Raw genomic sequence first — 144,179 nt, forward strand, 5'->3', positions numbered from 1 at the left:
TACCATTGGCCCCTTACAGCATGGTAAGTGTCCAGAAGTTCCCATGTATGCTGTGGAAGGATGTGGGTAGAGATATTTGGAAAGGTGACTGACTTTGGAGAAGCTGAGGATGCAGGGCTGACCCCCAAGTTCAGGGATGATTGGGAGTCAAGGGTAGGCTGCAGGTCTGCAGCACCAGCAAGGTCAAGACTGGGGCCAGTCAACTGGGCTAGGATGTTGGCGATTGGAGAACACAACTGGGGGAAATCCAGGCACGCTCAACAGTTATGGCCTTCTGCAGCAGGGACATAATATGAGGAGAGCAAGCACTCCTGATACTGGGGTAGAAAGGACTCTGAGATCCTCACAAGGACCCACAACAGGTCAAAGGCCCGCCCCTGGCTGCCTCGAGGACCCGTGTGTGTGTGTGTGTGTAAACTCCCCATATGCCACTGCCTGTCCTGAGGAGGAAAAGAACACAGGTGTTTTGGCATTTTCTGAGAGTGAAATACGAATATTGAAAAGTCATCTTTCTCTTGGAGTTAGGAGGAGCTTAAAGCTGAATCTGTGGGAGGAAGTAAAGAGACTACATTTTCTTTGCACATCTGAGTGAGGTTTCCAACTGCAAGTAAATCACTCCTAGGCCCCTTCCCATGGCTACAGGGCTCATCATGGTCTGGGCCAAGTCACACTCACCCAGCTCCTCTCTGGCCTTGTGTAAGCTCTTGGAGCATGCCAGCATCCTTCCTGCGGACTTGCATCACTGCCTGCCCTCTCTGAGATCCCCTTGGCCCTGTGTTCTCACCACTGGGCTCAGCTTATGAGTCACCTGCTCAGAGGAGCCTTCTTGACTACCTAACCCAAAATGGGAGTGTAGAAGGGGAAGAAGGAAGAGAGGAAGGGCAAGTGGAGAGGGAGGAGGGAGGGGAGGCAGGAGGGAGGGGAGAGGGAGCTCAGGGATCTCCAGCATGAACAGACCGCTTGGTCATCCTCACCTCCTCAGAAACTAGTTCTTGAGCCCTGTAGCAGCTGCTGGTGGTACCCAGCGTGGGGACTTTTACCAGGCCACACACACCACCCCCAGCTGCTGCACCTGTTGGCAACTACTGTCCCACATACCCGTCCTTGTCTCCAAAGGGCTCTTTTGGTTGCTGAGGGTGGGGGTGGGGGTGGTGGGGGGTGGGAGGGGGTGAGGGGGGTGAGTCGTGCCTTGGAGTTCATACCATGTCCCCAGGGCAGGTGCAACATTTGGGTGACTGATGTGGGGGGAGCACCACAGCCTCGCCCCTTTCTGGGGAGAGCAACCTCTGAGATGCAGTTTATCCCGCAGGGCTCCTGGGGTGGGGTGTGCGGGGCGGGATGGGGATCAGGTCCTAGGAAACTTCCCCTAGGTCCCATCTTTGGCCAGCTCAGCCCGCCCCTGCCCTGTTCCTGCCGCCCCCCCGCCCCAGGCTTCCATTGCAGATTTCTTCTGAAGGCGGTCCCTCCGTGGGTCACTTGCACCGCATCCCCACCGCCACCTCCGCTGGGCACGAGGGGTGCGGGGAGGGGGGCGCGGCTCCAGCGGGCCCAGAGCCCCAGCAGCCCCACGGTCCTCCTCCAGGCCTCCCCGGCCTCCCCGGCCTGACTCAGCCACGCAGATGCCACGGCTGTGCCACTCAGCGCGCCATCAATTATTGAAGAAGCTCTGAAAGGAGGGAATGTAAACGAAGATGAAAGATTCCGACGGAAGACAGACAGGTCCCCTGGCTTGGGGAGAGCCTCAGCTATCTGTCTGGGAAGAAAAGGCATTTTAGTTTCCTGCCGTGGGAAAGCTCCAAATGCTTGGGAGGCTGGAGAAGCAGTTCTGACAGGGACAGGAGAGCGTGGGGACAGGTCTTTTCATCTTCCCCTCTTTGCTGATCAAGAGGCAGGTGCTGCAAATCTGACGGCCTTGCCTGAGACGTTGGCAGCCCCCTCTTCCTCTCCCTTCTTGGCTTTTGAGACCCCACAGGGTGGGAAGCTAACCAGGCCTCTGGAAGGTGGCAGCCCCAGAAAGGGAGGGATCGGGCCAGAGAGGGCAGCCCTGGGCCTCAGAAAGGATGGAGACGCTTCTGTGTGGCCCTGAGATGTCAGTGCCTTCCCAGCCATCCTCAGAGTGGCATCAGGCCCCTGCAAGCGAAGGCAGAAGGAGAGAAAACTCAGGTCAGCACTAAAATCAAAGAGGGAACACTTTTAAAGGGGTATTTAAATGAAGTGTTTTCCTCTGAAGCCATTCTCCTTCTCCCTCTTTTGGAGGCCCAGATGCCAAATATCAATTACAAATATTAAAAAAAAAAACAATTACAAATATTTACTAAGAATGGGGAATGATGCAGACACTGAGCTAGCATGGGAAATAAATCCTGGCTCCCAAATGAGAAATGCTCAGCAGTGAGTTCAAACTGGCCAGGGACTGTGGTCATGCCAGGCACGTAGCCCTCCTACCACACCTGTGGGTGGAGGTCTTGATTTCTGATTTGGCCTTGATGGGATGCCGGTAGCCTGCAAGCTGTTCTCCGGGAGCTTTGCGTGCCCTCCTCCCCACTGTATCTGTAGCATTGAGAACCATGGGGGGGATCCCTGGGTGGCGCAGCGGTTTGGCGCCTGCCTTTGGCCCAGGGCGCGATCCTGGAGACCCGGGATCGAATCCCACATCAGGCTCCCGGTGCATGGAGCCTGCTTCTCCCTCTGCCTGTTGTGTCTCTGCCCCTCTCTCTCTCTCTCTCTCTCTGTATGACTATCATAAATAAATTTAAAAAAAAAATGTTTAAAAAAAAAAAAAAGAGAACCATGGGGCTGGGACCTGGAAGGGGCTCAGGTGTGTGTGGAATGAAAGAACCAGTGGGCAGGATAAGTGTGCCGGCTTTGGATGAGCTGATAATCCAGCTCCTTTTCTCACGAGCCGGGTTTCTTAGGCAAGATATCTTGAACTTTTTGAGATGCAGGTTCCTCAACTCTACAGTAAGAAAAAAATGGAATCCTGCTCCCGGGTTTGTGACTGGGCGTGAGCAAGCTGTGAGGTATACAGCCTAGTGAATGGCACAGGGTCAGCACTAGCAGATGGCAGACACTGTCGTTATTTTTTTTTAAAGATTTATTTATTTATTCATGGGAGGCACAGACACAGGCAGAGGGAGAAGCAGGCTCCATGCAGGGAGCCCGACATGGGACTGGACCCCGGGACTCCAGGATGACGCCCCGAACTGAAGGCAGGTGTTAAACCACTGAGCCACCCAGGGATCCCCAGACACTGTCGTTATTAAAACTTGTATATTTCTTGCGACAGATGAACAATAAAATCGGGATTTCATGGGAGCAAAAACTGAATTGCAAGGAGATCTGTGAATATGTAAAAATGAAACAGGCCAGTGAAATCCCAGTCATCCTGACCAATCATTGGGAACTCTGTCAGAAAGAAAGAAGGCCATTCTTTGTTGTCAAGAAACCTAAAATTGCAATTTTGAAATAAAGGAGGCAGTAATGTGTTACAAAATCCAGTGTGTCTATTCACATCTATTTCAAAAGACTGCAAATTAAGTGATCAGAAAAAGATCCTTGAGAAATGGCATGAGGAGAAGAAAGCAGGTTGTCTAATTATGCACTGTGTGAATTATTCCTAATTCGAACATTTGAACATTTAATATAAATGCATCCATTTATAATAAAAACCTAATGATGATTTAAAAGCATCCTATTCAGGTCTGATTTTAAAGTGGAATACTTTTTCCCCTACATGGATTTGATGTGATATGTCTAGGAGAGCCTATGAATATTTATAGCCGGCATAGGAATTCCAGGTCCACATCCCTATCATATACACTTCTTACCCAAGCTGAAGGATCCACCCTGCTTCCCCTGGAAAGAAAATCATTACAGTGTAGTTGAAAGTGGGAAAGCCAACAGTCCCTTAAATAAAAGTTGCAGCATCCAGAGGGGCTGCCAGTCTAATAAATTGTTTGTTTAACTGGTTTGGGATGATGAGGCTGACAAGCCAACATGAAGCTTAAAAAGGAAACCTGCCAAGGTGGCCGATATGCCTGGGGCTCAGGCTGCCTCTGGTGCCTCCGTCAGGCACGATGAAATTCTCAGAAGCCCCATATGCTCTGCTGGAAGCAAAGACACCAATTGCTGACCGGTGTCAGTCGGAAATCTCAGAAATCTCGCCTCGTCCTCCCCACCGCAGGCAGTCCGGATCTTGGGGCCCAGGGGCTTCTGTTGCACTCAGTGCTGCATCTGGCTGTTCCACCTCTCAGAGGACCACGGGGCGGGGAGGCGTCTCAGATGAGAGCTTGGGGTCTGGGGCAAGGATATGCCCACATACAAGTGCACTTGGTTTTACCTACTAGCTGCGGTTCTCAAAATAACTTGTGTGTTAAAAAAAAAAAGAAAAAAAGAAAAAAAAGATTTTCTACATTGACTACCTTTTGCTGTGCACTGTAATGTAAAATAATCCTATGGCAAATTGTGCTTTAAAGTAGGGAATGCTTGTGGAAAGCCCTTCTGTAATTATGGGGTGGAGTCTGGCAGGCTCATACTGAGGAGCGGCTTGACAATGAGGTGCATGACCTTTGGGGTCAGATACTCTACATTTTGAGATCGGGTTCTACCGTGGAGTTGACGAGGGTTGTTCACCGTAGTTAAGCCTCTGAATAGAGGAAACCTCATCTCTCTCTCTTTTTTTTTAAGATCTTATTTATTTATTTGAGAGCAAGAGAGTGAGAGAGCACAAGGAGGGTGGAGAGGCAGAGGGAGAAGCAGACTCTGCTGAGCTCAGAGCCTGACACGGGGCTCGATCCCAGGACCCTGAGATCATGACCTGAGCTGAAGGCAGACACTTAACCGACTGAGTCACCCAGGTGCCCCAGAATCTTCACCTCTAAAATGGAGATCATATCTGCCCTGACTGAGAGGTGACAGGAGCACAGGCATAGCGGTGCAGGAAGCCCTCACTAAATGTCAGCACTCGATAGGGCTGATGCTCCTTGAGTGGGAGAGATACCCTGTCAGACTGGGCTGTGTCGAGGCTGTGACTAATACAGGACAGAAGAGAGAGAAAATCCAGCCAGATTTCATTGTTCCTTCCCTGCTCTACAGCCTCTGCATGAGCCTCTGTGAAAGTTCTTATCCACCTTTTCCTGGTTACTTGCATGTCTGTCTGCCTCTGTAAACTGAAGCTCTGAGCATTTTAGTAGATGTTGTGTCACTGCGGCCCAGCACAGTGCCTGGCACACACTGACTATGGAACTGAATTAATTAAAACTGCAATCATAAATGTCTCCAAATGGGGCTTTGAGTACCAAAAAAGAGGGGGAAAGAAGGCCTTGTAAGTTAGGATTCTTTTATTTGTAAGGACAGAAAACCCAATCTAAACTGGCTTAAAAATAGGGAACTGGAAAGTCCAGGAGCAGGGATGGTTCAAACAATGCCGCGAGGAACGGATTTCTCTTCCTCTCTTGGCACTACTTTCCTAGCTTGGCTTCATTTCAAACAGGCTCTTTGCCTCCAGCTAGCAAAATGGCTGCATAGCTCCAGACCTAAACCTTTCCCAGTTCCTAATCCAGCAGGAAAAAAAATCAACAGTTTTTGTCCCCGCCAAACACTCATTACAACTTTAATGTGCTCGTGTGTTCATCTCTACGACTATCCTGATGCCATGAATTGGTTGGTTCAGACCTGAGCCTCATCCTCTTCCCTCAGTGGGAGGGAAGGATAGGATAACTTGCCTTTAACGATGAATTGGTGTTGGCATGTGCTGAATTGGTGTTGGCGTGTGCTCAAGGTTGATCCTTTTTTAAAAAGGTACCTGGAGTTGGTTATTCCAATTAGGCCAGGCCAAGACATCAAGAGAGGATTGCCATTGAAAAGATAGTTTGTTACCTACAGTTCCCAAGAGGAGGGAGCCAGCCACACCAAGCAGAACCACATGGAGGAACCACCAGGGAGCAGAGGCAAGAGTAAGGAAAAGAAAGGAGAGGGTAAGAGCCTTTGTTGTGATTTAGGGCAGGGGCATAGTGTCCACTGCAGGAGCCTGATAAAACGAGGTGGATAGGGTATGTATGGATTGGTTTGCATAATAAAGGGGTGTTCACAGGCAAGTTTTTTTTTTTTTTTTTAATGTTTAAAGATTTGTTTGAGAGAGAGAACGAAAGAGAAAGCATGAGTGGTGAGAAGGAGGGAGAAGCAGATTGTCTGCCAAGCAGAGAGCCCGATGTAGTACTTGATTCCAGGACTCTGAGATCATGACCTGAGCTGAAGGCAGGCGAATGAGCCACCCAGGTGCCCCTAGTTGTTTGTTAATCGTAGGAATTAGCTCGCCCTGGAAAGGGCCGTCCCTTGCTGAGTCTGCAAGGTCCCAAGATGGCAAAGCATCATGAAATATAGAAAAATTAAAATATGATTAATGCCCTGCTGGGTGGCAAAAAACCAGAGATATCTACTACTAACACTAAAGTGTAACATGGGGGTGTTATCGCATTCATGCACTTACCATTTACTGAGTCTTTCTGACATGCCATACACTGAATTAGGTGCAAGGGACAATAGAAGTGAAAAGAAGCAGGCACAGTCCTGGTATCTTGATTAGAGCCATTGAGCGAGTAATCAAAATTCCTAAGAAGCTTTGTTCAGTCCTACTAGGTACTATTCCACATCATGTGGGATCCAGTATTTCATTTTTAAAGACTTTAATCCACTTATTTATTTTAGGCTATCATGATATGGTTAGCCTGGAGATGTATTCTGGACCTCTGGAGAAAAGATTTGATACCCAGAAATAAAAATGCTCTCTCACAAGTGAGGCTAATCCTGCATGACATGTATAGCATTTTAGAAATCACAAAATGCTTTATTCTCGAGATACCCCAATGGAGACTCTTATCATCTCATTTTATAGCTGGGGAAGCTGAGGTTTAAGAAGAGGTGAAGAGATTTGCCTGAGGATTTATTGCCAGCAATGTGCCAGTCTGGGGCTCAAAACCAAGTCTGGTTCTCATTCTACTTCACCAGTACTTTCCAAACTGTGGGACCTCTACTAGTGGCGCACAGATAGAGCATCCAAATACATGACCTTGCATGGTGAGAAGTTTATTTCCATTCCAATTCTCCTTCAATTCTTGTAGTTGTGCCAAGGACAGGATCTCATATCTGTGCTAATATATCTTCGACATCTTTTACTTGCTAATCAATCTCTTTCCCTTTCTCTTTTTCATCGCTCTCTCTTTTGAAACCAAGAAAGTGCAGGACTCGATCCTGGAATCTTTGGAAGGTAAATTAGATAGAGAATCTAGAATAACATCATTTTACTTTATTTATGACAAATGATATTGGTTTTTAACATTTGTAAAGTTTATCAAAAAATTGATTTTTGAAGTTAAGAAAGAATTGATTTAAAACAAATGCTAAATAAGTAAAAACATAGGTGGTTTGTGGAGATGTACAAGCTATGAAAATGATACCCAGATTACTACCTTCTGGAAATGCCACATAGACCAAGCTAGTTGGAAGGGACTTCTGGAAGGAAGAGAGGGTTTCTCTTACTTCTCTCTTGTCGAGGGAGGAAGAGGACTGGGTCAGATCCCACTCCGTGTGGCCGACATGGTTTCCTGTCAGACAGTGATTCTCAAGCCAGGCTCACAGACTGATGCCAGTCCAAAAGGTTGTCTCCTGATCCTTTGTGAGAAGAAAAATAAGGACGATGTGAGTATCAGTGTAAGAACACCAGTTATTCTGTCCTAGGTGAGGATGCACTTTATTCTGGAATTACTTCCTCCTCCTCCTCCTTTTTCTGGTTTAAGTGTCCATGTGTTAAATGCCATTGTTTAATGTTAATATCTTTATTTGGCCAAACAAAAAGCTGGCAATTTTATTTTAACGACCCCCCTCTACTTTTTTTTCTACATATCACTGAACCTCTGCTCTAGGATACTTCAATTGCAGGAAACAGCCTGCCTTCTATTGTTAGAGGAAAAAGATATTGATAGACTCAGCGTAATAACTGTGGTTGATAGTTAATGCAAAGCAGCAAGCCATAACTCCTTATTGGGCCCAGCTGCTGCTGTTTATCATTGAAGAGATCCTTCTTTCTCTCCAGTGTCACTAAATAAAGATGGGAGATTAGCGAAATAAGATAGCTGTTAAATTAAAGAGGAAAAAAAGTTCAAGTTTCAAGGAGGCTATTACAAAAACAAACAAATGTAAAGACTAAGCGACCCCCAAACTCTCTCATTGACCAGTTTGCAGCTCTCATTGACCTCACAGGCCATCCTGCTTGAGAGCTTGAGACTGGTAAGCGGACAGGACCCTGAAAGTGCCAGCCCCACCCCCTCTGAGACTCTGATCTTGGAAACATACACTGGTACAACAGACTAACTCTTTGACCTAACAATTCCTTTTCCACTCATTTGCCTCAGAAAACATCATCACTGGGCACAAATAATGATAAGGATGTTCAACAAAACTATCACTTATGTAGTGGAAAGCTGGATACAACTTAAATATTCAACCTCAACAGACTGGTTGGGTAAATCATGGCACATTCATACATTAGATTATTGTATAAAAACATAAAAATATGCTGTAGGAAAATGCCATGCAAAGATGTTAAGAGTCTATTGCTAAATGAGAGAAGGAAAACAGCAAAACGTGTTCAAACATTGGATATAGTATCTTTTTTTTTTTAATTTTTTTTTTTTTTTTTTTTTTATTTATGATAGTCACACAGAGAGAGAGAGAGAGAGAGGCAGAGACACAGGCAGAGGGAGAAGCAGGCTCCATGCACCGGGAGCCCGACGCGGGACTCGATCCCGGGTCTCCAGGATCGCGCCCTGGGCCAAAGGCAGGCGCCAAACCGCTGCGCCACCCAGGGATCCCTTTTTTTTTTTTTTTTTTTTTTTAAAGATCGGCACAATACGGTCTGGATGGTGAAGTGATGGGTGAGTTCTCTTTTCCTCTTCTAATGTAAAGGTATTTTGTAAAAATGAGGACAGTGAAGACATTGTACTTTTAAAAAAAATTTTTTTTAAATTTTTATTTATTTATGATAGTCACACACACACACAGAGAGAGAGAGAGAGAGAGAGAGAGGCAGAGACATAAGCAGGCTCCATGCACTGGGAGCCCGACGTGGGATTCGATCCCAGGTCTCCAGGATCGCGCCCTGGGCCAAAGGCAGGCGCCAAACCGCTGTGCCACCCAGGGATCCCGACATTGTACTTTTAAAGAAAAAAACAGTAATTTCTTTAAGTGGGGCCTCATTTAACCTGGTTAAAATGGGTCAGCCACCATCAGCATCAGCTTAAAGGTGTGTGTTTGTGGGCTTGCATTTTGCGGTGGTGACGTGCTTCCCCGAGAACCAAAGGGAGACACTAAACCTCTCTGCAAACTCTTTGTAGATTCCCATCTGTGACTTGATAAATATTTGATGCAGTGGCCAGTCAACATCCCTACATTAGTGAAACTTCTGCCCAGGAGCAACTGCACAGCTCTCAGCAATGAGATGGGAGTAAGTTAAAAAGAGTGTATTCATTAGCCACTTCAAAGGATTTGGTTTTTTGAGCTGGCAATTTTGCAGGCTGGATTATTGGCTTGGCTGTCTACTGTGTGATGACCAAAAACCATACTACTAGAAGGAGGAGCTTGCTTCTTCCCTGAATGATATTTTCTTTCCTTTGTGTTCACAGCTCAGGAGGCAAATGCAGCATCAATCACCCCCCTCTCTTGCCCTGGGTTAAACAGCTGTGAACATCGAAAGTGAGTTTAGGATCTGTCCAATAGCCTTGGTGCCAAAAGCCTGGAGTCTAGTCATCCTTTCTGATAATTGTTTTGTGTAATGGGATGGGCTCCTTATTCTCTTTTCACCTCCCTGGTTAAAATTGATAATTAAAAAGTTAGCACTTTCGGGGCACCTGGGTGGTTCAGTTGGTTAAGCATCGGCCTTCAGCTCAGGTCATAATCTCAGGGTCCTGGGATCAAGTCCCCCATTGGGCTACCTGCTCCTCATGGAGTCTGCTTCTCCCTCTCCCTCTGTGCTCTCCCTCAACAACCCCCCCCCCACTCTCAAATGAATGAATAAATAAAATCTTAAAAAAAAAGTTAGCACTTTTGTTCCTAAATATCTTAGTTGACAAGGAGAATGGGTAAACAAAATGCAGCAGGGCAGAGAAAGGACCTGAAACTAGCAGAAATTAATCCCAACTCCAGAGGTATTCAGAAGGACCTGGGCAAACTTCTACTCATTCTTCAAACCTCTTGGCACCTCTTCCTAAAAGTCTGCTAGCATCCCTCTCCACTGTTCCAGGCTTGGTGACCCTCGTTTGAACTTCTAGAGCTTCTGGGCTTCTCCTGCTAGAGCCTGTAGGCTATAATTACAGTTACCTGCTTGTCTATATCCCTCCTAGGAAACCGAGTTTCAAGAAGACTGTTCATCACTGCGTTGTATAGGTATCTAGCCCTTTAAAAAGAGCTGAGTAAATATTTACTGAGTCAAGTACATTTTTCTTGAAACTGTTGCTGCATAGGGCTTAAAGAATTGCAGGATCATAGAGTATCAAGTTTGAAAGTTTCTTTCATTCATTGCTCAATGCCCTGCCCCCCAGAGCTCTCCAGGCAGGCACACTGGACAACTGTAATGACAGTCAGAGGCAGACTAAGGAGGTGATTAAAATAAAAGACAAACAGGACAGGTCCTGAACTAAGGTGGGATGGAGTTAATCCAGCTTCCCCTTTTCCTGCAGGGTCCTGAGCTCACCTAACGGTCAAGTAAACCCTACCAAGGTAGCCACTGATGGCAGTTTAGGGCTCTGCTTTTCAAACCAGAGGAACAGAAAGAATGCCAAACAGAGTCCTTGAGCTCTAAAAACATAGACTCTCTTCTGGAGCATCATTTTTACTCGATGACCTGGAGGAAAACTTTTTATATATATATATAAATATAAAGATGCCATATTTATTTTTAAGTATATTTTAAATAAAATAAAGTATTTGAATAAAATAAAAATATTATGTTTATATAAATACATAGTATGGAGACAAATATATGTATGATTTTAAAGAGACAGCACAAGACTTGAAAGAAATAGGTCAGAATATTTTGGGCTGAGCTCTCGGACTCCTGGGAGTTAAGAATTCACTTTTGGCCTGATGGGTTACTTTGGTGGGAAAAAATATAAGAAATACTACTGGTTTCACATGCTATCATCTTAGGCACCCTAGAGGCATTTCCAGTTTCACTGGTTTCTTTTGGAGACTGGAAAGTCTTTAAAAACAAAAAGCAATCAGTGCATGATTGTGGCATTTCAGGGGCAGACAGATCTTTCCTAGAGGAGGCCCTGCATTTATAAAGCCCGTTCCCTGGAGTGCCATCAGCCCTCAGCAGCCAGTCCCCATCAGGATGGGCACAGTGAATGTAAACCGGATTCAGCTTCGATATTATTTAGGCAAGCAGCTTTGCCTCTCCAAGCCTTAGTTTTCCTGGCTGTAAAGTGAAATGGTTTTGTAAGCCATTGTATAAACAGTAACAAGCTCAGTGCCTAGCTTATAATAAGCAGTTAATAAATAGTTGTTATTATTAGCGTTAATTATAAAATTAACATACACCCACTCACATCCCCCCTGAATTTGTGCTAAAATAAAAATGGGAGACCATATGTCTAAATCTTTTTTTTTTTTTTGTTTTTGTTTTGTTTTTTTTTCATATGTCTAAATCTTTAAAAGCTACAAACAAGCTAACAAACTGTTCAATATAATAAAATATGTTCTATCCTTCTTGAATACAGATCTTTTTTGTCCCCCTTTTTTTTAACAAAAATGATTTCATTGTGGTAAGAACACTTAACCTGAGATCGAGAAAACAAATTTTTGTATGACTGAATATCAGCAAACCTGAAAGTTGACCAATCTTTAATTTTTTCTCTGTTTAGCTGATTTTGGATGCGTGGTAACAATCGCATGCATGATCCATACATTACTATGACTTATTATATACATTCATTTTTTTCCCATCTTTTATTTCAGCTAAATCACTAATTACATTGTTATAAAGGATTTTTACATAACTTGTGATCTAATGGTAGTAATGCCAAATTAGTCACCTGTTCTTAAGTCATTTGCATTCTCATGTTTTAATTAATTTTAATCTTGAGGAAAGTTGCTGGTAAGCCAAAAGTAACTGAGGTTGTCGATAAAGTTATTGCAGGACGATTTATATTCAGGAATCAACAATGGATTTTACATAAACATTTCAAATAGTGTGATGGGGTCTCACAATAAATTATTACCAATGAAAGTGGCACAAAATATTCTGATTTAATCATAGAAATCACTATCACTTTGTAAAGTAAGATGAAATCAGAGAGAGAGACAAACCATTAGAGACTCTTAATCACAGGAAACAAACTGAGGCTCGCTGGAGGGGAGGGAGTAGGAGGATGGGGTAACTGGGGGATGGACATTAAGGAGGGTTCATGATGTAATGAGCACTGGGTGTTATAGAAGATTGATGAATCACGGAACTTTACCTCTGAAATTAATAATACACTATGTATTAATTAATTGAACTTAAATTAAAAAAAATAAATCACTACCACTTTTACTGCAGTTTCCAATCTCTCTAAAAGCAGTATCTAGATAGAGAAAATATTTCTTAAGTTCTTTTTTTCAAAAAATTTGAGGCTGGAATTATAAGGAGAACCAAAAAAAAATGACAGTATGTTCTGTGATTATTCAAAATCTCTTGAATTGGCATTATATGTTGATTTATAATAACCCTAAAATAGTTTCAGTGGAAATTAGTTGGGGATTGTTTGTATCTGAACATTCTTTTTTATAGTACTGCAAACCTTTTTTGTTTACTTGTTCTGATTTTCTAATATTTTATAGGAATGTCACATTTATTACATGCTTTGCATACAGTTTATTTCAGTTTAGAGAAATGATTTTCTCTAAATCAAAAAACAAATGAGTCTTAGAAAGGCAAAATAGTCTAAGTCCTATCAGAGCAAGTGTCGGGAGTTTCTGGAAGCTTTGGCTAACATTACTAACAGTAGGCAACAGTTTGCACTAGGTAATTGTGGATTGTGCAAAATAAAAAATCACAGTTCTTTTAACTTAAGGATCATCTTTTATTTCTTGTACAATTCTAATCCATCTTTTTATTGTGTGTAAAGTAAACCTGATTGCTTTAATGGTGTTTCATTAACATTCTCTTTGTGTGTCGAATAGTGGTTGTAGTGACAGATCTGACATGGTTTTCATCATGATGCCTCCTATTTGGGCAGATGGAGAAAATATCTATGCCATCATTGAATTTTTCAAGGATGCCATCACTTATTGGTACAGATGAGAACTTGTTTCTTAATAAGAAATTCAAATGGTGCATTGTCTATCATTCACAAAAAATGATTGTTCCTTACTCACCACTATTATCAGTAGCTAGCCCTCATCATTTTTTTAAATCAGTGCCTAAAAGTCAGTTATTTTTTGCGATTCTATTTTTTATATTGGGCATCACTAATAAACTACTCATTAATTTTAATATCTTCTATTTTTTTTAAAGATTTTATTTATTTATTAATGAGAGACACAGAGAGAAGAGGCAGAGACACAGGCAGAGAGAGAAGCAGGCTCCATGCAGGGAGCCCGATGTGGGACTCGATCCCAGAACTCCAGGATCACGCCCTGAGCCAAAGGCAGACGCTCAACCACTGAGCCACCCAGGAAGCCCGATATCTTTTATTTTCATCTTCTGATAGTTTGACAGTATGTAAGATGAATATTAATATAATCTACCCTACTATAAACTAAAGTACTGATTAATGTTTAGAATTATATGTGTAATTTATTCACTCACTTTCAATACTGTTTAGCATTCTCTTCCCTTTATGTGATTTTCAAGAGGTTAGCTTTTATCCATCTATATATTGGTTATTCTGGCATCAAATTTTGAAGTTATTTTTTCCACTAAGTTAGAAACTTTCCATTGTTTTCTATGAATATTGTGCTGTTCTTGTCAGATGCTGGTTACATATACAACATCTACTACTATTCTCTTAAAAATAATCACAGCAATATTTTATAACCCTATTTACTCATTTATGAATTTCCTTGTTGATTACTCTTGTTTAGTTACTGTTACTTTAGACATTTTTGTAGTTCTGGTATTTGCATAGGCAGGTTTTTTTGTGTTGTTTTGTTTATTTATGTATTTTTCGTTGTAAGTAACGTTGTGTGTTCTTTTAATTGAGAACCTAAGTATTTCCACTCCCATATACTTTCCTTGGCCAGAGCAGCTTGTGAAGACTGGCTGGGAAATGTCTAGTAACACTAACAAAATACAGTCTTTCAATTTAAAATTAACAAAGTTTCTGCAGTTTCTCCTTTTGAATAAACATTTTATTATACTATGAAATATTACATTTCCTCCCATCTTTATCCAATGGAAAAGTCTTCTTTTTGGTAAAGATTTTATTTATTCATTTGGCAGAGAGATAGAGCCAGTGAGCACAGGCAGGGGGAATGGTAGAGGGAGAGGGAGAAGCAGGCTCCCCACTGAGCAGGGAGCCGGTGCAGGGCTTGATCTCAGGACCCCAGGATCATGACCTGAGCTGAAGGCAAGTGCTTAACTGACTGAACCACCCAGGTGCCCCCAAAGGAAAATTCTTTTCCAATAATTTGAATCAACTTATGTTGACCTGGAAGCATTATCATGATTTAAAAAGATCATGACAGGCTTTTTGTAGGGTCACTTTCTGATAAACAGTAAAGATTCAAAATTTTAATTTTTCTCATCCAATCTGCCAATTTTTGGGTGTAATTTCTTTATTGTCTAATAGGCAGGCTGGAATTGTGTTTGTTTCTTCTAGTTGTGAATTTTATATAAAAAACTGTCCTTTTCATTGTCATCTTTTGATCAGGAAAAAAAAACACCTTTTAGTAATGAATATGGTCACAATTGTTATCTGACTTGCGCTGGTCGTAGATTTGTAAGAATACTTTCCTTGCTCATTTTGTTGTTTTGCTCAGTCACTAAGTCTTCGTTCAGTAAATGATTTGTAATGTTTGTAAATTGTATGTGGGTCATGTTTAGCAGAAATCTGTTTACTTTCATTTTTTAAATCTCATCTGCAATTAAAAAAAATTAAGCAGCCCACTTTTTTGTTTTTTCAGCCCGTCCTCTTCTGAGTTCCACGTTCATTATGTGTGGTTATATTCCAATGCCAGCTTGTTCTCATTCTCTGCAATCTATAGGATTAAAAGATTAAATGTAATCATGTTCAAAAGATTCCAAGTTTGCCTCTTCTTCATAAAAAAAGTAATTAAAGTAAATGTTAAAATACTGAAAAATTAAAATTATTTTTCCTGTGTGGTCTCAAAAAGTTATTGAAGAGTAAAGAAAATAATAATAATTAATTAACAGTAAAATCTGAACAAAAATTATTCAAATAAAGCTTAGTTACTTGTTTAAAAATTTAATTTTATCTTGGGGTGCCTGGGTGGCAAAGTCGGTTAAGCCTTCAACTCTTGATTTTAACTCAGGTCATGATCTTAGGGTTATGAGATTGACCCCCTATTGAGAGTGGGTATGGGTGGGTGTGGGTCTCTGCTTAGCAGGGAGTCTGCTTGAGATCCTCCCCTTTTCCCCCACCTCTCTCTCTAAAATCAATCAATCAATCTTTACAAAGATTTACTTATATTTTATAAAATATTTTTATAAATATAAAATTGTTTGCAATTCCTGTGTGCATGACCATCAGTTGCTAATGCAAAAAACTGGGATTATGCTTCATGCTTCAAGCATGCCATGTCTGGACTATGCATAAAAAGGAATTAGGAATGATATTCTTTAATATTGCAAACTGTTCTTTGGCTGCTATATGTAACAACTGCAAATACTGCAGTAATACTTATAGGTCTGTAAACCAGGACTTAAAGCAAGAAAATACATGCTAAGCACTCCTGGGAAAAGATGCTTTATTATGCAGGAATCTATAACATCAATGATATGCGAGAAGAAGGATTTGACAAGCTAATTAATTTGTCTCTTCTCTTACCTAAGTGCTTCCACAGCTCAAATTTTCCTCACACTCCTAAGCAATGTCCTTCCAGGATGTTGGCAGAACAACCCACAAATCCTCATGACATTTGGCAAAAGTCACCTATTGTTTCTAGAACAGAAGGCGAGATGCAGAGAGAGATATCCTGTGGCCTAAATGGTGTAAGTCACCAGTGTGGACTCTACATTTGTGGCTGTTCTGTGTCAGCAGTGAGTACTCAATCCCTTAGGTTCTTTAATAAATTTACCTTTTCATTGTGTGCTGCTGATTTTTAGACTTTAATACATGAGGTCTGAGGTAGGAGCCTCTCTTCACCAGGCCTAAGGGCTGTCCTGAGCTCAATAAAATATTCAACACGACTTATACATATAATTCATATTTGTAAAATAGACATAGCTTTACCTAACCAGTACCTGAATAAATTATAATGAAAACAGTTTGGTGTTAATTTTCTAGGCATCTTTTATACTAACCTACACATATATCTATTTTTTACATAAAATTTAAAATATATATAGATTTACACAAATGAGATCATAATATAAAAGCTTTAGTAACCTTTTCCTCCTTAACAATATATTATGCACTGCTTTCCACATTGTTACATAATACTCACCATCAACTTTATCTTATTAATAACTACATGATACAAACTAATTTTTTTTTAGCCAGTTACTACTTAAATGGTTTTTACCCAAACTTTTGCCATGATAAAAATCATACAGCAAATACCCTCATGTAGATGACTTGGTTTTAATTACTTAAAAATAATAACCTTTTGGGCAGCCCGGATGGCTCAGCAGTTTAGCACCACCTTCGGCCCAGGGCCTGATCCTGGAGACCTGGGATCGAGTCCCATGTCAGGCTCCCTGCATGGAACTTGCTTCTCTTTCTGCCTGTGTCTCTGCCTCTCTCTCTCTCTCTCTCTCTCTCTCTGTGTGTGTCTCATGAGTAAATAAATAAAAATCTTAAAAAAAAATAACCTTTTGGGATCCCTGGGTGGCGCAGCAGTTTAGCGCCTGCCTTTGGCCCAGGGCGTGATCCTGGAGACCCGGGATCGAATTCCACGTCGGGCTCCCGGTGCATGGAGCCTGCTTCTCCCTCTGCCTGTGTCTCTGCCTCTCTCTCTCTCTCTCACTGTGTGCCTATCATAAATAAAAAATAAAAAAATTAAAAAAAGAATAACCTTTTTACTTTGGAATAATACAGAAACATTACAAAGACAGTACAGAGAGTCACTGTAGATCCTTCAGCTATGTTGACATCTTACATAATCAGGATCCATTTGTCAAAACTAAGAAATTAACATTAATTCAACATTATTGGCTAAGTTATAGATTTCAATGGGATTTCACCAATTTTCCACTAACATTCCTCCCTTTTTTATTATTGTGATAAGAACACATAATGTGAGATTTACTCTCTTAACTTCTCAAGTACGCAGTTAAGCATTCTTAACTATAAGCACAATGTTATACAGCAGATCTAGAACTTTTTCATCTTGCATGACTGGGACTTTATACCTGTTGAACAGCAACCCCCCTATTGTCCACTCCCTCCATCCAGTTCCTGGCACACTCACCATTCTAGGTTCTTAATGCTTTTAAACTCAAGACTGCATTTGGTCAATCACAGTGAATTTATAAATGTTAGAAATAGGCTGTCTATAGTCCCTGCTCCTGTTTTTCATCTTAAGGCTTTCTTGCAGACTTTTTTGCACAACAAAGTTCCAGATGAATATTTCACACTAATGTACCTTGTCTAGGACCCAGGGCAGTCTGATGTATTAATGTGTTAACCTTTACTGTCCAGAAATGGCAGAAAAATTAGAAATCTATATTCATTAGGAATGGCAAATGGAAACTCAAATATGTACATAATGTATATTTAAATATTTTATTTTCATATATTAATTATGAGGAGAGATACATTTATCTACCTTAATTATAAGCAGTATATACATGCTGCTATTTCCACTTTGTTTGGAACTGGAAAGAGGCAGATATAGGATCAGAATCCTGGTTTGGCTGATACCAATGCCAGCAGTCTTGCCACCATGCCATGCCTTCTAGTAGGTATTAGGATTTGGTGGTAGTTGTGGTTCCTCAAAGAGTTTTTAATTCTTTACAAAATAAGGATTTTTATGCACACCAAACTGATCACAGCGGCCACATGTAAGGAGTGGAGAGAGATTGATAAGAGAAATAGGAATTTTACATCTCTGTGTTGATTGACTTATTTAAATAATGTGTTGATTGACTTATTTAAATAATGAGTATGGGTTCATGTAGTTCTTGTCAATTTTTAAAAATTAATTAAAAAAGCCCCTTGTGCATCAGTACTGGGAATACCAAGCAGTACAACCACTTTTGAAAACAGTTTGAAAGTTGTTAATCAAGTTAAATATACATATACCATATGACCTTGCAATTAATTGCATTCTTAGTTATTCACCCACTAAAAATGAAAGCATATGCCCACAAAAAATCTGTACCCAAAGTTTATAAAGCTTTATTCATAATCACTAGAAACTGAAAACAATCCATGTGTCCATCTATAGGTGAGCAGATAAACAAGCTGTGGCACATCTTACAAGGGAATATAACACAGTAGTAAGAAGCAACATACTACTGATATATGTAACAAGGAGGCTGAATTACAAAAGCATTTTGCTAAGCTAAAGAAGTCTGACATAACAGGTTACATATGATTCTGTTTATATAACGTGCACTAAAAGTGAAAACCATAGGGACAGAAATCAGATCACTGGTTGCTGGGAAGAAGAGGGGGGAACTAATTATATAGTGGCATGAAGGATCTTTTTGGAGTGATGCAAATATTTTTACTTGATTGTATTGGTGGTCACACAATTATGTGTGGATTCATCAGAACCCATTTAAGTTTATATCAAAAAAGGGCTAACTACAGATAAATTATGGTTTATATTACAATTGTATAAAATATAGTATATAATGTAATAATATTACGTATAATATATAGTATATAGTCTAGTGTACACTAATAATTTAAATCCTAGTATATAATTGTTATAGTATATAGTATTACAGTATATAATTATATATTATATAATTACTAGCATTAAATTATAGAATGTAACTTAATATATACTATAATTTAAATTATGTTATATGTACTTTATATATATACTATAACTTATAGTCATATATAGTTATATATGTCTATATCAAGTTAATGTTATTTTAGTAGAAATTATAATTTATAGTTTATATTTTTATTTGTAGTTTATATAATTATATATGGTTTATATACAATTATAGTTTTATTTTATTTTGTTTTTAAAATATTTATTTGAGAAAGAGAGAGAGAGGGAGAATGAGCTGGGAGAGGGACAGAAGGAGACTCCTCCTTGAGCAGGGCAGCCCTACATGGGACTTGATCCCAGAACCCCAGGATCATGACTTGAGCCGAAAGCAGCCGCTTAACTGACTGAGCCACCCAGATGCCCTATAGTTTTATTTTAATGTAACATAATTTATATTATAAATCATAGATCAATAAATATAATTTAAAATTTAATAAACAGAGAAAAGGGAGATGTTTCAAACAATTAAGGCTAAAAATGACATAGTGAATACCTCATAGGGATAAGTTCAGCAGAGTGTGGACCATCTGGCAAAGACACAGCAGCAGGAACTGGGTGGTGGGTGATTATGTGATGATTTCCAAGGTTCCTATTCCTTGTTCTAGATGCTCATCATTGTTCATGCATCTCTCCACTCCAGGAGGCAGCTATTCGCCTATACCTGACTCTCCAGTGAATTAGAATAGGCCCCTCCTCTATGTGGAGGAGGTGCAGAACCACGGAGCACTCCTTTGCTGGCAGATGGTGCCCTAGTGAACCTCAAGGATGTCTCGGGACAGGCAGAACAAAAAATAATGTGCCTTGTAATAGTCTCAGGTAGGAAGAAAGTAGGAAGAAGGAATCTATCTGCTAAGCTCCATCCTTTTTTCTGTTTCCCACTGGTCATGCTTTACCCTAGGGAGAGTTAACTCTTTTATGCCTCAAGTTACCTCATGCAATCCTTTTAGCAGCCCTTTGGAAAGCTAGATTAAATGCACTATGCTTTTTTTAAAAAAAATTTAAGAGTCTATTTATTTATTTGAGAGAGAGTCGGGGGGGAGATGTGGAAGGGCAGAGGGAGAGAGACAAGCAGATTCATACTGAGCTCGGAGTCCAACAAGTGGCTCTATCTCACAACCCTGAGATCGTGACCTGAGCTGAAATCAAGAGTTTGATACTTAGGGATGCCCGGGTGGCTCAGGGTTGAGCATCTGCCTTTGGCTCAGGGCATGATCCTAGAGTCCTGGGATTGAGTCCTGCATCAGGCTCCCTACAGGGAGCCAGCTTCTTCCTCTGCCTATGTTTCTGCCTCTCTGTGTGTCTCTGATGAATAAATAAATAAAATCTTAAAAAAAAAAAAAAAGAGTTGGATACTTACCCGACTGAGCCACCCGGGTGCCCTAACGTACTATGCTTTTATAGCATAAGTCCAGATGTGGCAAGAGAAGCAAGAAACCCAGGGCATGTAGCTCTTAGATTTGGCTGCACAGAGGCAGTGGGGAGGAGGGTTCTTGGCTTCTCCCAGCAATGAATGATCAGCCCTAGGTGGAAGATACCTATGGGCTTAAGGGGAATCAGGTCATTACAATGGCAGTCAGGCCAGAACAAGCAGTGGGGTCCTGAAGTTAATGGCACCAAGAGAAGATGAAAAGGCCTAAGATTACAATTCAGGACTCAAAATTATTTGTTGAGTAAATGAGTGAACAAATGAATCAATGGAAATGATAGGAAGATGGTAGCAGAGGCAGCAAAGTTTTTAAATCTTCCGAAATTCCCTTAAAAAAAAAAAAAAAAGACAGAAAACTCTAATGGCAAAATCCAAGGCTCAATGTCAACATCTTTAAAAAATCTAGATGAACATGATATCTTCATGAACCCAAAATATAAGCAGATGGAAGAAAATCACCGGTAACTAAAGACACACTGTATATCCATGCCGCATGAGGGAGCAGTGAGGTATCTGACGATCCTGAGAACTCCAAAACCGACAATGGGACTTAGTGAAATGCAGAGTGAAGCAATTTGAGAACAACTGGAATGAGGAGGACTTGCGAACACTCCAATAAAGCTGTGGCTGTGTGGGGTCCACAATAAGATGCAAAGATGCTGGTATAGTCTTGGCTCTATGAACTTTCACAATTACAAAGCCCCCTTTCAGGAGAAAGTTTCACTCCAAGGGTAGAGCTCTAAGAGTAGAACCCCTATGGGGAAGGACAGGGTAGAAGAAAGGAAAAAGAAAGTCTAAATAAAAGAGCAAAGAAACCATTATCTCAGGACGCAGAAGGCCATTAGAAAAGAACTCTGTGAGGACCTCGTAAGAGGAAGATCTAGAGCACTGAAGCCAGAAAAGCTGTTCAGACTCACCCTTTTTTCACAAAAGACAAACTGAATTCATATAAAAAGAAACAAATGAATTTGATCATGGTCAAATCCAGTATTAATCTGGATGTGTTAACTTACTTCATTGTGGTAATCATTTTACAATATATATGTATATAAAATCATTGAATTGTATACCTTAAACTTTATACCATATTATACATTAATTGTATCTCAAACTGGGGAAAAAATCCAACACTGTTATCATAGAAAAAAATAGCCAATTAAGAACATAATAACATGCCAACAATGAAAACATATTAGAAAGACATGCTTAAAAACAGATGAAAAATATAACATTATTGCAGGATGAGCTTACAAACTAATAAAACATTAAGAAAAGACTACAATAAAAATTAGAAAATCTCAGAAATGGGGCAGGAGAACTCAGAATTAATATTAATTGTTTGAGAAATGGAGACTAAAATGGGACCTAAGGGTGAATAAATATAAGAGATAATAACTGATCTAGGAGGTGAAAACGAGTGAATTTCAATAAATCAAAGAGATTGAAGAGAAAGTGGTGGATATAGAAGGTGAGCCAAGAATATCAACACACATACACCTAGGATGAGTATTCTCCTGTTAGAAGACCTACAAATAAGAAAATAAGAAGTAATGGAAATTGAAAACTAATTTACATTTTAAAAGCTAACATTTAAGGAAAACTTCCTGAGAAATAGAGATTTGACACTAGTACCTAGGAAATGAATCCTGAATGATCACTATCAAGATATATTCTAGAAGATGTCTGGAGTTTACCAAAAAAGAGAAAAATCATTTGGGCATTTAGTTAAAATATCAAGTGACTTAAGTGACTATCTTTGGACTTTATTCCATAATGAATAGAGCAACATATTGAAAATATTCAAAGAAAGGTAACACTAAGGCAAAGACTTTATATCTAGCCAACATGTTAAAAGTAATGAACATTAGAGAACCAGAGAATATAGCTCCCATGTGGCATTCCTGAGGAATTTACTAAGGAAAGGTTTTTTAGACAACCAAAAGGGAAAGGCATTGATTAAAGGACTAATGATGAGCATAAATATGTAGTTACCAATAAAACTATGATGGCTATAAGGAAAGTACTTGCTCAGTCCACTTGAAAAACAGAATATGGGATGCCTGGGTGGCTCAGCAGTTAAGCGTCTGCCTTTGGCTCAGGGCATGATCCTGGAGTCCTGGGATCGAGTCCCACACTGGGCTCCCTGCATAGAGCCTGCTTCTCCCTCTACCTATGTCTCTGCCTCTCTCTCTCTGTGTCTCTCATGAATAAATAAATAAGATCTTTAAAAGAAAAAGAAAAGCAGAATATATTTGTTGATTGTTTTATAGTTACTGATGGGGGTAAAAGGATATTTATTCAAATGAGAAGCTGGTAAATTGGGATGAGAGGAAAGAAATTATTAACTAATTTAAATATTTTGGGGGAACTGATAGAAAATAACAAAAATAAGACGGTGTGTGGGGAAACTAAGATTTCAGCTTCCTTTTTAAAAAAATATTTTATATATTTATTCATGAGAGACACAGGCAGAGACATAGGTAAAGGGAGAAGCAGGCTCCCTGCAGGGAGCCTGATGCAGGACTTGATCCTAGGACCCTGGGATCATGACCTGAGCCAAAGGCAGACATTCAACCACTGAGCCACCCAGATGCCCCTTATTTTAGCTTTAATACAAAACTAACTATTAAAGGGGTACCTAGGTGGCTCAGTTGGTTAAAGCATCCAACTCTTGATCTCAGCTCAGGTCTTGATCTAGGGCTTGTGAGTTCAGGCCCCACCTTGAGCACCAGGCTGGATGTGGAGTCTACTTAAAAATGACAACAACAACAAACTAATAATTAAAGTAAGTAAAAATATATTTGAGAAAATGAGTACAATAGACCACATAGAGAAAAATTATTGCTATGAAAGGCTTGTATATATAATATATAGGACAATAGGAATTGAAAAGAATACGATTCAAAGAAGTATATACTACATACTACCATCTGAATAAAAAAGAAGGCAAAATGAGGACATATGTATGTATTTGCTTATTTTTGCAATTAAGAAAGGATAAACCAGAATCTAATACAATTTGTTATATATGGGGATTGAAGAAAATTTCTCTGAGTTACCATTTCATGTGATTTTGACTTTTGAATTATGGCACTGTTTTTACTTATTAAAAAAAATCATATCAGTGCTCCCCTTCAGCAGCACATATACTAAAAATGTAATGATACAGAGAAAATTAGCACAGGCCTTGTACAAACACAATCTGTAAATTCATGAGGTTCCATATTTTCATGATGGGTGTTAACTAAACTTACTGTGGTAGTCATTTTGCAATACATACATATTCTTTTTTTTAATCTTATTTATTTATTCATGAGAGAGAGAGAGAGAAAGAGGCAGAGACACAGGCAGAGGGAGAAGCAGGCTCCATGCAGGGAGCCTGATGTGGGACTCGATCCTGGGACTCCAGGATCACGCCCTGGGCTGAAGGCAGGTGCTAAACCGCTGAACCACACAGGGATCCCAATACATACATATTCAAATCATGAAACTGAAACTAACACAATGAAACTAACACAATGTCAATTATATCTCAATAAAATTGGAAAAAATAAAAATAATAACATTTTTAAAAATACAAATAATAATGGGGCATCTGGGTGACTCAGTCCGTTATGCATCTGACTTGGCTCAGGTCATGATCTCCTGGGATTGAAGCCCTCATCAGGCTCCCTGCTCTGAGGAGAGTCTGATTCTCCCTCTCCCTCTGCCCTTCCCCTCCACTTGTGCGTGCTCTCTCTCTCTCTCCCAAATAAATAAATAAAATCTTTAAAAAATACATAAAATAAAAAGCCCACTACCACAAAGAAAAAAAAAAAAAAAGAAATCAACATGGAGAGGAAAACCCTAATTTGAAGAGAAACAAATGAATTTATTTCAAGGTTAAAAGCCTTTTAAACACACCATTACCTTTAGTCAGCTATATTCTAAGGATAAAATAAAAGCTGCAAACAATCTTGTACTTTATTAGTAAGTTTATTGTGGTAGAGACATAGTGATTCTGAACTATTCAGTGTATTGTAGGGAGCTGTAAGTAAGCAAATATACTGATGTCGGTGAAAGCCAGGGTTTTCAATGTGGGAAAAAGGAGATAAAAATAGGGACTAGGGGAAAAGAGGAAGGACCCTATAGTGTTGGATTGGAGTTGGAGGACTGAGATAAATTAGTTATTTAAAATAAAATACACTTCCTGACTCTGTCCCCTGAGAAAGGCCTAGAAGCAGTGACACCCCACCTGCAATGAGCACTCTTCTCACTCAGTTCTTGGTTTCTAACAACTTTTTCTTCCTGAAAAGAACCAGGTCTGATTCCAGATCTGGGCCAAGGAAGGTACAAGATGAGCTTGGGATTTCCTCTGTTAGAAGAACAAAGAAATGCTCAAAAACAGGCAAGTGTCAGAAAGACATAGAAACCAGTTTGAAAGGGCTCCCATTTTGAAGGAGAACACATTTTGGACAAACTGAAGATCAAGAAGCAAGAGAATGGTAATGAACATTCTGAGTTCATCATGATACTCAAGAAAATTGCAGAAGTGTGTGTGAGGGAAACGAAAACCCTTTTTCTTCAACAGTGGAATGTCAGCTAATAAATGTAGAAAAAATGATAGATTTTCTTTAAATTGTGGTTTTTGCAATCACAATTGCAAATTGTTGATTCAGGCAAGCCTTTTTAATAATTGTTAAAGCAGTGGCTGAAAGTTTTGGGGGCACAAGATACTCTCATATTCTCACAGTACAATCCCTCGGGTTACTTCTTAATCACAAAGGAGAAAGATATGTCTTTATGACTGAGAGTGCTACCAGACAGCACCCCAATCAACTGATTCAACTTAGTGTGACCTATGAAAGAACACAGTGACATCATGTGCCTTTTGTTGTGATGCACTGAGAAGAACCCAGCCTCACTCCTGTAGAGCTGTTGCTAAAAATCTTTAACTGGATATAATCTGGAAGAAAAACCAGGCAACTCAAATTGTGGACATTCTATAAAAGCACTGGCCTGGGGATGCCTGGGTGGCTCAGTGGTTGAGCGTCTGCCTTCGGCTCAGGTCGTAATCCCTCTGGGGTCCCAGGATTGAGTTCTGCATCGGGATCTCTGTGGGGAGCCTGCTTCTCCCTCTGCCTATGTCTCTGCCTCTCTCTACGTGTCTCTCATGAATAAATAAATAAAATCTTAAAAAAAAAAAGCACTGGCCTGGGGCACCTGGATGGCTCAGTTGATTAAGCATCCAACTCTGGTTTCGGCTCAGGTCATGATCTTGGGGTTGTGAGACTGAGCCCCAAACCCCATGTTGGGTTCTGTGCCAAGTGTGGAGTCTGCTTAAGACTCTCTCTCCTCTCTCCCTCTTCTGTCCCTCCCTGCTGCACTCTGTCTCTCTTTCTCTCAAGTAAATAAATCTTTTATAAAAAAATAATAATAAAAGAACTGGCCTGAAAGTCAATGACAGGAAAGACCCATCCCTGCCCCCAACAAAAAAAGCAGGAGAATTGTTTTAAAATAAAAGAGAGACTGTAGGATGACTTTATTTTCCTTTTTTTAAAAATTTTTACTTATTTATGATAGTCACAGAGAGAAAGAGAGAGAGGCAGAGATACAGGCAGAGGGAGAAGCAGGGCTCCATGCACCAGGAGCCCAACGTGGGATTCGATCCCGGGTCTCCAGGATCGCGCCCTGGGCCAAAGGCAGGCGCTAAACCGCTGCACCACCCAGGGATCCCTGTAGGATGACTTTAAAACAGCATGTAATTCTTGATGAATCCTGGATAAGAACAAAAAGAGAAAGACAAACTCAAAAAAGCACCAAAGGATGTTACTGGTTACTCAAAAGAATGCCCTTGTGTCTTAGGAGGTAGATCCTGATGTATTTTGGAGTGAAGCTTCATAAAGTCTCTAACTACTTTTGAAATGATTCAGAAAGAAAGCCCTTATATAGGGGAAAATGTCCAGTGAATGTATGTAGCTGAATGTTAACAACTGATGAATATAAGTGAAGCATATTTAAGCATTCATTGTATTATTTTCTCAACTTTTCTGTATGTTTTCAAATGTTCATAATAAAAGGTTGGGGTGGGGAACAAACATATGGACTGCAGGTAGGTGCAGGACTCCACAGCAATAAATCTGCAGGGTAGCCAGCTAGTGACCCAGGACCTGAGTGACCTGGCCTGAAAAGATGAGCTGTACTGTATCTGCTGGGATCCTTCTGGCTTCAAGTAACAGGATACCTAAGTCAAAGTAGCTAAAACTGTAAGGACATCTAATTATCTCATGTAACAAGAAGTCTAAAGGTGAATGGCTCCAGGGTTGGTTAAATCGTCAACTCAAGGATGTTATAGCCCTCTGTCAGTTCCTCTCTAGTTCTCTTGGCTTTATTTCATTTTGTGACTATAAAGTAAACCATACAACCACAGCTTCAAGCATCATATCCTCATATGATATGTCAAAGCCAGCAGGAAGGGCATGGCCTAGCTCTTCTATAGGCTTTGCTCTCTTGTATCAAGGATAAAATTCTTTCCCATAAGCCTCCCCACCCTTCCTGAAGATTCCTCTTCCATCTCTTTGCCCTTCCAAACCAATTTAGTTTCTCACTTGGGGTTGTTCACCTGAACAAAACTAATTGGGAGGGATGGTTGTTGGATAGGCAGCCAATCATGTTTGCCACATGAGCCAGTCACACTCACTTGGTCAGGAATCTGAGCCAAGAAACCTCGCCTGGGCTTGCTGTTAGCACTCAAGCTGGTGGTGAATAGACAACCAGAAGCTGAGTCATGCCCATGGCACACTAGGCTTTGTAGAAACCAAAATTAAGAGAAAACTCAGGACATCTGGGTGGCTCAGTGGTTGAGCGTCTGCCTTTGGCTCTGGTCATGATCCCAGGGTCCTGGGATTGAGTCCTGTATTGGGCTCCCAATGAGGAGCCAAAATCCCTCTGCCTATGTCTCTGTTTCTCTATCTGTGTCTCTCATGAATAAATAAATAAAATCGTAAAAAAAAATACCACACAAGAGAAAACTCTATAGAGAGAGTAAGGAAGCTATTTGGTAGGGAAAGGAGAACATAGCACCTGTGCTGAGAAAGGTGGAGTTGCCTTGAGGGCTAGAAACTGCCCCTCAACCGCCTAGATCCCTTGTTTCTTAGTTATGATTTCAGTTCCAGGCCACAGAGAATATACCAGTAAGGACTTATTTGCCAATAACAGAAAAACAAAAAACAAAAAACACCAAGAAACTGCCCTGGCATGAAAGCGCAATTAGTTATAATTGCACAGAAATATCTTAAACTACCCAAGGCAGGAAGTTTGGCTTGCCTGGAAAATGTTAGAACCTTCTCTCTGCCTCTTCCTTTGTGTTTCTCTGGAGTTATTTCATCCTTATCTCTGCAGTAGGATATCTTCGCTTGCTGGCCCCATGTTATCCTACATTCATCCACACCTCCTAAATTTGTGTTAATGTTTTGAACCCACAAAGAACCCAGGTGATAGTCCCTAGGTCCTGGTTTCAAATTCCCACAGGAAAGAAGCCGAGAGGCCCAAGTGGGGTCAGATGACCAATATAGCAAGTCCACAGGCTTCAGGTCACAGCAGACAAGCATGGGACAGGGAGGAGGGTCAGTGCTTGGAGAAAGGGGTCACTGGCCTAGGCTGGAAAGATATCCCCAAAGTTATCCATCATGATCTTTAAGATAGTGGTTTTCAAGTTTTGGGTGGAAATTGGCCCCCCAGGGGGACTGTTAGCAATGTCTGGAAACATTTTTGCTTATCACAACTTAGGGGGTCGGTGTGACCTGCATCTAACACGCAGAGGCCAGGGATGTTGCTAAACATCCTATGATGCTCTCACAACAAAGAACTATCTAGTGCAAAATGTCAATATTGCTGAGATTGAGAACCCCAGCTTCCCTTTTGATTCTAGTTCTTTCAATCAAGTCAAGTATCTGTACCCACAGAGAACAGACCCAGGCCTGGGAAGTCGTGGGGCTCAGTTAGTATTTGTGGGGCGGAGAGTGAATGAAAACACCATCATGAGAGTGTGTGGATGCTGATTCCGCTGCCGATTATGTGGGTTCAGGGGGCACCCTCAGTGCAGGAGCACACAAAGGCAAGAGACCATAGAGTTCTTGCCCTGGGGTGGGGCGGGGCGGGGGGGCTGTTAGACAGAAAAAGGAGATGGCATAGGCAGAAACATACAAGCAGAAGACAGAAGCATAAACACACACACTTTGGTCTTACAAGTGTTCAAAACACAAACAGCAGCTGCCTAGCCGGTCCCTACTCCTCCCCACACACCATAAGGTAGAGCTGTAATCCTCGCATTCCAAACAGCTGCCAGCTATGATCAGAGTGTCTTTTTTTTTTTTCCACACTAACTTGTCAGGCAGAAAGGGACAGGCTCCAGGCCACTGGGTTTTCTTTTGGCGTAGTCAGTTCAACATCTGCTTTCCTTTCCTGAGGAGGGTTGTCAGCCTAAAATCTTAAAAAAAAAAAAATTCTATAAATGGTACAGAGCAGAGAAGGGTTCAGAAACAAGGAGAAGAAAGAGTTTGTAAGGCTCGACATTTTCCTGAAATTCCTGATAAATCCACGTCTACTATTTGGCAAAAGGAAATAAGTTTTATGGACTTTGCCCAGCATAATCAGTCAGAAGGTAGATAATTTAGGGTCTTTGCTGCCCTCTACTGATAGTAACAAAGACTAGCAGGGGGTTCAGAGGGAGAGAGGCTTTTCAGCAGAGTGCTTCACCCCTTCATTTAATTTTTCAGCACGTATTTACTGAGCTTATACTCTGTGCAGACGCGGGGTGAGGCATTAAATACAGTCGTGAGAAATGCGTACCAAGTCCTTGCTCTTATAGGATGTACATTCTAGCAAAGGCGATAGACAGTGTGTAGGTCAACAAATAAAAAGCATTTGAAGGTTGCTTAAAATGCTCTGAAAGTAATGAACAGGGTAATGGGGAGAGGGGACAATTGAAGGTTGCATGGGTCGGGAGGTGACACATGAACTGAGAATGGAAGTGGGAGACAAAGCCAGTAGTGGTGAGAACAGGACCCAACCCAAGACTTTCCAGGCAGTTCCAGAGCTGGGTGTAAATATGGGAGGCAGGAAAGATCTTGGTAATTTCTGGAACCCAGTGCGGAGCAGGGGACAGAGTGGAGAGAAGGCTCCAGATCATGAAGAAAACCTGCAGTCTGCAAAGGAACTTGGATTTTATTCTGAATACATCTTACTCAGTAGAAAAAGGTATTGAAGGTTGCTATTTTTGTTTTTAAAAGATTATTCTTTTGTTTTGTTTAAAGTAGGCTCCATGCCAAGCGTGCAGCCCAACACAGGGCTTGAGCTCACGACCCTGAGATCAAGACCTGAGCTGAAATCAAGAGTTGGATGCTTAACCAGCTGGGCTACCCAGGCACCCCTAAAAGATCATTCGTTTTGATGCAACATATTTGCTATAGAACATCAATAAAGATATTTCCAGAAGTACCAGAAAGTTTACAAAGGTACATGTCAAGTAAATAAGTGAACATCTAATAGGTAAACATACTTTGTCTCCTCTGTGGATAATAATGTCCCTGTGTAGGACCACGAACAAGACTAGGAGGTAGAGCCAGAGGGGGCTGTGCGGGGGTCAGGCTGGGCCAGAATGATGCTGTTGAGATGGACACAAATGAATAGGCCCGAGGTGCCTTTGGGAGTTGCATCTGCAAGACAAGGAGATGGGCTGCAGGTGGAAGATGATGAGAGTTGCCGAGGCTATGAGGGCAAAAGAAATTGGCCCTGACATGCGATTGAAGAGAAGTGGCATTTGCAGCCTGCGACCCTCGCTCCTTATGGGCCGGCAGGTGAGGGCCATGCACTGGTGCTTCTTGGCTCTCTTTCCTTCTGCTCAGTCTGGGTGATTATACCTGACAGGTCTCAGGGAGGCATTCCTCATAAAAATGGCTGTAAAGCCTTTTGCTAATATGAAGCCTCCCATAAATGTCAGGGGATGAGAATTACAGCCCCGCAGCCTCATAAAAGAGAGAGCGTGTCGTGGCTTGAGGAAGCCACAGCGACTGGGAGGGCACCGAGCTGCCTTTGGAAGCTGTATTTTAGTTTCGGGGAAGAGAGGACGGGAGGAAGTGGAGTGCTGGCTGAGGCCACAGTGGCTCCCAGCCTTTCTTGAAAGGCCCAGTTATCAAACCTGTCAGCAAAGTCTCCCTGCATCTGGCCTGGGGCTTCTTCAAGGTGAAGTAGAAGAACTCTTAACTTGTTCTTACTTTTAACTAATGAATCTGAACTAAGAGTTGGTCTTTCCAACGGTTCTCTGCAACTGCTCTTACTAACTCAGTCAGGAGGAGTAGGGGTATTAGGGAATCTGGCCTCGGGCAGTCTCTGATTCCAGGGAATAAACAACATACTGCTTCCCACCTCCTCCAGGCCTTGACCCACCTGTCAGCTAATTAGTACATGTTCCCCAGGTGTTTTTCCTGCCCTGAGCTGCTCCCCTGCTCACCATCTGCCTGACATCCCTTTGATGTACCCCATATGTCTAACAGCCCCGACCCCAATGCCCTTTATTTCTCCCCTTTTATTTCTCTCTTTACTGTGCATTCAAGATACGGCTCAACATCCCCAGGATCATATGATAAGCATGGCATTGTGCTGAGGTCTTGGAAATGGGGCTGAGGGGCCTGGAAATATGATCTGAAGGCCCTGCTCAGAAGTTACTCATCAAGCTGACTGCCAGCTGGATGAGCAACTTTGAGGAGCACATACACACTCGAAAAGTCGAATAAAAAAAAATAACAATGGCTAACATCTATATTGAGGCCTGACTGCATGCCAGGCACCTGCCCGAGGGCCTTATCTCCAGGGCAGGGGGAGGGGGTCTTCAGAATAACCTGAGGAGGTGAATATGACTGCTATTTTCATTTTCTGTTGCAGGAGCTGAGGTTTGTGGAGGTGGTGAGTGGGGGAACCCTTCTTCAGAGGGCCTGATCCTGAAGCCTGGGCCCTGCTTTGTCTTTGGCCCATCAGTTACGATGACATGAGATTCCTTAGTGGCATGGGGGATATTCTGCATGCTGTTCCCTCTCTGAAGCCATGCTGTCTTTTTTTTTTAAAGATAGATTTATTTATTTATTTATTTATTTATTTATTTATTTATTTATTCATTCATTCATTCATTCATTCATTCATTCATTCGAGGTGGGGAGGGGCAGAGGGAGTGGGAGAGAGAATCTCAAGCAGCCTACCTCCTGAATGCAGAGCCAGAGGTGGGGCTCGATCTCAGGACCCTGAGATCAGGACCTGAGCCAAAATCAAGTCAGACACTCAACGGAGTGAGCCACCTAGTGCCCTGTGCTGCCTTTGTTTTTTTCCTTTCTCCTACACAACTGCATGTGCACATACACGCACATACACATACACCCCTTGATCTATATGCCCATCCCAACTCTTGGATCTTAGCGCACTTTGACATCGAATCAAAATTATACCAACATTATTGCATGTTCATTGAGAAAGCTTTTTCAAGGGCAAACACCAATAGCCGCAATAACTTCCAATAAACTCCAACAAATAATAACCTCCCCTCCAAACATCAACAAATTTATGGAGCAATTTTCTACATTATAAAACATTTTTATAAGTTTTGCTGTAGATTTTTTATTTACTAAGGTAATAACAATAAATAATAATAGTAAAGTAATAACCCTGTCTTTCTGGCAGAATTAAGTGTTCATTTAAATTTCAGAGCGCAGATCTGAATCATCCTGCAGTTTTGCCTGTATCAAATTTTACCAGTTTTTAGATTGTTTTTGTGAGGGTTCTTCAGTGACTGTTGTTTCTACCAGATCCAACTTTTCTGAAACAGATTTTGCAAATATGCATCTGATGATTCGATCAGTCAATTTTTAAAAGAGATTGATTGATGGGCACTGAGGGGGGCTCTTGACGGGATGAGTTCGATATTGGCAAATCGAACTCCAATAAAAAATATATAAAAGAGATCGATTATTTATTTATTTATTTAATTTTAGCAGGGTAGGGGCAGAGGGAGAGAAGCAAACTCTCTGCTGAGCATGGAGCTCAACATGGGGCTCAATCCTATGACCCTCTGAGATTATGACCCTTAGATCAGGACTGTGGGGTCATGAACTGAGCCAAAACCAAGAGTCAGATGCTTCACTGACTGAGCCGCCCAGGCGATTTGATCTTCAGTCAACTTTTAGTCAACAACCACATCTTAGCACATGCAGTCATGGCCATTTTTAGTTTTAATTTGTATTGGTTATTTTTCCCAGAAATACCCATTATAAATCGGACATCAGACTAGTAGGTTGTATTTATTTCTTAGTTACCTCTGAGAAAGTTGAGAGCCTTTTATGCAACAGAGAGAGCTAGGTAAAACAGAGAGAAAGATCCAGACATGAGGAGATAAATATAATGAGTGGAGATCAAGTAAAAAGAATAAAATCGTATTTATAGTAATGGTAATAGCTACTGTTTATTGAGCACTTACTGTGAACTCTGTTCTAAACATTTCAAATAGGGTTACATTTATTTAACCCTTACAATAATTCTTTGCAGAGATATAATTATTACTTCCATTTTCAGGTGGGAAACTTTTTGCACAAAGACTGAAATCAATTGTCCCAAAATACACAGCCAATAGAGGGCAGATGCAGGATTCAAAACCAGGCAGGCTTGTGATGGAGAGTCTGTAGCAGTCCTTGTACATTTATTGTTTACTTCTCAATATTGCAGCATTGAAACACCCTCTGGACAAAATGGTGACTTAAGTCAAAATGTCCTTCTTTCACCCCATGCTTTTCTGCAATCTGAAATGCCCTCCCACACCATCTGTGCCTAAGGAAATCATACATTTCCTATGGAGGAGCTGGCCTGACCTCAAGAAGGAAGGGCCAACTGCCCACAGGGCTGGGACTCCTGCTTTTCTGCTGGGCTTCCCAGGATCTGAGCTAATCCTTGCTGGAGATCTTATCATATGTTTTGCAATTTTTGCTTCTTAGTCTTCCTCCTTAGACCACAAGATCCTTAACAGCAGGAGTTGGGTCTCATTATATCTATTACCGCGTCCCAGTGTCAGACTGGTACAGATTAGAGAGGCTATGAAATTTCTTGAATGAATGAATGTGTCATTTCACTAACAGTGAATTCCACTAATAGTTATTTGCTTTATTATTTACTTTTTAGTGCTATTACTTTGGCCTGACAAATTCTTCTATAAAGCGACCTGTAACCTGTCATGGCAGTTCTGGAAACTTCTTAACTAAAAGGGCATGAAGTTTTGATGTTGTGGTGTAAGTGACTGGGCTGTGACTCAATTACTTAATTTCCACTGTTTTCTATTTTGTTCTAGAAATCCTACAGTATCTGGTAATAACAGATTTCATTAGCAATTTGAATATAATAAATAAAAGTCTAAAACCAGGTCTATTTAGAATATACATCTGTCCTGCACTGTGTGTGTGTGTGTGTGTGTATATATATATATATATACTTACTGTACTCTATACTTGATCTGTAAGGTTGGAGAATTTATCCCTATGTATTACCCAAGCTGCCCAAGTCAGAAATCCTAATGTTGCCTAAAACTTCACCTGTCCCACACTGCAATCCAATCCATCACCTAAGTTTTGTTGATTTTATCTTTTGTGGTGGGGGTGGGGGGTGCAGAGGAGGAGGGAGAGAGAGAATCCCAAACAGGCCCACACCTAGTGTGGAGTCTGATGTGGGACTCAATCTCATGACCCAGGGAGCCAAAATCAAAAATCAGATGCTTAACCAACTGAGCCACCCAGGTACCATAGTTTAAATAGTTCCTGAACCTATGATCTCTTCTCAATCTTGCTGTCATTATCTCAGCTCAAAGTCTCATCATGGTAAATACTGTCTCCCTAACTTCAGTCCTGCTCTATTTTAACTCCTTATTCTCCCTATAGTCCAAGTGATCATTTTAAGAAGCACATATGATCCTGTCACTCCCCCACCTGAAACTTTTAAATCATTTATCACCTCCAGAGTAGAATATAACCTCACCCACCTTTCCAGCCTGCCCCCTGCCACCCCCTGGCACATTGGTCCTAAATGTAGTTCCTAAAATAGCTTCCAAATCACTGTCCCTAATGCATCCTTTCCTAGTCCTTTTTGCTGCCTCAGTTTCCACCTCCACAGAGGAGTTTTCCTCCAAATATAGTCCCCCATTCTGTGTTTCTGAGTTCTAAGCAGTATGGCATAAATGTTTGGAGCAGACAGAGTCATGTAGAATTGACTGAGTGGCCCACTTATACGTAGGAGTTTGGGCAATTCAGTTAACCTTTCTAATTCTCATCTGTGAAGTGGGGATAATAAGTAGCTGCCATGTATTATTGTCATGAGGAGTTCCATGAGAAGTTCCATGTAAAATACCTGCATATAGTAATCCCTTTGTAAATACTAGTCATTTGTCTTGACTAAGATTTGGTTAATCTACCCCCTCTTCTAGACTGTGTACTCCATGGATAATGCCTCTTGCACCTTTAGTAACTAAGATAATTTCTCACACAAAATGAGCATCCATTAAATATTTGCTCAATGGACACATGAATGGACTTGCCAGATGGACAAGTTAATCATCTTCTGAATCCAAAATTAGAACACTTGGTCTGATACATTTTGTGTAATGGAGAAGAGTTCAAGTAACTTCTAAAACAATGAGTTATTATGTTAGCAATAAAAAGTTATTAACTCACTCTGTCCCAGGACCGGTGGGATGCATAATGACGTACTGCAGACATTGAGTTTCATAGATTTTAAGAAAGAGAGCGTTCAGTCAGATTTCACGAAGGAATACAAGATCACGGAGACCTGGGTTCTAGTCCTGTCTCTGCCACTAACTGGATATGTGACCAAGAGAAAGTTTCCTTATCTGGAGACAAAGAATGTTCGGCCAGATGATGTCAGAGATTGCTTTCAGCTCTCCAATAAAGTTCTTTTGTAACTTCTCAAAATTACAATTGGAGAAATTGTAAATGACAGGTAGTATACAAAGCAATTGTAATAGAAGAGTCTTAAATATTATCTTTCAATGAGGATTCCTGAGATAATGTCATTTTAATTTTGAGAAACAAAAAAATTTTAATAGTATGATTTTGGAGCTGGAATGAGCCATAAGACATGATTATTGTTAATAATAATAAGGAAGAGGAAGGCTCCCTCCCACTAATCCAGTAAAAGAAATGCTATTTACTTTACACAATGGATTTGATTAACTGTTTGTGTTAATAACCAAGTTATTGCAAATGTGTCATTGAATATTTTGGGACAAGTCCAAAATACTGAGTTAAACTAATAAAATGCATATACAGTGGACTTAGATCTAGTCATCTGTGTTAAAGAATCAAAAACTTGCACATAAGTGGGTGACTATTCCAAGACAAATCCAAATTAGGGTAATCTTAGGGAATGTGATTATCATTTAGTAAGTGAAGGCCTAAGTAATCACATGGAATCCTACTAGGGAAAAATTGTGGAAATAAAACAGACATGGTTGTCTTGAAGCAGTATACTCCACTCTGTGGCTCACAGATCCCAGGTGGTCCATGGAATTATCTTAAGAGTCTACAAATTCACGAGCTCATCAACCATTTGTTGTCTATTGACTGAATCAACCAATGACGCTGATGGTAAAAATGGCTTCCTCTCTATTTGTTTTCTATAGAGCAGAATAGAAAAGAACACAACTCTTTAAAATTTCCTTCTAGTTAGGGAAGTAGGGTTAGATATACATGGGAAGAAGAGGTTCTTGTGTAGGGCAAAGAGTTCCCCAATGCAAGGGCAGACACAGATGGTCTAAATGGAGGGTATATATCTCTATTTGGAACAGTGAATTATCAAGCTTTCATGACCCAATGTTATTAAAAATTCAAATAAAATAACTTACTGCCCTTGTTCTGCTTCCAGTCTCATTGAGCTGTTTTCTGGTAATTTTGCTAGCTTTGTTAAGTCTGCCCATGGAGAGGACAGGGTCATCTTGCTCACCTGACTATTGTAATTCTCCATAAATAAACTGGCATTCTGGTTTATGGAGATGGATCTTTCTGTGCTCAGTTTAAAGTGAGTGTTACTGACTTCGGTTTTGGTCTTATTTTGCCAACGAAATCTACCTGGGAGACTGTAAAGCTAGGAGTACAATCCTTAACCACAAGTATTTCCCAAGGTCAAGGGTACCTTTGGAGGTCACTTGGCACTCATGTAGCTGAAGCTTTTTCTAGGGACATTTTGCACTGCTTGCCCTTATCATTGGATAAGCATCTTGTCCCATCCTCTCATTTCATGGACGAACTAAGGTATACATCACAAAATGACTGTGGTTTTTATCCTCTGCACTTAGTTGGCATCATTGAAAGCTAGCTTTCTGCAAGCTGATGATATATTTTGAAAAATTTTTTATTTTGAAATAATTCCAGATTTATGCAGGAGACGCAAAGTTAGCACAGAGATACTCTGCATCTAGTTTCCCCTAATGTTAACAGATTACATAACCATAGTACATTTATCAAAACTAAGAGGTACAATACTAAGTGAACTACAAGCTTTATTGAGAGTTCATCAGTTTTTTCCACTAGTGTCCTTTTCCTGTTCTGGGATGCAATCCAAGATACCATGTTTCATTTAGTTGTCACATTTCCTTTGTTGCCTTAAATTGGTGACAGTTTCTCAGTCCTTACCTTTCTTTCATGACTTACACATCTTTGAAGAGTATTGATCAGGTATTTTGTAGAATGTCCCTCAATTTGTATGTTTGATGTTTCCTTGGGTTTAGACTGCTGTTATGGATCTCAGGGAAGAATGACACAGAAGTGAAGAGCCCTTCTTATCACATGGTATCAGAAGTGCATGCTGTCACTGAAGATATTATCCTGCAGCACTTGGTTGAGATGGTGTGTGCCAGATTTCTCCACCGTTAAGTGTAAACAATATTAGGTAGAGTAAGTCACTATGTCAACCTACACTCAAGGAAGGGGACATTGAGCTCCATCTTTTGGAGGGAGGAGTATCAAAGAATTCATTGATGTATCTTAAAACCATCACAGTATTTTATAACTTTTGGGTGGAGATATTTTGAGCCTCTGCCAAATATCCTGTTTCTCTCTATAGTTTCATCCACTAATTTTAGCACACATCAGAAGAACCTGCCTAGAGCATAATTACTGTAGTATTCTTTTGTTTTTCTTCATTCTTTCTACATTTGTTAGAAACAATATTTTTTAATGGATATGTTTGTAACCCAGGGTGTTTTGTGACCTGGTATCTTTTTATCTGGCTCCTGACCTTGGTCACCAGGGATAAGTCCTTGTCTTGAGAATCTCTTTTCTTCTAGAAGAGAGATTCACAGGTCTCTTTCCCCCTTTCCTTTGTAGTGATCAGATTTTCTCTAAATTTTGGCATTTAAACAATAGTACACATACCATTGTTGTCAGCTTTCCAACAAAAAAGTCAAACATGAGATTTCTCTTAATCCATTTTATAGGATGCTCTCTTTAAAAATTTTTTAATTTACAATTTAAGTATAGCTGACATATAACGTTACACTAGTTTCAGGTGCACAATATAGTGATTTGACAGCTTTATATGTTATGCAATGCTCACTATGTTGAATGTAGTTACCATCTATGACTATAAGGTATGACTACCTTACTCTTTATCTAATTTAGCTGGTGTTGGGATAGTTGGTATCATCAGTTCACTTTACTTTCTTTCTGTTTTTAAAGACTTATTGGGATCCCTGGGTGGCGCAGCGGTTTGGCGCCTGCCTTTGGCCCAGGGCGCGATCCTGGAGACCCGGGATCGAATCCCACGTCGGGCTCCCGGTGCATGGAGCCTGCTTCTCCCTCTGCCTGTGTCTCTGCCTCTCTCTCTCTCTCTGTGACTATCATAAATAAATAAAAAATTGAAAAAAAATATTAAAAAAAAAAAAGACTTATTTATTTGAGAGAGTGAGGAAGGGTGTGAGCAGAGGGAGAGATAGCGGGAGAGGGAGAGAGAGAATCTGAAGCAGATTCCCTGCTGAGGGCAGATTCCGCATATGGGGCTCCATCTCAGGATCCTGAGACCAAGACCTGAACCGAAATCAAGAGTCCGATGCTTAGCCCACTGACACACCCAGGTGCCCTGTTTACTTTCCTTTCTTATTTTTTGTCAGACTACAGACTGGAAATGTAGGCAGATACATTTTGCTGTGTATCAGTTTAAACAGTTTTATGTAGTTCCCTACATTGCAACGTCTCAAAGGCTTAGAATATTTTCTTTGTTAATGGAAAATTCCAAATATTAAAGAATAGAGAGGATAGTATCATAAACTCTCATCTACCTATGACCCACCTTCAGCAATTCTCAACATGCAGTGAGCCTTGTTTCATCTGTAATCCTCTCCCCTGACTTGCAGCTCCCTACTCTTGTTTATTTTGAACCTAATCCCAGGTATTACATTATTTAATCTGAAAGTCTTCAGTAGGTATTAGAATGCTTTTTGTTGTCAACTAGAGATGATAAACAATTCGTGAATTTGCTTGTTAACTTATTTATTGACTGGCAGTGAGCTACATTCAAGAGAAACAAGTTGAGTTGAAAAAAACATGGATTCAGTCCCTACTCTCTTGGAGACTACATTCAATTGGACATTGAAGTGACAATCTGAGCCACTTTAGCTACTTCACTTGTTAGTTACTTAACTTCTCTTTGTCCCAGTTTCTTGATATGTAAAAAGGGATAGTAATGATAACTTACTTAGAAGATCCTTGTGAAGAACAAATGGATAATTCATGGAAATTTGAGCATCAAGAATGATGATTGATTTTAGTTAATTGAAATGGATTGAATCTATTGAAAACCCATGAGTCCATGCTAAAGCTTAAAGAAAGGAGTCAGAAAAAACCAAATTTGTCTCTAGTTGGGATGGCTATCAAATCACCTTTTTATTTTGAGAGTTCATAAATGAAGGGAAAGAATTAAGCATTTATCCACTTTTTAAAATAGAAACCGTATTTTATAGTTACTAAATAGCTGCTGTTGTTCAAGGAAATCTCCAATTTACAGAATTGTTAGCCGGTAAATGTAGAAGGTAACATAATTAGAAACTTATTATTTTGCCACCCCCTGAGGAGAACATTGATTTAGGAAAAGACAAAACCACTAAACACCACTAAACCATTTAAGTTAACAGTTGATAGATAGGGTGACCTCATCCAATTTTATCAGAAATAGCCCTGGTTTCTAACTACAGTCCATATGTAACTATTAATAGTGCAGATAGTATTCTAATTACAGTGGAAGGATGTAACTGTCATTACTGTAATCCAGTGTCAATCTCAGCATTATCAAGGGTGGGATAATCAGATATGCGTGGACTTCTTGGTGTGTTATAACTGAAATAAACAATACTACTTATGAAATTTTCTTCATAAAAACGTTCAGTTTATATCTAACCAAGTCTTCACATCTAATTTCCAGCTTACAGAAATACCAGGGTTAAAAGGAGGAATCAGAGAAATCCAGCAGGTGGAACTGGCCTGGTATCTTCAGCAAGTCAGCATCCTGATAAAAGGAACTCTTCTAGATCAAAAGCGACTTAAGCAACATAGCAACCAGATGCATCAAATGGTTCTGAATTGGATCTTAATTTGGACAAATCAGCTGAAAATGACATCTCAGAGACAGTTGGGGAAATGTGACTATGTACTTGGTATCACTGTTAATTTTGTTAGGTGCGAAAATGTTACTTTTGATATGCAGAAAACTGTGGGTCTTTTTTTTTTTTTAAGAGATATATACTGATGTACTTAGTGGTGGAATGTTACAATATTCATAATTTACTTTAAAATACTACAGAATTAAAATAGAAAAAGTTGACAGGAAAAGAAATAAGACAATATATGCAAAATGTCATCTACATAATGCTCCATGTTACAATATGTAGTAACAAGTGGTTGGAATGTTAAAAGACATGAAGGGTGCTATAGGAAAAGAATATAATAGAGGATATTACCTAGATGGGCATAGCAGGTCAGATGGCCCCCAGCGATCTCTGCCTACTGGTTTTCAACTCTTGGGTAATCTCCCCTTGAGTGTGAGCTGGACTGACTTACTGACCCGGTTCTGATGAACAGGATATGTGTAGAAGTGATGAAATTTCACTGCCAACATTGGGCTACTAAAGTCTGTGGCTTCTGTTTTAGGCATTCTCTTTTTCTCTCTCTCCCCCTCCTTTCCTCTTTCTATTTCTCTTTCTCTCTCCCTTTCCTTCTCTCTTTCTTAAGATTGCTTATGCTAGGAGAGGCAAACTGCCACATTGTCATCAGCCCCATGGAGAGACCCATGGGTGTATCCTCAGTTGTTAAGAACCTGCAAGGAAGTAACACATGCCAACAACCAGATGAGAGCGTTTAGAAGCAGATCCTTAAACTTCAGGTGAGTCTTCCATCTTGGCTGCCAGCCTGACTGCCATCTGACAAGAGACTTACAGCCAGGGGCTGCGCCTGGACTCCTGACCCAAGGAAACTGTGAAATAGTAAATTTTGTTGCCTTAAGCTGTTAAATTGTGGGGCAATTTGTTATACCCAGAAATAGATAACTAATACAGATAAGGAGTTACCTGAGTGAAAAAAGGCACAGGTAAGCTGCTATGATGATTTTCTGCTCTGATCCTTATGTTGATTTAGTGTGATGTTTACTATTCAGAGACTAATATTGTTCTAGTATCTTGGCTGAGAGCTCACTGTTTTCACATGTATGGGTGACAAAGCTAAAGACTATCTTGATCTTAAACATTTAGGTGAAGCATTAGCTAGCAAAATGCCCTAGAGCAACTCGGTTAACAAATTTTATTGAGGCTTGTCAATTGTTGCCTAGGCCATGGCAAATGGTTATTTATAAAACCTCACAGCAACTCTTTCTTTTCCACATAAAGAAGCTGAAGCTGTGGGAAGTCAAGTAATTTGCCCAGGATTACACAGCCAGTAGTTAGTTAGAGCCAGTATGAGAACCCTGTTCTCATTTACTCGAAAACCTGTTAGCAACTGCTGTCTATCTGGCCTCTTAGGTAGTCAGCAAGTGTATCTCCATTTCTGACTTCTCTTTCAGTGTTTCAAAGACAAGTATTTCCAGGAAGGAACAATATAGCTGCACAGCACAGTGGATAGTATTGCTTTATAGGTAAATGAACACTCTACCAGGACTTGGGGATTCAGTGAAGAAAATAGAGTCCTTTCAAAGTATTTCAGTCTAGATGAAAGAGGAAGAAATGATATATTAGCTATGCTATCTTTGTGGTTTGGGTGAGATGTGGGATTTAGCAGTACCCAATTGGTTTTGGTGTGACATAAATCTGTGCTTGAATCCTAGCTTCACTTCTTTTTTTTTTTTTAATTTTTATTTATTTATGATAGTCACAGAGAGAGAGAGAGAGGCAGAGACACAGGCAGAGGGAGAAGCAGGCTCCATGCACCGGGAGCCCGACGTGGGATTCGATCCCGGGTCTCCAGGATCGCGCCCTGGGCCAAAGGCAGGTGCTAAACCGCTGCGCCACCCAGGGATCCCATAGCTTCACTTCTTATTAGCTGTGTGCATGTCACTTCGAGCCAGTTATGTGCTCCCTCAGTTTTTCCATATGTAAAATGGTGACAGCAGGTCTGCCTTGCAGGGCTGTTGAGGAGATTAAAGACAGTGCATGCAAAGTACCCACCATAGGTTTAAGATGGTGCTTAAAAATGGTAGTTATTAAAAAGAAAAGCCTGATTCTGCATTGGAACCATTTTTCAAGATCACTTCTGAAGAAGTTTTAGCTTCATAGCTAAAACTTAAAGCCTTGATACTAATTAGTCTTAAACAAACACCGTCTCTTTACCTCATTTTGATATAGTAAGTTTTAGGGTCCATAATTCAATTGCTGCCAATTGGGCAAAGGTGGTATTTGTTTTTCTGTTCTGTGTAGATAGGCACAGTTTTAGTATCCTGGCTCATCAAGCTTTGACTATTGGAATGTGCATTTGGTCTGCAAAGATCAGATATTTGCAGTATGATTTTTGTAACTATTGAGTGCAAAATAACTGAATTTCAAGCTCAAGTTTATGTGAATAAGTTGTGGCAATGAAAAAATGAAATGATTATACATGTATAATCATGTATATATACCATATATATACATATGTATGTATGCCTGCTCTAAAATCTAAAAAGAAGATAATACAATAAGATATAAAAATCTAAATGTCTATATGTAGATATAAGTAATAAAACTAGCAAAGGATAAAATTTTCATTACAACTGCAAAGAGTTTCGTCCATTCATTCAAGCTGATAGTTTGTTTTCACTTTTTGTACAAGCCAGTGATTTGCTTTCTAGAAGATAACTATTTTGAGGTGTTTTATTTCTCCCCCAGCCACGGGGATTAGTTTGTTGTCAGCCATCTATACCAGTATTAATCTCAGAATAGTTTGCCAGGATTTGGGAATGCATACTGATGTTGAAAAAGAGACCTAACCTCTCACTCTTAGACTCCAGTTTGTTTGAATGTCACATATGTAGTGAAGTTTATTTATTTTTAAAGATTTATTTATTTATTTATTCATGATAAGACAGAGAGAGAGAGAGGGAGAGAGAGAGAGCCAGAGACACAGGCAGAGGGAGAAGCAGGCTCCATGCACCGGGAGCCCGACATGGGACTCAATCCCGGGACTCCAGGATCGCGCCCTGGGCCAAAGGCAGGCGCTAAACCGCTGAGCCACCCAGGGATCCCCCTGTAGTGAAATTTAAACCATTCTTTCTTTCACCAACTGATCACCTCAAAACTCTGTTCAGCCCTGATTACATTTTATCATACTTAATTGATTTTGAATATTTTAGTGGGGTTCAGTATAGCAAGTGTTTATTATAATATAATTCACATAAAATAAACTTTATCCTTAAAACTGTACAGTTCAGGGCAGCCTGGGTGGCTCAGCAGTTTAGCGCCTGCCTTCTGCCCAGGGCATGATCCTGGAGACCTGGGATGGAGTCCTACATCGGGCTCCCTGCTTCTCCCTCTGCCTGTGTCTCTGCCTCTCTCTCTGTCATGAATAAATAAATAAAAAAAAGCTTTAAAAAAAAACCCTCTACAGTTCAACGCATTTTAGTATATTACCAAATTGTGCAACACTCATCACTAATTCCAGAACATATTCATCCTATCCGAAAAGTAATCCCATACCAATTGGCAGTCACTCCCTTCACCCCCTGGAAGCCACTAATCTACTTTGTCTGTTTGGATTTGTCTATCCCAGGCAGTTAATATAAAGGGAATCATACAATACGTAGCTTTTTCTGTTTTTTTTTTTTTTTCTTCCCCCACTTAGCAAAATGTTTTCATGGTTCATCTATGTTGTAGCATGTATCAGTACTTCCTTTTCATGACTAATATTCCTTTGTATGGATATAGCACTTTTTTTTTTCCTTTTTAAATCCACTCGTTACTTGCTGATTGGACATTTGGGTGACTTTACTTTTTTGGCTATTCTGGATAACGCTGCTATAAACACTTAGCACATGTTTTTGTGTGGGTGTCACGTTTTCAATTTTCTTGGATACGGTCCTTAAGAATGGGGGCTTTGCGGCCACCCTGCTTTGGGTTTAAGGTCACGCTGTGCCACTTACTAGTTCTTTTTTTTTTTTTTTAATTTATTTTTTATTGGTGTTCAATTTACTAACATATTTTTTTTTAATTTATTTTTTATTGTTTTTTTTTTTTTTTTTTTTTTTTTTTTTTTTTTTTTTTATTGGCCACTTACTAGTTCTGAGAAGTTTCGGGACTCGTCCGCACCTCCGTTGCATTTAGCGGCTGCGGCTCCTCCCGGTTCCCGCCTGCCCGTGTTCGCAGACGTCGGAGAGCGCGTCAAGTCCCGAGGGCCGGGCCTGCTGCAGGCGGTTAGGTCTGAGTAAAAAGGATCCATTATTTTGAAAAAAAAAAAAAAAAAAAAAAGATGTTATTATTTAAATATTTTGATGGGTTCGATACTGTTTGGTTAGGGGTCATCTTCATTACGCCTACGATACCCGAGCCTAAAGATTCGTCTTTCAGGTTTTCCCCACCTTTAACAAAAAGAGGAATGAGCAGAATTGCCTCCGGGAATCAGGGTGCGCGGATTTCGGACAGGCGTGCCTCGAGGTTGAGGGACGGATGCTCCGTAGGGAGCAACGCGAGCAGAGGCTGGCCGTCTCCGCGACCCGCGCACCCCGCCCGCCCGCCCGCCCGCCGGGCTGCTCGCGAGGACGCGCTTCCGAGCTCGCCGTCTAGCGCCGACCGCGCGGGCCGCAGCGCCCGACTCGGAAAAGCCGGGAGACGCCTCTTGCCACAGCCGCGCCGTGATCGGTGTGGGCGCGGCCCGGGTCGGGGTTTGATTGGCTCTCGCCACGGAAAGGGGCTCCGCGGGGCCAGTATTGCTAGGAGGGGGCCAACATGGCTTCAGAGCTGGCTTTCCTGGAAGCCGGCAGACACGTGGCTACCGCAGCCGGCGGTCCGCGGGAGGACCTCGTCCTGCTTGCCGCGAGAGGGCGCCGGCGGTTCCTCGTCGCGCCCGTCTCATTTCCCATAAAGCCTCCGAGTGACCAATCACCGGGCTGTCTGGATACCGCTTTCAAAGTCGGCGGGCCCGTCCGCCAATCGTGAGGCGGGTACCGCCCTCAGCCCGAGGATTGATGGGAAGCTGCACCAATCAGCTCACGGATCTCTGCGCTCTCCGCCTCGCTCGCACGGGATTGACGACGCGTCCGGCCAATAGGGGACGCTCAGTCGGCGGGTGGATGAACGCGGCCCTCTGTAATGGCGGAGCGTGGCGGGGACGGGGGGGACGGTGAGCGATTCAACCCGGGGGAGCTCAGGTAAGGGGCGCTGCCCCCTCTTACATTTCAGCACGGGGGAGTCCCAGGGGCTCCGCCTGCGGCGCGGAGGTCCGCGGTGGGGGGGTGGGCGGAGGAGCCGCGGCGGCTCGGGGCCAGGACCGCATGGGGCTGGCGAAGGGGGAAGGGGAAGGTGGCTTGAATGAGAGAGCCGGGCCGGGGCTGGGCCGCGGCCTCCCGCGCCTTGGGCCGGCGCTGCCCGACGCTTCCGCGGGGCCGCGGCGCCCCTCGCGGGCTGCGGCCTGCGGCCTCCGGGCGGGGCCCGGCGTTCCCGCCTTGCGGCGCCGCCGCCTCAGCCGCGTGCCGCCTCCGCCTCGGCCCCGGTCGGCCCCGGTCAGCCCCCGTCAGCCCCCGTCAGCCCCCGTCAGCCCCCGTCAGCCCTCCTCAGCCCCCCTCAGCCTCCCTCCGGGCTCCGCACCGCGGCGGGCCGGGCGTCCCCCCTCGGCCCCCCTCCCCCCGCGCTCAGCTCCCGGGACCCCCCGGCCCCTCCTGGCCCAGCCTTGCCCACGCCCTCCGCGGCCCGCGGGGTCTCCGCGTCTGCCCCGAACCTTCGTCCCCCACGTCGCTTGCTTTTCTGAACTTCCTGTGTGTTTCCTTCCTTTCCCCCCCGCTGCGCTTCTCCGGGCGGCGGCGTGAACCACAGCGGTAGCCGCAGCCGTTTGTTACGTGCTGCTTCTGTGCGCCTTTGGAGTAGTTGCTATTGTCATTCTGCAGGCCACAGACCAGAGTCCTCTCCAGTTAAGTTACTTGCCCATCTTACAGGTGAGGAAACTGCACCTCGCAGAGGTCGAGGAAGTGGGACGAGGCCGCATAGGTGGGATCGTGGCTCCAGGAAGTGGCTCGAACCCAGGCGGGCGGGCTCCCGAGCCTGCAGTCTGGATCGCTCTTCCATACTTTTGCTTACGCCATTGCCCTGAAGAGTGCAAGTGACCTTTCCTCCTCTGGAATCTGCGATTAAGATGTGGTTCCGTAAAGTGTCTTGATAAAGTAAAATTCTTTAGTCAGCGATTTTTGAGGACCAGAGGGACGGAGCTTTATGTATGTTCGGTACATTTTTTTTTTTTTTTTTTAAGCCCCCTTGCATGGGGGAAAATGTCATTTCAGATGTTCAGCTCTCATTCTGAATTGTGCCATTGTCAGCGTCTGGAAATGAAAAAGAGCAGTGTAGGTTATGAGGACTCTTTAGCATTGTCTGGAGTTCAAGATGAAATTGTATAAAGAAATGGGTATTGTTACTCAAGTTTTCAGGAGAAAAAAATTTTCTAAATTATGAATTGTCACACACAAAAATCCTTGTTTGACAGGAATAAAATCTTGTTTTCTTTCAGAGATGAATTTCAAATCCTTTAAACCCCATATGTACACTTTATTTTTTAAAGATTTAATTTATTTATTCATGAGAGGCAGAGAGACAGGTGGAGGGAGAAACAGGCTCCCTGTGTGGAGCCTGATGCAGGACTCCATCCCAAGACCTGGGGGATCACGACCTGAGCCAAAGGCTGACGCTCCACCGCTGAGCCATCCAGTGGCCCCTCCCCCCCCCCCCTTAGGTACACTTTAGTAATGAGTGATCAAAGTGCATTGTCAGGGTGGTTCAGTATTAGTGATGGAACGTTTATTCCTGATTGTGCTCTCAAGAGAATAGTTACTTAGCTAGTTATATTGGGAACATTACTTTGCATTTTAGAGCTTCACAATGAGTAGCCTTTTAGACTTTTTTATTTTTTTTTTAAAGATTTTATTTATTTATTCATTGACACAGAGAGAGAGAGGCAGAGACACAGGCAGAGGGAGAAGCAGGCTCCATGCAGGGAGCCCGACGTGGGAGTCGATCCCAGGTCTCCAGGATTACACCCCAGGCTGCAGGCGGCGCCAAACCGCTGCGCCACTGGGGCTGCCCCCTTTTAGATTTTATTAATAGTAGCCTAGATATTGTTGTAAAACTGACTTGAATAGGGTTTTAAATTAGGTGTTCTCTTGCGTATATTTTATACCTTGGCCTCTTGGGTTGGAAGTTGCTTCCAGAGCGTATTGTAAAAACTATTTCATGTAAATAAAATAATTTATTTTAGCATTTCTCATGGTTTAAGAGATTATCTATTTATGTGGCTTCTTTGATGGTAGAAATTGAGCCTTAGTTTTTGTATTTGTATTCTTAATGTATATCATGTTCTGTCTGTAGTAGTGCCTGGCAAATAAGGTATTCAATGGATGTATGGTAAATAATATAGGAAATTTAGAGATGGTTTCCTTATTGGACCTATATTTTGTGTGTGCTCTGTGACAGTCATTGACCTAGGTACCTGCTGGCATTAGAGTCTCTTGAACCAGACTAGAAACCTTTTGTCCTCAAGGAGCTTCCATGCTACTTACGACTGATCTAAATTCTAAATTAAACTAATCTCATCAGATGATCAGCCTGCAAGTGTGAAGAGCCTTTTGCAGGGTCACCGAGTAATTGGCAGGGTCTAGGTCTCTTTACAGCCCTACCACTTAATTTGATTCCCATATACCAGTAGCACCTCTCTATTTTTGCCCCTTCTATTAAAGTACTTGCAGTGTTGTCTTCACTACAGAGGGCGTTGCATATCTGGATAGAATACTTGTAGGGAAATACATTTGTTCTTTTGCGGAAAAAAAAGCTATTTTTTTATTCATATAAGAAGCCTTCTGTTTTCCAAAAGGATTGAAAGTGGTAGGGATGCCAGTAACCCACAGTAGATAGAATTTATTCAGAGATTCAAATGCCACCTATCCCTTCATGTTTGAGGACCATTAACAAAACTTCTGTAGAGTCCTATTTCTGTAGATCCTTTATCTGAGGGCTTTGTTTACCTATTAATGCTTTACATCTTACAACAAGGTACTTGCAATCTCAATTTCCCCAACTGTACAATGTGCATAAGAGTACACTGGTGCTATCCCTGGCTAGCTGCTTTAAACAAGTTATTTTTTTGTGTCATAGTTTCAGTGGTGCCAAACTTAACCTTACTGGTTGTCTGAGTATAAATGAGTTGGTATAAATACTGTCCATATTAAAAAAAAAAAATACTGTCCATATAACTTGCCTAGTATATAAGAAGTATCCAGTTTTCACTCTCATTAAAGGAGTAATGCTTGAACAAGTATCATCCTGGGCACTGGGTTGCGGCAGTACACTAAAAGGAAATTATATACTAGTGGGTAGAGATAATACAGAAGTAAACAAGTGAGGAATTGCTCTATAGCATTTATCATAATTGAAAATTCACATTGAGTAATGAGCCAGAGGGATTGGGAGAGGTTTGGGATGGGAAAAGAGTTTGAGGTAACGTTTGAACTGAGACAGAATAATGAGCCAGTTATGTAAACATCTGGGGAAAAGCATGCCAGGCAGAGGCTTCAAGGTAATGAACTGTTCAAGTATTTGATCAAAAAAGAAGACTGGAGTCTATAGAGAGGTCAGGTTACAGAGGGGTCAGTTATAGGGAGTCTGGTAATAGTAATTATAGTAATATAGCTATTATATAGCTATGGCAATATATAATATAGCTATGGCAATATAGCTAACGCTATAGTGAAGCTAACGTTCTAATATTAATACCGTTTAACACCTACTCATCTTCCTATATACTAATGTTATAGCCACAGTAATACTAGCTAATACTTAGTGAAGACTTAACTGCTAGGTGTCGCTCCAAGTACTTTTTAGCTCATGTTTTCCTCGCAGTTTCTAGTAAGGTTGTTGGGATGAAACTGGTATAAAGAGCTCTGCACGTGTGTCATACAGATCTGAATCAGAAGATGCCAACTTTAGGCTGTTGATGGGGGAAATTCTGTGAATCTTGTCACCATTTTTAGTGGCAGACTTGATAGCTAAGTTGTTTAGTCAAATTGCCAGTGAAGTGTCTTTTCAAGTAGTGCACTGTGCTAGGTTTTATAGGGGAACGAAAGTAATGATAAAGTCGATTACTGTGTACCGGATACTATCCTAAATGTTTCACAGGGATTATCTCATTGAACAGAGAGATAGGAGATAGGTTTTATTTCTCTTCCCCTGCTAATTTACATCTGAGTATACTCAAGCTCAGAAATTATGTAACGAGCCTCACAACAAGAAGCAGAGCCCTGATTTGACTTTTCTGTGATTCTAGAGCCTAAACGCTTAACTTCAAGCTGTTAACTAGGAAGTGAAATTCTAAAGAAAGAATTACTGTAAATTTTTCAAAAAGGGAGAGGCAGACTCAAAGGAAATCAGAAGATTAAGGTGCATTTTTAACTCAGTGCTGAAACAGAGTATCTTTCCTTGGCTTTTAATATTTTTCTGCCCAAAGGTTAAGATTTTCTTCAGTAACAATGGCTGTCTTTGGGGGGGTGCCTATGGTTTGAAGAAGACTAATTATTCTGATACAATCATTGCTGCTTTTTTGTAGTCACTATTTTTACCTCATACTTTGTAACCTTGAGTGTACAATCATTTGCAATTTTGGTTAAATACACTTGGTATAATAATTCTTGGATGTGTTTATTTATAATCCTGGCGTTCTCATGGAAGGCATATTGATTCTTAGGATTTTTTTGTGACAGTTGACCTACAGTGTGGAAAATTTAGAAAGTTCAAAGGATAATCTTAAGCAGAAGGTTGAAAAATGCAGAAAAGTTGGAAGAGCTTGGTGAGGAGAGTATAAAAATTATTATTTTCAAATATACATAAGGAATGTAACTAGTAATCTTGTGAGCACAGAAATGTAAATTTCATGTGTAAAGGAGAGAGAGTAGCTACTGAGAAAAATAAGGCGAATTACCTTAAAAATAGTTTTTAGAATATTCTGCATAACCTACTTGTAAGGTAGCTTGTGTAGGATATCACCTAGGTATTCATCGGTTGATTGCACACATACTGAGACCTACCGTGTGCAGACCTGTGTGCTAGGAATATACAGGGTAGCGGGACAGACCTAATTTCTGCTCTAAAGGGCCTTATGTAGACAACAGGGCGTAGTGTTTAAGAGCCAATTGCCTGTGTTCAAATCCTAGTTTTACTGCTGAACCAGCTGTGAGGTCTTGGGCAAGTGATACTTACCTTTTCTGTGTCTTAATGTCCTCATCTTTAAAATGAGGTTGATCATGCAGTTGAGCTTTGAACAATGTGGGTGGGTGATAGGGATGCTGACCCCCAGCCCCCATGCAATTTGAAAATTCAAGCAGAACTTTTGACTCCCCCCAAAACTCATCCATTAATAGCCTGTTCTTGTCTGGAAGCCTTATCCATAACATAAGCAATTGATTAACACATGTTTTGTATGTTATATGTATTGTATACTGTATTCTTACAATAAAGTTAGCTAGAGAAAAGAAAATCATAAGGAGGAGACTATAAGTTAGTACCGTACTGAATTTAGTGAAAAACATTTGCCTGTAAGTGGACCTGCGCAGTTAAAACCTGTGTTGTTCAAGGGTCAACTCTAGTGTCTTACGTCATAGGGTTATTATGGTGGTTAAATCACTTAAAAAGAGCTTAGAGCACTGCCTGACATAGAGTAAGCAGAGTTAGTAATTTTTTGAAAAAGCACTTGTAAGAAGAGGTGGATAATACTACGTTAGATGTTACTACCTATCTGTTGAAGTGCCATGGAGAAAACCAAGGTGTTTAGCTAGAGTTTGAAGGATGGAGTGGGGTGCAGTGTAGCAAAAGGCTTTTCATTTAGTTAAAGAATACTTGTGATCTCTGAAGCCACTGCCCACCTCTCCTGTAAAAACTTTGTATTTGGAAGTAATTTCAAGAATTTCCAAAAATGAAGGTAATCACCTATTGTTAATATTTTCTCTCTTCTGCTATATAATTTGCATGTATGCATGCTCTTTGTTAGTCTGAACCATTTGAAAGTAAGATACATATACTATGGCCCTTTACCCCTAAGTACTTAAGTGTCTATTTTCTAAGAATTGAGATACTCTCTTAACTACAACACAGTTATCCGACTTCATAATTTTTTTTTTAATAAAATTTTATTCATTTATTCATGAGAGACACAGAGACATAGGGAGAGGGAGATGCAGGCTCCATGCAAGGAGCCCGATGCGGGACTCAATCCTCTGACTCCGGGATCACGCGTGTTTGTCTAATATCTCCTCATTATTATATTGAGGTTATACATTCTTGCCTGTAATAGGTGATACTGTATCCCTCTCAGTCACATGGTATCCATTTATCCATTTTAGATGATAGTAATTTTGATCACTTGGTCAGGATGTTGCCCAGTTTCCTTAATATGTAGTGTTTCTTCATCCTATCCTGCAACTGTAAATAGCATGTGGGGAAATGTCTTAAGACCATCCAAATATCATCCGTATCCAAAGTTCCTCCCAGATTTGGTGACCATTGATCATTCTTACCAGTGTACTTTTTGCCATGATGATTGCAAAATGAGGACTTTACAACTCCACTTGCTTTTAAGGGCCTTTTAAATTTGATTTTAATTAGAGATCAGTAGCTACATTTTATAATTTTGAGAAGGAAAAATTTATGCATTGCTTTCTCACACAGGATGGCTCAACAGCAGGCCTTGAGGTTCCGAGGCCCGGCTCCCCCACCAAATGCAGTGATGCGAGGCCCACCACCTCTTATGCGACCTCCTCCACCATTTGGTATGATGCGAGGCCCTCCACCACCACCTCGGCCCCCTTTTGGACGCCCTCCTTTTGATCCTAATATGCCGCCAATGCCTCCTCCAGGAGGGATTCCTCCACCCATGGGCCCTCCACACCTCCAGGTAAAGAATGTAGAGGTTGCTGTTTCTGTGTTAGTATCGATATTATATATGAGTTTTGCTTAAAAACCAGTTCTTAGTTTCATTGTATAGGAAAATGGGAGCTAAAGAGAACATCCATATGTTAGCATCTTTGTCCAGAAGCAGTGGTAATATAATTAGTACAGAAATTCAGAATGGGAATTTAGATGGTGATAGGAAAAAAACCATACATGTAAAACTAGGATTCAGCAGGGTAGTTCTTACATGCCTTTGTCTCTTGAGAATTTAGTAATGTCTTTATGGGATATGAAATTTGAAGTCTTAATATATAGAGTGAGCGAAATTTATTTTCATTGATCCATATTGCCAAGAAGTGTAAATGTATGTATATATATTTCTGAGCAGTTTCCCCCAGAAATGATGCCTAGGAGAGAATCTAGAAAGTGACAATTAATACGTAAGTGGAATACTTGGATTTTCTCTCCCTGAGGAGAAAAAAAGGGTTATCTTAAAATTTTAGAAATAGAATTATTGTGGTATTTCTTTAAATAAATGCTTTTTTGGTATTTTAACCTGAGGCATTATATTTTTCTCTAGTTTACATAGACTCATTTATTGTCTAAAATGTCATGAAGATATCAACTCTCAAATGTCTACTTTTGAGATTGTATTCTTTTTGTTTGAGTATGTATCTGTTTTCATGTTTATCTAGCCAGCACACCTCTGAAACCGAATATAGTGCTGTCATCTGCCCTCCATTAGCTTAGATAATCAAGATTGAACTTACTAAAAATAGAAAAGGGTAACGATGTAGTATTTAAGTGAAGTTAATTCAGTCTAGATAGGGTTATATTTATGGAAGAGACACAAGGTTTTAATATTTTGCTAAGTAATTGTATTGCCTTCCAAGTAGTGGATAGTTCCTATATGCCCCCCCCCCCCCCCCCCCCAGTATTAAATGGTTTTATATTTCTTTGAAGATTAGAATAAGAAATAGCTTTTTGACCTACTGACTCCGGTATAACTTGTAATGATAGGTGGATATATTCTAATTTGTGTCTTTAAGAGTTAAATCTACTTGTGAAATAACCATAAAATGTAATGAACTAATGTAACTCTCTAATGGAAATAAGTCAGATGTTGTAATGTGATATTTTCTAATGTTGTGATGCATTTCTTGGTCTTGATGGATAAGAGAGTGGTTTTACTTCAAATCCAAATGATTTCCAGCTAATGGTGCATGAAACGTATTTAGGGTGGTTATTTCATAGGATGAAAGTCTGTGTGCTGTTGCTGGAAAGACCAAACTGAATCCAGAAAAACCTGGAGTATGGGAAAGACCGTTTTAGAAAAAGGAAATGCAGTTTCATATTATTAGCATAGTGTTTGTCCCGTTATACAGTTTAAGATACTTTGGGTAGTTCAATTTTAATGTTACTTATAGATTATAGAGGCATCTTTTAAATTCCTGTTCAGAATCTGTTTTTAAAATATCAGACCACTTTTCTGCTTTAGTAAGTTAAGATATAGCAGTTGCAGTTAAATTGTTTGACTTGGGGTCTTGTGTCAGCAATTGTTAAAGAATGACAGTAAAGGAATTGTCAGAGATAGGATTAGATCAGCAATGGCTCCAGGAAATTTGTTAAAAATTGTAATATATACCATTTAAGTTCTTATTTTCACTAAAAGTAAAATGGATAACTATTTAACTGTCTTTGAAACTTCCTGATGTTTGTGTTTTTAAGCTACATTATTAGTATTATTTGGGAAAAAAAGGAAATGATGAATATTTTCCTACCTTATTATAGTTAACTGCTTTATAGGAAAAGAGAATAAAGGGTTAGGTATAGCTGATTTTTCTTTTTTAGTTCTTGCTGTGTTATTTTATGAAATAATGTTTCTCTTATGATTGGTTCCTGTCATAGATGAGGTATGGAGGCATTGGTGTGCTTGGTGTTCAGCAAAATGCTAAATCAGTTTTTTCCTTTTGAAAATAATCCACTGCCCAGGGTCATGAAATAATACAGTTAAAGTAAAGAATATAGCAAGATTGATTCATCCATGAGGCTGTAACACAGTGAGGACTCCTGTTAGTATTTTTTTTAAAAATATTTATTCATTCATTCATTCATTCATTCATTCATTCATGAGAAACACAGAGAGAGAGAGGCAGAGGCACAGGCAAAGGGAGAAGCAGGCTGCATGTAGGGAGCCCAGGCCTCCAGGATCACGCCCTGGGCCATAGGTGGCGCTAAACCGCTGAGCCACCCAGGGTGCCACCCTGTCAGTATTTTGATGTATTTCTTGTTAAGTCTGTTTTAGTAGTCATTTTTTTTAATAATAAATTTATTTTTTATTGGTGTTCAATTTACCAACATACAGAATAACACCCAGTGCTCATCCCGTCAAGTGCCCCCCTCAGTGAGTAGTCATTTTTGTTAAAGAGAAACTTGATGAATGTATTTAAATGGACTATAAAACTAGTTTCTCTTATATACTACTTTACTATTGGGTAGAATTTAGTTATTTGAAGGAAAAGAAAGATAAATGTAAGTGACCATTACTGTTTTCCTTAATCAACAGAGACCACCTTTTATGCCTCCGCCCATGGGAACCATGCCTCCTCCGCCGGGTATGATGTTTCCACCAGGAATGCCTCCTGTGACTGCTCCTGGTACTCCAGCACTGCCTCCTACCGAGGAGATATGGGTTGAAAATAAAACTCCAGATGGGAAGGTAAATTATAAAATATATTTAGGTGGTTATCCTGGCAGATGGAAATCAGTGACTGTATCCTTGCCAATTAAAACAAGTTCCAGATAAGCACTGGATAGGTTAGAACGCCAAGAAAGGCTCACCGGATTGGACTTCTGCACAGACGTAAGGTTGCCTGGAATGCTCACATATGTTTACTTATGATTCTGGAAGCTTGGATTTTAAAGTGTCATGAGGTTTGGTGTTCTCTAGGAGAACTCCCAGAACTCCGCATATAGTAGTACTTAACAGCTAAGACTAATTACAGTGAAAGGATCCGAAGCAAAACCAGCAAAGAAAGAAAGGTGTATGGGGCAAAGACTGGAGGAAACCAGGCACAAGCTTCCAAGAGTCCCCTCAGTGGAATCAAATAGAACATAGAACATGTTTAATTCCTTCAGCATGGAATTGTGACGGTACCTGTGAAGTGTTACCTACCACTGAAGCTTGCCTGAGCCAAGGAGTACAGGATTTTCAGGGAATGGTGGGAGCCCTCTTAGAATTCTGGTGTCCAAATGCCAGTCACGGGTTAGCTTTGCAAACAGGGCTTTTTATGGAGAGCAGTCTGAGGCCTGCTGTGTTAACTTTGTACACAAAATATAACTTTGGTTTCTTTTTAATGTTCAAGACAGTGTGCTCATAGGACATTAGGGGAAGGGGTGAAAAGGGAAAAATTACCTTTAGTATTACCTTTAGTATTATAATAAACCAACAGCTAGTTTCCATGTACTTCTTTTTTCTAAATTTTTTTTTTTTAATACCTTTTAAGACAATATAGTTGCATTAGTGTTTTTTAATGATAGTTGACAGATTCTGGGATACCAACGATTTTGCTTCCTCTGCAGGTTTATTATTATAATGCTCGGACACGTGAATCTGCATGGACCAAACCAGATGGAGTTAAGGTTATTCAGCAGTCAGAACTGACACCTATGCTTGCAGCCCAGGCTCAGGTTCAGGCCCAGGCGCAGGCGCAGGCACAAGCACAAGCTCAAGCGCAGGCCCAGGCCCAGGCCCAGGCCCAGGCCCAGGCTCAGGCCCAGGCTCAGGCACAAGCACAGGCTCAGGCGCAGGCCCAGGTGCAGGCCCAGGTGCAGGCGCAAGTACAAGCACAAGCAGTAGGAGCTTCCACCCCTACAACCAGTAGCCCAGCACCTGCAGTGTCCACTTCAACATCATCATCCACCCCATCCTCTACCACTTCTACCACAACAACTGCCTCTTCGGTTTCGCAGACAGTATCAAGTGAGTACCAGCCAGCATGTATTTTCATTCAGGGGCTAGAGAAATGGACAAGTAGGGACTGCATTGCAAAATGATCCTAGTGTTTCAGGTATTATCTTTGATTTTGTTTAAAATACACATTGACATTAAGATTTTTGGGTTAAAAAAAGGAACAGGAATTTACATTAGAAGAAGAAACTATTTGTCCTTTTGGCATTCATGGAGCTAAACCGGGGAGTGCAGAAGTAGCTGTTCATCTTGGCCGATAGTAAAGCTGGGTGCCGAGGGGTTTGTAAAATAAGTGTCTTTGTTCCTGCCTTCCAGGCCTTCCAGTTTTTTTAATTGAGGCAAGCATAACATGTGGGACAATTAGAAGTGTGCACAGTCATTATACAGTGAGAATAGAAGGTGTAGGAAGTTAAGAATAGGGAGAGACAAGTAAATGGGTGGACAAACTGGGTTTTGAGGTTGGTCAAGAAGGATGGGTGGTAGGACTCGAGTAGGTTTCAAAGTAAAGATATTTTTTCAGGTAGAAGGACAGCATGAACAAAGGTCAGGAGATGAGAACAAATACAGTTCATAGGATTGCTAAGAAACTTCTGAGTTGGGGGTGGTTATATCGGTTAACATATTTAGAGTGAGACTAGATTACAAAGAGTTTTAAGAACAAATAGGTGAAGGAGGTAGGTTCCGGGGTCCTGTGTAAGTGCAGTGTTCTGGAACGTTTTTCTGATATTCTTTGTTTTTGCTGTGAGGGTGTTACTGAAATCAGGAAAAATTACTAGGAAGTTTTCATTAATCTCGTTTAGAGGTAAATAGGTCTTAGAATAAGATACAGGTGGATGGATGAAGAGCAGAGATAGAAGCAGTCAGAAAAGTGAGAGAATTTTCAGGTGTCACATCACAGAGGCCCCCCGGGGTAGACCTTTCCGAAAAAGATGAGAGGGGATTAATAGCAGATTTTAGGAATGGGAAGAGAAGAATTATTAATTAATTTGCTTAAAAGGATGTCGTTTATATTTACACTACTAGTTCCGGGAGGTTTTTTGTTTGTGTTTTTATATATATGGTGCTACTTAATTTTAGGCTGAGATTGAGCCCAAAAATAATTAAAGAATGATTTTACCAATTAGATTATTTGTTATGATACAGGCATGAAAATACATAGTTAACCCTATAGATAATTAGAAGTTGGATTATTTTGCTACCTGGATAATAGATGAGAATAAGAAAAGTCCCGTAGCTTCAGGGACTTGGGAATTATTAGTGTCTTTTACCCTGTAAGAAAGAAGTGAGAGAGATTTAATAGTAGTAGATTCAAATTGGATTGATAACAAGGAGTAACTGTAGAAGTCAGGTACACCTGATGTAGACTGTTCTGATATATTTTAACGGCTGTACTTGATATATTTTAGAAGTTTGGGGGAAAATGCGCTTAGTAGGAAGATGTAAGTAATGCTTTACGAGTATTTTCTCGTTTAGCTAAGGTGAATTCCGCCATGGAAGTATAACGGACAGGAGCTAGCTGGCTGAGGGCCTTTCCCTTCTTGTAGGCTCATGCTTCTCAAAACCTGTGTGGTAATTCAGGAAGCTGCCAGTTTTTATGGCATACCTGTGGCGATAGTGGCAGAAGGAGATTAATAAAAGCATTGCAGTTCTCTGTGGATGCTGTGTTGCTTATGCTTTGTTACCTTCCTTCTTAGGAAGGGGAAGGAGCAGTACTTTGTTTTAAAGAAGGTTGGTAGTAGAATACTTTAACTGTCCTGTGTGTATTCTGTTTCTGTATCAGAGTGGTCTATCCATTGGCCCAAAGCTGTCTTGCTGCTATGAACTATTCCTTTCAGAACTGTGGTTTGTCATTTTTTGTACTGCCCTTCGCTGATTGGGAGGCCCTTATTCTAAGAACAGAATAGCAGAAACATGTTCTTTTTACTGCCTTTAGGCATCACTTTTGATGTTCTTTCTGAGTATTCCTGATGTCTGTTTTTATTTCACTTGATTCAGTATCCTGAAGTGTTGTCATACTGCAGTCTTAGTATTTCTCCATCTGTTGTAGTCACTTGTCTTTTTAAATTAATATCTGAAGCTGGATTAGTAGTATATTTGAGGCCTAGCGTTTCATTAGTTATTTTAGCAAGAGGAGTTGGCAGGAGTTCAGTGACCATTAAGTCCTAGCTACCATTTTCCCAGTTTTCCATTGAATTCTTTCATTGCCTTTGTGTCTTTCCTCTCATGACTCATGGCCACGATCAGATTTAGAAAATCCTGTGTCAACAGGAGAAATGGGTTGAGTGAATAACTTTTTGCCATCTCTACTGGTGTTCCTTTCCACTTGAAATTTGATACTTTTGTAACTCCTATTCTTTTCCTGACTACAGTACTTTTTATCTTCTACTAATTATATCTAAATAATTATTACTACAACATTTTTAAAAATGTAGTTGTATGAACTGTGGTATAGTCCTGTGTGTTAATGGAACTAAAAATTATTAAGAAATTTATGTTTTAGCTCCAGTTGAGCATAAACTCATTTTATTGTGTGCAAGTTTGTGAAAAATGCTGATGGAACCCTCCTTCTCAGGGACATTGGGAAGAATAACTAGACATATTTTCAGCCATTACGGTAGATTACAAATGCTAAGTGGTATATTTATGGGACTGGGCAAATGTTGCATGTAATTTGTATTTTTCACACTGTTCTATAAAATTATATTAATATGATACTGTACCCTAAGGCTAGGTCTATGCTAGACCAACAATTCATTCCTGGGCCCCTGAAGATACTTGTTTGGCCCTGCTGTCTATTTAGCCAAGGTGAGTCCCGCATTAACAAGTATGAAATTGCTCACATCTTCCCAGCCTAAGTGAGTTTTTCATTAGTAGGAGCTGAAAAAGATACAAATTTTGTCAGTTGGATTATTGGGTGGCTTGTATTCAACAGTGTGCTTTCCCTTAGAATAAAATTGGCATAAAGATTGGGAATGCACGGTTTTATTTCATTTAATTTGATAAATTCATTCTTAGTCCAGTACAGGTAGTTTGAAGTTTTTCTTTACATCAAGAAAAAATGAAGTATTTGTTACCAGTGAATTACCAAAATGAATTCTGTTTTGGAACTAAATGGTTTATAAATAAATAATAAAGATGTTTTATAATATTTGAGAACTAAAACTTTTTAAGAAGTATAAAATACGAATTTATTTATTTTGGGAGGGTCACAATTTGATTTTAAATGGGATCCTAGAGATGAAATGTTTTATTTTTGTTACTTAAAAATAATGTAGTAGAGTCAGATTATCCCTAGTTTCACATTCTCTTGGTCTCTCACACTGGAAACCTGAGTTGTTATTATTTTTTCTTTTTCCACTTTTTTATTTTGAAATTATTGTAGAGAAACCTGACTTGTTTTTTACTCCATTTTGTTCATACTCAGTCATCAGTTATTACTTACCTTTTTCTCTGTTCTTCCTTGCTTGGACAATTCCAGAAAGGCTGAAATTGATTTTCCCACCTGTGTTCTTCCTCTTCTTCCCATTCATCTGCCAGATTAATTCATCAAACAAACATTGATTAAGCCTTTCCATACAGAAACCTTCATTTTGCCTCTCTTAGACCTCTTCTATACTCACAAAGTCACACAAATAACACATGAATGCATTCTTAGAAAAAAATTGAGACTAATGAAGGATATGTAGCAAAATGTGGAAGGCATTTACAGATGTAATGAGAATATACATTTTGGTGTGCATTCTCCTAGATCAGTTTTCTACACTTACATTAGCTCTTCCCTCTCCCTGCCCAGTGAAGTGCAGACTCCTTAGACTTCTGTCACAGCCTGCTACTTGATGCCTCTGGCCTGCCTCTCCAGCCATAACTCTCTGGTTCTTTTGATATGCCTTGTGTTTTATTAGTTGACTGCTTGCCATGTATTTTCTAAACAATTCCTTGTCGTTACCTCCTCTTTGCTTTTACTCACTTTTCCCACTACTTATTTTCTCCCTCCACTTTGTCATTGTCCTTGTTGAAATCCTAATCTTTCAAGGCCTGTCATCACAGTATACAACTTTCTGTACCCTCTCACAGTTAGAAATGGTCTTTGCGTCTTGATGTACACTCTGCTACATTTATCCCATTTCATTTTGTATTTTAGTTATGTTTGTATTTCATTTAGCTATTTTCAAGCTTCTTGAAGACAGAGACCTTGTTAGAAATTTCTCGCAGTGCATGGAATGGGCTCTTAAGTACTTACTGAATGAGTGAATGATGAATGAATATAGCGAAATGGTTTATGAAGGAGTGATACATATTCTTTTTTTTATCTTTTATCAGCACCCACAACACAAGATCAGACCCCAAGTTCCGCTGTTTCAGTTGCCACGCCTACAGTTAGTGTTTCAACTCCTGCTCCTACAGCCACACCTGTGCAAACTGTTCCCCAGCCGCATCCCCAGACGTTACCTCCTGCTGTTCCTCATTCAGTACCTCAGCCAGCAGCAGCAATACCTGCTTTTCCACCAGTAATGGTACCTCCGTTTCGTGTTCCCCTTCCTGGCATGCCAATTCCACTTCCAGGTAAACCAATAGATTCTAATAGTCCTTTCCAGCTATGTTTTCATATTGTCAGTTAGTTTGTTCTCATGTGTCTGTTGCATTTGAAATTTGCCTTGAATCTCACCTGTTTGAAATGTTTTTGAAAGATTCATGGCTAACTGCAATATTTTCTCTTCAGTTTTGGTAAATGTCCTTTTTTTGTTGTTGTTTACATGTCTTAAAATTAGAGCCACATTTGAAGCTACACTCACTTTTGATAATGGCCTCAGTGAGTTAAAAATGATCATCTTTTCATGTAACTATGTTCAAATGCAATATCTTTGAAGGACTGAGTCTGTGAAGTTGAGAACTTAACAGGTCATTAATAGCTAATACATATTGATTTTATACATCGTGCCCTGCTCTAAGCACTTTACGTGTAACTAACTCAGTTTTGCAACCACGGTATGAGGTAGGTACACAGATAGGTTAAATTACTTGCCCATGGTCACATAGTAAGTGATCGTGTTGGGATATGAGCTAAGCACTCCAGACCCAAATACCATGCTCTTAATAACTATGTTATACTGGGAAGAAAATGTGTCACTTAACTGTAAGAAATTCATCAAAAGCAAAACCAGAACTTTTCCTTGTAACATTTGTGAAATGAAGCATAACCTGCACCATTTAAATAGTTAACGGTGAGATTGTGAAGTGGAATTTTTCCTGTAGCGGTTAAAACAGTGACATTGTTGGGCATCCTAATTTGAATGCATTTGCTGTTGGCAAACACAATTAACCCTTAATCTGTGGTCTGTTCTCCTAGTATTTCAGTTTGAAGCTTTTCTACATTAGAGAGCTCAAGTTCACAGGGCTAGTTTGTAGCAGAGGTGGATAGAACTTAGGCCCCTTGTCTCCCAATTTCATATTCCTCCCGCTCTCTATTGCTACTTTATTTTTACTAGTTTTTATATAAGAATAGGGTTGTAGTACAGCTGTTTCTTAGATTTGTACATTTTAAAATTATCATTACTGTTCTAAATTATCTTTTTCCTTGTGACCACTTGGAAAAGAAACACTTAGGTATTTATTACACCTTAGCAAGAAAGAAACCAGAATTTTAAGAGGTTTTTTCCCCCTAAGGAAAACCTTTTGCACATTGTTGGTGTAGTGTTAGGTAATTAAGTGCCCAATATGTGATGTTTAGGAAACTCAAAACTATTTAAAAGTAAGAGGAAAACCAAAAATGTTTCCTCATACTAGGGATTGCCCTTTTTCTAAATTAAATTTAAGACAAGCTGCTGGATAATTGCCTCTTTGGATATACTCTTGGTAGAAAACCAGGTGATAAATGGAGACTAGGTTGACACTGATCATGAGCTCTTGAATCTTAGGTGTGCTTTGGGGTTAAGGACAGTATTCATACCAGCTGCTGGATTCTGAATGATCTGAAGGAGCTGGGGTTGTTAATTCTGTAGAGGGAAGATTGAGGGTTGGGTAGGGTAATCATATTACTGAAGTATTTGAGAGGTTTTCTAAAGGATTTTTATTTTGCTTCGGAAGTTGTTAATAGGACCAGTGGGTGAAAGGTACGGAGTAGCAGAATTGATATCTATGGAATGTTGAATTTTGTCACAATAAAATCCCTTCATTTATAGCTCTGTTTTGATGTCACAGTCTTCTCTGATCCTCATCCCAGGTTTTAGTGGTGACCATTTGACCAAATGAGGTAGTACCTATGAAGTTTAGTCATAAAAAGCATTTAATAAATGGCAGTCACTAATGTCATCTTGTAGGTCATTTGGAAGCGAGCTTGAGGTAGATAATCTGTAAAATTTTGTCCGAGATGCCAAGATTCCTTAGAGAGTTAATGTATAATAGTAATAATAATAACAATATTTGTCTATGTGGTAAGGCATCTTTGATACTACGAATTCATTTTCTCATTTCCCTTTCAATTCCGTTCTCCATGGTGCTTTAGTGAGAAAAAAAAGAAAAGAAAAAGATGACTTGTTTTGCTCCTCCCCAGATCTTTTATATACAGTGGGATTGATCTCTTTTTATCAATTTGGCAGTAAGGTAAACAGGAAGGATTTGGATGTTATTTATTCTGGAGCTTTAAGTTCTATCTCTAATAGCAATGTATGGCTCTAATGAGAATGATTAAGGAAGGGATAGTCAAATAAGATGAAGGAAAGGAGTGGAAGAATTACGGGTAAAAAATACAGGAATAAGACTTGGCATTGGGAATAGTAAATTGGATTAAAATTACAGGATGTCTGAAACTATAAAATCTTAGAATATGAAGAAACTTGTCACTGACATTGGAACTCTTCAAAATGCTAAGTGAAATTTTCTAATTTCTTAGTAGAACATAATTTGAGAATAAACTTACAGGAAAATTGAAGATGCTCCCTTTAGGTTCTTTTTAATTTTATTTTTTAAATTTATTTTACTTATTTGAGAGAGAGCATGTGAGCATGAGAAGAGGGAAGGGCAGAGGAAGAGGGAGATAATCTTAAGCCACCTTCCCCCTGAGTACAGAGCTGGACATGGGGCTTATCTCAGGAACCAGAGATCATCACCACCTGAGCCAAAACCAAATCTGACTGAGCCACCCAGGCACCCCAGATGTCCCTTTAAATAGAAGATTAAAAATTCAGATATATGGCAATTTTGAGTCTTATGTATGTAATCATCCTTAAAGAAAACCTTAAGTTTATCTTTATAGCATGAAAAGAAACACAGATGACCTTTCAGTATGGTCTCTTTGTTGTTAGTCAAATGTAGGCATTCTGTGTCGGCCCAGTTGATATTTAACAATGGCACTTAGGCCTAAATATGAATAGGCTTGATTTTCTGTTTTAGATGGATAGTTAAAATTACCTTTTGGGAGTGGTTTTGGAGAACATTGAGAATAAAGTTCATATATGCTAAGAATTGAATTTCTAGTGTTGACTTAATAGGTTCAGTGGTCCTGCAGATGGCAGTATTTATACTAATTTAAACCTAATATGTGGTATAACTTCTTTAACCAAATTAATTTTTGCATTGCTTCTTTTAACGTTATGGAAAACAGAACCGTACATATGACTTAACTCAGCATGCTTTTATGATCTAGTGCTTTTGTTCAGTTTCAGAGGTAGTTGAAAGTTTAGCTTTAATATTCTTTACTTAAAATGGTAATTAAGAAATTAAAGGCATTTTTCAAAAATTGGCAGTATTTTTGTGTGTGCGTGCGTGAACTTAGGTACATTATTTACAAACCCAGGGGTTTAATTTCAATTTTCATCTCTAAATTAAGTGAAATTTATTTTCCTGTACTTTAGTGGGGAAAATAGTGTATTACTTTAAATTATTGGTACCAAACTAGGTTTAGTTTTTTCAACCAAAACAAATAGAAATTAAAACCTAATTCCCAAACTCCTTTTCTTCCTGCCTTCAGCCTTTTCCTTTAAAAGTTTTTTTCTATTTCACACTTAATTTTGGCTTTCTTCAATTAATCAGTCTTAGTTTTCCAGCTTTTCCTTTCATTCCCTTTTTATCACACTGTAATGCATCATGATGAGTCTTCATTCTTCTAAGAACTGTACGTAATTTCCATTCTTTGATACAAGTGCTACTCCTTTAGTTGGCTTAAATTATAGAGGTTTCGGAAACAATCAGCCCATGTAGTCATAAGTGATACTAAAGGGGCTGTATTTTTCTTCACATGTTAGCCTGCTTCCACATTGTTTCAAGCCTGTGACATTCCACAGAGCAAGCACTGAAAATGGATATTTTGTCATTAGTTGAATGCTACCCTTCTTTTCATCTCTGCCCTTTTATTTGAAATATTTGCATTGGAATATTTGGATCCATCTCATACCTTACTTCCTTTCTCTCACACCCTTCTTTGTCCTATCTTATTCTTTTTCTCCTTCTGCATGGTTATGCTCCATGCCTCAGCTTCTGCATGTAGTTCCCACTTAGCAGCACAGAGAAAGTGTCTTGTCAGTGTCATGCTGCATCTGCCTTTCACTGGTATCTAAGCAACAGCAGCATGGGTTTGATGTCCTGTGGGAAAATGTCCCACACGAGAACTTGTTATATATATATTTAATGAAGGGGCTTCCTTCATCGATTTTAAACTCTCAAGACTCCTTCAAGTATTATCACAGCTGGTTTGATAAAAAGGTAATTGATGCTATAATTTAGAATTAGTTATCATTGGATTTGGCACCACTTCCCACAAAATGTCAAACAAAAAAGAAATTTTACTCCATTCTTGGTCTTTTTCATTGGAAATTGCATTCTAAATTGTAGTGGTAAATTACTTCCCTGAATCCCAGTGGTAGCCGACATACCATGGCAGCTTTCCAACGTATGCTTGCTTATCCATTTTACAGGTGTAGCAATGATGCAAATAGTCAGCTGCCCGTATGTAAAGACAGTCGCTACCACCAAGACCGGTAATTTTTAAAACCATCTTAGTTTGTTTTGTCTGTAAGTTGGCATGGTAGTGAATGTTGTTGTTTATCCTTTTATTTATTTATTTTTGCCCAAGTGAGTGGATTTTTTTATATTTTTCTTTTTAATGAGCAGTATAAATGCAGTTGTCATATTTGGCCAACACTTAATTTTCCCAATTGCCTGTAGTATTAGCTTCTTTGGTTCACAAAAGCAAATAAGGTCAGATCACTTTATATCTTAATTTTTGTAATAAGTGTAAACAACTTCATTCTCATATTCATAACATTTAATTTTATTTTTGATGTGTGTTTTTAAGTTAAATATAAAAAAATCATTTCCATGTGTAAAGTGATGTGATTATGCTTGCATGCTAGTGAGTATATGTGTGTGAATATTTGTGTGTATAGTATAAACTTAAATTTTAAACTTCTTGAAGACAGCTACCTGAAACTTAAATTCTAGAATAGGATTTGAGGGTTTTTTTTTTTCAATTTGGATTCATATACCTTAAATTATTTATATAATGTCAGCTTGTTTAGCTGTCTGATTAAAAAAAAATACTAAGCTTGGCTTATCTTTTAAAAAATAGAAACTGCCTTTTTTTTTTTAAAGGAAAAAAATGTAAACTGACAAAGAGTTAACAGGGACACCTGACTTAATCACTTAGTATATTAAAATGGATTTGATAATAAACTCAGTCATTTACTTTAAAACTGAGAATTTTATTCATACCCTTTTAGGTACCTTAGAACTAGAAGATAATTTTGCCTCAGGAAATAGGCTCAGTAAATGTTTGTTGGCTTGATTTCATTAGAATTTGAGAGATTCTTTATAAAAATATATTTCTGTTCACATGTAGAGAATGTGTCATGATTTTTATAACTTACTGTTAGGACTTCATCATAACTTCGATCCAAATTTTTCACTATTCTTAAGGTACTTCTTGGGTTGAATTTCTGAAATCTAATTGGATTTAGATCTTAGACCTAAACCAGGGAAATAGCATTAAGTAATGAAATCACATTTTATATGATTTGTTGTTTTTGTTCCAACTGGCTCATTCATTTATTAATATTTAATGGAAGATATAGCTCATATTTTAAAGTTTTCATTTTGCATTGCAGTTTGATACTTGGACCTAACTTTGTATTCTTCTTCTTTTAGGTGTATTGCCAGGCATGGCCCCTCCTATCGTACCTATGATACACCCCCAGGTTGCTATTGCAGCTTCCCCTGCTACCTTAGCTGGAGCAACGGCAGTTTCTGAGTGGACTGAATATAAAACAGCAGATGGAAAGACCTATTACTATAATAATAGAACATTAGAATCAACCTGGGAAAAACCCCAAGAACTAAAGGAAAAAGGTACTGTTTTAATGACTTGTTGAGACATAGTAAAAGCCACGGTACTATAAATAGAATGCTGTTTGAAATTCTGAGTTAAATTCCTTTTTAACGCATTTTAAGAATTTGCTAATTCCATTGTTGTTGGATTATTTATTTCTACCAAACGGATAAATATGTATGAATTTAAAAAGCCAGTTCCACTTAGATGTTGGTCTATGATTTTTTTCCATCCAGAGAAATTAAATTATTTATCTGTACACATAATCTATTATTGCAGTTAAGAATTATGTAATTGTTCTCCTGTGTAATTACTGAGATTATTGATATAAGGAAGAAATGTGTGTATAGCATGTGTTTCTGAAGAAAGAAATAGAGGCCCTTGGGGAGTCTTGGATGAAGAAAACTCATAATTTTCTGTATCATAAGTTCCTGTTTCTAAGTCTCTTAGTATCTTATCCCTTTGAGCAAAATGAATCATTGCTACAAAGGATGCGTGAGTGACTTGAAAGACTTCATGTCCCTCTGCAATCAGTGGTTCTTCTCTAGTGACAGTTTCCTGATGGGATAGCAAGGTATTTCAACTTGACCAGTACATTATATTGAAATTAATCATGATACAAAGAAGAACATTTTATCTTGGTGGTTAATAACTTCTGGTTACAGAGTATCTCCACTGTTTAGTCTCTGAAAGTTCTTGGAAAATTATAACAAAAACCATTGAGTGACATTGTCTTAACTTTGTAATAGAAAAATTGGAGGAGAAGATTAAAGAGCCAATTAAAGAACCTTCCGAAGAACCTCTGCCAATGGAGACGGAGGAGGAGGACCCTAAAGAAGAGCCTATAAAGGAGATAAAGGAGGTAAAGGGCCACGACCGGTTAACTTGGGAGCTAGCATTGATTATTGTCTACAATTTAGTTGTAATTGAAAACTCATCTGATACAGTTTTAGATAATTGTTAATGGTCTGACTTCTGAAATTTTAAGGTTCTTTGAAGTTGGTAATTCAATTTTTCCTTTAAAAGTTTCATTAAATTACTTCTTACAGTAAATCAAGGCCCCTAGAAAGAAAGGGCCTTGGACCAAGGCATGGACCCAGTTCCGGCCTCTTGATGTATAGACTGGCACATGGTAAAAATTAGAAGTACAATTTTTTTTTTTAAAGGTTTTATTTATTTATTCATGAGAGACAGAGAGAGAGAGAGGCAGAGAGATAGGCAGAGGGAGAAGCAGGCTTCCTGCGGGAAGCCCGATGTGGGACTCGATCCCAGGACTCTAGGATCACGACCTCAGCCAAAGGCAGACAGACGCTCAACCACTGAGCCACCCAGGCGTCCCATAAATACAATTTTATATATTTGGGGGATGTTACATTTTATTGGTCTTCTCCTGACACTGGAATGATCTCTAACAGCACTATAAGAGCTCTGCTTTTTGGAAGCTTCCTTTATTCAGTGAGAGACTAATGATAGTCATGTTTTATTAGTAAGGAAGTTATTAATAAGCAGGAGAAAGAAGGAACCTTAAGTGAAGAAGTCTCATCTAGTTTTCTATCCTAAGTTCTCTACTTCTGCTCCTAAGCAGATAGTTGGTGAATCTGTAAGATAGGACCATCTGCTGTTGCTGGAGTCTGCTGTTGTAGAATTTGGCTCTGTCTAAGGAGCAAAGTTTTAGAACCTTCTTAGAAGTCCCTACTCACAGTCTGTCCTCACTATGCTAGCAACAGGCCTGATGTTGGTTGTACTTTGAGGTATTTGCAGTATTACTTGTATTTGTGTGAGATTCAGGTATAGTTTTGTGATACTAATTAAATGGGAGTAACCTCATTTCCCTTAGGAGCCCAAAGAGGAGGAGATGACTGAAGAAGAAAAGGCTGCCCAGAAGGCAAAGCCAGTAGCTACTACCCCCATTCCTGGTACTCCATGGTATGTACTTGGCTCAGTTAGTAAGTTACTTTATTTCATTCTTTGTTAATTTATTGCCTTATTTGATAAACGGTTTATCATATAGAATGAAACATGCTTTAAAAAATACATACCAAGTAGTTATTTTTATCTGGTGAATATTTTGGTTCTTGTTTCTTGTGTTTTGGGTGTTCAGACCTAAAACTCAATTGTCTTTCTCCTTTCATTGTAACTGTCTCTTAATTTTTATTGTGCGCAATTATAGACTTGAACCACTGTGAGATCCTGAATCTAGTTTTTATTGTGTAAAATAAGTTTTTAAAATTAGTTTAGGGGCAGCCTGGGTGGCTCAGCAGTTTAGTGCTGCCTTCAGCCCAAGGCGTGATCCTGAAGACCCAGGATTGAGTCCCGTGTCAGGCTTCCTGCATGGAGCCCGTTTCTCCCTCTGCCTGTGTCTCTGCCCTCCACCCCCGCCCCCCGTGTCTCTCGTGAATAAATAAATAAAATCTTTAAAAAATAAAATAAAATTAATTTGGTATATATGCCTACAAAGATGATTACACTTACAGAACTGTGTAAAATTTTTTTTAATTTAAGTGTTTTTCTTTTCTGCTTTGGTTTTCTTTTCTTTCTTTCTCTCTTTCTCTTTCTCTTCTTAAAAATTTGTTCATGAGAGACACATAGAGAAAGAGGCAGAGACATAGGAAGAGGGAGAAGGAGGCATCCTGTGGGGAGCCCGATGTGGGACTTAAATCCCAGCACTCCAGGATCACGCCCTGAGCCGGAGGCCCATGCTCAACCACTGAGCCACCCAGGCATCCCTCATTTTTCCTTTTCTTATTCTTCCTAAGTCAGTGCTCTGTCCTGGTCCTGCTGCAGCCCATTTAATCCGTGTACAATCCACACATTACATAGAGTTGTTCCAGATGTCTTGTAATCTATAGATTCCCCTCCATTGTGTTTTCATTGCATCTTTCCTGTTTTTGGTATTTAAAAAATAAATGTTGGTTACATGGAGACTCACAGTCTGAATGTTACTATTGCATCCCAGTGGTACTGTTTCAGTCTTCTATTCCTGAATTTCCTGCAAACTTGCAAGTGTATGCAGATACCTGGTCAGATTCTCATCAGATTTTTAGGAAGACTAATTCATACGTGGACGTTTGGCAGGGTTGGGGGACATTTTTGGTTGTCATAACTTGGAAGGGGTTAATAGCATGTAATATCTAGTTGTTAGAGGGTAGGGATGCTCCTAAACATCCTACTATGTACAAGAGATCTCCCTACAAGAATTATTTAGCCCAAAATGTCAGTAGGCCTGAGGTTTTCACAGTAATGAGTTGGTTTGGGTATTATAGATTCATAGATTTAAATACATGTTCTTTGCTTCTCTCCAGGATAGTTATTATGCTTACCAAAGTTCAACTGTTTCATCTTGGGCTGCGTGAAGCCTCTTAAGATTGACTCCGGGGTTTTTTGTTGCAACCCTGTTCTTTGATACCTACCTTGTTTTCTACTCTGACAAAGATGTTTCTGGCTGTCTCATGTATTTCCTGCATCAGACCTAGATTTGGCCATTTTGCTATGGAGCCTGGTTTCTTTTCCTGGGATGTGGCATTTATAGGATCTAGGGATAGTTGTTATTACTGAAAAAGTCATTTTTTTTAGACCTCTTTGCTAGACAGATTGAAGATTGAAGATGCACACATTTAAAGACCTATCATGAGTTCATATAATTATTTGCAGTTGAGGTTTACTATAAGGTTTTTACTGAACCTCATCATCTAGTTTAAACTCAATATCGCCTTTCTTGCTGAAAATCCTCTTGCTAAGCGATAGCAACATAATTATTTATTTGCTTTTCTCACACACAAGTCACAGAATTACAGTACTAACACTGTCGCTTTTACAGTGTGATACTGAAAACCATTTTTAACTCCTCCCCCACCCCCATTACATTTATGTTCAGGGAATCTTACTCGAGGGGTTCATTACAGATTATTCTGTTTTAAAGTCATTTGGAATAATTATTTTCTATATATTTCATTCTACCAACTTGATGCAAAGCCTCATTTTAAAAAATAAAATATTTACAAAATATTTACCACAATTGAAGTTATGAAAATAGTCCATTCAAAGAATATGTTCCTAGATTGTGGTTTCTGTGTTTGTACATGAAAAGTTGGTAACCAACTCTGAATCTCACCAGTCTGCAACTTCATGGGCCCTCAACAGTTTTCAGATTTGGGTCTGTCCTCAGATTGGTGGAACTTTTCTTTTGGAATTTATTTAATTATTGCTTCTCTTTATCTGTTTTTCCTTTTCTGGAACATTTGTTATTTGCATGTCACATCTTTTATGTTATCCTTGAAACCTTTTTTCTGTATGTTTTATATCTATAGTTTTTGTGTCCTGCTTTGAGTTGTTTTCTCATTGATCTGATATTATTAGAAGAGAATACGTGAATCCATAAATACATACATTATGAAAGAATTACATGGAAAAAATTACAGAATTCCACTTTCATCTAGCCTCTTCATTAATAAAAGTTTGGATACATATGCTTTCTAGGCCCTTTGCTATGCTTTATGTACATGTATACAGGATTTATGTGTGGTGTACATGCGTGTTTATAGTGTCTTAAAAACAGTATTCCTGTTTTTTTTTTTTTTACTAAATATGTCTCAAATTTTGCTATTTATGTATATATAAATCTATTTGTGATAGCATAGTTTTCTGTAAACGGATAATTTTTCTATAATGAGTTGATTAGGTTGTCCCCCACAACTCCCCCCCTCTCCCCCTATTAACAAAAGTTGCTGTTGCTGTTTAGGACATCCTTCATACATACTTCTTTGTGAACACATTCAGATATTACTGTTGAATTGATTTTTAGAGGTGAAGTTGCTGAATCAAATGATTCTGTTATTTAATATTTGGTAGATACTGCTAAGTTAACCTCAGAAAGGTTTTGGCAGTTGGGGGGAGGGAACAAGGCAGGCTGGACTTAGCCAGTTAATATTCTCGGCAATAGCCTGGTAGTACCAATGTTCTCTCCCTCTTACCAGTGTGGGCATATTTTGTTTACATCTTGGGTAACCTGTTAAGAAAAAGAATCCTGTTACATTTTCCAGATGCTGGTGTAATTCAATTTATTTCATGTTGATTGGCCGTAGATTGCTTCCTTCACAGTTTTCCTTGTCCTTTTTATGAACTTGTCTTTTTCTTAATAGTAGGAGAGAGCCTTTTTTTTTTTTTTAAGATTGTATTTATTTATTTGAGAGAGCTTAAGTGGTGGGGGTGGGGGAAAGAGACAGGCAGAGGGACAGCAGACTCCCTCTTGAGGGTAGAGCCTGTTGTGGGGCTCAGTCCCAGGATCTTGAGATCATGATTTGAGCTGAAGTTAGACACTTAACCTACTAAGCCACCCAGAAAAGATCTTTTCATGCATGCTATTAACTCCTTTGATTTTTACATACATTACAGTTTCTCCCTACCCGTTGATTTTCGTTTTAATGTCTTGTCATACATAGATTTTGTATTTCAGTGAGATCATATTTATTGATACCCTAGGGAATATTCCCCCTCGCCGCAACTCTGTGTTCCTAGTGCTTATACAGCCCATCTGCATACATGTAAGACAACTGCTTATCTAAATTATTTTCCAAGTCTGTCAGTGAAAAATGTATTGTCAGTAGAACTTTAATTCCTTAATTATTTCCTGTTTCTTGTAAAATGGGTAAATGCTAAACAAATTACTAAGGGTGTGCTTGGTTGGCTGAGTGGAGCGTAAGACTCTTGATCTCAGGATTATAAATTTTAGCCCCATGTTGGGTATAGAGATTACTTAAAATCTCTTTTTTTTTTCTTAAGTTTTTTCAAAGATTTTATTTATTTATGTATGTATGTATTTATATGAGACAGAGAGAGAAAGAGAGGCAGAGACACAGGCAGAGGGAGAAGCAGGCTACATGCAGGGAGCCCGATGTGGGACTCGATCCCAGGACTCCAGGATCATGCCCTGGGCCAAAGGCAGGTGCTAAACCGCTGAGCCACCCAGGGATCCCCAAAAGATTACTTAAACTCTTAAAAACCAACGACAAATTATTTAGCTAAGCAGGCTATGCCACTTCATTTGGATAATCAGATTTTTATTAGTCTTTGTATTGCTTGATATCTTCAGATGTTGATCTTAAAGTAACGGTTTCTTCAGAGTTCAGCTAGATGTGAAACATGAAGTTTCATATTCCTTACCGATACACTGGTATGTTTTACCTAGTATTTCACAACATTAGACTCTTTGTTTTAAAGAAGATCAAAATTAGAAGCATTTCGTATTCCTTAGGGTCAGTAAGCTTTAGTTTCTGGTCCAAGTGAGTTTTTAATGTTTTGACAAAAATTTTTAAAGCTTATGGACTAATTGTAATTTTTTCCATTGCTTCTTGAGATTGCATCATATGGCTTTAGCTTGCAATTACTTTTACAGTGTCCTGCAGAGTGCATAGTGAGGGCTGCCTATATTGGCTGTGCTTTCCTTGTGTGTAGTCTGTGTTGGTTTTTTTTTTTTTTTTTAATTTTTATTTATTTATGATAGGCACACAGTGAGAGAGAGAGAGGCAGAGACACAGGCAGAGGGAGAAGCAAGCTCCATGCACCGGGAGCCCGACGGATTCGATCCCGGATCTCCAGGATCGCGCCCTGGGCCAAAGGCAGGCGCTAAACTGCTGCGCCACCCAGGGATTCCTGTGTTGGGTTTTAACTTAGGAAAAATGATCTTTCAAGTTTTACTTGGTATTGCATGTACAGAGAGTAGCACAAGGCCACTAGCTCTTGTGTTTCATAGGTTTTTGTTGTTATTCCCAGGGCTTTTTACTCCAGTATTTTATTATGAAAAAATTGAAACCTACAGAAACATTGGAAGCATGTTTCCGGAACAGTGAGCACCATATATTGACTTAGCTTCTACAATTAACATTTTATCATATTTATCATTTACTTACCATCCCTCATCCCTCATGAATCTGCCAACCATAGCTATTTATTAGATAGGTTAAAAGTTATAGATATTAGTACACTTCACGCCTAAATATTTTATCATGCGTTTTATCAGCACAGGGCAGTTTTTAAATAAGAATTCTTTGTCCATAATCTTTGTTAATTCTGAAATGTCCTGACAGCTTTTTACTCCACTTTTTTTTTTTTTTTAATTTTTATTTATGATAGAGAGAGAGAGAGAGAGAGGCAGAGACACAGGCAGAGGGAGAAGCAGGCTCCATGCACCGGGAGCCCGACGTGGGATTCGATCCCGGGTCTCCAGGATCGCGCCCTGGGCCAAAGGCAGGCGCCAAACTGCTGCGCCACTCAGGGATCCCTCCACATTTTTTTTTTTAAAGATTTTGTTTATTCAGGAGGGACACAGAGAGAGAAGCAGAGACACACACAGGCAGAGGGAGAAGCAGGCTCCATGCAAGGAGTCCAATGTGGGATTCGATCGCGGGACCCCAGGATCACATCCTGGGCTGAAGGCAGGCGCTAAGCCGCTGAGCCACACAGGCGTCCCTCACTACAAATTTATCGTTAGTACTGATGGAGCTGTATTAGCACATGTTTTGAAGTTAAAATGAATTAGTAAAATACTATATCTTAAAGTTGTTACTGTTGTTAATATTAAACAGTGTTTTAGAAACCAGCATAGAAAATTTAGGGTTAGGTTCCCCCCACCCCAATACAGTTAACCATCTAATGAGATGGCTTAAGTATCTCAGGATTATTATTTTTTGAAGATTTTATTTTTAAGTAATCTCTGCACCCAACATGAGGCTCATACTCATAACCCTAAGGTCAAGAGTCACATGCTCTCCTGACTGAGTCAACCAGGCATCCCTCTCAGGATTATTTTAATGTAACCTATAACACTCGTCTCCACATCTGCTTTTATATTTATGCTTTTAAAGATTTATTTATTTATTTATTTGAGAGAGTGAGGGAGCACATGCATATGAGCATGAACAGCAGGGACAGAGTGGGGAGGGAGAGAGATTTCCAAGTAGACTCCATGCTGAGTGTAGAACTGGACGTGAGGCTCAGTCTCACCACCCTAAGAACATGACCTGAGCTGAAACCAAGAGTCAGATGATTAACTGTGCCCACCCACGTGGCCCCCACACCTGCTTTTAAAATTAATTATAGAGTAAAAAAAAGTTTTGTTTTCCCTAGGATCAGTGAACTTTGGTTTTCTGTTAGATTGCATAACAAAAAGAAATGTATCTAGTCCATTTCCACAAAAGATTTTGATTTAGTAGTACATTATACATTTTCTCATTAAAAAAAAAAAGATTTTATTTTTAAGTAATCTCTACACCTAGCATGGAGCTCAGACTTAGAACTCTGAGATCAAGAGTCACATGCTTTTCTGACTGAGCCAGCCAGGAGCCCCTGTTTCCTCATTTTTCTGTGTTACCAAGTACCGTTGAAGTACAATGAGCTGAAATATTTAAAGTTCATTTCTACAATCGACATAATTTCCAATAACCCCAAAAGTTTTCTTGTGTCTCTTTGTTGTCCTTCCCTCTAATCCAAACCCTAAGGATCCTTCTGCTTTCTGTTATTTTAGGTTGCTTTGTATTTTCTAGAATGTTATGTCAGGAATCATTTAGTATATACTTTTTTTTGTTTAGCTGCTTCTTAAAAATATGACATTGAGATAATTCATACATCATACAGTTGACTCATTTAAAGCATAAACTCCATGCTTTATAATATATTCACAGAGTTGTGCAACCATTACCATATTTAATTTTAGAACAGTTTCATTAGCCATTTTCAGTTTCCCCCCTCCTAGAACTTTAAAGGTGTTGTTTTACTGTGTTCTTGCCTCTATGGTTTCTGGTAAGGAATCCATGGTCATTGAACTTGTTTCCCTGTCAGTAGTGTGCCATAGTTTAGAAAACGGCCTAGAAAAGTTAGGGTAGGTTCCCCCCCCAGTAAAGCTAAACGTCTGCATAAATGACATTTACAGAAGGCATTTTTTTTTCCTTTTTTTTTTATTGGAGTTTGATTTGCCAACATATAGTATAATACCCAGTGCTCATCCCGTCAAGTGCCCCCCTCAGTGCCCCCCACCCAGCCACCCCATCCCCCTGCCCACCCTCCCCTTCCACTACCCCTTGTTTGTTTCCCAGAGTTAGGAGTCTCTCATGTTTTGTCACTCTCTGATTTTTCCCACTCATTTTCTCTCCTTTCCCCTATAATCCCTTTCACTATTTTTTATATTCCCTGTATGAGTGAAACCATATAATGATTTTCCTTCTCCGATTGACTTACTTCACTCAGCATAATACCCTCCAGTTCTATCCATGTCGAAGCAAATGGTGGGTATTAGTCGTTTCTAATGGCTGAGGAATATTCCATTGTATATATAGACCGCATCTTCTTTATTCATTAATCTTTCGATGGACACCGAGGCTCCTTCCACAGTTTGGCTATTGTGGACATTGTTGCTATAAACATTGGGGTGCAGGTGTTTTGACTTTTCATTGCATCTGTATCTTTGGGGTAAAAACCCAGTAGTGCAATTGCTGGGTCGTAGGGTAAACTCTAAAGAACCTCCACACAGTTTTCAAGAGTGGCTATACCAGTTCACATTCCCACGAACAGTACAAGAGGGTTCCCAGAAAGCATTTTTCTGTAGTTCTTTAGCTTCCTGAAAACGTATTCTTTTTTTCCTCTCTTCGTTCTTTGGGCAAAATAATTATTGATCTACTTTCTAGTTTACTTATCATTTCCTGTCATCTCCATTCTGTTCTTGAGCCAATCCAAAGAAATTTAATTTCATTGTGTATTTTTCTTTTTAATTGTTAAATTTTAATTCCCAAATAGTTAATAGGCAGTGTTATATTGGTTTCAGGTGTGCAATAGAGGGATCCAGAGCTTCCATACAATACCTGGTGCTCATAACAAGTGTACTCCTTAATCCCTATCCCCTGCCCCACCCTCTGGTAACCATCAGGTTGTTCTCTGTGGTTGAGTTTGTTTCTTGGCTTGTCTCTTTCTCTTGTTTCCTTTGCTTAACTTGTGTGTTTTTCATCTCTAAATGTTTTAGAAATGAAACTTGAACTTTTGAACTATGAGTTTTCAAGGTTTTTTTTTTTTTTTTCCTTCATCTCATGAACTCTAGTTATAATTACTGCTTTAAAAGTCTTTGATTGCGGGGCAGCCCGGGTGGCTCAGCGGTTTAGCGCCATCTTGGGACTGGGGCATGATCCTGGAGTCCCAGGATTGAGTCCCACATGGGGCTCCCTGCATGGAGCCTGTTTCTCCCTCTGCCTGTGTCTCTGCCTCCCTCTCTCTGTGTCTCTCATGAATAAATAAATAAAATCTTTTTAAAAAAGTCTTTGATTATCTCAGCAGAGAAGTTTATCTGATATTTTCAGCATCTAGATCAGCTTGGCTTGGCAGCTGTTGAGCTACTGGTGATAAATACCTGGTTTCTGTTGGGAGTTTTTCCTGCCTTTGCTGCTGCCACCGTGCTACTCTGTGACTGGGGCCCCTCAGGGTAGAGCTTTGAGGGAGGAAAAATGGGAAATCTATGCCCTCACAGTTGCTGCCTTAAAGTGTCTTTCTTTTTTTTTTTTTTTTAAATAGTGTCTTTCTTCTGTACTTATTTTTTAAAAACTATATACAGTCCTTATATTCTTGTTTTTTATGTTTTGTCTGAACTTCTTGTAATTAACAGGAATAGTGAGTTATAGTGGGCTCTGGTGTCATAGTGCAATCAGTATTTCTTATTTTTTAGGCCAGATATAATAAGGTACTAAAGACCTCATAGCAGTTTGCATTTGAGTATGTAAAATTCTGATTTGGTAAGAAGTATTAAGAGATATTACATAATAGGTATTGTGCAATGATCTGTTCTTTAGTTTCCGAACAGCTTAATATACCATTCTTACTTGTTGTCATTAAATTTATTCTTTATGATAGGTTCAAGTGTTGCACAGTTCAATGTTGGACTGCTGTTGTAACCTTAGCCAGTCAGCTCACTCCTTCAGAAATCATCTTTGGCTCTGTAACTATTATTAAATATGAAGGTGTCCTCCCTACCTCCCCTCCTCTCCCCCTTTAGGCAGGATGACAGTAAAAGACTTATGTCTATCACATATGTTCCGTAACGTAAGAAACCTGATATGTGAATCAATTTGTAGGTGTGTTGTTTGGACTGGTGATGAGCGGGTCTTCTTTTATAATCCTACCACCCGTCTTTCTATGTGGGACCGACCTGATGATCTGATTGGAAGGGCAGATGTTGACAAAATTATTCAGGAGCCTCCTCATAAAAAAGGAATGGAAGAAGTGAAGAAACTAAGTAAGTTTTAAATTAAGAATTTATCCTCTAATTTTATCATTCTTTTAATATTTTTATAGAAAATATGAAGCCATTTAGGAAAGCTTGCTATTTTCAAGAAATATAAGTAATTTAATAAATGGGAAATAGACTGCTATGCTAGTTTGAACTCAGTAGTAGAGATACTAAAATATAGAGAGTTTGGACAACTGTTTTTTATAAAATATTTATATGTATTTTTTTTAACTTTATTAAGATTTTTTAGTTAGTCCAAAATATATTGGTTCTGCTATGACTTGTTTGCTTAATAATACTAAAATATTGCTCAGTTGAGCCATTTAGCACTTTGTAACCAGTAATATATTTTTTGAAATAATTAGAACTTTACAGAGTATTTTAAAAATACTTACTAAAGCTCTACAAAATACAAAATTTTATAAGAATATAAAAGCAGGGATCCCTGGGTGGCACAGCGGTTTGGCGCCTGCCTTTGGCCCAGGGCGCGATCCTGGAGACCCGGGATTGAATCCCACGTCAGGCTCCCGGTGCATGGAGCCTGCTTCTCCCTCTGCCTGTGTCTCTGCCTCTCTCTCTCTCTCACTGCGTGCCTATCATAAAAAAAAAAAAAAAAAAAAAAAGAATATAAAAGCATACTCTTTTAAAGATTTATTTGTATTAGCAAGCTCATGAGGAGGTGGAGTGGGAGAGAGAAAAAAATCCCAAGCAGACTCCCCACTGAGTGCAGAGCCCAGCCATGACCCTGAGATCATGACCTGAGCTGAAATCAAGAGTCAGATGCTTAACTGACGGTGCCACAAAGGTGCCCCAAAAGCTTACTCTTTTCAAGTAGATGAAATTTAGGGAAGGTAAGTCTTACTCTTGATAATACAGGGACAAAGTTTATTAAGAGATTGTCTTTTAAGGTTCGGAAAGCATTTCACTATATATGACACAGATATTTTTACATCATTTTTATTGCATATTTGTCAGTAATTTGCCCTTATATTGACATAATTGTCTTTTTATAGAACTCCTCCATCTGCTGTAGAAGCATAAATGAATCCCCTTATACTTCCAATGAAATAAATTCTAATGTATGTCATTCATAATAATTGAGAAATCTTCATGTGTTTTATATATATATATGTGGTGCTACATTTTTGTTTACAAGTCCTTTCTAAATCAATGAAGCTTTGCCTGCCTGTGCTAAGGATGCTGGGCACCATTTTTACCCTTCAGCAGTATCTATTTTATAGCTTTGATACATGACACTATATAACCCTAGTGTTGAACCATGCCAAGGAGGTGTGAGGTTTGCTTTTGTTTTTTTGAATGTTTTTTTTTTAATATCTATTTATTTATTATTTATGATAGAGAGAGAGAGAGAGAGGCAGAGACACAGGAGGAGGGAGAAGCAGGCTCCATGCCAGGAGCCCGATGCAGGACTCAATCCCGGGACTCCAGGATCGTGCCCTGGGCCAAAGGCAGGCGCTAAACCACTGAGCCACCCAGGGATCCCCTATTTTTTTTTTTAATGTTTTCAGATATTTAATTCAGTTATTTGATAAAGTACATGTCTAATGAATAAACTTTACAAAGTGAATTCGAAATTTAATGTAAAGGGAAGATAAATTTAGGAAGTACAGAATTGTTTAATCTTTTATAAAGGAGAGAGTATTATAGGGTGGATATTTTTATATAAATAGTAATTTTTAAAAAGAAAAGATTGTGTAATATGTGCATGTAACTTCATAATAATATTTGTTATGTTTTTGCCAGGACACCCAACCCCTACAATGCTGTCCATCCAAAAGTGGCAGTTCTCTATGAGTGCAAGTGAGTAAACTCTTAAATTGTAGCTACTTTTTAATACTATTAAAGGAAGTATTCTGGTAGTGGCTAACGGAAGGATTCAGACTTAAGTGTTTTAACTGTTGCTTGCTTATTTTTTATTCTGGCGAAATTTAATTAAATTTGATCTTACAGTTAAAGAGGAACAAGAATTAATGGAAGAACTTAATGAAGATGAACCAGTTAAGGCCAAAAAACGGAAGTAAGTAATACTCACAGTTCATGTAATTCAGGTAGATAATACCTATTTTAAAAGTTGGTTAGGTCACAGTCAGTTTGTGGTCGGGACAGGTAATGTGTATGTTGTTAGGAGACAGAAGTCATGATTGCTCTCTAAGACCTGATACTATAAAACTTTGCTTTAGAATGTAGAAATGGTGTCCCTTTTATTGCTAGACTTGCAGAATATTTGATTACTTAAATATGTATTATAAAGCCAAGTGACATTTTAGGAATAGTTGCTAAATTACTTTCAGACATTCATTAAGCCTAAATTTTACAACAAATCTCCTTCTTACTAGTAGAACCCAACAGAGACCATTCCAGAAATTTCAGACGCACAGACTTCTCTCTCTTTTTATGTACTTGTCACTTAGCTAGTCCTTGGGTCTGTGTCATTACTGCATGGTGAAGAGGGAACCTGTGAGTTTAGAAAATGCTTTGGGGAAAAGAGATTGCCATATATGGGAGCATTTAGGTTGGCCAGTGCTGTGTAGTTGGTTAAAATTGTAATGTTTCTAATTATGGGGGGTGAAAGGCTGGGGTAGAGGGTATTTGTGTGTTGGGGGGGGGTGGGGAATGGGACCATTATTTAGCAGCAAAAAGGAAAGTTTGAAGACATTATTAGGAACTGGATGAACTGTAGTCCTTACCTAAAAAGGACAGATTGAATGCAGCCAAATTATGGCAAAAAAATCAGTAAGACAACCCCTTGGAAGGGTGGTTCTTTAAAAAAAAAAATCATTTAGCAACAACATTAAGAAATTAAGTTATTAAAGAGCATCACTCATAATCAACCAAAGTAATATAGCTGTTTTCATTTTTGCAGTTGACTTTTTAGTTCTTGACCAAATATGTAAATATTTTTATTAGTTGTAATCAACTGATTTTGTGTTCTTTAAAAAAAAATCTAGAATAAGATGTTTGTTTTCTTAATCATTATAAATGACTGTATTCATTCTGTTTATATAATCATAATTTTGGATGTTCCTACAATGTTAAACTTTTAGGTTGTTTTTAATTGTTTGTTCTTATAGACAACTCTGTAAGGTTTTTAACTGCTTTTATCAGGAGAATGTCAAAGAAGTCCTTTATGTGGATTGCCCGAGCTTCTCTATTTAGGTACAAAGTTAAAAGCCTATTTTTCCTGGCTTAGTTTTTCTTTATTTCTTTTATTGAGATAGATAGTGATAGTTTGTATTGTGACATTTCCATTTAGTGTAATTCTGTAAAGGTTATTTGTTTTCATTAGTTATATTTCTTGGATGTCTTTTAATTCTTTATTTAAATAGTTCTTAAATAAATTATTATAAGAGGGTATATTGTTTGGCAAATTACTTTTACCTGTTTGTTTTGTGCATATCTTAGGTCACAGACTATCTCGCTAAGTTCCTGCAGGTCACGGACTATGTCTTCTATTTCTTTTGATTCATTCCCTAAGTTGCTAATAACCTCTCACTTAATATATTTGTGGGTCAGCCTTAGTTCCATTTAAATCTCCTGGGCTACCCTCACTTCCCTATAATAGCATGCTTTTGAAATTGATGATGTTTTTTGTCTTCCTAATTCCCTTAAGTTTGTGGAGGGCATGTGAGCCAATTTTATTTTTATACTTAGCAGATCATATTTAAGAAGGAAGATCTGCTCAGACACACCCAAATATTAACTGAATCACTTACTGTTTTGGATTATTCACATGAATGGGCCTTCTTCATAGTGCAGATGTTTGAGAGGTGACTCCATTTCATGTTTACAATCTCCCTTGAGTGAGAGCAACAGCAACAGGGTTGTCCTTAGCACTGAGGTGCATTTTTGGAGGAAAAAGAAGTAGTTTAGTCATTGATGAACAATTCTAATTCCATCTAACTACTCCTGGGCCTATGTTGCTCTCTGGGACCTGTACTTCAACTTAAATCTCAACTTACCACCCAGAAAGTGAGTAAAAAAGATGTCAGGTAGGTAAGGTATATATCTCACGTATCCACTTGGCCAAGTTTGCAGATATTTTCATTGTATTTTCAAAATGAATATTTGAGATTACTAAGACTTATACCAATTTTTATTAGATTAAAAATATTTTATGCATCTATAATGTAAAACATTTTAGAAAATACTGTTTTTCTTATATCATTTCAAGAACTAAAATTATATTTTGTGCTGTTTGTTTCTAACACATAGAGTCTTACTGCAATGTTAGTTTTTGTTTTTGTTTTCGAAAGTAAGGTAGTTCATTCTGTGTATCAGAGGGAGAGACAGCACAACAATATAGCCATTGTAACATCGTTAGAAGCTCATTGTAACTTTATTATTATTATTATAATGAAAGTTGCTTATCCCTTAGATTTCATTTGAAACCCTCAATATAATTTTTTTTTGCCAAAAATATGCTGCTCAGTAGTGAGTCTTGAATATTCCATTGATTTAAAGATTTTAGTAAGATTCCTTGTTAATATATTGTCAGTTGATGCTTTATATTTTATTTTTTTATAGGAGAGACGATAATAAAGACATTGATTCAGAGAAAGAAGCTGCCATGGAAGCTGAAATTAAAGCTGCCCGAGAAAGGGCCATTGTCCCTCTGGAGGCCCGAATGAAGCAGTTCAAGGACATGCTGCTAGAGAGAGGGGTCAGAAAACAATCTTTGGGGGAGATATTTCTGTTTTGTATAAGTAATATAAATATGTCTTGCTAAAAGGTCAAATCTAAGGTTAGTGCTCATGTTGTGGGGGGGGATAAGGGAAGCCTATCAAATTACTGTACTCAAAGGGCCTTTTTCTTGGCTCATCATATCATGTTTAACTAAATGCCATTTTACTATCCTTTTAAATACAAATAACATTTAATATGTATTGGGTCATTACATTTTGGTGAGTAATATAAGATGCGTATTAACAGAGTATTAACATTACAGAGTGGCGGACTACGTGGGATAGGTAAGGTATAAGTGACTCTTTAATATTTTCACAATGGCTTTTGGTTAAAGGAGAACTGATACTTACTGATATTATTAATAAAGTTTAATTGAGAGAGGGTTTCAACCTTTTGGTTATATTCACAGATTCATTTGAGTAAGTATAATTGTTGAATTTAAAATCACAACATTGTTCAAAAGATTGGAGCAAGCATGGAAAATCAAAATGCAAATCTTCAAGGCTTTTTCTGATGTACTGATTTTTAAAATGTCACACAGTAGTGGTTATTTTAATGAGTAATTAAGTGTGTGTTATTTCTATATAATATAGAAATGTTCAGAGCCAATTAGTGTGGAAATTTGCTCTTGCTAGCCTCCCACTGCTTGTCATTTATTAGTGATGGAAACTTCAGTATGGTTTTTATTATGTCTCCTTTTTAAGCAGATGTCCTGTAGATTTCAAGGAAAATTATATGACCTTTATGTTTTTAGAGCCAACTTAATTATGAAGCAATACATTTTTATTTTAAAGGTGTCTGCTTTTTCAACATGGGAGAAGGAGTTGCACAAGATAGTTTTTGATCCTCGGTACTTACTTCTCAATCCTAAAGAGAGAAAACAGGTAAAAGGAAAATAACATTTAAGAAATGTATCTCCCTTTGCAGCATAATTTTACAACATAAAGAATAAACTAGCATCCTCCTCTCCCCTAACACAGTACTTTAAAAACATAGTCTTAAACCTTAGAACATAGTGATCATCTGTGTGGACTTTTCTACCTCAGAAATATTTGGATAGTTTTGCCTTTATTGTGGCTGTTGCTACTGCTTCATGAGCATTTTGTCTTTATGCCTTGTACACACTGAGGTTATATTTAAGAAGTTTTCAAAATTCATTTCAAATGTGCTTTTTAATTTACTTTTTCTTTGGCAAATGATGGCAAATTGAGAGTAGAAAAAAATGTCAAAATAGAGATGAGTAGAAAGGAAAAAGAAACACATACAATCCTACCCAACTGATGGGATCATGACTGAATACTGGTGTTATAACCTTCATGACTATTAGTGCCAATATATGTGTGTGAATGTGTGTGTGTTGTATATAGACAATATTCAAAGGCATGTTTACGTTTCATGTGCACATTCTACATCAAAGTGGCAGCTGTTAAAATGTCTTTTTATTATACGCTTAAAGAATTGATGGACACTTGAGGGTCTCTGCTGAACTAGAGTTAACACCAATTAGAGTTGCCTGGTTATTGAGTTGCCATTGATTCCCATGATGACTCAGTGATACATATCCTCTCACAGTGATTGCTTCTTCCTCTAAAGCATTGCACACTTCTAACTTAAATAGCTTCTGAATTACCTGGACCACCCTGACACTGATCTCTGTAGAACGGTGAGTATGTTGATCCACTTGCTATAGGGCTTTTGGGCTACAAGATTTCATTTGGTAGTCTGTCCTATTATATATTGATAATTTAACGGTTGGAATAATTCTCTACACTGCTTGTGCCATTATGCATGTAGGTGTCATCACAAACTTTTTATGAAGAGAGGACATTTATAGTGTGCCAGACCTGTATTTTAGTAGGTGTAATAGAAAAGCATGACTTCCCAGATACATTTGCATCTGCATTTCAAACGCAGTAGGGCTTTTTTGTGTTTGTTGTTATTTGTTTTAAACTGTGTAATGGTCTCATTCTCACCTGGGGTGATGGCCCTATCAAAAAGTATAAATCAGCCTTGATTCTTTACTTCTCTCCACTGTACATTTCAAGTCTGTCAGCAAAATCTACCTCCAAAAGCTTGTAAATACAACTTTTTATTCAGCATTTCCCCCACTGTCACTGTATTTCAAGCACCGTGACCATTTCTTGGTATGAAGAAGTCTGTAGCCTCTGACTGATCTCTGCTTCTTCCATTCTTGCTTTTTTTTTCTTTTTTTAAAGTTTTATTTATTTATTCATGAGAGACACCGAGAGGCAGAGACATAGGCAGAGGGAGAAACAGGCTCCCTGCAGGAAACCTAATGCAGGACTCAATCCCAGGACCCTGGGACCATGCCCTGAGCCAAAGGCAGATGCTCAACCACTGAGCGACCCAAGCCCCCCCATTTTTGCTTTTTCTATTGTCAAGTTCTTTTTTTTTTTTTTAAAGATATTATTTATTTATTCATGAGAGACAGAGAGAGAAGCAGAGACCTAGGCAGAGTGAGAAGCAGGCTCCACGCAAGGAGCCCGATGTGGGATTCAAACCCGGGAATCTGGGATCACGCTCTGAGCCCCTCAGGCATCCCTGTTGTCAAGTTCTTTTTCCACACAGCAGCCCGGGTGGCTCAGCGATTTAGCGCTGTCTCGAGCCCAGGGCCTGATCCTGGAGACCTGGAATCGAGTCCCATGTCAGGCTCCCTGCATAGAGCCTGTTTCTCCCTCTGCCTGTGTCTCTGCCTCTCTCTCTCTCTCTCTCTCTCTCTCTCTCTGTGTCTCTCATGAATACATAAAATCTTAAAAAAAAAAATAAAGTTTAAGTGACAGATGAAGGCATTGTTACTATTCCCTTGCTTAAAAAATATGCGGTGCTTCCCATTTCATGTAGGATAAAATTGAAATTATCATGACTTACGAGATTCTACTTAAACTCTTAACTGCATACTACTTGAAGTTCTTTTCCTAGATTCATTCATCCCAGCCACCCTTCTTTTGTTATGCCTTGAACCAGTTAGGCACAATCTGGTATTTGTTTTTCCTGTCTGGAATGTTCTTCCCCCAGGTGTTTGCATGTACTCCGTCTTTTCATTCAGGTGTTTGTGCGAGTGCTTTCTGATCAGTGTATCTCTTTGCCTTCTTGCTTTTATAGCACTCATAGCTCTGAATGTCTAAAATTATCTTCTGTCATCTCCTAAAAATATAAATATAATATAAATTCTGAGGGCTAGAACTTTGTTTTGTTCAGTGTAATGCTTGGAATGATGCTTAACCTAAAATCTCTGGAGGTTTATTTTAAATTTTTTGTGACTTATTCTTCATGCCACTGAGTGTTAACAGTTTCTTACTGAGTTAAATTACAAGTACCTATTGAGAACTAAAATTCTTTCCCAATTTAGGAGGCATTTTTGTAAGCTGATGGTATTATCTCCTGTTAAGAGAAATTCTTAGAAAGAGGAAAAATAACAAGCATTATTCTATTTAAATAAAAACTATACCTTTTAAAGGTTCTCATGCTGGTTGAGTAGAATTCTTAGAACTAGAGTGTAAGAAATGTAAAGAGAAGCTAACATTTGGCATTAATCCCTGTACTTTTTCAGTACTTAGTTTTATTATTTGTGTAAGAGGAGAAACCAATCAAGGAGAAACCAATTAAATACTAGGATACGTATTTGCACTTTGTAACTTCATTACAGAAATGTTTGTTTTGATTTTAAAAAATCTTAACAGTTTAATTGAAACTGTCTTATAATCTAAAAGTACATCTCTTTCACTTTTGTCCTTTTCTAGTTATCTATAGATTTATGTGTATTTTACATCATTATAAAATAAGTATTTTATATAATTATAACCATAAATTTTAACTTTAGATTTTTCTTATATAATTTTTTTTCATTGGACTTCTTGACCGTTAAGGTGTCTTCCAACTCTTTTTTTGTTGTTGTTGAAGATTTTATTTATTCATGAGAGACATAGGCAGAGGGAGAAGCAGGCTCCATGCAGGGAGCCCGACGTGGGACTCGATCCCAGGTCTCCAGGATCACACCCTGGGCTGAAGGTGGCGCTAAACTGCTGAGCCACCCAGGCTGCCCTCTTGTTTTTGATAAAAGATCACTTAAAGAGTCAGAAATATTTTTGTTGATTTGTTTTTTGTTTTGATAAGTTTTAAAGTGAATAACAGGGTGGTCCGGGTGGCTCAGTGGTTTAGCACCGCCTTCGGCCCTAGAGACCCAGGATTGAGTCCCACGTCGGGCTCCCTGCATGGAGCCTGCTTCTCCCTCTGCCTGTGTCTCTGCCTTTCTCTCTCTCTGTATCTTTCATGAATAAATAAAATCTTAAAAAAATAAAAATAAAAAATAAAGTGAATAACATTTTTCAACAGAATCAGACCATTCCCATATAGGATTTTTGCCTCTGATGTAGACTAGTTATGCTAATGCTTTGAAATAAATTGTTACCTTATTTCAAAATAAACATTTTAAGTAGTATGTGTTATTGAGAGCTTTTTATGATTGATAGTGTTACAATATGGTATAACATTACCAGGATAGTTACTGTTATCTGGCTGTCTTGGCCACTGTTCACTGAGTCAGTATCAAATTAAATTGAAGTGAGAATCAAATAATAGAGACCTGTTGAGAAGGAGAAACTATTCCTCTACGCATTAAATACTTGGACATCGATTGTGTAGGTATTTTTACACATTAGTTCTCTGACAATAGCTGGCTGACCAGCCATTAAATTGAGTTCTAACACTATCGACATGGAGTTAGAATCAGATCCTACAGATTAAGGGCTTAGTCCCACAAGACCTGCCTTCTCTTCAAATGCCAATAACAAGTAATAGGTTCCCAGATTCTGCACCCTTTTGTTCAGTTTGGCTACAAATCAGAGATTCCCATGGTACCCTCCTAAGGTTTAATAATTTGCTCTCATGGCTCACAGAACTCTGAGAAACATTTATATTTACTGGTTTATAATAAAAGATATGATAAAGGTTACAATTGAACAGCAGATGATGTACATAGGGTGAGTGAGGTCTGGAAGGGTCCTGGATGCTGGAGCTTCTGTCTCTGTGAAGTTGGCAGTATACCATTCTCTTGGCACATAGATGTGTTCACCAAGCCAGTAGCTCTCTGAATCCATTTGGTTACAGTTTTTATGGAGGCAGCTTGATGTTGGCATGATCTATAAATCACTGATCATTTGTGATTGGACTCAGTCACTAGCCTTTGAAAGTTCCAATTCTCTAATGATATGGTTGGTTCCACTGGTAACTGCCGTCCTGTGGTTATGTAGAAGATTCCCAAAAATCACTTCACTGACACTAACTTAAGTATAGTTGAAAGGGCCTTGTTATGACTAACAACATTGTTCTTTTCACCTTTCTCTATTTCAGAACTATAGGACAAAAGCCAGGTACAATAGTAGATGCCCCTATTGCTCTTATCACTTAGGAAATTATAAAGGTTTTAGGATCTCTGGCCAGAAACCAGGATGAAGACCAAATATATATATTTTATTATTATTTTTTAAATTCCACTTAGCATACAGTGTAATGTTAGTTTCTGGTACACAGTGTGGTGATTCAGCACTTCATACAATACCTCATCCTAACAAGTGCCCCTGACCCCTTATCTCCATCATCTGTTTTCACCCATCCTGCCACTTATCTCCCCTCTGGTAACCATCAGTGTGTTCCCTATAGTTAAGAGTCTATTTCTTGGTTGTCTCTCTCTTCTCTTTACTGATTTGTTTTCTTAAATCCCACATATGAGTAAAATTATTTGGGATCTGTCTTTCTCTGACTTATCTTTGCTTAGTGTAATACTCTTTAGCTCCATTTATGTTGTTACAAATGACAATTTTTGTTCTTTATCAGATATATTTTTTTCTTAATATTACACTCATACTTTTCAAAAACTTGTATTTTGAAGAAAAATAAACATACAGAAAAGTCTAAAAATCATAAGTTTCAAAATTGCCCATACTATGTAATGACCTAGATTAAGACATGGAAACAGTTATGCAAGACAGCTAAGTCTTAAAGGTCTGTACAGCAATAGTGCCTGTAACAAGCAGAACTGCATTGAATGCTCAAAATTTTGCTAAGACAGTAGATCTTTTATTAAATGTTCTTAATATCCCATACAAAATAAGAATAAGGGCTGAGGAATGTTTTGGAGGTGATAGATATGTTTTTGGCATAGACTGTGGTGATGGTTTCTCAAATGTATATCTTCAAACTTAATCAACTTGTATACATTAAATATGTATAGCTTTTTGTATGTCAGTCATACCTCAATAAAGTGGTGTAAAAAAAGAAAAATGGAATATTACCAACATCTAGAAGCTGCTTTGGTTTAGACAGTATAGCCTTTTAGAATGGATGATTTTGATTATGTCTGTAAAAGTCAACTAGGAAGTCTTTGAAAATTTGCTGACTTTCATGGTGTTTATTACAACATTTGTTCACAAGTTGATGATGTAAGAAAATACTTAAAATAGAGAACGTAATAAAGCTGAAGTGTATTGGGAAGCATGACACATAATTGGGAGAAATTTGGAAGCACAACAGAACTCCCAAGTTTCTTTGAGAAGTTAATCTTAGCTAGTGATTTCTGACCTTGATGTGGGATATTATTCCATAGGAAGGGATGGTGAAGTTTTCTTGAGCCTCTGAAGAGAAAGTTAACATAGATTCTCTTGGGTTTTATTTGTAATTTACTACCTTAACAAATAAGAAAGTATATTCCAAGGGGGCACCAGGGTGGCCCATGTGGCTCGGGTCGTGACCTCGAGGTGTGAAGTTGTGCACCATGCAATTGGGCTCAGTGGGAAGTTGGCTTCTCCTCTCTCTCTCCCCCTCCCCTGTGTACCCTCTCTCACTCTCTAAAATGGAGAAATCTTAAAAAAAAAAAAACAAAAACAAAAAAAAAAAACAAAGTATGTACCAAGAAAGGAGAGAGAAATTGAAAAGAGCCCTCTTTTCCAATTCCATCAGCATGCAAATTGTAGTGCTATATTTAGAGGGTACTGAAAATGACCTACATGCCTATCAGGAGACCAATGAGATAATGGTAGATATTTCCATACACCTATTAAAGACTAGTAGAGTTATATGGTCTGACCTGGAAAGAAGTATTAAGTGTTTAAAAGAAAACATTTTTTGTTTGACTTTTTCTGAAGATGTGCATGCACACATTTAAAAAGTCAAATAGTTCCATAAGATATGCTAGGAAAAATATTAGAGGGCTGTCCCAGTTGTATCTTTCTGAAGACAGTTCTTCCAGAGCCTTCTGACTTGCTTCATTCTGGACTGGTTGCCCTCAACACCTGATGTACAGCTGTTACCTTTGGGGATGACCACTCTTTACCACCATCCTGGGATTTCCCTAATCTCTCTTTTTTTTGGAGGGGGAGGGGTGGTTCATCTGTTTCCTCCATCATAAGTCTTTTCTTTCTTGGTTTACTCCCTTTTGATGCATTCTTTCCCTGTAATAGCTTCTTGGGAGAACATGCATGGGAAGTAAACTTCTGAGGCCTTGCATGTTTGAAAATACCTTTATTGTATACCCTTAATTTGGAATTGTTTGGGTAAGATATTTGAAATTGGAAGTCTTTTTCAGGATTTTGAGTATGTTACTCTTTTTCTGGTTTTCGGTGTTGTTTTGGAAGCTGTTACTTGTTCCTTCGTTTATGGATATATTTATTTTTCCTTTTGTAGGCTTTTAGGATCTTCTCTTAGTGTACAGAGTTCTGAAATCTCACTATGATTGTGTGTCTTCATGGAAGGGGCCCAGTTTGCTGGAAGGGCCCTTGGTGGCCCTTCCAGTATGTGAACTTGCATCTCTCAGTTCTGGGAGATTCTCTTGTATTGTTTTTTTTTTTTATTTGTTTCCACCTATTTACTTTTTCTTTCTGGGACAGAAATTTTGCCCTTGTGGGCTTTTCCTTACACTCTTTCTCTTGTTTTCTACTTCTCTTTTAAAAAACAAAAACATTTTGGGTGACTTTCTCATCTTTACAGCCTAATCCTTTAATTTGATTTTTCATTTCTTCTGTCATTCTTTAATTTCTAGGGTTTCTGTTTTCTTTTCCCTGTTTTATGGTTCCAATATCTTAGTTTTATGAGATTGTTGAGGGTTTGTTTTAAAAAATTTCATTTTCTCCTGTGTCTCTGCGCCTCTCTCTCTCTCTCTCTATGTCTATCATAAATAAAGAAATAAATCTTTTAAAAAAGGAGGGGGGATCCCTGGGTGGCTCAGCAGTTTGGCGCCTGCCTTTGGCCCAGGGCGCGATCCTGGAGTCCCAGGATCGAGTCCCACTTTGGGTTCCCGGCGTGGAGCCTGCTTCTCCCTCCTCCTGTGTCTCTGCCTGCCTCAGTCTCTCTCTCTCTCTCTCTCTCTCTCTATCATAAATAAATAAATGAATCTTTTTAAAAAATAAAATAAAAAATAAAAAATTTCATTTACCTGCACAGTTTCTGTTTTCTATTTTGGTTTCTATTTTTTATGTTGGAGAGTTTCCTTAGATAGTCTTTACAGAGACCCTGGCTGCTCATGATTAGGAATGAAGCACTAAAATGCTCTTTGGGCTCTCTGAGTGTCTGAAATGGGGTCCTATGACTTGGCTTAGTATAAAGTATAAAGCATGGATTCTCAATCGGGGCAGTTTTACCCCAGGATACATTTTAGCTTGTCGAGACTGAGGGGGTGTTATTGGCATCTGGTGGCCAAAGATGCTGTTAAACATCATCTGGCCCATGTGTCCTAAGTGTTGAGGTTGAAAAACCCTGCTGTAGAGTGATATTAGCCGGTGTGTTGAGGATCTCTTGGTGCAGGTTAGTTTTTTAGGCTGGTCAGATTTTTTAAAAGAGCCTTTATAGTGTTCTGATGAGGCACAGTCCTTACGGCTTTTATTTTGGGAGAACTCTGTCTTACTCTTTGGTATGTAACTGATTAACTTGCTGTTTTCTCAGTCTTGTCTGCCTCATTTCTAATTTATGTTTCCCCCTAGGCCACAGATACTGTTTTACCTTTCAGAGCAAGGATCAGCAAAACTTTAACATAAAGAGTCAGATAAGAAATATTTTAGCTTCAGGGGCCACAATAGTGTAATCCTGCAGCTCCAGTGCAGGAGGACCCATAAATAGATGTAAAGGATGTAAACATGACTAAATAAAGATTTACTTATGGATCCTGAATTTTGGATTTCATCTGATGGTCATTTGTCATGAAATGTCATGAAATTTTCTAGTATTTTTTTTCCTAACCATTTAAAAATGTTAAAACTTTTTTGGGCTGTGCAAAAATAGGCAGCAGGCCAGATTTGGCCAGCAGATTGTGAATTGCCAACCCTTGTTCTAGAGAATAATCACTTACTTGCCACCTACTGTGGCAGTGCCCTCCAGTAGGTGAAGTTGGCAAGGAAGATCTACTGATTGACTGATTAAGATCAGTCTGTCTTTACCCTCACTTCTCTGGATATCTGGTGCTGTCACTTGTGGAGCTTTTTGAGGATTCTCTAATTAAAATAAAAAAAAAAAAGAAGATTGGTATCTTTGTTTTCTTGATTGCTGAGTTACTCAGGTCCACTTTCTCACATCTGCCAAGTCCTTTCCTACTTATACATGTTCTTTTTACCTTTAAGAGTTGCTTTTTCTCTTTTTCCCATTGGCCTGTTCTTGATGGTTTGTAACTTAAAATGTTCTATTGGCATTTTATTGGCATTTGAAGAAAACAGGAAACAGTCATGGCATGCATGTTCAGTTTATTGTCTTGTCTATATACATTGTTAAGTGGGGAAAATATTACAGGATATATGTAAAGCATTACATTTTGGTGAAAATAATTATGTCCTAAAGAGAAGCGCAGAAATAAATTTAAACTATCTGTTCCAGGTTTTTTCCTAGAAGAAATTTGGAAGGATTCTAATTTCTTTCACATATTTTATATTGCCTGAAATTCAATTTGAAATCAGGGAAAATGTATTCAATTTGAAATTAGGGAAAATGAAAATTAAAGATGCTTTTAAGTTTCTTCTAGAAATCTAAACAGAGGGTTTGTGAGACTTGCTACAGATAACTTATACATAAATGAAATATGTGTAGTTGGCGCATTTATCTATTATAGTTCGGACAGAGATATTTATTTAGTATTATAGATTCCATAGTTTGGTAATTAAATGATTTATATGAAAGACTAACTTGTCAAATTGGTTTATTTTTGTGATAGGTATTTGATCAGTATGTAAAGACAAGGGCAGAGGAAGAACGCAGGGAAAAGAAAAACAAAATAATGCAAGCCAAGGAAGATTTCAAAAAAATGATGGAAGAAGCAAAATTTAATCCAAGGTATATGATTCATTACTTAACATTTCAAAATATCTATGTGCTTTCTCCTAAGTTCAGTTAAGAAAATGTGTATCTTTTAGATAATTGGATTATTTGATTATTGTTGCTGTATTTCCAATCTTCGTTCTTAATATATTTCCTTTAGAGGAATCTCTTGTGCCCTTTGAGAGGCATTGGTTTTTGAGAAGGCTACCTTTGTTTTAAAAGCTTCCCTATGGGAGTAAATTTCCTTCTCTAGAAACTGGCAAATGATTTAAAAAAGAAAAATCTGCTTTTTAAAGTCTGACACATAATAGATTGTAGAATAGGAACATTATTTTGAGTGAATTGAAGTGGTAAAGGACCTCTGCTTTTGTCTGACATTTTCAGTTGATTGTTAATGGGTATTGAATCTGTATAGTGTATAATGGGCTGAAGAAGATAAGACATTTTAAACTTACGTGGCTAACATCGTAACACAATAATGGCATCATTTAGTGGATATTATATGTGCATTTAAAAGTATATGTACATCTCATACTTATTTTTCAGGTAAGGAAAGTAAGACTAAATTAGGTAACTTGCCCACATGAATCTGGGGTTTCAGTTAGATTCCATTGTTAACATTGAATAGTCTAGGCAAGGGAGAATTACTTTCTTATTTATGGCTTAGTTTTGGCAGTGGTGTTAGACTGCTATGAACAATTTGTAACATGGAGAATCTCCAACAAAACTGTAGGGTAGAATTATGGAGCATCTGGTTAAGTGGTACTTTTTGTAAAAATCCATTTTGTTTAAACAGTTACTTTTGTCATTGGAGATAGAGAAAGTGATGCAGTTTGAGAAAGTGTATTTGGTATTACGATTTTATATTTAAAAGATGAAGAGAAACCTATGGCATTAATACACATTTCAGACAAAGTTAACAGAGTATTTGTGTTTCTGAAGAATGCAATATTTGAAAGGACGTAATCGAGTTTTAGGCTCTCTAAGGGTTCTTAGGTCTTAATGTTTGGTTAATCAGAAGAGTGAGTTCTTGGGTCAGATACTTGGGAGTGGGTTATTAAAGATATTTTGGGAGGCAGTTGAGGAAATTTGAGCATAGTTTATTATTACATGATATTAAAGAATTCATAATATTTTTGGGTACTGTGGTTGTGGAGGGAAAAGGATTTACTCTGAGGGAGATACATGGCTGAAATATTTATAGATTAAAGTCTCATGATGTCTGCAACTTGTTTTCAAGTGATTCAGCAAAATACATCTATTTATTAAAAGCATTATGGATCTGGCAATAACTGAAATTGAAGAGATGTCCATTTTGTGGATTTGACAGATTAAGTTTGCTGTGTCAAGTATCCTGCTAGTGTTTTTTTGGAGCTGATAGAATTGTTGGAGTGATCTGTATTTTGCGGGTTACTTCAAAAAATAAAGCCATGAGGTACATAACTGGAAGTCTCGCACCAGGAACATTGTGCTGTATTGCTATATTAATATATTTAATAGTAGCCTAGAGATTAGGACCAATTTTAGTGAGTGGCAGAAAATGAGGAGGAAAAACTTAAAATGGACAAAATAGTGTGCATTAACTTAAGTTCACTTTGAAATGGAAGAAAACCACTGTCACTAAGCTTTTTAGTAGAGTTTGTAAAGTCCTGGAGCTTATTCTAAGGAAAAGAATGCTTGGGGAGAATTACCTTAATGCCCATTTCTACATCTTTTTTCTATTTTTGATGGAAAGGTTAAGGCATTCTTTGTAGGGTCAATTCCTGGTCTCCTGCTTCTATTATCCACCTTCAACTCTCCTTGAGAGAAGAAAAAAATCTCCTCTTACCAAAGCAGTGCTTTTTGGAGTTAAGAGATAAGTCATATAAAAATCTATCTGAATTTAATGCTAAAACTTCATCTTAGTCTTTTCTGTGAAAAATCATAATTATTTACCTATTGTATTACAAGTTATAGAAATACCTATAAAATAATTAAATTCTCACTTTTGTAAGTTGATTTTGCATTTTAAAAAGTTTATTCTTTAATCATAGTAGTAATTGCTCTTCTCTCTTAAGATTATAATGCAAGGTGCTTAATTTACCATAAAAAGAAAACATTTGGGGATCCCTGGGTTGCTCAGCGGTTTGGCACCTGCCTTTGGCCCAGGACGCGATCCTAGAGTCCCGGGATCATTGGGCTCCCGGCATAGAGCCTGTTTCTCCCTCTGCCTGTGTCTCTGCCACCCCCCCCCCCCCCCCCCCCGGCTATCATGAATAAATAAATAAATAAATCTTTAAAAAAAAAAAAGAAAAAGAAAACATTTGATGCACTACATATGATCCCCTTTCTGGGACATCTGTTTTTTATCTAAAAATTTTATTAAAGGTACATACCCATTATTCAAACCAACTGCAATATTTCATTAATGAAATTAGGTATTGTAACATGTAAAAGATTGTTAGAATCAGGATTTGGTTGCCAAAGTGTAAAAATAGCAAACACTAGCTGTGAATGATACTTCTAGTTTTCAGTTGCTGTTTTAATTTAAATTCTAAATTTTGAAGTTAACCAGTTTTTTCTTTATAGTGAAAGTTGTAACATAATCTTTATTTTAACACCAGAGAAGATGTGTTTTATAATTGCATTGAAATAGTTAAATAGTTCTTAAAAGGAGAAAGTTAAATTTATTTTTCCCCTCTAAAAAGATGTTAAATGTGGGAGTATTTATTATAAAAGCAAATTATTATTATGCTTCAGATATTGAATTCAGATATTAAACTTCAGATATTGAAGTATATCCAAACATGAAAGCTATATTTAAAGCCTTTTATTTGTGAAGAAAATTTTTATGCTGAGCCTCATTAGCCCTCATAGGCCTCATCTTTTTATATAGCCTGCTATATATTACTAATCTTTCACTAAACATACCTTAATTGTGCTTTTTGGATCTCTGCATGTTGATGTTTTCATCCAAACCAGGGAAAGTTTTGATGAGCATTTTTTCTGCTCTGATTCATTTTTTTCCCTTTTAGAAGTCTAATTACACCTATTTAAAGTGTTTGGTATTTTCTCACATGTTCCTGAGACTATCTCCGCCCCCCCAATTTTTTTCCTGCGTATTCTTTTGGTTAGGTAACTGGTACTGATCTAACTTGGAGTCACTGCCTCTTTATTCACTGTCTGCTCTTTTGTTAAGCCCATTCAGTGAATTTTTCCTTTCGGTTAACTTTAGGTTCTTTTTTTTTCTGTTTTCAATATCTGAAACTTTTTTTAAAAATTTTTTTAATATTTATTTATGATAATCACAGAGAGAGAGAGAGAGAGAGAGGCAGAGACATAGGCAGAGGGAGAAGCAGGCTCCATGCACCGGGAGCCCAATGTGGGATTCGATCCCGGGTCTCCAGGATCGCGCGCTGGGCCAAAGGCAGGCGCCAAATTGCTGCGCCACCCAGAGTTCCCCTGAAACTTTTTTTCATTCATTAAGACTTTGTTTTTAGTTCTTTGAACCCATTTTTCTTTAATCCTTTCAGTATAATTATAATAGATTATAATATATTAGATTATAAAACATTTATCTCTGCCTAGAACAACATCTGGGCGTTTGGGGGTTAGTTTCTGTGGATTTAAAGAATTTTTTGGTGTAGATTATGCATTCTTTGTATGTTGAATGTTTTCTTATTGAATGTTGGAAATTCTGGGTATTTTCTTCACAGGCAGTTCATTTTATTACAGGCTGACCTTAATTTAGCTTTGATTTAAGGTTTTGTCAGTGCATATCTTGGAAGGTGAAAGGTTTTTCAGTGGTCCAGCTCTGTCTCCCTGGTGCACCTTTTGTGGACTTTATTGTTCTAATGTTCTTTTTCTGTACTTCTCAGTTTCTATGTATCACTTTGGTGGGGAGTGTAGTCTTTGCCTGCTTTGGGACAGTTCAGCCTTGGTGGTCTACTTACTCATGGGGAATTGTTTTGTGGTATAATTATGGGGTACTCTCTTCCAATAGCTTCTTCCTCTGCTATTTTAGCACCCAGACTCTGATCCTTACTGCTTATGGCTATTGAGACCACTATATCCTTGGAGTATAACTTCTCGGGAAATTGTCCCATGGCAAAGGGCAGTTGGGACACTCCTTAGTCTTAGAACTCTTACCTGTTGTCCACTGTTTTAAAATCAGTTGCTTCATAAATTTTGTCTTGTCTTATGATTGTTTCTGGAAGAAGAGCTAATTCAATAAAGTTACTCCTCCATGGCTGGAAGCAAGATTCAGCCTTCTTAAGTCTCTGGAAGCACATACATTTTTTTGGCTCTTTGATGTGTTATCCCCCAGTATCATGCTGATAGCTTGCAAATTGCTAACCACATTTTCACCCTTTAGCCATCTTTTACTCCTTTCTGTAGCTCATTGTTCACTATTTAGGTAGATAAGGGACTCCATGATTCTTTGGCACATACTCTTGCTGGCAAAATGGTCTTCTGCTATACCTTTCTACAAGCAGAAATAGCTCTACCAAAGTTAGCACACTTGCCATTTTGTTACAGAGCTACTTTTAGTGAATTTGCAGCCAAGCATGCTAAAGATTCAAGATTCAAAGCCATCGAAAAGATGAAAGATCGAGAAGCCTTATTTAATGAATTTGTGGCAGCTGCAAGGAAGAAAGAGAAAGAAGATTCGAAGACCAGAGGTGAGAAGGTAAGATGGTTTTAGTTCCAGCGGTGTGATTGACAGGAGTGTGAATAGAAAGGGACTGATGTGGGGGGCTGTGTTGCTAATCTCATTCACGAGCATAAATTACAGGACCCACAGTTACTGTTTAGCTTTATAAGTTAACTTTTACGATTGTTTATATGTATGAATTGTCACTTCACTTCCATGATATTTATTTTAATAACTTGGCTAAACTACACAGATTTGCTTTACATTTTATTTTACATTTACAATTTATTAATACTGAGATGCCCAGTAAACCCAGAACTGTTAGATCGTCTACTCACTGGTGCCTGTTAAGATTTCAAGATTCTTAATAAGTGGTAACCTTTAAATTTCAAAAAGCTTTTTTTATCTTTTTTGCCTTCTAAAAGATAGCATTTTAGTGAGTTTCTAATCTTTTAGTAAACATATCTTACATATAAATTATTGCTTATCAGAAATAAAGGTCAGCTATTAAAGATTAATGAATTCCAAATGTCATTTGATAGCACTATCATTAGTGGAGAGGAGCCCACCACTGGAGAAGCAGACTGGTGGAGATGGCACCAGTGGTGCGTGAACCATCAAAACATAATAGCCACTCTCCTTAGTGTCCCTGTGTGCTTTGTGAATGGAGAAAAAGGAACTCTGAAGCCTAATCATTTTTGGCATTTAAAATGACCTGTTATTCCAGAAAGTTAAAACATCACAAATTCTATTAAGAAATGTTGTTAGGGGGAGTAAAGCACTCTTACTAGGAAGAAGCCTCTTTCACTGTAAATAGCAAATGTTGGGTGAAGTAACTTTTGTCAGAAATACCTGAAATTTCTTGATTTTATAATATATTGGGCCTCAGTGTAGATCCTTCCAGAATTATTTCACTATTAACTTTTTTCCCCCAATGATTATGCTTCTCAGGAAATGTGCGTAATTGAGTGTTGAATTAGAATCATGTCAATGAATTGTTTGCTACTTTTGACTTTTAGTAATAGCCTATTTGATTAAAGAAAATCAAGTAATGATACTCTATGTGATTGCTTTTATACAAATTGAATTTTTCTGTTTGCATTTGTAACTAATGTTCTTTTTCTAAACACTTCTTAGTAACTATTTTGTGTTCTGTTTTATAACAAGTGGATAGACTTTACAGTTTTGTACTGTGCTGCTTGTCAATCACTTCAGTCTGACAGCTGTCAATCATTGATACCAAAGTATTATGGGATTCCCTAGTGAGGAAAGAATTGGTATCTCTGTGTGGTGACTTAGCCTCTCGCAGTTCCGGTACTTTACATTTTTTTAGTCTTTTTCCTTATGAAATGGTGAGAGTTGTGCCCAGAATATGTTAATTGAAATGAAATAAATAGACATTAAATAAACCTAATATATTCAGCTTTATTTTCTTTTGATTGTAAAATTCTCTAAATTGCAGGTTTTGTTTTGTATCATTACTAAATTTTTTAAAAAGAGGCAGGAAATTACTAAAGTGAAACTTTCTCAGTCAGTTGAAAGAATGCAAAATTACTAACTAGACTGTGGAAACAAATCTTCAGGGGTTTAAATATAGTATATTTTATATTTACATTCTGAAAAGTAGCTGGTTAATGAAGTTTTACCACTTTCTTCATGACTTTTATTGTGCTCATTTTTAGGAAGTTTATTGTCTACTGGTTTTTAAAAATCACATTTTAACTATGTGTAATTGAATAGTAGGATTAGTGCTTAGTAGCATTGGATTTTTTTTCTTTATTCTTGTGATTCTCTAGCTGTTTCTTGTAGCATTGAGATAATGCAATTAATAGCTGAATAGTAAAGGTTTAAAGGTAATTATTTGCTGAGTCAAAAACCTATGAAGGACATTGACTTTTGATGAAGTCGCCTTTTTTTTTCTTTCAGAAGACATGTTTCATATAGCTTTTACTGATAATATTCCATTTTATAAAAAATGCCCCTAAAACTAAGCATTTTTTTTAAAATGCTTATTTTTACTAAACTGTTTAGTTTGCCAAAATATCTGCTTTTAAGTGTTTATTATAATTTTTAGTTATTATAACCAAATTTTATAAAATTACAGTTCAAATAATATGCTTTTTGGAATAACACATTTGAAGTTGCATATAAATAGAGTTAATCCTCATGAAGTTGGCATTTTTCTCTCGACCCTCCCTTAAATTTCATCTTGAACAAGTTAAGCATTTTTGTTACAGTTACAGGCTATGGAGACTACATTTCCTTATTAAACTGAACAACATAGATGGTAAGGTATTTCCATTTGGAGAGAGAAGAAAATAGGGAATATAGGGCCTCAGATTGCTGCTAGTGGTATTTACTTTTTGTTTTTTTTAAATTACATTTACAATTGTTAAATAATTCCCATATAGGTAGCAGTTTTGGTAAACCACATAATAAGCCTGTCATGATAGTATCCACAGTGGAAGGAAGATTAACTTTATTTAAAGTTCACTTTGTTTATATATCACACATTTTTAAAACCTATGTGTTAATCCTTTATAGGTTTTGTGTCTAATATGTGAAAATTGTCTTTAAGTCAATATAAATTCCTACGGCTTGGAAGGATTCCTATTTGATACAGCTTGCATGCTTTATTTAACATGAATTTTGTCAACTTTGCTTTGTAGTTATATGCATCTAGGAATTGGGTGTTCATCATGTCAGATACAAAGCAGACAAGATGAACAGGAAAAGTGTTACATCACTATATCAAGTAGTTTCTTTTTTCATTGTCTGGAAATACTGGCTTTATGAGTATTTCTTACTATTGCACACAAAGGCAAGAGCCAAGTTTAGTAGTAAAGAAATCCACAGCTGGTGTTAGCTCTTGTCTTTTAAAAAATTCTCTGATAGGGAAACTTTTTCTTACAACTTTCAAGGTATTTTCCAGAAAGAACACCGTCCTCCCTTTTAATCCTCTCATAGAGGAAGTGAAGGTTTGAATAGGAAAAAGGAATGATTCCATTCCTAATTTCTCATTCCCTCCGTCAGGTAGGAAGCCAGCATGTTTAACTCTTATGGGGAGGCGAGGTTCTTGAGATGATCGGAATCCTCTATTAAATTGTTACCTCGTGTGTCTCCCCTGGTAGGGAGTGTAAGATAATTTAAGATTAAATTTTAAAACAGGTCCTCAAAGGTGCATAAAAAATAAATGCCTACCTTGTCCCTTTCTTCCCTAAAGAAAATGAGAATTACAGTTTGGGAGTGGGGTTTTAAGTATTGTATATGCTAACGCTAAAGGATTAATACCATTTTTACTCTTGGTATAATGTTACTGACTTGGTAATTGATGGGTTAAGAATGTTAATTCATTAATACTTTTGAGTTATATAATGGTAAAAGCATACATGATTAATGACTAAAAAGTACAAAAAATCTGAATATAGTTTGCATAATTACTGATTATAACCATAGAAATTCTGTAATTTTATATGTAAGAGTGCGAAGATTGCTTTTTTAAACTAAAATACAAAAATTTACCCTGCTCTTTACCTGTTTTTAAACATTTGACAATTAGTTTCAAGCTCTGAATGAATGAGACTTATTTGTGCTCAGCTTTTTCCAAATTCCCCTGTAGTAACAAGAAATAGGTCATTCTTCCTGTCTTGATGTTACAGTATAGTTTACTGTCAGTTCATAAGCCTGAATCTTACCTAAAAATGAATGTGAATTCTTGTTTTTTATTTTAAAAAAATGGCAGTTATGAAATGAAAAAGTTAAAAACAACCTAAGAAGATTTTTTCTCTGTATTTGAATAATTTCGTTGGAGAAAATTATTTGTTTTGAATTTGGTAGATTTTAAATGAGAGCTTATATGTGTGTTGATTTTTATATTTTTCCTAAAAGAGCAATTTTGATACTTTTTTACTAAAAAGTATTCTGCTATAAATGCATTTAAAAAGTTACTATTCTTGTCTTTAAGGTAAGTGAATAGTTCTTTCTGCTTACAAACATTTGCATATGAGGAATTTCTCATGGTACATCTCCCCCCTCAATCCCACTACATGTTTTGAAATACAGATTAAATCGGATTTCTTTGAACTATTATCTAATCATCACTTGGACAGTCAGTCCAGATGGAGCAAAGTAAAAGACAAAGTAGAAAGTGATCCACGTTACAAAGCAGTGGATAGTTCATCAATGAGAGAAGACCTTTTCAAACAGTACATTGAAAAAATAGCCAAGGTAACCATTGTTTTTACTTGTACTGTAAACATGGAATAATCAAAAATTTTTTTGAACAATAAAATTCTTAATTGCATTATAAAGGTATTCACTCCTCTTGGGATTTGGAATTTGTCTTTTTTAAAAAAAATTATTTTTAAGACTTTATTATTTGAGACCAAGGGCAAGAAGGAGAATAGGAGCAGAAGGGTTGGGGAGTATGGGCAGAGGCAGAGGGACAAGCAGACCCCCCCTGCTGAGCAGGGAAACCAACGTGGGGCTCCCATCCCAGGACCCCGGGATCAGGACCTGAGCTGAAGGCAGATGCTTAACCCACAGCCACCCAGGTCCCCTGGGATTTGGAATTTTTCTTGTTGGTATTCTTAATATAAGGATCTCTAGTAGTTGGTGTGGAAATGAGGTGGTATAGCGTTCAGGTATATTCTTGATAAAAACCAGGGTTGAAATTTTCTGTTTGGTAAACTAGTTATTCTGTGGAAACATATTTTGATAATATAATTTTACTTTTACAGAATTTAGACTCTGAAAAAGAAAAGGAGCTTGAAAGGCAAGCCCGCATTGAGGCAAGCCTTCGAGAACGAGAGAGAGAGGTTCAGAAGGCTCGTTCAGAACAAACAAAAGAAATAGATCGAGAGAGAGAGCAACACAAACGAGAAGAAGCTATCCAGAATTTCAAGGCTCTTTTGTCTGACATGGTATATATTATTCTTGCCTCCCCTCCCCCCCAAAGTATTGGATATTTGAGATCTATTACCTTGTTTAGTGAAAATTTTCATACTCTTTAAATTGACTCTCAGAGATATAATTTGTTAAGTTGTTTTATAAATTACAGTGTTTTCAAATGCAGTTCTTGGTATTAGCACCATTAGAATAGGAAAACCCTAGTTATTTAACACTTTCAGAGGTTAGATATTTTGTGTATATAAAAATTTACAATCCTTTAGCCTCAAAGATAATTTTTTTAAAGATTTTATTTATTCATGAGAGAGAGAGAGAGGCAGAGACCTAGGCAGAGGGAGAAGCAGGCTCATGCAGGGACCCTGATGTGGAACTCGATCCTGGGGATTACGCCCTGAGCTGAAGGCAGATGCTCAGCCACTGAGTCACCCATAATTATCTTATGTCCCTCAAAGACAATTTTTTAAATCTTGATAGAAATTAATTAAATTATCACATGCTGAATATAAATTAAATAATTAAATTATCACATGCTGAATGCCGTACTAATAAACAAGTGTTGAATGTAATTAATTAAACCTTTTTCTTGATGATTTAGGGTCATTACTGTGGTGATGAATTATTATACATGTAGATGGTATAAGATCTAGGACTGGAAGTATACTGACCCCAGGAGATACCCTGGAATTGTTTTGACAAACCCTTCTGCATCACCCAGGGTTGTTGATGTGTGTAGGGTTTTCTCCAGACAGTGAATGCCGAAGGCTGCTCTGCTGTTCTGCTTGTTTTGTCCTCTCTCCATGTCACCGTCTCTCCTGCTGTTTCTCCTCTCTTCTTTTGTAAGGGCTCTTTACTACTGTCTCTTCTGATTTCTTTTCTTGATTCTGCTGATCTGTTTTCAGTTTCCTCTTTCATTTCTCTGGACAGTTACAGTCATTTCCTGATTGTTCTCCCTGCTTTTACTTTCCCCAAATTCATCCTCTTTATTGCAGTCACAGAAATCTTCATAAAAACCAAATACTATTTTGCACTCTTCCTGTGGCTTGCAGAGAGAATGTTCTCCTGGCTTCTAGTGGTCACCTACATTTAAAATTTCGTCTTCCTAGCGTAATATATAGGCTGTTCATTCCTTGACTCACCCACCTTCATATTATGTTATCCTCTGGTTTCCTCTCTTGCCCTCTAAGCCCCAGCCTTTCTGAACTACCTCTAATGAATCATACTTACATTAACGAATCCGTCATTGCTCATGCCAATCCCTCCACCTCGAATGCCTCCTGATGCAAACTCATTCTTCAAGAGAACACTCAAGTATCTCTTTTGTGAGGTTGATCTTGGCTCGTTTAAGGCAGATCTGTTTTTCCTATTCCCCTTTGCCACCATATGTTCAGATACATCTCTGCAGCATATACTACGTGCTGTTGCTGTTATTTGCGTATATGCCTCTTTTCTTAAAAAAGTGAGTTGTTTGACGGAAGGCATAGTATCTTATTTGTTTTTACAATATCAAACTTCATGTTTAGCTGACACGTTTTTCAGTGCTTGATAAATGTTGGTTAGATAAATACTTTTGCTTTTTTTTTTTTGCATTTTTTTCCTTACGTGTCTTTTCAACCTCTCATATTCCTTAGCATTGGCTGCTGTGTGACTAGCAATAACTTGTGATGCCATTTGCAGCCATGAAGGATACCTTTCTGCTGGTTATTGAGCCAGCCTGATCCGTCATACCTTTTCTTATTAGCCATGTTAATTCTTGCTTATGCTGGAAATTGATAAGTGTACATTTGAGCTCAAGATTTGTTGAGTGTTTTTTTTCTCCTGTGACCTCTTTAGTACTTCAGTAAGATATTTCCTGTTTTATTTGTACCATTTCTCCTACTGAAAGTTGGCAAGATGTTAAGTTAGAAGCTCTTCCCTTCATCCGTCTCCACCTGTCAATCCATACTTGATAGCTTTAGGTGAGCTCTGAGAGGTGGGCTTTTTGGCTTTAAAGAAGTAGATTTTCAGTGGCTGCTTAACTAAGGTGGAATCACCAGTAGCTCCTTTCATTATTAAATGTATCATTTTAAACCTAAGTAAGTAAGTCTTTTATTGTTGAAATATGAGAAGTCTATGGTGATAGAATTTCTTGGTATGTTTTTAGGTACGTTCTTCAGATGTGTCATGGTCTGATACTCGGAGGACTCTGCGGAAAGATCACCGTTGGGAATCTGGATCTTTGTTGGAAAGAGAGGAGAAGGAGAAGCTTTTTAATGAACACATTGAAGCACTTACCAAAAAGAAGAGGGAGCACTTTAGGCAACTTCTGGATGAAACTTCTGCAGTAAGTTCCTTATTTTCCCTGTTTAAATCTAGATGGGCCTTCATGAATAATTCCAAAAGTAAAACATCGATGTGATTATTGGTGTCATGGTGTTTAGGTCCATTACTGGAATTCATGGGTTTTATGACCCTTTCTTTGATTTTATTTTTCCTTTTTTTAAGTAAAATGTTAATGGCAGTCTTACTATATAGAAATTACTTCCTTCTGCAGTTTTCACATTCGTATTTGCTCCTTTGGTAATTCATGTCCCTAGCTGTATGATCATTGGTCCCTTCCGATGATAGGCTTAATAGATTCCATCTTTTGCTTCATCTTCAGTGTGGTACAGTGGCCCCCTTCTACGTACCCTCTGTTCAGGTTTTCTCCTGATTCTCTGATCTCTTTTTGATGATGGTTTCTTTAGAAGTTATGGTGTGATCTATGGAGTTTGCAAGGCTTGCTAGGTGATAGTCTTAGGCTCATTGAAGTATGGCCATGAAAATAACTCTTGTGGCAAGCCAGAAAGAAATTTCATTAAAGCTGCTTCCCTGTCCTTTAATTAGTCCAGTTAAGTTTGGGCAATACAGGAGGTGGCAGGTCAGTGTGTGATGTCGTGTACCAGGTATGCTCCCCTTTGACCCTCAATAAAAGTGAGTCATATTTCCTTTTTTTTATTCACTTGCCTTTCAAAGATTACCTTAACATCCACATGGAAAGAAGTAAAAAAAATCATTAAGGAAGATCCTCGGTGCATTAAGTTCTCCTCCAGCGACAGGGTAAGAGGATTTTGTCTGAGATTTACTTACTGTCAGTTTGTAAATATTAATTGGGTGCTTAACAGTACCACTAGTTTCTTGACCAAAATGGAATTGATGGTGTTAGGTGAATAATTTGTAACTGTTTGAGAAAGAAATCTGAATTTTAAATTCATATTTTGTATCTTGCATGATACATTAACAAGAAAGCACAGTAGAAACTTAAAAAATTTAATCCTTGGAGTCAAGCCTCTGTTTGGGGATGTTAGAACTTTAATGAAGCTGTGGGGTTTTTTTTATTGTATAGTTGGGTCCGACTAGGTAAATACATTCTCTCTGACAGTTGGGACCAGGTGGTCAGAGCCCCGTGAAGTGTGTAGAAGTAGAGCTCCCTTCTGGTACACTCTGCCTCCTGTATGGAAAACAAACTCAAGCTGGGTTCTGAAATAGTGACTGATGGCGAGGGCAGCATAGTTGACCACAGTCTTAGTTTATCCTTGGCTTTTCATTTATTCTCTGTCTCCATCATTGCCCTTTCCTGGTTGATTTCTCCAGGTCTAGGGTGCATAGCCCCATAGATGTAATATTCTTTCCCCTCTTGCTTTTTTAATAAGTTGGGTTTTAGATGTGTGGGCCACAGCATACTCATGGCTGGGAGGGAGTGGTAGACGAACAGCTGATCGATCCAGTCTCAGTTTCTAACTTTTCTGATTGTTTGGAATTGACAGTCTTTTTTTACTTTATTTTTTTTGCCCAAAGAGCTTATCCTCATCACTTCCTGTTCCCTTACTAGAAAAGCTAAATGCTTTTGGTGCTAGGTGATATAAATACAATCTATGGAATGGCGAGTTTACCCCACCCCTTAATCTCTTTATTTTTAAGAGTGTCTACTGCTTGAGGTTGTTAGGAACAATAGCCTCCTCAGACCCTCAGCATAGTGTCATCCCTAGCAAGCCCTCGAGTTTAGCTACTGCTCATACAGTGTATGGGACCTTGTTCCTGGTTTTTTTGTTTTTGTTTTTTTGAAAGATTTATTTATTTATTTATGAGAGAGAGAGAGGCAGAGACACAGGCAGAGGGAGAAGCAGGCTCCATGCCAGGAGCCGGATGTGGGACTTGATCCTGGGACTCCAGGATTGTGCCCCGGGCCAAAGGCAAGCCCTAAACCGCTGAGCCACCCAGGGATTCCCTCCTGGTTTCTTTTGGCCTTAAAAATTGTACATTGTGCATTTTGCATTTCAGTGAATGTTACATGAACAAAAATGCACCTCAGTGGCTTTTTCTTTTGAATTATTTATGATGTGACTTAACTGGTTTAATAAATAATTGATTCTGATTTTGGAATTAGTGACTTTTTTTTCTAATCTTACTGTCTTTTTGCAGAAAAAACAAAGAGAGTTTGAAGAATACATCAGAGACAAATACATCACAGCCAAAGCTGACTTCAGGACGCTTTTGAAAGAGACCAAATTTATAACCTATAGGTGTGTGTAATGAAATGTTTCATATCAGCAGTCATTGTCTTTACTAGTCCTTACTCTGATGGCCAAAGCATTCTTTGCATTCACACACATGTTGACATAATTAATTTTTAGGAATAAGAAGAAGCAAACTTTTATCAAAGGCCAAATACAGCCCATGTCTACCTTACCTTTTTTTTTTTTTTTTTTTAAAGAAAGGGCCCAGATGTCAATTCTTATTTTGTGTTACCCACCCATCCAGTTTTTTAAACACACTTTTGTTTTTACTTCACTGCTTTTTTAGGAGTACCATTACTATTTAAGAATTGTGTCTGTGAAGAGACTTTTAAAATAAGTCCTTCACTATTCATTATCTTTGTTTCCTGTGGAGACTATTCAGTGTTATGGAACAGTTTGAAAGCTTGAAATCATCTTATTTAAGCTCAGCAGAAACTATTACTTTTTTTTTTTTTCAGACGATAGCAATTTGCTGGAACCTTTAAAAATTCTAAATGATAAAATCAGAGTTTTGAAACAAGATTTCTCCGTAACATGCCCAATAGTTCCACATTCCCAACAGTTGACCATCAGGAAAATGAGTTTACATTGCTTAGCGGTCAGTGTGCAGGAAACAGTTTTGTTTCATGCTCTAGTTTTTCTTCCTTTAAGGGAAAAATTGGAAACATCTTAATGAAGGGTATGTGCACGGGAGGATAGATAGTGCTGAGGGTGTGGTTTTTAGGTATTTTGTCATTGGATTTTTTGGTCAGGATCCTTAATGTTTTGCATCAGCTTGGGCTTTTAAATTAGATGTGAAGTAAGACTTCTTTCTACATTTTTATAGTTAATTTAGTGAAAGATGTGAAAGTGAAAGCTTGTGAGAGATGCTGGGATTGGCAGCCCCGCAGACTGAAGTCCTCTGTTCATCCACAGAACAGGTACAGCACGGGCAAGATTTACCCACCCACCCTCAGCCCTGATCTGGAGGGACCACCAGTAGGGGTGGGAGGGTAATTCAGCTTCTGAGGCCCTTTCACTCCTTGGAGTCTTTGCTGAGGCGACTTACAGAGGTGACCACTGCAGTGAAATTTTTCTTAAAAAAAAATAAAATGGAAACACGATTAGGAACTAGATGGACATTTCCAGCTCATTTCTGAAAGACCTATGAACAGCAGTCAGTAATTCTTGGACTTCTTTTCTTATTTCAGATCCAAAAAGCTAATCCAGGAATCTGATCAGCACCTGAAAGATGTAGAAAAAATTTTGCAGAACGACAAACGGTATCTAGTACTAGACTGTGTGCCCGAGGAGAGGCGTAAACTGATTGTGGCATATGTGGATGACCTCGATCGCCGGGGTCCACCCCCACCTCCCACAGCATCAGAGCCCACGAGACGATCAACAAAATAATTCTCAGTACTCTTCCACAGGGGTATCTGAAGTCAGAACGCTTGCATGAGCCAATTTTCAGGTTTTTACATGTATGTGCATTAGTCAAACTATTGCAGAACCATCTGACGAACAGAAGGAGAAGCATTCGTGAACAGTTTCTGAACAGAGAACACTTTGGAAATAATTTATGCTTTTCTTTGTGTGGCATGACTGACATACATACTCAAATATAGGCTGTCTCTAGTAAATCTAAAATCTCGAAGCTAAAAATCATCCTTTTATAAGAGGTGTGGAAGTCAGTGACTTTTGGTGACGTTCTTTCTAGCAGTGTTAAACATGCAAGACGTAAGAGCATTTGTGGTTTGAACTTGCAAGATGCAAATACCACAGACTCCAAGAAAAACCTAAGTTGGGGTTTGTTTTGTTTTGATTTTGTTTTTTAAAGCGGGTAAAAGAGAAAACACTGAAAATTGAATTCTTATCTTCCAGAGGCTAAGATTATTATAATGGACATACTTTTACCTTTGTCTCTAAAGAACACTTTAGTTTTGTTTGTTCACTTAATGTGCTTTGATTATCCCCTCAGAATTATAGGCCAAGTCTTGTTGTTTAGCCTAAGAGAAGATTTATTTAGTTATTTCTTCTCAGGTATGGAACCACGGTCATAACTAACATGTTGGCCAGAATAGAACTGCTGGCTAAACACGTTTTATTTACCATTAAGTGATCTTTATCAATATTCTGGATTAGACAACAAATTACCTTTCTTGGGTGTTCCCTGTAAACTATACTCCTGTTTGAATGTTAAACTTTTGTTTCTAAAGTTTAATTTTAAGATGTTTGAATGTTCAGTTTATGTATTTGAACTACAATAAACCAACCCTTTTTATATATGTGGATTGTATATGATTATTGTTACAGAATTTATAAAAGAAACTTCTTTTAAACCTGTTCTTAGAAGCTATAGCAAATTAATTTGGCACAAAGAAAGTTGACTTTACATCTTAAATATCACATAATTTTTAAAGGCTTGCATATAATAAATTATTTGCAATATAAAAGGGAAGGAATGTAAAAAACCATTTTGGTGCTTGGTCTCTTAGCAATATCTTACTGCTTCGTGGCAAGAAGATGCCGATCTTTTTATTTCTTTTCTTGTTTTTGTCTTTTATATTACCATATGGGTGATTGATGCCTTCTTGGCACCCTTTCAGTGTGTCCTGCACATCATACCCTGACACCCACCTTTGATCCCCCCACTTATTTGTAGCTGTATCTCCCCAGTTTAAAGACTTCTGTGTCTCATTCCTTCGCAGATTTCTCATTTCAGAGTACCACATAAATGCTTAAGAAAAATATGTTACATGTATAATTTCTTTTCCCTGTTAGACCGGTTGTGATCACAACAAAACAAAATGATTAAGTGCTGATAGATCTGTATTTGCATGTCATGTGCACACAGACACATCACATGCAGATACAGACTCGTCCACACTTATGTTACTTAGTACTTAGCTTAAGTATATTAAGTGCCACAGAAATTATGTATATAGGAGACTGGAATTACCTGACTAAGGTCTTAATCTGTACAACTGATCATTAAGATATCCACCCACCCCTCCACCCCACCACCACTTTTTTTGCTTTTTTTTTAAGGTCATTTTTATAATTCCATTGAGTGGCTTTTAAGTTCTGTGAGAAATGAAACTACTGTGTTTGCTAAAAGGAGCACAACTATTCTAGGAATATATAACTGACCTACAAAAGTGAACTTTCTAAAATGCTTTATTTTTCTGAATTCTACACAATGTTGTTTGCCCACTATCTGTTTCTCACAGTTGAAAAGTGTGGAAAAAAATGGTTTGGTGATAACTTATTCTGATTTCTACTTCTTTTGTAAAGTGTTTGGGATTGATTGTTCATTTAAGGTGCAAATCAAACTTTACTATGCAAGATTCTTTAAAAGATCAAGTCAAGACTGTGTATTAGGTTCTTAATGAAAAGGTCACTGTAATTACACTGTCTCAGAATGTCCATCTTGATTTGGCACTTACCTGCAAACTCCTTAAAAATACTTGCTTCAGTTTACCCTGAGACCTCTATCAGTGTGAAGCTCTGACCTCCCCAGAAAGCCCCATTGTGCCAAATGATGATTTTGAAAGGAGCGTTCAAGACAAAGACAGCTTTTTAAGTCTCAAAAACTATCTGAAGTAAAGCAATTGTTTTTATTTGTTGATAAGTTAAAATGTCAAACACTGGAAGCTTATATCCAACATTTACTATATATAATGAACAATCTTCAAATAGTTCATCACAGACAATTTTAAAGGTAATCCCTTTGTATAACTATTGTCTCACCAAACAGTATTTGGATATTTGGGTTAAATTGTACTTTGTGATCTTGTGAGCCTTAAAATAAAATTTGTAATGAACCAAGTAAAATGGAAACAGCCCTATCTTCTGTTTAAAAAAAAAAAAAAAGGCAAACCACAACCATTTGTAAAGATGAAAAGCAACCCCAAAAACCCACAGACATTTTTTAAAAAATGAAAGTTCCATCCACAGCATATTTTTATCTTTTAAGTTCTCTGTGGCTCGTCCTAAAGGCGGTTTTTTTCTGAGGGACCCCCCTCCCTGCAGATACCCTAGATTTCCATTACAAAGTAATCAAGAATCGTGGATAAGTGTCCTTATATTTAATAGGGAAAGAAATGTATCATAATCATGTTTTATTGGGTATGCTTTACCTTGCCATAAAGTGAATAGTTACTGCCTTTTACTAGAATTATGCTGGTAATAAATATGTTTGGGGACACAAAATTTAATAGCACTGCTTTTCTCTCTGCATCACCCCTTGTGCTGTTTGTTTTCTGTTCTTACCCAAGTTCTGTCTTGTATCCATGGAGTTTTTCTTTTCCTAATTCTGTTTTCTTTTTTACACTTTCCTTGTTACTCCTGATCATCTTTATAACAAAGACCCTGAGAAATTTTAAGCCTCGGGCAGGATTCAAGTTACAGTATTCAGGAGACAGTACTATTTGACAAGAAGGATGACCATTCTTTGTACTTGAGGGTTGTATTCAGCAATTACTACCTTGTATCATTAACCATAGCTTCTGCTTATCTTGACCGAAAGGAGGTATTGGGAGGAACAGGTAATTGGGAAGAGAAGGAAGGGCAGTTTTAAAAGTTCTTTCTCCATATCAGAATTTAGAATGTCCTGCTGAGCTGCTAAAGTCCTCAGACTCACAGAGGTGGCTTTGCAAAGTGAAGCAGGTTTTAGGATAAGGCAAAGTGCATTTACTTAAACTGGGCCAAAATAAGCCATGGTTTGAAAACCCACAATAAGGCAGTGGTCCTTACTCTAACCTTCAGTCATGGAAATTCTGCATGGATTAAGCAAATGAAGAACACTCCTTAGCACTCATTGATGTGTTTAAAATCTCTTCGGTGGAAGTAGATTTTGAGCTTTGGTTATATGAAATAAAGTCTGATAAGGGATGCTTAAGGCTAGCAGGTTCTGGAGTAAAAGTAAAGGAGTTCAGCTTTTGGCAAAGATGGGCTCTGCTCGAGCCAGTACAAGGTGGTCCTAAGGAGTACCCAGTAAAACCATGATTGTGAACAAGGGACAAAATAGCTGGAATGTCTAGTCGAGTGTGCCAGAAGCATCTTCACCCAACACTTAGATTAATTCTTTGGACTGCCAGCATATAATTCTGAAACAGAGTCATTACCCTTACTGTGGTGGTCTTACCAAATCGCACATTTTGAAAATGCATACTGTGAAGCGCTTTTGTAATTCCTAACGTTAATAATTTTACCGTGTCTTACGTGGTAAAGGCTGTAGTATCGACAAGCAGCACTACAAGTAAATTAAATGCAATCATCACAATTTGTTTTGCTTTGAGACTTAACCTATTTATCACAATCTCCTGTCTCCTGATCTTCACGTTCCCAGGGGATAGGGTCATTCTCTTGTACACAAGGGACTGTGTCCCTCTCGTGCCAGAACTGCTCTACATCAGGGAGGATGGGAACCTGTGCCTTCTCAGTTTTCTCTGTGTTGGAGGAGGGAGAGCCAGTTTTCTCTTTCTCTGGTATGGATGCTGGGGACTCAGGAGATGGAGCATTGTCGGGAGGGACCTCCGAGTTACCCGCTGGTGTTTTCTGAGATTCTGAGGCAGTTGGTTGCTTTCTGGTTATCATCCATCTCCATAAGCTTTTCAAGTCTTCCTTGAACTCCTCTGACATCACTAGAAAAATCAGAGGATTTGCCGAAGAGATGGAAAACAGGAGGACTTGAGACAGGGCTATAAAGCCTTGCGGTGGGGCCGGGCCTCCAGCTTTCACATGCCATATCCACAGCCAGGCCACCCACTCCGGGAGCCACAGAACAGCGGAGGTGACAGCAATGCTCAGCAACATCACCGTGAGTTGCTTTGAGCGCAGCTGGTTTCTAAGATTCTGAGTCTTAGTTCCCCGCTTTTTACACTGGCCATAAGCTCTCCAGAAATAAAAACTGGCAAAGAGTGACGGGAAGCAAAATGCCAGGAGAGGGTAGAGCTTACCAAACGTTGCCATGAACTCTTCGGCCATGGGGGGTACATCCATGAGGCACACTTCCACCCCTGCGTGAAGCCGGGTGGTGCTGAAGAACCATTCTGGCAGCGGCAGCAGGCTAGCCACAGCCCAGATGGCCACCAGCACTGACCAGATGGTGCAGCTGCGGATACTCACTTGCTTGGCGGGGTCACTCGCAAACATGAAGCATACCTTGGCCACTGCAACAATCGTCAGGCTCTTGGCTGCCATGCACGTGTGGATGAACCAGTCAGAGGACTTGCACACAAACCAGCCGAGATCCCAAACACCTTTGAAGTATGCTGTAGCTCGGACGGGTGCAGAAAACAGCAGGAGAGAGAGATCGGCCAGGCTGAGATTCAGAATCAGGGAGTGGATCATGGACGGCTTTCCTTTCCAAGCGCTATGAAGGAGGACACCAATCACGCAAACGTTCCCCATGAAGCCCACCAGGCAGACGGCCACTAAGAGAGCCGGCACGATGGTCCTCCAGTCCTTGGAGTCAGAGGGCACGTACCCTCCGACAAAGTGGAGGTGAGCAGACACATTCATGGTGCTGGAGTTGGAGGCGGCGAGGGCAGCTGCCAGCATCACCTCTCCCGCACAGCTCGTCCTTACAGGAGGTAGCTGCTTCTTGCCTTCCTGCCCTGGCTCTTAAGCTCTTAGGCGTAGGAAATAAATAAGCTGTCATCGGTGTCAAATGACACCTCTGCACCCTCCCCTCGCTTGTTTCCTGAAAGCCAAATGTGGAAGAAGGGTGACCGCTCACCTCTGCGCTGTCCCATGCGGTGCACCTTCCACTCCACCGAATGGCAGGCAGCAGGGGCGCTTGGGTGCTGCTCATTAGCGAGCCTCGTGTCAAATCGGCAGCCCCGTGGAGTTAAAACCCCATGTACTCATAAATGATAAATAAGGACGACATACATGTAAGTGGGATATGTTCCTGGGGGGTCACGAGCCAGTCAGGCAATTATTTCCAACCAGCTGTTTCTAAAATCTTGACCGTGGACTGTAATTCAGGAAACACTGCCTCTGAGCGAGTGACGCTTGGCGCCGCAGCCTGCACCAGATTCACCCACGTGCTTGATCCAGGTGGCTCAGGGGTAGGGCCAAGAATAGGCATTTCTGACAAGCTCCCAGTGGATGTGGATGTTGCGGGGGGACCGCAGTGTTTCAAAGCGAGAGCCCGTGAAGCTTCTCCCCCTGCAGAGAGGAGCTGCCGCCTCGACCCAGTTTATAGCACCGGCAGCGGCCGCCGCCTGGGATCAAACGCGCAGAGCTGGATAAGGAAAACAAGTGCAGGGGAGTCCTATGTAAAAATCTAATTACAGATGGCTCCAGGTGTTGTGAGGTTTTTAGAAATGGTTTTAGACTCTGAGTTAGACTATGTGGAATATGATCTCAACAGGTGGTGGTGATGAAGGCAACCAAGTGATGGACTAGGCTGCTTTGCGGAGACAACTCCTAGAGGATTCACCAGGAGCAGAGGAATAAGAGAAAAATAAACAGTCTTTATGCGGGAGGCATTTGAGGCATTTTAAAGAAAGTTACGTGTTAGCGTTGGGACATGAGAAAGTCCTTGGAACAAAATATTCTAGAGCCGGTATTGACACGTTATGGGCAAAGAGGCCCTGAATGCATCAGAGGAGCCAAGATTGTTCAGGAAAAGGAGTCTGTGGCATCGCCATAAAGACGCGTCCTCCTCCGAGTGTGGCCGAACCAGAAGGGCTGAGTGTCAGACTCTGAGAAGGTGCTGGGCCGGGCGTCCCACCTTTGGGATCTGGTCCTGGCTCTGCTCTCAAACCAGCCTGTCTCTGCAAAGTAAGGAGGTGACACTTAAGTACTCCTGGAAGCCCCAACCTCCCCGATAAGAACCGATGGCATAAATGGCTCCTGAATATTGGGAGGGCTGTCGGTGTGTCTGTCCGCCTTTCCTCTGGAAGGCTGTACTGCTTCGGGAACAGCAATGTGGGCAGCACCTGGTCCCAGCAATGTAGTGTGTGCACCCCCCAAGGCGCCCCTCATGGGGGGGAGAGGCCACACCATCCTATGGGGAGGAAATGGGGGGATAGGGAAACTCCTTGAGCACTACTTGGAGTAAATGGTGTCATGTGACTTGGAGATTCCCCGGCGGCGTGTGTGGAAGACAGCAGTTCAGGGCCAGAAACAGACCCCTTGACATCACGGCTTCAAGCTTGTGACGCCCCAGGCTCCTGAACACATGGGACAGACACGAGTTCGAGGAGGCTCCGACGTCACCAAAGTCTGCTCTTTAAATGACAGCAAGGGAAACGAAGCTGTGTCGTGTGGTTCTTCCCCAGTCTGTTACGTGGACTTGGGGGAGGCCTTCCCCGCGCTCTGGCTAGAGACCAGATGTGTCCGGCCTGAAGGTTGCGAAGGCTGAGTTTTCTACATTTTTTTGGAGGTAATGTCTTTTAACTTTTTATTTTGAAGACATTGCAAAATCACAGAAAAAAGTGCAAGACCTTTGCAAGTCCCATACTTCATCCAGACTCACCAGTTATGAATACTGAGGCACATTTGCTCCCTCTCTGCATATATACATGTGCCCATATGGATATATACACACACGAACGTATTACTATTTTCTGAACCTTCTGAGAACTAGAAATGAGTTTTCAAGTGTTCTTCCTGGATCCTCATGAACCATAGAAATCAAAATAGGACCATGTGCTTGTAGCACAGAGGAAGTCTGTCCTTTGGCCAGCCCCGGGACCCAGTCCCACTTGATGCTTTTCTTCTGATCTGTCAGCACTTGTGCATCTAGGTCCCTACAAGCGTGATCTCCAGCTTGTGTCCACTTTTTCGTCATTTCAACATCATTTTCATCTAAAGGCTAAATGTAATTTAGCAGACCTAAAGGGGAAAAAAACCCACCATATGCATGTGTCTTATATGCAAGTTGACCTTTGTGGTAACATATTGGCTTAAGTATAGGATTAGATTGTATGCATAGTGGACGTTTGTCGGGTTTCCCTGTTTTTATTTATTTTGGCGAGCTTCCTAGTATGTGAACCCCTTTCCTGTTTGATGGAAGGGATCATGGGGAGAAATTATGTAGGAGAAGTGGACCGAGCAGTAGAATACAGAAATAGTTATTTGGGATGAAAAGTGGAAGCAGCCTCCCCACCCTCAAAATGCTGAAAACAACCCAAATGCCCATAATGGTGAATGGGTAAACACATGGCTACATTCATATAGCGAAACACTATTCAGCAATATAAAGGAACGACACATGGGGCGCCTGGGTGGCTGTCGGTTAAGCCTCTGCCTTTGGCTCAGGTCATGATCTCAGGGCCCTGGGATCCAGTCCTGCGTCGGGCTCCCTGCTCCGAGGGGAGTCTGCTACTTCCTCTCCCTTGGCCCCCCCTCCCCTGCTCATGCACTCTCTCTCTGTCAAATAAATACATAAAATCTTTAAAAAAATTTCAAGTCATAAAGGACCTCAACCAGCTTAAACTTCAAAAGAACCCAAACAATGCAAACTAGTGGCTACACTTTTAAGTGGCTTTTAAAATAGTTATAATTCCGGTGTAGAAAACCTAGTGTTATGTTAGTTTCAGGTGAACTTAAGTGGCTTTTGAAATAAAAGCAGAGCTGAGGGGGCCCTCCTCCCAGGGCTGGGCAAAATTCACCCTACGACTCAGGTCCAGGGAATGGTGAGTGGTAATAACAACCATTTCCTGGGGGAGTCCTAAGTGCCAAGCTTGGTGCTGCACATTTTACGCACTGGACCCTCAGGACAGCTCCTGGAGAGGGGTGCTGCTACCACTGCCTTCTTATAGATGGTGACCCAGAGACCCGAAATTACTTGCCTGTGGGTCTGTAGGTTGCACAGCCAATAGATGACACCCTCATGGGAGCTGACCCCAGGCCTAGGGATCTAGAGGTGGTGTTCATAAAGCGGGCGCTATCCTCCCCCCACACCACCAAGGAAGCTGTGGGATACTCAGTTCTTTAGGCAGCATGACTCTGAAAATGGTGGGGTTCAGTTCAGCAACATGTATGGAGCCCGTTGGCTCTGGGAATATGAAGCTTGTGTGGTTTTCTCTCGGCGCATGTGTACCGAGCCATTCCTGTGTGTCGAACACCAAACACATGTGCTAGGGCTTGGCACCCTCGGTGGTGGAAGGGTCCCTTGTCTTAAGGAGCTGCAATCTAGGTGAAGGGAGGAACCGACGAGCAAGTCCAGGGACAGGGCCATAGGAGGCAGGCTGAGGGGGGGTGGTCCCTGGAGGGGCTCCAGGGGGGTTCCTGGAGTAAACCAACAGTTGGCGGCGGAGGGTCTGGCGCAGGCCTCCTGCAGGCATGAAATCTAAGCTGGGACCTCGGCCCTGCCCCTCCCGTGCGTCTCTGCTGGAGCTTGTGGGTGATGTGCTGGGGTGGGGGGTACCCTTGCGTTACACACAGCAGAAAAGAGCTGATTCGTATCAGAGAAGTTAGCACGTCTGAGAGCTCATCCCTCCCTCTGCCTGTGGGTTTGCAGGCCGCGGACGTTGCAGGTGAAGCTCAGGGAGGAGCAGAGTGGATCGGGCTGGGCTTTGGCGGCCAGCTTCGGCGCGTGAGCCCGATGAGCCACTCAGCCCGGGCAGTGCAGCCACACGGCAGGTTAGCCCCCAGGGAGCAGGTCCCGGCCGGCCCCTCGCTCCCACTCTCACAACACACAGGTGCTGTCTCCCCTTTGCCAGCGGCTTTGCTATGTTGGGAGTTCCTCTCCCCAGGGCCCCGGTTGTGTTATTTTTGGGGCCACACTTCACCTTGTTTGTGTGCAGTCACTTTGGCCAGGGGTCCTCCTGACTGGCACATCCTGTTATTTCAGGTTTCTTGTCTTGGAGGATTGTTCCAGGCTGCAGATGTGAGCCGAGGGCCAACCTGTATCTAAGGGAAGAGTTGAGTAGGTCTGGCTGGGGTCTAGGTGGCCACTCCTACAAGACAGTACCACCCCTCCTGTTTCTTTCTTTCTTTTTTTTTTTTTTAAGATTTTATTTATTTATTCATGAGAGAGCAGAGACATAGGCAGAGGGAGAAGCAGGCTCCATGCAGGGAGCCTGATGCAGGACTCGATCCCAGGACCCCAGGATCACACCCTGAGCTGAAGGCAGATGCTCAACTGCTGAGCCACCCAGATGTCCCCACCCCTCCTGTTTCTGCTGTTGGTTATGTGTCACCTAAGTCCACTGTAGGCATGGCTCTCCCGTATATTTCAAATTCCCCAGACTGCGAGTCTAGAGATCTGAACCCTGCTCCCTAAAAAATGAGACTGTTACACCTGCACAGGACCCTTCTGTGTGGGTCAAAGCTTCGTTCCAGATGTGCAGACAGATGCTCTGACCGTGTACATTGACTTGTCCTATTGAGGCCCCTGGCGCCTGGGTAGCAGGGCACAGGCTGGGATGTACGAGTCTCAGCTGCTGGACTGATGCTTCTTGTCCCTCACATTGTCTTGCACTTCGTCCTGCTGGGGATTTTTGTCTTTGTTGTTAATTCCTATTTTGATTTTATGGAGGATGAAATTTGGGCATAGATGTCAAGGCTCTTTGGAAAGCACGAGGATGGTATAAATATAAGGAGGTCGATGCATCTTGCCTGCTAAGGCAGAGCTTGAAAAAAAAAATCACTCCTAGTCTCATTGAAACACAGCTGTGGTCGATATTATGATGTGTATTCTTCAACCTTTTTTTGTCCTTCCCCAGAATTTGCTTGCTTTTTACAGGATTTGTTGTTATAATGCAAATGATAATTGTAGCTATGATTTTTGTTGTAATGTAATGAGAGGCCTTAGTCAAAAAGATCCTGGAGAACCCTGTCTCAGGGATTGATTCCACCACAGTGAGTTGACGCAGGTCTGCTTCTTGTTGGCGCACGTTCTCTTGGGAGAACAGAGTCTTCTCAGCAAGGAAAAGGGCTGAAATATTTATTCGGGGGGGTCCCTGGGTGGCGCAGCGGTTTAGCGCCTGCCTTTGGCCCAGGGCGTGATCCTGGAGACCCGGGATCGAATCCCACGTCAGGCTTCCAGTGCATGGAGCCTGCTTCTCCCTCTGCCTGTGTCTCTGCCTCTCTCTCTCTCTCTGTGTGACTATCATAAATAAATAAAAATTAAAAAAAATATTTATTCGGGTGCCAAATGGTGAAAATCCTGCTTTGAACACAGTCAGCCCATCCCTGGCTATAGTTCTTTTGTTTTTGTAGGCTATCATTTGATGTCGGTCCTTATGGAATGACAGGTCCCATCATTTAGAGGAAAATCTAGTTAAAAAAAAAGAAACAAAATTCCATTGCCATGTCAATTTCCCTAACCTTTTTTTTTTTTTTTTTTAAAGAACTGTAGTGGGATACTGGGACACCTGGATGGCTCAGAGGTTGAGCGTCTGCCTTCAGCTCAGGGTGTGATCCCAGAATCTGGGATCGAGTCCCACATCGGGCTCCTTGCGAGGAGCCTGCTTCTCCCTCTGCCTCTCTCTCTCTCTGTCTCTCATGAATAAATAAATAAAATCTTAAAAAAAAGAACTGTATTGAGCTGTGATTCACATACCATAAGAACTCCTCCAAGTGTACAATTCAGTGGTTTTTGGTATTTTACTCTTCACACCTTTGTGTCCATCCTGATGGGATGATTTCCTCGGGTCTGACTAGAGATGTTTCCATGAACGCCAAATCCAGCAGGTGGCGCGTGGCATCATCACAAACATCCAGCTACAGGAGGAAGGTGCGATGTTCAGAGACGTGGCATTCGCCTGCTTTCCCGTGGCATGTTAGGGAAGAAGAAAGAATATTACCATCCCTGAGTCTGGGATTTGTCTTTCTTTTTTTTTTTTTTTAATTTATTTATGATAGTCACACAGAGAGAGAGAGACAGAGGCAGAGACACAGGCAGAGGGAGAAGCAGGCTCCATGCACCGGGAGCCTGACGTGGGATTCGATCCCGGGTCTCCAGGATCGCGCCCTGGGCCAAAGGCAGGCGCCAAACCGCTGCGCCACCCAGGGATCCCTTTGTCTTTCTTTATAACATGGGAGAGGCAGCTCTTGTGATCTATAGATTGTGTTCTTCATATTGACTCTTGGAAGGGGAAAAACAAAAGTTTAAAAGAATTTTATTAAATATCCTTAAGGACTAAATATCATGCTGCAAATCTTTGTAAAAAGAAAACATGTCTGGATGGAGGGGAAGGAAGGCAAGAACTTGATGCCAAGTATTTCAACCTGGGTAAACCATGTTGGTTCTGGTAGCTTTAAGGCTGAGTGTGTTAACCTACAAAAAATTAATCTTTTTCAGTCTCTCATTATAAATCCTTGATCAAAGTTCAGGACATCCTTCTAAAACTTTTCTCCCTTAGCATTATTTTACCGCCTGCTGAGTACTTATAATTGACAAGAGTTGAAACATGCAAGTTGGAGCCACTCTCGTGAAGTAGGCCTATAATTTTTACTGACAAAATTTCTAAAAATTAGGTAAAGGAGTTGTTAATGTCATCAATTGGTGGAAGAAAGTGAAGCACCCCAGAGATTTTGGCCTGATAGTAGTTACAAAATTGGTTACTTGCTGAACTGAGCTAGACCCTGGATTCCTGATTCTGGTTCCAGCTCCTCCCACCAGATAAGCCTCCCAGTGGGACATCAGTACCTTGAGAGATGATTTCAGGTAATCTGTATTAGTTTTTTATTCTTGCTGTCATAAATTTCCATAAACTTAGCGCCTTAAAATAGTACAAACCATCTTATAGTCCTGGAGATCAAAAGTCCTAAAATCAAGTGTCTGAAGGACTGCATTCCTTCTAGGGACTGTAGGAAGGTGACTGCATTCCTTGGCTTGTGGTCTATCCTCCATCTGCAAAGCTAGCAGCAGAGCATCTCCCTCCAAATACCCCCTCTGACTTCTGCTTTCGTTGCGGCATCTCCTTCTCTGACTCTGAGCCTGCTGCCTCCCTCATATAAAAGACCCCTGTGGCTACACTGGGCCCACTGGATAATCTAGAGTCATCTTCTCTTCTCAAAATTATTTAATCATGTCTGAAAAGTCCTGTTTGCCATATAGGTAGGGTAGCATTCACAGGTTCCTAGGGTACAGGCATCTTTGTGTGTGGGGGTATTATTCTCTCTTCCATGCATTCTTAAAAAAAGTTTGGTGAATTTGGGAAATGCTGGACTACACAAAGTTAAATAGGACTTCTCCGCACTTAAAAAAAAAAAACTATTAGAGCTTAGATTTGTTGAGACTTTTGTCTTTGTGAAGCACTTCGCTAAATTTTACATGGTTTGCCTAATTATTGTGACAATATTAAGGAGTTCAGTTATTTTTAGGTATCAGATGAAGAAACAGAAGTTCAAAGGTAAATGACTGATGCAAGGTCACATTGCTATAAGTGGTAGAGCTAGAATTCAAACTTATATCTGTCTGATGCTAGAGCTTGAGTCTTGAGGTTCCATGATGTTAATACTCTAATATGTAAGGCAGTGGGTGTGGATGCAGAATTTTCCAGATGAACTTAGCCAGCATTATAGCATCTGACCAGGCTAGTGTTCTTCAGAACTCTTTATGAAACGATACACTTGGTGGCCTTGATAGCAATGTTATCCAATAGCACTTTCTATGATGATGGCAATAGTCTATATCTACAATTTCTAATATGGTAGCCCTTAGCTGCCTGTGGTGATTAAGCACTTGAAATGCTATTAGAATAGCTGAGGGACTGAATTGTAAATTTTATTTGATTTAAATTACTTACATAGAAATAGTCACATGGGGCTAGTGGCTTCTACACTGGGCAGCACAACTCTTGACTTTTCCCTGTTATTTAAGTTAAACCCAGGCCTGGGTTCATGTAATTACTTTTGAGCATAATACTCTATTTGACAATTAATTGGTATAAAATGCTATTTGAGGAATGGTTGCTGACAGCTTTAGAAAGTGAGAAGGATGTGCTTTTGGGCGGAAGACGGCAGTAAAAGAGGATTTCAGGCGTCATAAGAAAAGCCAGTGGAGATTTCCAGACCACTGAGTCCCAGTCTTTGATACAACTATCTTGGTTGTTGGTTAACTGATAGTGTCCTGTAAACATGGATGTCCTCATGGAATTATTCTCAATTGTTCAACAAGAATCTATGAAGCCATTCTATTTAACTGTGGGTAAATCAAGGCAGTAGGACTAAGGTCTTGTAAAGTCGTTGAAGCCAGTTTGTTTGGGGAGATAGTATGTACTCTGGTGAAAATCATCCATCGTGTTACATAGGACAATATCATTGGAAATGGAAAGCAAGTACTAAGTTAACACTGTGGTCAATAGTGCTGACTCTTAATTTAGCTGTGGAAAACATTTTTATCAGATGAAAGCTAAGGCAGGAGCCCAAAATCTGCAACAGATAAAATGAGAACCTTTCTGTTTGAAGCAGGGGTTGAGTGAATCATGGTCCAACAGAAGCCCCCCTTACTTCCTATTGAGGCCCTGGAGCTATGTCTCTGAAACTCCAGGGTATATCCGTCATGGAGAATCTAGAAAAAGGGTTAAAAGCTCAGAGTCAGGAGAGCTTCTGGATTTCTCAGGAAACGCTGCACAGGAGAGATGGATATGACACCTCCCAGATGACTTTATATGCATATTTTCAAATATATGTTGTATGTAATCTCGCAAAGATGCACTAGATGCCTTTGTAAATTTGCTTTTTCATATTATTTCATAAATAACTTTGAATGCTTGATCTACATCTTTAAAATGGCTGCTGAGTATTCTGTTATATGTTTGTGTGGAGCAGGATATAAGTTTGAGAGGAAGGGGATTTTTTTAGGATCTCATGTCACTGATTGAAGCCGGGCCATTCCCGTCAACCTTGGGTACATTCCTTACCTAGAATCAGACTTAGCAATTACGAAAGGGCCATTCTTGTCCATAAATGCCACATGACACTGGAGATCATTGAATTGGGTTTAAATCTTGCCAGTCATTTGCGTTTCCTGTGTCACGTAGGTACTGCAATCACCTGGACAATTGAATATCGAATCCTTGATTTCTTCACAGTATCCATTACAAGGTCTTTGCCCACTGAATCATGAGCGTTGCATTTCAGGAAGTGACAAATTTGAAGTCATGTGGTCAATAAGTGATTGGCCTAGGATTTGATCCCAGGTGGTCTGTCTTTGCCATTTGAGCTCCAACGCATTAATGTGTCTCTAACATAAATTTTCTAATAACTGTAACCCCAGGTAATGAATTATCAAAGGGAGTACATGTAATCACAGTTCCATCAGGGACTCTGCGGCCGAGCCCAAACCACTGATGAGCAAGCAGTGCCCCCTGGTGGCAGCTGGAAGTACTGGGTCAGCTGACAGAGAAGAGTGAACCTGATGATCTAAAGGTACTTGCCGAGTGCCGGTAACTGGCAAAAATCGTGGTTGGATGAAGGTTAAGGACTATTGCCGAATGGGACAAAGATGAAAAATACTTTTCATTGGGATCAGGACATCTCAGTATAGCCAGAGGAAAATGAACACAGAGATTAAAAAAAGAAAACATTAAAGATGCTTCTGAGGGGGTAGGTGTGCAGTCTTCTAAACTGTGCAATGAGGACCAACAGCTTTGGGCTTCTCGACAGGTCGTTTGAAATGGAGAATCCCAGGTCCCACCCCGTGGTCCCCAAGTCAGAATCAGCGTTTCCCAAGAACCCCAGAGGAACTGATTTGCCCCATAAAGTGTGGGAAATGCTGGCACACAGCAGAAGCCTTGAGCTCTTGGACTGGAGATTTAGATAGAGCTGGAGTGGATCCTGGTTCTGCTGATCCTTAGCTGTGTGCCCTTGAGCTGAGTAACAGGTGCTTCGGGTTTCCCAGCTGTAAGTGAGGAAGGCGGTCAGTACATTCCTCGTTGGGTCATCGTGCAGCAGCCCTCACCGCTGTCACTGCCAACACTGAATGAGGGCTCACACGTTCCAGGCACTGTTCGGAGCTCCTCTTAATGAGATCTTGAAGGCTACATGCCTGGCCATTGGTAAATGCTCACCAGTGGAAAAAATGCTGGATTGTGATGATTGTAATCCTCCTAGGCATGGTCTTAGAGCAAGCTGATGGAAAGGAAACGCCTCCATGGAAGACAGGAAGACTGCAGGTTTGGCAAGTGGGGGCCAGGAGCTTTGAGGGCTGGATGCTGAACCCTGACCTGTCTTTTCATTAGTAATGCAAAAGAGATGATTTAAGATGAAACCAGTTTTCAGAGAGCTTGCTTAATCTAATTGACAACAGGAAATCCATTTAAAACACTGGTTCTGAAACCTTGTGATCCGAGGCTCCCTTTACACTCTTCAACATTATTGAGGTCCCCCCTTGGAGCTTTTGTTGATGTGGGTTATAGCTGTATCTTCCAGTATTGACCTTATTAGAAGCTAAACGCTGAGATAGATTTTAAATATTAACTCATTTAAAGATATGTTAACATAAGTAATAGTTTTTATAAGAAATAACTACACTTTCTAACATACAAAAACTCTTGGGAGCCGTGTGGAGTGTTGACTGTCTTTGCAAATCTCCTTAATACCTGGTTCAATAGAAGAGCAAAGATTCTCCTATCTGCTTTCCATTCAGTGTGTTGAAGTATCATTCATCATGTAGACTCTAGAAAACTCCACTGTACACTCATGAAAGCAGGAGAGTAGGAAAGGCAAATAACATTTTAGTATTCTTAGGAAAGAGCTTTGATCTCATGAGTCTCCTGGAAGGGTCTCAGGGACTCCCAGGAAACTGGTGGTTTAAAAGATGAAACACATTCATTGTAAGTAAATATATGTAGTTGAAGACAAACTATTCTTTGAGATTAATTAATTGCTTAATGGGCCAGAGCTCTGCTGGGACCTCAAGTTGTACTTGAAATGCATGAAACAATTTCTGTAAGCATTAGAATTCTCAGCTTTGCTAATTCGGATTGGTTTTACACACCTGTGGGGTTTATCGTATTTCCACAGGAGTCTTTGATTAGGTGCACTTGGCAAATTACCTTTAGATTTCCAGTTCAGCTGTAAAATATTTGGCATTTTACATTCGTGGGCTGTTCTGCTGCTAGTTAGGAATGTGGTGATTAACTTGCAGGGTGGGATCAAAGCATGGCTTGGCTTTCCTGTCTTATTTTATCTTTTAGAGAAGAGAGAATGGTGGTAAAAATAGAACAGAACTATCTAATTAAATATGTCTTTCAAAATACAACTGTCAGGGGAGCCTGGCTGGCTCGGTCGGTGGAGCTGTGACTCTTGATCTTGGGGTTGTGAGTTCAAGCCCCATGTTGGGTAGAGAACTTACTTAAAAACACAATAAATAAATAAAAATGAAAACCCAAATTGAGTTGTCAAAGTGTGTTACATTGGAACGGGCTGTAAAATCTTGGGCTGCAGACTGGGAAGGCCTGGGAAGGTAGTGATTTCCCCTGCTTGGAGGGCTGCATTTGGCATGAGTTCAGTGACAAAGAGTGTCTTGTGTTTTGGCCCCCTTTTCTGTGACGGCTACTTTGAGTACCACGCTGTGTGACAAGAAGTTGTGCATCCAGTCTTTGGGGGGGCTAAGTGCCCTGCTGCCCCTTAAACTTGAGGACCAAATTGATATGCGTTATCATATTCAGGAATATGGGGGACATTATTTCATATTTTCATATTACTATTTTTTTGTGTGGAAAAAAAACCCTCAGGGCTTTGCTATGCAAATGAAGCAATTCTGAATTTTCTTCTCAAATCTTAATAAGAGAGCAATTTATATTTGACGTTTGGCATACCTGTTCACTTCTTAAGTGGTTGTCAAAGTCAAGTTCAGTTTGTATTTCTTGAACACCTATCCTGTGATGCTAGAACAAGTCCAGGAACATGGTTAGAGAGAATTTTGTTTTTGAGAGGCTGACCGCGTGGATTGCAGCTGGTAACCAGCAGGCGGGGCTCCTGTGGCAGCTTTGTGCAGTCGCAGGGCTTTGCCAGCAGAGGCCCACAGCGAAAGGAGCTTGCTGCTGAGGACAAGAGCTGTGGAACCTGTGCGACTTCAAATCACCTACATCAGGCCTGGCTGGTGGATCCGGAACGGGATCTGGGTCCCTAAGAACCCCCTTGCACTCATGCTAGCTGCTGATTGCCTTGTATGAAGAAAGCCCCATTTTTGGTCAGATCTTGTGCTTTTTCAAGAGAAAAAAGTATTCCAGATTTCTCGGTGAAATTCTTTTTCTTTTTAAAAAAAACTTTATTATTTGTTCATAAGAGACACAGAGAGGCAGAGACACAGGCAGAGGGAGAAGCAGGCTCCATGCAGGGAGCCCGATGTGGGACTCGATTCCCGGACCCCGGGGTCACGACTTGAGTCGAAGGCAGACGCTCCCCCACTGAGTGGCCCAGGTGTCCCTCTCTGTGAAATTTTCTGATTGAAAAAATCGTTCTTAATTTCTTTTAAAGCATCATTCAGACAAAAAAAAAAAAAAAGACATTCGTGGGCTGAATTTGCCCTGTGGTTTGCCAAGACCTATAGAATCCTAGGATGATTAACGGCCCAGACTTACTGTCTCTTCTTAGGAAAGGAAATTACCATCGTATTTCTTTATACAGGAGGAGAGTGGCATATAGAAAACAAAGGTAGAGTTGCTTTACTATTTCAGGGGAAAGTCATGCAGTCTTGAATCCTGCTGATGATAAATTTTTGTTTTGGAGTCCTGAGATGGGAGTTGAGCTGCTTGTGAGGCAAGAATTCTCCTTCAACACAGTCCTTTTTGAGTATTAATTAGTATTTAGAATTGCTCAATATTTACAATAAGCCTAGTGGTGTGGGAATGACCACACCCCCCAGGTTTGTGGGATTGTCTTTCACATATCCTTTTTCCCCCTGCGACCGCTTGCACACGTGTCAGCATGGTTTCTTGGCTCGCGACTGGGGGCAGTGCGGTGACCCTCTGGCTGATGACCCGGCACCTGCCCTCCAGCCCTGCTGCACCAGCGTCCCCAGAGGTCTGTCTGCATTTGCTTTGGCCTTCCTCCAGAAGGTTCTTTGTTCTTTCTCTCTGGGCAGCAACTAGAATTAGATCAAGTTTTTTCCTGCCTCCGTGTTCCTTCTTCCTCTTGAAACACTTGAGTGCCTTCTAACTGCTCATTAGGTGAAAGTGAAAACCCTCCATAGACTGGCCTGTGCCCGCTTCCCCTGATTGATCTTAGCCGTGTCCTCCGCTCTGCCCTCCAGCCACCTGGCCGCCTATTTACCACGGTTTCTTCATCTCCCAGCTTTGCAACAAAACTGTTTTAAATCCGGCAGAAAGCTTTAGTTCCAGTTGAAACCACAAGCCCTAAGCTCCATGGACATGATGAGAAACACTGAGTAAAGAGGATATTGACACAAGTATTTTCATTTTATTTTTTTAAGATTTTATTTATTTAATCATGAGAGACACAGAGAGGGACACAGAGAGAGGCGGAGACACAGGCAGAGGGAGCAACAGGCTCCCTGCAGGGAGCCCGATGTGGGACTCGATCCCAGGACTCCAGGATCATGCCCTGAGCCGAAGACAGATGCTCAACCACTGAGCCACACAGGCATCCCTTCATTTTATTTTTTAAAAAGTTTTTGTTCATTCATTTAGGAGAGAGAGAGAGAGAGTGAGAGAGCACTGCATTAGTAGGTGGAGGGGGAGAGACATTGGGAGAAGCGGACCCTCTGCTGAGCAGGAAACCCATCGGGTGGAGGGGTTCCAGCCCAGGACCCTGGGATCAGGACCTGAGCCCCCTGGGTGCCCCAAGCAAGTATTATTAATTTTGGTTATTCTTTATCCTTTATTTAGAGACATAAGGGAAAGGATAGAGGATAACGATACTGGGAAGCATAAAATTTGAGTGAAATCTCTATTGATCATCTTTTCAGCGTAAAGGTCAAGTTCTTTTTTTTTTTTTTTTTTTAAAGATCTTGTTTATTTATTCATGAGAGACACAGGCAGAGACACAGGCAGAGGAGAAGCAGGTTTCCTGCATGGAGCCCGATGCGGGACTCGATCTCTGGACCCGGGATCACACCCTGAGCCAAAGGCAGACGCTCAACCGCTGAGCCACCCAGGTGTCCCTAAAGGTAAATTTCTAAGTGTTCACTTAAAAAAGGCACAAAAAAATTGAAAAAAATAAAAAAGGCAAAAAAACTTGTCTGTAATACTCAGTGGTTGGCTTAAAGAGTTATTTTGAGGGTTGTAGATTTGTATCTTGGAAACTACTTGAATTTGTAAGGAAAACAGCATTTGTTAACATGTTTGTAGAAGAATAGTGATCTTTAATTTTGTGATAGTGACCAAAGACCATGGGTTAATCTTCCTATAATAAAACCAAACAGTACATTTAAAAATAAAACCAAATGAACGTTGTTACTGTGAATCTTGGATCACTCTTAGGCTTCCGTTGGTTTAGCTCAGCAATTCCCCATAGGACTTCTGGTGATGATGGAAATGTTCTACATTTGGACCGCCCAGTATGAAATGGACTACTGCAATGAAGGAATAGAATACTTGGTTTTAATTAAACTTTTAATTTTAATTAAATGATTAAATCATTTAATTAAACTATTTAATTGTTTTTTTTTTCAATTTTTATTTATTTATGATAGTCACACAGAGAGAGAGAGAGAGAAGCAGAGACACAGGCAGAGGGAGAAGCAGGCTCCATGCACCGGGATCCCGATGTGGGATTCGATCCCGGGTCTCCAGGATCGCGCCCTGGGCCAAAGGCAGGCGCCAAACCGCTGCGCCACCCAGGGATCCCTAAACTATTTAATTGTAATTAGAATAGCCACAAGTGTGTGTTGGCTTCTACTATAGTCTGAATGCTTGTGTCCCTCCCCTCAAACTCATGTTGAAATTCTAACTCCCAAGATGATGGCATTGGGGGGCAGGGCCTTGCAGGACGTGATTAGGTCATGAGGGTGGAGCCCTCCCCCAATGTGATTATTGCCATTACCATGAAAGCAAGAAGTCTATGACCGGGAAGAGTGCCCACATCTGACCCTGCTGGTGTCCCGATCATGGACTGCCAGCCTCCAGAACCGTGAGAAATCAATTTCTGTTTACAAGCTACCCAGTCTGTGGTACTTTGTTACAACAACCTGAACAGATTAAGAGAGTTACCAGCTAAAGGTGACTTGGTAGTTAAGAAAGTGTTGGGAAGACTTTGCTTCTTCAGGGTTTATTTTAAAAAATACGTGGGTGATTCTAACAGGTGAATTTGAAAGTACTGTGTGAACTCTTTAGTCTATGATAGGGCCTGTGAACATGCAGGGTCTCACTGCCTGGAATATTCGTTCCCCCTTTTTCCCAAGCTAACTCATCCTCATCCTTCAGATCTTTGTTCAAGCATTGCTTCTTCTGGGAAACTTAGCCTGATATTTCTTAGGAGACCCAATCTCCTATAAACAGCACTGGTGCTTCCCCTTCACTACAGTAAATGTGTGTTGGGAGGAGTGGTGGAGATGCAAAGGAGGGACGGATCACACCAGACAAGTAGCAGTTGCTTTGTGATTGCTTTGGGGAACCAGGAGATGGATGCGGATGCAGGGAGGTTTTCCACTGGAGGTGGTGCATGTGGAAGTTCTTGTCTGGCATCGTTGTCTTGATAGAGCCCGCCAAGGAACAGGGGGCCTGAGGCGGGCAGATTTGGGAATTAGGATGATGTGGTCATTCTGAAACAGGAGAGTTGCTGGGTCTGGGCCGATGCCTCGTTGAGGTTGGGGATGCCAATTTATTGTAATTCCAGTCCGCTCGGGCAAGGCTTTCCAGGTGTGCGTGTAGAGGAAGTTGACGGTTGGATCTTCAGGGTTGGGGTTTTGCCAAATCTGGAACAAAAGGGGTCAGATGTGTTGAAATCAGGAAAAATTGCTCTTCATTTCTGCTCTGTTGTTGAGACACCTGGGGCTTCCTGCTGATTTTGCTAATATGTCATCCGAACTCAGTGAATGTGAGTTGACTGTGGATGCAACATCTCAGTGACATACTCCATTAGCTTCCCTTGTCTTTGTCACTTGGGGGGGGGGCACCGTAAGACCAGCGGGATATGTAGGTCATGCTTTCTTTCCAGGCCCGTGGCTGACTCAGGATAGAATTGTGGGGCATCGCTCTCACTGCACAGGAGCAATCTGACATGACGTCAACCCTGTGACAGCCATACGCCTTCTTCCTGACTTAGAAATGGTGATGGTGAAAGACTAAATGCTTCTGACAGGGCAAGTAAATGAACCTAACCCTCCCCTTCTGGGACCCAATGATTCAGCGACAACAAAGCCCTGCAAGTAGCTCAGTTGGGATTCATATGTATCTGGAAGGGCCCAGGCTTGTTGCCTGCTGGGTGGTTTCTGGCGGCCAGCCTGCAGGTGTGTGTGTGTGTGTGTGTGTGTGTGTGATGGGGCTTCCCAGCTGACCATGTGGGTGAGAGGCCCCTGGGGGGTGCTGCTGACCTGGGTGTGCTGGTCTAGCCCTTCTGTGGCTGCACCGGGGTAGCTCGGTGAGAAGCAGCTCCGGAGCACCTGATGCCCTGAGCCTTGCCAGCTGCTGCTTCCTCAGGCTCTGCCTCCTTCTCTTGTTTTCATAAAAAAAATTGTGTATCAATTTGAGAGAGACAGAGAAAGAGCACAAGCAGAAGTAGGAGCAGAGGAAGAAGCAGACTTGTCACTGAGCAGGGAGCCTGACCATGTGGGGCTTGATCCCAGGACCCGGAGATCATGACCTGAGCTGAAGGCAGATGCTTAACCGACTGAACCACCCAGGCGCTCCTCATTTTCAATCTAACATGGATGCTACCCTTTTATTTTAACGTCATTTCTTAGATATACAGATACATGAATGAATTCTAAAAAATGAAATAGGAAAGAGCTGTGTTTTCCTTGGCCTTCTCTCTGTAATTGCAGCCTTGCCCTCCTTTCCCCAGGGATGATCACTGAAATTAGTTGAGTGTGTATCTTTGCAGACTGTTGGACTTGGCTTCTGTATTGCTGAGGATTTAGATTTGGCTGCATATGATAGGAAAACTCAAATAAAAATAGCTCAAGTCAGTTGGAAGTTTCATTGTCACATAAGGAAGTTTGGAGGCGGGCAGTCCAAGGCTGGCATGGTGTCATCAGGGATCGGGGCACCTGTCTGCCAGCCCCTGTCTATTTTCTCCATCCTCAGGGTCACCTCCTGATCCAGTATGGTGACAAGAGCATTATTCATTCTATCCACATCTAGGGCCAGACATGGAAGAAAGGAAGGAGATCTTACTTGCACCTATTTCTGATTATAGCTCAGTGACCAGAATTTAGTGGCTATACTTACTTGCAAGAGATGCTGGGAACTGTAGTTTTTCAGCCAAATTCATTTCTACAATAAATAAAGTCATAATTCTGTTATGAAGAAACAGGGGAGAATGCAGCTTGCAATTTCTTTCATACAAACCTGTATGTATAAAAGTATGTAGTGTTATGTTTGTGGATTATATTACGCATAGAATTTTCATCTTGTTTTTCTTCTAGTGCAATACCTGTTAGAGATCTTAGTATGTCAGGATGCAGGATTCTGCATTTCATTCATGCTTGCGTAGGATTCCATGTTGCCAAAATACTGTGATTGGTTGAGCTGTTTCTCCAACGGAAATCACTTAGGTTATTTTCACCTTTTTTTTTAAAAAAATATTTTATTTATTTATTCATGAGAGACCCATAGAGAGAGGCAGAGACAGACATAGGAAGAAGCAGGCTCCCTGGGGGGGAACCCAATGCAGGACTCGATCCCAGGCAGACACTCAGCCGCTGAGCCACCCAGGTGCCCCTATTTTCAGCTTTTCACTATCAGCAGTACCGCCACCAACACCCTTGGATGAGGTTTCTTGTGTACACTTACGTGTTTTCTTAGTCTATTCAGGCTGCTGTACCAAAATACCACAGACTGGGGGGCTTCTAGATGAAAGAAACTTATTGCTCACATTTCTGGAGGCTGGAAGTGCAAGATCAGGTCCCAGTGTGGTCTGGTTCCGGTGAGGGCTCTCTTCTCAGTTGCAGACTGGGAGGCTGACATCTTGCTGGGTCCTCATGTGGTAGGCAGAGCTAGGGAGCTCTATGAGGTCTTTTTTTAAGAGCACTAAATGCCTTCATGAGGCTCTACTTTCATGTCCTAACCATGGATGACCTCTCAAAGGCCCACAACCTAATTCCATCACAGTGGGTGGTAGGATTCCAACTTGCAAATTGTGGGGGGACTTAAACATTCACACTGTAGCAGGTGTCTTCCAGAAGTGAGATAGAGAAGTGAATTGGTGAGTTGAAATTTATGCACATTCACAATGTATCAGGTAAGGCCACATTTACCTCTGAGCTGGCTATCCTATTGAATACCTCTCCATCTGTGTGTGAGCGTTTGGCTCACCTAACTTGGCCTACACTTGAGGTTATATTACTGGAAGGTTTAGGACCTCCTAATACTGGCCTCAAAGAAATGCCTGTTGAGACTCAAGAGATCAATAAATTAGTTTTTATCTAAAACTCCAAACTTCTTGTCTATTAGGTAATTTTACCACTAACTTCACTTCTATTTTGAAGGCAACTGTCTCCTACATAGCTACATCTGGGCCATCGGTGCTATGGGACTTATGGCAATCAGAGAAGAACTCTGTACTGAGGGCCTCTTAGTACCAACCTTCCTCCCTACTTCCAAAGATGGGGAAGCCAATACATACAGAAAGGGAAGTAAATTGGCCAGGGTTTCCCAGGTAGAAATGTCAGCGTTGGGATTCAAACCAGGCTGGCTAAAATCTCTTGTCCAACCTGAAACACTGCATATGCCTGTGGCCATTTAATATTTTAAACACAACCATTTTGAGTCTCCCCATATGCACAGCACACTGATAATGGTGTGGATGTTGTGATTAGAGAGAGACAAAGGTGTGAATGGGGGATGGTGATTTAAACGTTGTGGGGACAGCCCAGCCATTACCTTCAGGGTCAGCTCATAATGTAGAAGACGGTGTAGGACTCACCTCATACTCACCGTAACACCTTCTGTAGATATTGACCTTGTATCATGCAGCAAATGTCGTGTGCTAGGGGAGTTGCTGGGGTGCTGAGGATCCCTCTGCATGGGAGGAGGTAGGTTGTGGTAATTTCTGGAGAACGCATATTGAAGCCACTGAATGCAAGAACCTTCTACTTCCTCTCGTTCCTGCTGCCTTTGTCTCAATGCAGGGAGTGCCTTTTCAATAATGAAAATCATACACTGTCACTTTACTCTGATGACACCAATCTTCTTGCTGGAATATGCTAGATGTTCCCACTTCAAGAGCTTTACATTTGCTCTTTCTCTGGAGTGCCCTTCCTAGAGATCTTCTCAAAGCAGGCTTTGGGGTCCTTTCAGGGAGGTGTTTCCTCACATGTGTTGTCCCAGTGATAGCCATGCAGCGTTCTCCCCATGACCTCCTCTACTCCCTTGAGGGTCCTCACCTGCAAGTCCTCCTGCATCACTGTGTGTCTGCCCCATAAGGACACCTGGGTGTGAACTGCTCCAAGCAGAGCCCTGGTTCAGGCTGCCTTCCCTGACTGGAACAGAGTCTGAAACAGTCAATGGTGGTTGTATGAATAATGAATGTAGAAGTTCTAGAAGATCAAGGTATAGTTGATTTGCAGGTTGGTTCCTCGGAGTCTGCTTTTCCCTTTGAGGGTGGGTGGGGGGAATGACTGTCATAAGCAACTGCTATGTGGCAAATAAATAAGCTATTTGATATGATTTCAGGTGAACTAACCATAATTCCATGAGGAAACTGATGCTTCATTGGGCAGGTGGGGAAGCTGAGGTGATTGGCATAGTCAGGACTAGAGCTGGCCCTCCCAACGTCATGCCCTTCTCACTGCTTGGGAACTCAGGATTCCTCACAGTTTTCTACTTTTTTTGACACTACCCAATTGGATGCCTTAAAGAGTCATGAGCAAGTGGTTACTTCAATAAAAAATAAGGGTGACTGTATCAGGACCAAATCCTTTGGGGAAAATGCTTGGCATAACTTTATCCTATTTTCAGCAAAAGGCAATTCCTCCCTTCTTCCTCGTGTTTGGATCCTAGTCAATCAGCTCCATTTACCTTTTAGATGCAAGCAAAGCGGTCCTCTGTTTTCTTGGTACCTTTCGAGTGGATGGCACAGTATCTGCCCCTGCTAAGTTCCCAGACTTCCCTATTTTGCCACTAAATAAATTTTGTCAGACTGGCCTGGCTTGGCAGGAGATTACACGTTATGTTGGTGTATTTAAAAAGTGGGTAATTCATTTGTTAAATGAATATAGCAATTATTAATTTCAATTTATCCTGTTTATTGGGAACAGCTGTTCATTAACATTTATTTAACTGCTAATTTTAGAGCCAAACTAATTACCTCAAACATAGCGCTGTGGTATTCTGTGCAGAGAAGTCTGCCTAACTGCCTGGCATGCCAGGAAGGAAAATAGGGAGCTCTCCAGGCTGCTGTTTTGCAGGTGACCAGGTGGGGGCTCTCCTCAGTTGGAGTTCAGACCTTATGCCACAAATTTGTCCTTGAGTTGGAAAAGCTCCCAGATGTTCTGAGGCTACAGTGGCAAATTGTCCCTAATAGCCAAGCAGGCAAAACGAAAATTAATGAAATGGGAAGGTCTAAGAACTCACAGAGCATCATTGTACTGTGCTACAATACTTGTATATTTTTGTGTGTTTTTTAAATAGATTTTATTTATTTATTTATTCATGAAAGAGAGAGAGAGAGAGAGAGAGGGAGAGGGAGAAGCAGGCTCCATGTAGGGAGCCCGACATAGGACTTGATCCCAGGTCTCCAGGATCACGCCCTGGGCTGAAGGTGGCGCTAAACCACTGAGCCACCTGGGCTGCCCTGTGTATTTGTTTACTTTTATTTGTTACTGTACTTTTGATTGACATAGAGTTAGAAGAAATCTTTCTTAATAGTAAGAAAGACAAGCATGGTGATAAATGATCATTGACTCGCAGTCAGAAATTCCAGAAGGCAGTAAGGACTGGTGGCAATTGTAGCAAACTGGAGAGTGTACCATTGGAGATTGGGCAGCTGTTTTTCAGAGGAGCCAGTTGGAATGTGGACCCCAAATGGTCAGATCTTTTAATTTTTCAAGGGTAGCTAGATATACAGATTTTTATGTGATATCTCCCAAATTTTAGATGTGAGCTCAAGTTTCAAAGGAATACATAGTATATAATAAAAGAATACATCTATGAATTGAGACCTACCTGTTGGTAGCTTCTAAATGAAGGGTTTCCCAAGACTTGCTTTCTCTTCAGGTAATACTCAGGTGGCAGGTGAATAGACTGACTTCTGGGATTAAATCTAATTTATTTGGTTTTCAATAATTTCTTTGGTCTCACTAAAAATATTTTGTCCTTTTAAAAAGATTTTATTTATTTATTCATGAGAGACAGAGAGAGGGAGGCAGAGACCGAGGCAGAGGGAGGAGAAGCAGGCTCCATGCAGGGAGCCTGATGTGGGACTCAATCCCGGGACCCCAGGATCATGCCCTGAGCCAAAGGCAGACGCTCAAACGCTGAGCCACCCAGGTGTCCCAAAATATTTCATCTTAAACAAAATTGTTAATCTGTCTATACCTTGTTATCTTCATTTGTGAGATGAAAGAGTTGGGTTTTATTTATTTATTTACTTTATGAGGTCTAAATAAAATTTTCATGATCTGCAACTTTAATATGGTTGAAAACAATAAGTAACATGCAACTTACAGGAGTCAGTTAAATAGTAAAATAATTTTCGGGATCCCTGGGTGGCGCAGCGGTTTGGCGCCTGCCTTTGGCCCAGGGCGCGATCCTGGAGACTCGGGATTGAGTCCCACGTCGGGCTCCCAGTGCATGGAGCCTGCTTCTCCCTCTGCCTGTGTCTCTGCCTCTCTCTCTCTCTCTCTCTCTCTGTGTGACTATCATAAATAAATAAAAATTAAAAAAAATAGTAAAATAATTTTCATGTAGGAGCCATTTCATGTTGGATCTATTTTTTTTTCTTTTAGAGACCCTTCCTCTTTGCCATACTCAAGACCTCAGCTACAGTGTGTATGAGGATTACTCAAGGTCCTTACAAAAATGCAGGTGCCCATCTCCCTGGGATTCTACATATTTTTAGCATTGGATAGTAGGCACCCCCGGTGGTCCTGATGCAGAAGGTTCCCGGAGCAAGCTTTGAGAATCTTGTGCTTTGGCACTTAATGTCTATCACCTTCTGGATGATACACTCCTCCCTCATGTGGATGAGAAAGCTAAAAACCACATTCACCTATCTCTCTGACCATTAGGATTCTTTTTTTTTTTTTTTAAGATTTTATTTATTTATTCATGAGACACACACACACACACAGAGGGAGAGAGAGAGAGAGAGAGAGAGAGAGAGAGAGAGAGGCAGAGACACAGAGGGAGAAGCAGGCTCCAGGCAAGGAGCCCGATGTGGGACTTGATCCTGGGACTCCAGGATCATGCCCTGAGCTGAAGGCAGACACTGAAGGCAGACACTCAACTGCTGAGCCACCTAGAGGTCCTGCCATTAGAATTCTTGATGGAATTTAAATCCTGGCAAGGAGATGACCTTGCAATTTTGAAGGTAGTAGGGATGCAAGGACCATTCTTTTTGTTTGCCTTGAGATTTTGTGCTGTCAGTATATGTGAATGTTAGTAGCAGCTGGCTCCGTGTTCACTGTTCTATACTTTTGTAGTCTGGGGAAGCTGTGGCTTAGGCAGTGGTGGTAGCCATGGAAACAGCTACAGCTTGATAGCTCACTGGTAATCATAGCTCCTGCTCTTTGGATCGTCACTGTGATAGTTGATAATCTTCAAGTCAGAGCCTGTTTGAGTCAGTACAAGTGAGGTTCTGCTGGGTAACAAATAACCTCAAAATATTAAGTGGTTAATCACAACAAAAGTTTATTTCTTGTTTATAATATGTGCCCAGTGTGGATTGTTGAGGGGCTGTGCTTTGTGATTCCTCCCTCTAATCTTGAGACAGATGAATTAGCCATCAACTCAGTCTTTGCTGGGTACCATGGCAGAGGGATGGAGAGGTGGAGGGATGTCCTAGTAATCATCATCACCTCTGACCAGAAGGAGTGCATGTCTCTTAGTCTAAAAATATCAGTGATTGAAACTAGCCACAAGTTTCATCTAACCACCAAAGGGTTAGGAAGTGGTTCTAGAAGTGGTAAGCTGAACTAGTTGGTGAGCAGGATTTAAGATTCCCATAAAAGCCTAGAGGCGGCCTTTAAATTTCATTTAGCTAACTCTTTGAGTGATTCTTTTTTGCAAGCATCTAATCCCTGAATTAAATCTCCATCTTTTCAAGATACCTAGAGTGGGTTTTGTTTTATTCACTCAACTCTGACCATTCAATAAATACTCCCTTACACTTGTTCCCCCCTCTTCCCCACACATATACTATCTTGAATCTGTGTTAATTTATATACTATATAAATCATGTTCTTTGAAAATGCTTACTCCCATAATGTTCTCACCTTTGGAGGTTCCAACCTTAACCATCCCCATTAGTTAAATCCTATTTCTTATGTTTATATAGCTATGGTGTATATATGATCCATCAGAACTCTGGATTTCCCTCCCCTCTGCATGACACCTTTAGCAGCCTCTCAGCTCAAGCTCCCATGACCTCACTCTACAGAGGGGCTCCACTCTCTCTGGCCACCCAGCATAGTCTGATAGTCAGAAGATGGCTCCTGGAGCAAGGTTGATGGGGTCTCAATCCAAGCTCTACCATTTCCAGTTGTGTGACCCATGGAAATGTCTTAACCTCTCTCTGTCTCATTTTCATATATATAAACTGGCAGTATTTTCTGTATAAGAGTTATTTTGAGCATAGATCTTTTAGAATGGTTTGGTACATGATCAGTACATTTCAGTCAATTACACATTGTCCAATGTTTAAAAAATGAGACATAAATGATCCAGTAGATGGTTTTATTGAAACCATACCTGAACATAGGCAGCCTTTAACTTACAGAGGTAGGTTCTTGTAGTGATCTTTGCATTTCAAGGACAGAGTCTTGCCAATTGCTAGCATGTCTATTACTACCTCTTTCACACTGATGAATAGTTACATGAATGAATGAAGTTTGAAAAACCCTGATCTAGTCCATTAGTCCCACAGTCACTCAATTTGAAACCTGGTCTCAAAAACTCTGGAGCCTCTTCACTGAAGAGCTTTTTCATTCCCATCTGAAGCAGCCTGGGTTTGTAGTTTTTTGTTTTGTTTTGTTTTTTGTTTTTTTTTTTAGCAAAGAAGGCTCCAGAGTGAATGTTGATCTGGGAACACCCTTCTGAGGCTGATTCCTAGGCTTACAGGACTGGCTGAATTTTACAAGTTTGCTCCTAGGCGTACCCTTACTAATGGAGTAAATCGATCTTTTCTTTTTCCCTCAAAGCTCACCTCTCTTTCCTCTCTCCCCTGTTTCTGTTAATGATGCCTCCATATTGCTGGTTAAGTTTTGTAATTTCAGTTTCTCAGGATTGGTTGCCTGGCAGGAAACATTTTTAGAAATCTGAAAAGAATAGGATGGAGATCAGAAATAATTGTCTGCCTTGGTACGGATTAGGAAGAAGACAGCCCACTTGATCAGTTCTTCAGCTATAACCAAAGCAGACATTCAGTCTTTTCTCTATGATTGTATTTCCTTATTAAATCTTCCTGGGCTACCTTTCTTCACTGTTCCACCAATCAATTTCTATTCCCCATGAAGACCCAGTGAAAACCCTATGTCTCTTCTTTTTTTAGGGCAGTTTTAGGTTTACAACAAAATTGAGAGGAAGGTACATAGGTGTCCCATATATGCACTGCACCTATCCATGTATAGTTTCCCCCATTATTAACAACCCCCACCAGAATGTGCATTTTTCACCACCATCAATTATAATTACCCCAAGTCCATCATTTACCTTAGGGTTTATTCTTGGTGTTGGACATTTTATTGGGTTTGGATACATGTATAATGCCATGGACCCATCATTATATTATAAAGAGTATTTTCAGTACTCTAAAAATTCCTTTGTGTTCCATCTATTCACATGCTCTGCCTCCCCCCAACCCCTGATATTTTTTTATGGTCTCCATAGTTTTCCTTCCCAGCCCCCTGGATGTTAGATATTTAGAATTATATAGTATGATTTTTTTTAAAGTAGACTTTTCAAATTGGCTTCTTTTACTTAGAATTATGCATTTCAGATTCCTCCGTGTCTTCTCATAGCTTGATAGCTCATTTATTGTTAGTGAATAATATTTCATTGTCTTGATATACTAGTGGATTTATCCACTCACCTACAAGGATGTCTTGCTTGTTTCCAAGTGTTTTGCAATTATGAATAAGACACTATAAACATCCAAGTGCAGATTTTATATGTATATAAGTTTTCAGTACTTTTGGGTAAATACCAAGGTGTGTGATTGCTGAATCGTATGGTAAGAATATGTTTAGTTTTGAAAGAAACTGCCTTTTTTTTTTTTTGCAACTTTGTAATCTGTGTTCCAAAGTGGCTGTACCATTTTGCATTCTCTCCAGCAATATATGAGGGTTAGATTTTTAACATAGATTTTTGTTTATAGATATGTTTTCAGAACTAGATTGGCTATTACCAAGGGCAGGGGTGAACTACATTTTACTGTCATGTGAATAATGTTCATTGTCTTATTCATAGAAGCTTAAGCAATAGCACTGGATTTGATAATTTTTTTGTACTTCAGTTGGTTGGTGCACTAAGGATGGGTTGAGGGACATAAATACTTCCCAGTTAACAATGGTGTTCAGAGACTTTTGAATTACCTTGGAAGGAATTAGAATAAGGCAAGTTGGATGACTGCCTGACAAACTCTTTTCCTCTTCACCTACCCCATCCACTCTTGACCTGGGTACCAATTCATATTCTTTGCTTCTCAGTTTGTTTGCTGCACTTGGTTAGAGAAGCTGTATTTGCATTACCTGGGGAGCTTACCCTTCTGTTAGCAATGGTAACTTTTACCAGTTTGCATTTCTTTGCATAATTACTGTGTTTTTCTTCTGAAAGTTTGGAAACTTCCAGCATTCCCTGACTGCCTTTGCTTTTCATCACATCCCCAGAACACATTACTGCTCCCAGTAAATAGGAAATATTGAATAGCTACTTTTCAGATGAAGGAATGTTTACATTAACTTTTAACTAATTTTTTATTAATTCCCATCATTTTGCATTATCACTATCACAACTTGATCACTTCTTGTGACCATATTAGGATGGGTGAAAGATCTGACATGATGAGGAAGTGAAATAGATTGGAAATGTCCCCAACCCCACTGTTGAGGCCAAGGGGACTGGCTTAATTATAAATAATTATATATTCTAGATTATAGTAGCCTTAAACTCAATACTAATTTTCTATTAATTTCACTAAATCTTACCCAACACTGATTATATGGGTGTTTTTGTTGTTTGGTTTTGGTTTTGGTTCTTTTTTTTTTGACTGTGATGTCCCTTCTGAGCCCTCTAAGTCCTCAGACTGGTCATTAATACATGATCATATACCTTGGCTATGTGGAAGAACCAACAATACAAAGTTATCTTAGGACTGCCAGAAGAACTCAAATCATGCACTGAAGAAAACAATTCCCTTTCTTGCAATATCAGAACGTCACAAAGACCACAGTTTATATGGTATTACTTCACTTTTAATTTTACTTCCAAGCCACTGATCAATAGGATTTGAACCCATGGTGAGAATTTTGCCCTAAAAAAAAAAAAAATCCCCACTGTATGCAGCGGAGAGATGCAAAGAATTAATTGCCATGTCAACTTTCATTTTCTGCCTAGTTACACTGAGCTAATATCTAGATTTCAGCTGTATTTTGTAGGCAAACAATGTGCAAGCTACCCATATTCTTTTGAAATTAACAAGGGTTGAGCCCACATGTTAACTTCAGAAGACCTCAGATCTGTCTTGCTTATATCTGGGACTTGAGGCAAATCATTCAAATGGAAAACTTCATGAACAGAGCTGAGGACTCTGCTCATTGTGGTGGATTCTGCAAAATGGAAGCGAGGCCCTGTCATAACAGCCTCACTTTTGCTGCAGAGCTAGAGGTGGTCCCCCAGTTCAGGTGGACTATGATACAAACCAAGAATGGTTCACGAGTGGCCTTGGTATTCTTAGGTATTATTCCTCAGAGGCATTGACCTCTATGTTGAATGTCTGTAGTTGTACCCTGTCTCCATGATCCCTCATCATGAATTCATAAAAAATGAGTCTACTTTTATCACCTGCCTGTCTCACCCCTGGTGGCCAGAGTGGTAGTTGCTAAAAATAATGCTAATTATAGCAATAATAATAGCTGCCATTTATTGGCCATCTGCTACATTCTTGTAGGTTGCTAAGGGATTCCTGTGTGTTAGGTTGCTTATTCTTAAACCATGCTGTTGTCAGAGACCCGTCTCATCTTGGGGAGAGTTGGTTTGATGTGTATCTTCATGGGACTCTCCATGGTGGGGTAGTGCCCTACTTTCACAGGTATCACACTTCTTCTCTCTCTGCTTCTAGGAGGCATGTTAGCCAAGTAGACACTCAGGGTGGATTCTCTGAACTTGAGCATGAGCTAAAAGACAAGAGGGCAGAGAGGGGATGATGAAATCTGTTTGGGCTGCTGGCAGTAGCATTCTGGACAGACTTACTGCCCTGTCTGTAGAGCACTGGAGGCTCCTGCTGACCTTCCATGTGTGCACATCTGTACTTCTGTAGATTCTCATATAATCTTCTTGGCAGCAACCAAGTATTCAATCATATCTATGAATTGAAAACTTTTTTCCTATTTCACGAACAGGAAACTGAAACCTACAGAAATTATGGACCAAGGTCATGTACAAGTATGTTGCAGGGTTGGGTACCTCACAGACATGGGATATCCAAATAAGTTGCTGTCACTGACCATCCATTGTCCAGGTCAAGAGACTCTTAGCTCTGCTTTCCTGGTCCATTAGATATGGTCACAGCATCCCAGAAAGACAACAGAATGGCCTAGTCTTCACAAAAGACATGTGATAAGGTATTTCCTTCATTTAATGAGATAAGCTGCCTTGATTTTCTTTACCTGGGTTGATCTACTAGATATCCTCCTCATTCTTACCCTCTTCATGTTCCCCTTTAAATGCACCAAAGGATTGCAAACCCATGAGAAATTTCACATTAAACACAAATTTCTTGTTTCTTGAAATCTAAAGCTCCAATTAAAAGAGAAAAACCACAACTGCATAGAACTTCATCATTTGAGCCCCAAGACAGAAAGCAGCCATAAAAGAGTGACACAGTGGAAACAAATTACATGCATTTATCAGTAAATGGGGCTGTGTATGCTAATGGGCTTCAGCTTGGGAACTTGAGGCCTGGCCGAGTCAGGCTGGTTAAAAGCACAATTCATTACCAGGAGCCAGTGAAGGATACAGGCGCAGCATTTAGTGCCTGCTGTGGGTCCCACAAGAGCAGCTGAGCACATGCATGTTCAATTGGAATGATTTCTGCTGGACCCCGTGGTTGTGAAGAGGCTTCAGGGCAACAGGACCACCCTGACCCAGGCCATGCATGGGAACTAAGGCGGGCACTTCTCAGGTTCCTGGGATGTGTCACTTACTGTGCTAGGAGCTTTATGGGCTTTTTTGGCCTTTGAATCCTCAAGGCAACTTTCTGATACAGGTAGATGACCACCCTATTTTAAAAGTGAGGAAATGAGGATTCAGAAAGATCCCTTGTTGAAGGTCACATAGGAAGGGATCGGTACAACATGAACCCAGTTTTTAGGTTGCCCTTACCAGGCTGCCTTACCTCACAGGACCTGTGTCTGAGGAAGAGGAACTCCCAATAGTCAAAGCATTTGTGAGCATGGGCCTTCAAATTGGGTCAGCCTGGTTTCAATCCCCTTCTCTAACTGTGTGGCATCAGACAAATAAGACCTCCCAGCATCTGTTTCTCTGTTCTGTGGAGTTTTAATATGTTGTTGTAAGACATCAGATTGGCCGGCTATGTGACACAGTGAGGGGCACATGTTGACAGTCAATGGGCATGTTGCTGTTATTTTAACTTGACTTGCCTTTGAGGCCCCTACATTCTTTGTGTTTATTAACCTCTATATCTAAAGGACTGCAGGGACTCCTTTTCCTAGCTCTAAACTGTCATCCCAACTTGTGGGCATTTATAGAGCCTCCTTGTGTTAATGCTGTGGACCTGGGTGCTGTCAGGAATCAAATAGAAATGGAACTCAATTGGTGAAGATTACTACTTTTTTTTTTTTTTATTACTGCATGTGACAGAAAATAAAATTCAAACAAATAAGAACAAAACTGTCTCAAATTGAAGAATGTCTCTGGCTTCAGACTTGGTGTGATCCAGGCTCCAACAACATAATAGGTGCCTGGTGTGTCTCCTTGCTTCTGTGCCTGCATTTTCTTTACTCTGGGTTAGCTCAGTTTGTGCCTGTTTCGAGTGATTCCAGTTCTCCATCTCAGGTTCATGTCCTTGGGAAAAGTGAGAGAACCCTGGAAAGTTCCAGGACTCACTCTGGACTGTCTGAGACAAATGCCCCCAACCCCACTGATGAGACCAAGGGGACTGGCTTAATGATTAGCCTTAGAGAGGTAGGCTCCTCGCCAAAAGGACTGTGCTGAGAGGGATGGTCTCCCTCTGAGAGGAGCTAGGGTGGGTCTGCAGAAGTAAGGAGATGGATGCTGGGCAGCAAATAACCAAATGCTGGTAACAAGAACATAGCCTCTGTCTTTCTGGTACTAGTCTAGTGCAGGAATCAGCAAACTTCTGGAAGGGGCCAGTTAGTAAACGTTTTAGGCTTTGTTGGCCATGTGGTCACTACTCAACTGTGCTGTTAGAGTGGAATACAGTTGGAACCAATTTGTAAGTGAATGAGCATGATTGCTTTCTGATAAAACTTTATTTATGGACACAGATTCAAATTGCATAATTTTTATGTGTCATAGAATATTCTTTTGATTTTCTTCAACTGATGAAAACGTAAAAATCATGTCCTAGCTTGCAGACCATACAAGAACAGGTGGCAGGCTACATTTGGCCAACCCCTGGTCTGTAGGTTAAGAACAAAAAATTTCCCAGCCCTCCCATTTCCTCCCATTGCCATGTGTTTTACTTTTTATTTATTTAAATTTTAGGTAGTGAACATACAGTATAATATTGGTTTCTGGAGTAGAATTCAGTGATTCTTCATTTACATGGAGTACTCAGTGCTCATCACAAGGGCCCTCCTTAATTACTATCACTCATCTTGCAGAACCCCACGCACCTCCCTCCATCACCCTT

At 39.9% G+C, this 144,179-nt stretch overlaps 2 protein-coding genes, 1 long non-coding RNA gene and 1 other non-coding gene across 14 annotated transcripts; 2 read left to right on the forward strand and 2 right to left on the reverse strand.

The window, feature by feature from the left end:
- Positions 1-7,288: 7,288 nt before the first annotated feature.
- LOC144314062 (uncharacterized) lies at positions 7,289-46,263 on the reverse strand. 6 transcript variants are annotated; one of them, XR_013379727.1, is made up of 6 exons: positions 44,699-45,200; positions 44,398-44,540; positions 35,329-35,504; positions 32,935-32,973; positions 28,961-29,063; positions 7,289-7,668 (listed from the first exon to the last, which is right to left on the reverse strand). It is a non-coding gene; the product is annotated as an uncharacterized LOC144314062 (long non-coding RNA). The 6 variants fall into 6 exon arrangements; XR_013379728.1 differs by lacking the exons at positions 28,961-29,063; positions 32,935-32,973 and adding an exon at positions 15,144-15,234 and having other exon boundaries at positions 44,699-45,199; XR_013379726.1 differs by lacking the exon at positions 32,935-32,973 and having other exon boundaries at positions 44,699-45,199.
- On the forward strand, positions 23,721-23,828 carry LOC144314997 (U6 spliceosomal RNA). The gene has a single exon (XR_013380820.1). It is a non-coding gene; the product is annotated as a U6 spliceosomal RNA (small nuclear RNA).
- Positions 45,339-109,156, forward strand: TCERG1 (transcription elongation regulator 1). 6 transcript variants are annotated; one of them, XR_013379722.1, is made up of 24 exons: positions 45,339-45,487; positions 52,032-52,257; positions 54,820-54,972; positions 55,836-56,235; positions 60,544-60,786; positions 65,133-65,195; positions 66,361-66,561; positions 67,291-67,403; positions 68,379-68,467; positions 77,647-77,807; positions 79,566-79,622; positions 79,773-79,839; positions 80,928-80,978; positions 82,347-82,482; positions 83,300-83,389; positions 92,713-92,831; positions 97,335-97,485; positions 101,512-101,676; positions 102,189-102,371; positions 104,498-104,677; positions 105,349-105,432; positions 106,795-106,895; positions 107,716-107,809; positions 108,080-108,216. XR_013379722.1 is itself a non-coding variant. In XM_077897726.1 (23 exons), the coding sequence occupies exons 1-23, from the start codon at positions 45,429-45,431 to the stop codon at positions 108,279-108,281; spliced, it is 3,294 nt and encodes a 1,097-aa protein (XP_077753852.1). In that variant the 5' UTR covers positions 45,339-45,428; the 3' UTR covers positions 108,282-109,156. The 6 variants fall into 6 exon arrangements, 5 of the variants coding, with proteins under 5 accessions (XP_077753852.1, XP_077753853.1, XP_077753855.1 ...); XM_077897726.1 differs by lacking the exon at positions 107,716-107,809 and having other exon boundaries at positions 108,080-109,156; XM_077897728.1 differs by lacking the exons at positions 45,339-45,487; positions 107,716-107,809 and adding an exon at positions 46,142-46,267 and having other exon boundaries at positions 108,080-109,156.
- A 3,022-nt stretch (positions 109,157-112,178) lies between these two features.
- On the reverse strand, positions 112,179-113,435 carry GPR151 (G protein-coupled receptor 151). The gene has a single exon (XM_077896450.1). The coding sequence runs from the start codon at positions 113,433-113,435 to the stop codon at positions 112,179-112,181; it is 1,257 nt and encodes a 418-aa protein (XP_077752576.1).
- Between the last annotated feature and the right edge of the window lie 30,744 nt (positions 113,436-144,179).

Source organism: Canis aureus, chromosome 5, assembly GCF_053574225.1.
Source record: "Canis aureus isolate CA01 chromosome 5, VMU_Caureus_v.1.0, whole genome shotgun sequence".
NCBI lineage: Eukaryota > Metazoa > Chordata > Mammalia > Carnivora > Canidae > Canis > Canis aureus.

Excerpts from the sequence above, each read along its gene's own strand:
- TCERG1 (XM_077897726.1), top strand. The coding sequence starts at position 45,429 with ATGGCGGAGCGTGGCGGGGACGGGGGGGACGGTGAGCGATTCAACCCG. Across the intron at positions 67,404-68,378 it reads CTATAAAGGAGATAAAGGAG|GAGCCCAAAGAGGAGGAGAT; the intron begins GTAAAGGGCCAC and ends CATTTCCCTTAG. Across the intron at positions 68,468-77,646 it reads CCCATTCCTGGTACTCCATG|GTGTGTTGTTTGGACTGGTG; the intron begins GTATGTACTTGG and ends ATCAATTTGTAG.
- GPR151 (XM_077896450.1), bottom strand. The coding sequence starts at position 113,435 with ATGCTGGCAGCTGCCCTCGCCGCCTCCAACTCCAGCACCATGAATGTG.